We start from the raw sequence: 107720 nt of genomic DNA on the forward strand, positions 1-107720 counted from the left end.
ATATTCATGGTATGGTGACAGGTTGCCAGAAGAGACTACTAATAACAGCCTGCAAACTTCAAAATTCAAACGTGGCTGGGTTTTGGTTTGCCCTTCTCTGTTCTGTTTTGGGGGTTTTCTCATTTATAGACTTTATTTGCTAAGTTATCTTAGGGTACAAAGGTTTTTCACACCTGTTAGAGAGTATATTCTTTATTACTTTATTATACTTCATTATAACCTGCTATATAATCTGCTGTTGGGTTCCAGGATTTTTGAATAAATGCTTTATCTGTCTGATAACACCAGCTCTCTCTGTTAGTATAGATATCAGATGCATCGTGTACTTTCCTTTAAGGATTATTTGTGGGCAATGGCTTTTTTCTTCCTAATAATGTTTTTATTATTTTTACACAAACTACTGATACTTTTACTTTGTATGAGGTGTGAGACCATTCAAGACCCTCTGAGAGCACAGTTAAGGGGGTTTTGACAACTATTTTAAAGCTTTCTCTCCCTTTCCCTACAAAAAAAAAAAAACTACCAAAAAAACCCCCACAAAAAACAAACAAACAAACCAAAACCACAAAAAAACTCAAAACAAAACAAAACAAACAAAAAACCCCACCACAAATCCAAACCCAAGGTCATTCTAGTTGTGTTACTCTAGAGAAAAATGAAAAGTAAAAGGCAAGTTATGCTTGAACAAGGAGCATTTTTTAATATATGCACACTTCAAATTAAAATGCTTTAAAGCAGTTCCCATTTTTCTCTGCAGGTTAATTAGACCTCAGTACAAGATTTTATTATGGTAAATCTAAATATCTTCATTTTGCTGTTGGACACAAATTCAGTTACACTCAGCAAGCATAAGGTCGATTGATGAGCAGGCAATCAAATGAGCAAATTTATCTCATTACAGACACCCAATAACTGACATAGAATTGACTCTTTTTTGCTAATCACTTTTGTCAAAATATACAACATAATCAGGTGTCTTCTCAAAGCAGAATGCAATGAATGAAAATAAGGACGGCAGAGATATGGTTGTGGTTCCTCTCTGGCCACTGACTTTGGTTGCTGTTGATGTGTCTTATGTCTTGAGCATGTGCAAAGAAGAGCAGAAGAGCTGTAGAAGGCCCCAGAGTAAAAGTCTGATGTGGAGTGGCTGAGGGAGATGAGCTTGTTTAGCCTGGAGAAAATGAGGCTCAATGGGGACCTTATTTCTCTCTAAAACTACCTGAAAGGAGGTTGTAGCCAGGTGGGAGTAGGCATCTTCTCATAAGTAGCATGCAATAGGACAAGAGGAAATGGCCTCAAGTTGTGCCAGAGGAGGTTTAGTTTGAATATTAGAAAAATTTCTTCACCAAAAGGGTTGTCAGGTTCTAGAAAGGCTGTACAGGGAAGGGGTGGAGTCACCATCCCTTGGGGGGGGATTTAAAAGACATGTAGATGTGCCACTTGAGGACATGGACAGGGCGGGCTTGGCCTTGCTGGAGGACTGGTTGGACTTCATGATCTTAAGGGTCTTTCCAACCTAAATGATTCTGTGACTCTGATTTATAACTGACACAAGGGAAAATGTTATATTTCAGTACACAGACTTTATTAACCAGATTATTCATGGCAGATTTCCTTCTGCAAAATTGTGCCTTGAGCATGGGGATCAGCAGAACAGCCTTGTGTTGCAGTTGGCCATGTGTGCTTTCTTAGGACTGAAGTGTGGAACGAAGAGAGGGAGAGTGGGAGAAGGGAAGATTGACTGCTAATCCTAAGGAAAAAGGTGTAATGAAAAATTTTGCAATCCCTACACTGATATATATGTTCATTTTCATTAATATTCATCGAAGGGAAAGGACTTATATGTTTACCTTCATTACTATTAATGGTATAGAGCGCTAGGTGGGTAAGCTAGTTTCCCTATAAATATTAATAGAGAAGCTTTTTTAACTCACAGGAAGATGTGGGCAGAAGGACACCAACAGAGCTCTCAAACAAGCGTTAAGGATAGTAACATTTCAGCTTGCTAAGTGTGTCTATTGCTTTCCCAATGTTACATCAATAAAATTCCCATTTGCCTGATGTAGGACATGCATTTCCTCATGGATTGTTGCCAATTATGGTAAAGAACTGATCAATAAAGTAAAATGATGGGGATTCATGAACATTAAAAAGTCATGCATAATTTACGACCATGCTTAATTCCAGCATGCTGGAAATGAGGTAGCTATAAGGCAGTATAACTACCATGCACTTCAGAGGCTAGGAAAACCAAGTCAAATTTCTGCATTTGGTTAAGGTATAGCAAGCATTGTCTTGATATTTTTAAAGCAATCAGGAGATATGGACACGGATAAGGATTTATGACTCTGATTATCTTTTGTCTTGCTGACGTAAATTAGCCTTCCGGGAAACCAAAGTTACTTCTCAACATGCTCTTAATGGTCTGAGTCAGAACTGCAGATGATGTCTCTTCTACAAGGGTTTTATAGTCAAAAAAACAGAGGTGAGAGCTTCTGTTGCAAAGGACAGTACAAGTGGGAACAGAAATATATAATGGGTGTGAGCTCATCCTCCAGTGTGTCACAGGCACTACTGCTCAGCAAGCACAGCTCGAGCCACGAAAATAAAGTGTTTACTTTTCCATCTGGATCAGGGCAATGATTATTCCAGTCATTGACATTACCTCTGCAAACAAGGAATCATGCCTCAGACTGGCAGCCAGGGTTTTCAAGGTAATGAAAGTTGCTTGTGCCTTGAGATAATCCCTGTGCTATCGAGCCTGTGTCAAGGGGGGGTTGAATGACTGATGCACTCCCGCATCTCCTGTTGTGATTAACAGGCTGATCCTCCCAACTCTGCAGCTGGTACCAGCCCAGAGTCCCACCTCACACAGCCTCACATTGCAGCAGAAGATGATTAGTGCAGGGTATCAATTTGTGGTGTGTAGCCACAACAAAGCCAGGAAAGAAGGGAGCTATAAAGTTGGGACATTGCCATGCTCTGGACAAGACCAAGATGTGTTCCTGCTGCTTCTGTTTCTTCATGCTGTAACTAGTCCTTGTATAAGTACGGTAAGTATAACTGCAGCTGCACAAACAGGTTTGTATGAACACCTGTAAATGAGCTGAGCAAAGAGGAAAGCCCACAGAATGCATTTAGATGTGCTTATCTTTTTGTCAGTGGGATATCTGCCCTCATGACAAAGTTCCAAGACAGCACAGTATATTAACCTTGGTGTAAAATGGAAAAGGTGGTGATCAGATGCTGATGCAGGATGATAACTGGGAACACAGGTAATTGCTAGCTGACCCCAGACCTTGCTGTTACTTGGCTGCTCAATAGCAATTTTTTAAATAAGAAATGGTGTAAGGGTACTTTTACAAAATTCTGATCCCTAGAAAAGACAAATTAACATCAGATTTTACTGTTGTGGCCGAAAACCAGACAATCTGACAGCCTATACTCCCACTCAAGTTGCACCAGGGAAGGTTTAGTTTGGATACTGGAAAAACTTTCTTCACCAAAAAGCTTGTCAAGTGTTGGAACAGGCTTTCCAGGGCACTGGTGGAGTCACCATTCCTTGAGGGATTTAAAAGATGTGGATGTGGCATTTAGGGACATGGTTTAGTAGTGGACTTGGCAGTGCTAAGTGGGTTAATGGTTAGACTTGATGATCTTAGAGGCATTTTCCAACCTAAAGAATTCTGTGATTCTATGATTCTTCTGTTTGTCCCTTGCCTTGCAATTCCTGCCTTGCCAGTGGTGCTCTTGCTCTGCCCACAGACACTGTTCTTGCATTGATACCACAGGGGAATGATCAAATTGAACATGTGATCAGATTGAATGAACCAATCATTTTATATCTTTATTTTATAAAAACATTGTATTGACTCCATGCACAGTTACTTTCAGTCCTGCTTGGACTAGGAATATATTTGATTGGACTTCTAATAAGTTTTCATGCATTTAGACAGTAGGTTCCCAGCTCTCCATGACTTTCCCTCTGATGAATTATTTATTTCCACTTATTTCTCAGGAAAAAAAAGATGGAGATGTGCACTCTGCACCACCTACACAGTCCTTTCAAACAGAGCTCCTCCTCCTCTCTTCTGTTGAAGCTGTTGCAGAACAAACTCACAGAGCCAGATGTTTCCTGCCAGCATCCACCTGCTCTGCAAGAATAATGCTTCCAGGTTACCCCAGACTTTGTACACCAAGCCCAGTGCATCCTGTTATGGAACTGGGTCCTGCAATGGTGCTGCATGGTGCTAGGAGAGAAAATGAGGCCCAAAAATACATATCTAAATCCTTAATATAGGAGTTTTAAAAATAGTAATTCTTACTGTTTGTGCTAATGGCTTCTGTTTTGGAATAATTTCTTCCTTTTCCTGTATCATTTTTCCCTACCTTATATAAATTATCTTGCCTCCTAATCCCCATAAAGCACATGACAAAGCTTTCACAGACTTTGATGGACTCAGAAATGGAGCAATTTTAAACAGAGGAGCACAAATTAACCCATTATTCAAATGAGGCAGAAACCCCTCCACTGCTGTTAGGAGCACAGTGATGCTCCTGGGTGCACTGAGGGCTGGATCTGCAGCCCCTTCCCCAGGCTGAACAGAGTCAGGGCTGTAGTTGAAGTCCTGGTGTTCAGCTCCTCAGCCACTGCTCTTCTCATTCCTGGGAGAGGCTGGGGAAGAGAGATGGCTCAGACAGTTTGTCCATGCTGCTAAGGCACAAATCAGAAAAATTAGTGCTTGCAAAACAATTTAGTCTCTTCCAGGTGGGGTCTCCAAAATGCTGCAGCAGTATCTTCACAAACAGACTACAGAGAGTACATCACCTCCTGTGGAAGAAGGACTTCCCTAACCTGATTTTTAAAGACTTTTCTATAAAACTGCCTTTTGCTACCATGCCTCAGAGGCAACATTTGGAAAACATCAGCAGAAATGTAGCAGCAATTCCTGTTGGGTCCTCCTGTTCCTCCTAAAGGCAGTGGAGAGGTAGAGATTTCACAGAGCCGGTTTTTCTCAAGGTTTACAACTCAGCAATAAACAGTGGGCACCCTTTCCATGGCACAAGTGCAATTTGGCTGTGCTCTGTCAGATTATGCAGTTCTGCCTGAACCACGTCTGGAGAGGGTAGAAAAGGACAGGGATGTTTTTGAGATAGTTGCAGCTTGACAGAGCAGAGAATGGAGTTGGACAAGCCTGCAGAGAGATCTAGCTGCTGCTCTGTGGAAGATCACGGGAGATTCAAGGTGATATAAATCAAACAGTCATGGAAGGGATTATGAAATAGGATTACTGGGAAAAAAACATTTTCTGCAGAGAGAAGAGCAAACCTTAAATGAAATGGGGTAAAAAGTGAATTAACGGAAGAGCAGCAGATAGGACAAGCAGTGCTGGAAGGTGTATCTCAGTGTTCTGAAGCATGATGTTAAAATACTGCCTCCATGAGTTGAGAAGCAAACCTTTCACCAGCTTCAGTCAGGCCACAGCTCCCATTTTAAAACCAGGCTTAGCTATAGAGAAAGTGGGGTTTGGTAAACATCATCTCGGCGTGGAAAAACTGAGTTTTGTGATATCTTAATCAGGGCTGGACGGAGCTACCCAGTGTGACTGCTCACACTATGTGTATGCTCATAGAATCATAGTCTCAGAGAATAATGAAATCATTTAGGCAGGAAAAACCATCTAAAATCATCGAGTCCAACTGTTAACACAGCACAGCCAAGCCCACCACTAAATCATCTCTCCAAGCACCACATCTACAGATCTACACGTGCTTACACACAAGATGGCAGGACCAAAACCCACATCACTGCACACTGGGCTTCTCCAAGTCCCTCCAATGCCCACTGAAACTCAGCAGGGCTGTGTCTCCTGATACCAGGAGGAGCCTGGCCCTTAGAGTCCGACCACAAGTAGGGCTGCCCCAACATTATCAGTCCTCTGTGCCAGCTGCTGAAATTTCTCTGATTTATTTTCAGAGGTCTGGCTGCCAGCGTAACAGGAGAGATGCCGCGGTTCGCTCAGGAAATGAGGGACTGCATACGCCAAGGGTTCAGATGTGAAACGGTCAAGGAACTTTATTATACTGAACTGACAACTGGAACCCAACTGAACTTCAAAATGGTTCCCACCTTATATATGGTAAGGCAAGAAGATGCTGGAAGGTGGGTGGAATTAGGGAGTAGTAAGGGTGGAGCATGCAAATTAACAGGAAAATTTAACTAAATATGGAAAATACTGCAATACAGTAGAAATTAACCAATGGGAGGACAGGGTTTAGGGCCATGAGGGAAAGTGGAATTTTCCAGCATCAGGGGTATAGTATATGGGGAATTATACAACAAAATGTGAAACACAACATAAAATTCAAAATGCATATTCTTCAAAAATTCATGAAAGTCCACATCTGCTTACGAGGTCAGGAAGAATGCTGAATTCGGTGCTCTACTTTCAATCTTCATTTCTTCACCTCCAACAGAGGGAGGCAAAAAAGGGCCCATTTTTTAACAGAAAAGCTGTTTGCACATCATCCTGTCTGTGCCCAAGGTTGTAGCCAGCCCTGTGCAACAGCTACATCCTTTGACTTGCACTCAGCAGAGAAGTTCATCACATCACATAACCCAGCTGGCCTCTCTCATTAACAGCTCTTCCATGGCAGTTTAGGGAAAAGGATGGGGAAGAATCTGCTGTGGCAAGCTGGCAGCTTGCAGAGAAGCAGTCAGTGCTCTGCTAACAAGCCATGAATGTACCCACTGATTAAAAAAAGCATAGATGAATAGAACAGGTTATTCTTCTTCCTACTTAGCAAATCGATCGTCATCCCAAAGGTATGACAGCAGGGAGGTAATAGCTTCAATCTTCCCGGATAACATATTCTATTGAAAAAATATGAATAGTTTAAGGTGTATTTCTAACAATAGTCTGGAGCATTTGCAAAGGTCCAGGGCAGGATAAAGAAAAAATTTTACAGTTTGGCATCAGCCACTCCAAATAGTCATATATAATGGAAGATATTGCAAGTGGAGAAGAAATTGGAAAGAAAATATAACATAACGTCTGCTGGGAAATACTTGGTGCTGAAAAAGATAAAGGCACCTTTAATAGTGAAAAGCCCTGAGGAAAGGATTTCAGGATAAAATTTATTCTGCACTACCATCCCAATAGCTGCAAAATGCAAATCACTTGCAGAGCCAGTGGTGAAACTCATTTACTTTCCAATTGTGTTGCCACTGTAAGATGCAAATGATCAATGAAGCTTCACAATAAAACCTACAATGGTTAATAATGCAAAGCTGATACAGAGTGAAGATACAGCAACTATTTATACGTCATTATGAATGTCACATTATGTGGGAAAGCTTCGGCTTTTCAAGGAAGGCATGATCAGAACTGATAACAGATTTCTCATTCTGATTTGAACAAAACCTCTGAAAAATTAAGCTTATGCAGAGGAAGGTGTTACCACATATTGGTGGCCTTTTTCTGTCCATAAGACCTCTGCATTTCTGTAAATCCTAGAAATCAGGTAGTATCACTCATCCTGTAGCTCCAGCACCAAGACCAGAGATGTGTTGCTCTGAGAGATGAGCAGGTCTACTTTATCATCATCCAGCTGCAGCAGCTCAGGGGCTTTTCTCAACAAGAATGCTGAGAAGCATGGCCCTTCTGGGGTAGGCATACACTGTCTCTGCTCTGAGGGTCTCATGAAAATTCAAGCTGCTGAATTCTCAGCTGTAACCCCAAAACCTTTGGTCACAGCAGCCATGCTCTGTGACCTGCTGTTTTTAAAGCCACAGGGAGTTCATGTATGGTGAAAATACCAGTTTAAGCCTCCTCTTAAAGACAGGCAATACACAAAGCAATGCCGGAAACCAGCTACATCTTGTCCAGGATAGTCATCATTACTAACTGTGTTCGTTTCCCAAGCTGTTATTTTCCTAAAGCAAAATTTATCTTGCATTCTTAGCCCAATTTCCTAAAAAGCTTTAGGCCCTGTGAAAGTTTTTTTCCTAGTTGTTCAAGAAGCACAACAGACACAAGGCCATACTAGGAATAACGCTGTGCTTTTCCCAGTTGTTGTTATAACTGGTATTATTTGAAAGGAAAACTTCCTTCAGCGTTTGCAAATGATTAGACACTGGAGGGCGCTCTGCTTAGTTTCTTTCTTAACTTTTTTTTTTTTGGTGTTCAAAAAGGCCTTTTGGTCTCTTAACAGGCTGAAGCCTCTCAAGATGTGTCTCATCACACCTTCAGCGTATACATCCCTTAACATCTATCAAGAAAGGTCCCTCTGCTGCAACCTCATTGCAAGTCAGTGGGAAAGAAATACAAGGCTCAAAATTTGAGAATACAGCACCTTCCACTCCCAGGATCATGGAGCAACCTGTTCGACTGGACTTTATTTTGGAAAAATTTGCCTTTAGTTTTAAAATTATTTTTCTCTTCCTTAAGAGAAGAATGTAGTCTTGCTAAGATGAACAGAGCTTGTGCTTTGGCCACTGTGTTGTCTTCTCACTTGCTTTGGGGACTGAGCTTGTTACTACAGAACTGCTGACCCTGGGTAGCCACAGACCCTGGGAGGAGAACATTAACCTGGCCCTGAGCCACAATGAATGAAGTCCACTTGTTGTGGGTTTGAAATCACCCTGAACAATGAGGAAACAGTGGACAAGCCACAAAAATATCCCTGTACTTCTCCTGGATCATCACAGCATGTCACCCTTGCTCCACATGTTACTCTGCTGGGTTGCATGTGTAAGGAGGTAAAAAGAGGTATGAACCAGTTGTGCAAGAGAGCAGTTTTCATGTTGGAATCCACCTCCCTTGTTGGTGGCTGGCTTGTTCTCATTCAGCTGTTCTGCTTTCCAGGAGAATACGCAAACACTGGAGAAGAGCTGCAAAGTCCTTACATATGTAGACCCTTGTTCTCAAAGCATTCAAATAGTCGCCAAAAAAAAAAAGCCTGTAGCATGTATTAAATTTTAGAAACTATAGATTGCAAGAAAGGCACAAACACTGATACCATTAGCATATGACCATGACCCAACAGAGCTGCCATGTGTCCACTGGAGTCCAAGTGTCTCACTTGGAATGACATTGGTGCTTCCAGTGTGACCACAACACAATCAGAATGAAATAATCAGTTTCATCATTGCATGCAAATTGTTTCATGAAACTAGATACAGATTTAGTTTCAATGCATTGACAAACAACGAGGAGAACTGTGACCATAGGGCAAGTCCTGCTTGACCAACCTGACCTCCTTCTATGACAACAAGGGAAAAGCACTGGTGAGGCTGCACCTCGAATCCTGTGTTCAAATTTTGGCCCCCTCATGATAAGAAAGACATTGAGGTGCTAGAGCATGTCCAGAGAAGGGCAACAGAGCTGGAGAAGGATCTAGAGGGTGAGCTACATGAGTGGCTGAGGGAGCTGGGAGTGTTTAGCCTTGAGGAAAGAAGGCTCAGGGGAGACCTTATTGGTCCCTACAACTACCTGAAAGGAGGTTATAACAAACTGAGGACTGTTCTCCTCTCCAAGGTAACAAGTGACAAGAGCAGAAGGAATCCAAGAGTACATGAGGAGAGGAAGGAGGAGAGTTTTGTCTCTGCCCAAAGAGGTCACAACTCTTCTTTGCAAGAAAACTCAGAGTCAGATCACATGGCACAGAAAATATCGCACCTCTCTATCTAAGTCAGGGACTTCCACCTACAGTCCCCATGTTCCTTGTAGTTACAGCTTTGGGGGGGGGGTCTGCCTGCTTGATAAAGAGAGCCCCGAGTAGCTGGTGAGACTGGGTTTGCACTCGGGGTGAGGATGCCCAGGACCCGCTGAGCCTGGCAGTGGGGACAAAGGCTGGGGCTTGAGGGCTGGGAGATGTAGCTGTGGGGCATGAATGGAGGCTGGGGCAGAAGCTCAGGGGGTTTCTAACCCAGAGCAAGAGTCAAGCCCATCAGGTCAGGGCACAGTACTGCCCTTGGGGCTGGGGACAAATGGGTTCAAGACTCTCAGTGGTGCCAGGTGCCCCCAGTTCCCTGTTCCCTCCAACCCAGACCTTCTGAGCCTCCTTTCTTCCCACTTCCTCCAGGCCCTGGCTCTGCTGGCCATCTTGCCCAGCCTGAAGCAGGAGCACCAGATCAATGTGGCCACAGTCAAGCAGATGCAGGAGTGTGAGGAATATCTGAATCATGAGATGATTTGGCTGCTGCAGGAGATTGAGGAGAGGAGCAGGGTGTGTGGCAGAAGTCCTTTCTGCCCTGCAGCAGCACTGGTGGTTTTGGAGTGCTGCAGCAGCCCTGGTCCTGCTTGCTGTGGGCTGGCCATGAGAAAGAAGCTTCAGGAGCCTCCTCAGTTGCTTACAGTCTGCTGTTCTGGTCTCCCAGAGGTTGAAATCAGGCTGATTGCTTCCTGGTGCTGTAACCTCTAGTCTATGATTCTATGATTCATTTGCACACCTTCACAATTTTCAAACAAGTGTCTATGTGATGGCACTAATAATCTGCCAACAGCCTCCTCTCTTTGGTATAATAAAATCCTATGTTCTCTGTTTTTCAAGTGCTATCTTTTTTCAGCCAGTCCCATCTACCCATCTCTACCATCATAAGTGATGTATGAAATTGGGGATTCACCCTTTTCCGGGGAAATCATTGCATTAGAAACAATACTTGGTGAGAAACCAAGGGGTGGGGCAGAAATATCAGCACACAGAAATATCAGCACTGCAGATATGAGCAATGCAGATCCCAGCCTCTTGCACAGCCTTCTTGCTGGCTTTTGGAACATGTTGCTCTGCAGGTACAGTGTTGCCTCTTCCAGCAAAGCCAGAATGGCTCCCCAGGGAGCAGCATCAGAATTCTAGAGCTGCAGCTCCCAATTACAGCAATGCTTTTGGGTAGCAGGAGATGAACTGCAGGAGCTGAGCAGCAAGGATGGAGCCATGCCTCCCACCAGACTGCTCCTGTGCCGGCTCTGGTCAGGATGTGCCCACGATTTCCACCCATAGTGATGCCTCAAAGGAGCTGTCTGTAGTTCCCCTCACAGCTCTAGGAAGGTGCTGTTGAGATCAAGAGAGTGTTGAGGTTTGTATGTCCTCTCTTTCCTCAGAGCCTTAGGAGGAGAATTCCTCAAGCCAATGAAAGGAAAGGGTTTGGGCTGCCCATGTGAATACAGAAGAGTAAACTAAAGTAAAGGTTTTCATTATGAAATCTTCATAAAGAAATGTTCACTGGGGAAGGCTGCTGCTGCTATGGGAATGTATCTTAAAGGACAACCTGACTCATGCAAGATATAAAATATGTCTGCAATAACAAACAACAGCAAGAAGTTGAGGAGAAAAAATCCCAGACTGTGTGACTCCATCCCTTTAATTCCCTTAGGAGTTTTCTGCTGGAGCAGGATCAAATCCCTATTATACCCCAGAATACACACCTAAATGGAGAGAGAGAAAGAAGGTGCACTGTGGCACGGGGCGCTCTCTGTGACAGCAGCAAACCCAAATGGCCTTTCTGAGGAGAACGGCCTTGTTCCCTTGCTCAGATTTAAAGAAGGAGTCTCATCCAACGTCTCCAGCTCCATATCCCTGGTGTGGATATGGGAGCACCACGGGAAGGGATGCTGCAGCCCTTGAGGGGATGCTGCACCTCACAAAGGGATGCTGCAGCTCAAAAAAGAAAGCTGTGGCTTACGAAGGGATGCTCACAAACTCTCATTATGATTTCAACCTCACAGGTGTCTTCTGGGAGACCAGAACAGCCAATGATAAGCAACTGAGGAGAGTCCTGAAGCTTCCTTCTCCTGGCCAGCCAGCATCCCACAGCAAGAAGTACCAGGGCTGCTGCAGGTCCCTCAGGGTGGAAAGCCTCAGGCAGTGCCAGCTCTGGGGCCTGTCTGCACCTAGCAGTGAGTTCCCATGGCTACAAAATGAGCCGCTTTGAGAGGGCAAAGATGAAGTCTGGCCTGGCTGCCAGTCCACACCTATCCTGGGAGCTGTGTGGACTGGAAAAGTGCAGGAGAAGCTCCGACCTCTTGAAAGGCTGTCGTATGCTCCAGGGCTCCCAGCTCCCAGGTGTTGCATTCAGGCTTTGGAAAAGGAAAGTGAAGTCATCCTGAGCTGTTAGAGGAAGAAATGAGCACTCCTTTCAACTACACTTTCTTTGGATTGCTTTTGTCCCACAGACATGGAGATAGGCCACTGCCGGTTCAGCTCCCAGCACTGAACAAGCTGTGTCTCCATCTCCATCCCCTGGGCACCGCAAGAGCTGAAGCACAGTAAGGGGCTCCCTGGGCCCCAGCCAGAGCTCTGCCTCACTCCCCAGCATGAGTTGGCAGGCTCAGCATTACTCACTCCAAAGTTCACCTCTGCCTTTAATTCTGCCTTCACAGCTCGCTTCAGCAAGGAACTGAAAGCATCGTGTTAGGGATGAAGTGTATCCACACACACAGCTGCACATAGGAATCTCTTGGCCATGGGGTGGGTTTCAGCTGTTTGCTCTGCCTCCAAATGGAAAGAAAGAGAAAAACAAAAGCAAAAACAAAGAGAAAGAAAGAGAAAAATAAGAAAGACGAAGGAAGGAAAGGAAGCAAAAAGAAAAAGGAAGAGAAATGGAAGAGAAAAACGAAGAGGAAAAGGAAAATAAAAGGAAGAAAGGAAGAGGAAGAAGAAGAGGAAGAGGAGTAGGGAAAGGGAAAGAGAAAAGGAAAAGGAAAGGGAAAAAAGCTAAAAAAATTTTAAAAATAGCAAACAGACCCTCTGACCTAATCAGATGGCACACACTTCAGTGTGCCAAAAGAAAATAAGGAATGAACCAACAGACTATGCCCACATGACCATAATCTTCTTCATCCAGTTTGGTTCGTGTTTGCAACTAGTAGCAAATCCATTAAAAAAAAAATAAATTAAAAAATTAAACAGGCTCTGCATTACTGGCATTTCAGCTATGTCTTCTTATGTATACTGGCAGAATATTGTCTGTGCATCAAATTTTAATTGCAATCAGTTCTTAGGTTGGAACCCTGGTGTTTTCATTTCTAGCAGCGACCTAACACTGATACAGAGCTCCCTTTCACCTTCTAAAACTGAATTGAAGTCTGTAAAAATTAGGATGCATCTGATTGAGTCCACAGCAGTTTGTTCTTTCTCAGCTATAAGTGTACTGGTAGTTTCTCAGCGTGTCTCTCTCCACACAACCTGAGATCAGCCTGGACACTGACTTGGCAGATTGATTTTTGGTTTTGCATCTTTCACAGCCCTGCTGAATCCTATCTCAGGCCCAACATGATGACAATGGTTCAATTCCAGCTGCAAGATCCATCAGCTCATCTCTTTGGATGTGCTGAAGTCTAGTAACCCTTCACAGAAGCAGAAGAACTAACCGGCACATCACCAGTGGGCTACTCAAACAGATAAAGAACCGGAAAAAAAACCCACCCTAAAAGTCCTTATTTTCCCTTATAGTTGTAGGAAGCCAAATCCCAGAGTTCAATTATGCTAAACAGAGACTGAATAATTTTAAGACTCCTACCACTCAGTTTTCTTCTCCTTCTGTCCTAAAATTTATATAAATAATGACACAAACCATATCAGTGACAGGTGAAAACAAATTCAAGTAAGGCAAGAGAATAACTAAAATTTTCACGTTTTCAATCCCAGAAAGGATTGTTTTCTTTGGCAAAGAAAGGATCACCTAACCTGAGCAATATAAAGACAGAATTTCTGCTGCATTGTGCACGTACAAAGGAAGGATCTCACCCACAAAGCAGGAGAAAAACATCTGCACCTAGGGCACTTTCAGGATGCCTCTCAGCACAAGAACTCTTGCAGTTGGCACTGCCAACACGGTAGTTTCTGCCTTTATTCTCCAGTTAAGCTATTCATTTATACTAACAAATCTGAGACTGAAGTTTGATACTACGTTTTGAGTTATTACTGCCAGTGCCTCCTTGCACATTTGCACAACAGGAATACAAAATGGGTCTATATGGAGACAGCAGGATTTTTCCCCCACCTGGCCTTACATATCACACTGTATATGAAGCCTCACCAAGGTGCCCACAGACAAGGTTCCCTACTTGTTGCAGGAAAAAAGATCAGATTTCCAACAACGTGATAGTTTCACTTGTTTTTGTGACACGTTTTGCTGCTGAAGAGGGGAAGAGTGAGCTCTGAGCTCTGGCAGCAGACGAGATGAGCCATAGGAGGAAATGAGTCATGGCCTCAGCGGGGCTAAGGGAGTTCCCCAGAGAAGAGGCAGCAAAAATCAAAGCCTGCTGTGCTTCTGGGGCACCCTGAAGAGGAGGAGATGCAAAGAGTACCACCGGACAGGAGAACCCACCACCATCATGCAACTGATGTTCAGAGCCATTTTGAGCAGCTGAAAGGGCTGTGCAGGTCTAAGGGCTAAAACTCCTCCAATTTTGTCTTTTGGCTTTCAATATTTCTGAGTATGGGGAGGTTCTTGAGGCTCCCAGATGTCATCAAAGTATCAGAAAAAAAAAAAGTTGAATAATATAATTTAACAAAGTAATGATGCTTAGTAGATGCTGTTTTGATTCCCAGTGTGAATGGTAGAAACCAGGGTACTCACAGACCCATTCTGGAAGATTCATGGGCTGAGAAGATGCAAGCCTGTGTACAGCAAACTCAAGTATGTGTAACCTTGGAAGAACCTGCACTGTCAGTGGGACAATTCTAAGTACCCAACAGTCCAAAAAGATGTGAAAAGCACTGTGATGAAATTTATTTGGCAAAGTCTACAATAATCTTAACAGACATCCGCAACTGCAAGAGTATAAAATCTGGTACCTCCTGGGTATGTGGTATAGCTGACGACTTTTTTGGTGTTTTACAGAGCTCTGGAACAAGTGCTGGGGAGATGGAGAGGAAGGGAGGCAGTGCAGACCCACTGACAGGGGTGAGATCCCCCCAACAGTGCAAGTACAAAAGTATCTGACTTGTCCCAAACATGCTCAGAAATTCAGATCTGAGCCAAAACAACTCTTGAAAACCTTTCCATGCAAGATTTCTGGCAAGATGAACACAAAAAACAAAGAGTACAAGCACAGTCATGTCAACAGGTCTGTGCAGCAGAGCCTAGCTTATCTGCAGAGTTGAGGTACAGACAGGAAAGTTTTGGGTTTTACAAACCAGCTCTGCCACAGGCTGGGCACTGCTGTGAGTGAGTCATGCTCTTTGCATCTCATAAAGATCTGGGCTGCAGCTCTGCAGTAAACATTCTGGAACACAGGCAGCAAGGAGCAGAGGAGAGCGAGGAGCAGAGAAGGGCAGGATTCCGGTCAGAGGGACGGAGGGAAGAAAATCAACTGGCAGCCACACAGTAGCTCCGTCCAACCCTGGAAACATGTCACGGACTGCCTTCTCCCCAGAGATATGCCATCCTCCAAGCAAAGAGTGATGCTGCTCCCCACCTCAGATCACTGCTATGATTTCCACACTGTTGTGGGAGTCCCTTTTGCACTTTGCTTTACAGGCTTTATTTAGTCTTTCCCGCCCCTCCCCAGAGATGTTCTGCTTCCCCAGGGATTATCTCTTTGGCATTGTGAAGCCTGTTCCCTGACCTTTGCTGTAAACCTCGTGCTTTGGCAGGAGAAGCAGAGGATGTGGAGGAAATGTCTGCACTGGCATCACTGCACAGACACAGGCACACTGGTTGTTTAACTGTTTGCTCACCGCACATATCAGCACACTTGCAATACACTGACAGTGAGTTTGGCTGCTTAAAAGGATCTAGTATCTTCTGACAACAGTATGCAATGCTGGAGTCTTGTTTAAAATGATTAACAGAATTTGGTGCCCTGAATTATCCATCTTTTTCCTTTTTTTCCCCTGCAGGGGGGAAAGGGGATTTTCACACATGAAGATTTCTTAACCTAGCTCATGCAAAGTACTGCACACTTTATTGTTGCAGAAATATTTTTTTTGGACTTGATCTGAAACTCACTCAGGACAGTGGGAAGCCATTATTTGTAGTGAGCTTTGAAGCAGGTCCCTGGCAAGCATAAGTGACCACGTTTCCTCCAGCTATGCCAAATTCTGAGTGGAGGAGGATGATTTTAATTTCCCTAATGCCTGGTACAGGAGGTGGGCACTTGTACTCATAATGTGCTGTTTGCAAAAATGTTGTCTATTTTCAGGGTCTTAGTAGCAGAACACATTTTTCTCACTTGAGGCCATTAGTTTTCCCACATTTAATTATTGCACATTAATTATTTAGCTTTTTTGCTCCACCCCAGAGCCTCTCTGCTGTTGGCCTGAGGCCTCAGAGAGCAGAGCAGGATAGATCTTTCTGTCATCCTGCTCACTGTGGGTGAGTCACAGCAGAGGTATGAGGGGAGCAGCAGGCATGGGGTAAGAATGTCTTCCACTTCCCAGCACAGATTCCAGAGGTTCAGCCCCATTCCCCTGACAGGGGATTTCTCTGCTCATCATCCAGGAAATCTGGAGGTAGCCTTGGAACCTGGGGATTAGGACAGAAGGTAGGGGTGCTCTGCTGCTGCCAGGGCAGAGCCCACCATCAGCATGAGACAGAGTGGCCAGGCTGGTTTTGGCAGCACAAGCCTGGGCAAGGTCCTGGCTAGTGTCATCACGAGTCATTCCACACAAAACAAATGCATTTCCTCATAGAACTTCCTCCCTGTTACTGCTCTCCTGTCCCATGGTGAAACACTTCAGGTTTCACAACATTTGGGGCAGACCATCAGCAGAGGGAGCAGAGCCTCATCACCTTGGCTTGCCTGGCTCCATCAGCCCGCCTCACAGAAACAGTATGTGCCTCTGGGTAGAAGTGACAGATTTGGGGTTTTGTGATGTGGAAAAGAAAAAAAAAACAACCCTCTGTTACAGCTTATAATGATTTGCACATCAGCAGCATTTAAATTGTGCTGGGTTGTCCTGCCAAGCGGTTTCACCACAAATCAAGTTCTCTGCACTCCTGTGCTGTTGCTTCATGCTGAACATGCACAGAAAACAGGTTTTGCTGCAATGCAGGGCTACCCCACTGCACTTCTCAGGGTAAACACAAAACCAACACACAGCTTAAAACAGAAAGGAGAGCAGAGAACTACTCCCAAGGGAAAGAGGTGTGTGCTGAGTGGAAGTTATCCACGCTTTGGCCCCATTAATGCCACATGTCTGTTTTCAGAGGAGTGTGGGCAGTAAGGGGAGTTCCTGCAAGCAGGCTTGTCCTAAAGCAATGCATCGCAGAGGCTCTCACCTTGAGTTTGGCCACTCAAGTGAATCAATGGTTTATATTACTGTACTATTTTGCAGCTACAAAATAGCTGCAATCAGTGACCAAGGTGGGAGTGATCTCTTTAGCACACAGTGGAACTAGTAAAAGGTGAGGGTGTTTTTTTTTTTAACTTGCTCAGAATGAAACATCAAGTCAAGCTTCACGGAGTGCTGTGGTCCTGGTGCTCACTTATCTCTGGTTTGGCTCGATGTTAGTTCAACTTGCTTTCTTTTAACTATGAAAAATGTATACTGCCTTCAAAGCAACACACAGCTGTAAAATATTTTCTATGTTACCCATGTTTCCCTTCCAAGCAATCCCAGTTCCTTATTTTTGCACATTTCTGAAACAGGAAATAATTTACTGTGAAGCAGTGTTGCAGTTTTCTGTAAAACATTTCTCTACCAGCCCATCCTCACTTTGGCTTCCCTTCTGTTGTTTTTACTGGAAGTTGTGCTTCTTAAAGGCACCAAATGTGGTATTAATCTAAGAAGAGACCTGTGAAACTTAGTCTGTGGGGAGCATGCAGTTGCCAGTGATGGAAAAGAACTTGAACTGAAAATGAACTTGAACTGAAAAAATATCTGAACAGGGAAGCAATGGCAGAGCAGCAGATGGCTATAATGCTTGTTAATATTAATGCAGCTTTTCACATGTTAGTGTCACTTTCAGATAAGGCCCTAGTCAATCCAGGTTAAGCACAGGATGAACCAGATGCTGACAAGGCTGCTAAATGCTCAACACCCATCAACCCCCACACCCAATCTGCAGCTATTGAGCCATGTGAAGCTCTCCAAAGGGATGCTATTGCCTGTCCTTATCCCTGTTTCCAGGCTCATCATGCAACTGTGACTGGCTAAGTGTTTAGCAACCTTTTCGTTTTAACTCCAGAGTGTAATTAATACAATGTGTTTATACTTAAAATGTGCGTATGATTGCACCAATGTGTGCATCTGCATGCAAACACATCTTGCAGGCCTAATTAGGCCATTACACACGACTTCATGCTTAGATGGAACTCACAGTTGTTTCTCATGCACAGCATATCAAAGAGGACAAGCTATATAATAACTTAATTGCTGATATAGCCCCATGTTTAAGCCCAACAAAGTTTACCAGCAGCACAGGCAACAGCCTGTTCCCAAAATGTGAATGGAAGCTTGGGGTCTTCAAACCCTACTGAGGCAGAGGCTGCACCCAGCTAAAAATAGTGGAGAAGAGCTAATTTCCTTCTGTCTCAATAGGAATTTCTTGTTTTCCAGAGGTTTTTCTTGTAACCTGTCACAACTGCAGAGGGAAACACTGTGGAAGTACTGTCAATAATTACTGATGTCTTGTTTCACAGGCAGCTGCTGAAAGAGTATGAGAAGAATCGTAGAATCACAAAATAATTTAGGTTGGAAAAGACCCTTGAGATCATTGAATCCAACTGTTAACCCAGCACTGCCAAGCTCACCACTGAACAACGTCTCCATGCGCCACATCCACATGTCTTTTAAATCCCTTGAGGGATGGTGATTCCACCACTGCCACAGCCAGCATCCCTCTCCCTACAACGTAGGATCGGGGAAGAATTTTCAAATGTTAGCAGGAAGCAAAAGAAATATTTAGCAGTGCCGGCAAAAGAGCATTTTGTGTTTTATAAAAACCAGTAGTGTCCAGTACTGTCCCAGCAGCACAGTCCCTAAAGGTGACAAGGAACAGCTGAAAAAGTGACGATCTTTTTTGTATGAAGGGGTATGGCCATTGTGTGGTGCTTCTCTCACTGATAGCTACAGATGATATCCAACTACAGGCTGATGCTCTAGATACCCCTTAAAAAGGCTGAGTGGAGGCAGGTGGAAGAGATTTTTTTCTAATGTTCCTCACCATAAAGGATCTCCAAGATTTCTATCAAAATTCTTTCTTAAACATAACATTTTGTTATATCTTCAGTGTAAACTAATTATATCTTCCAGTGCTGTTTTCAGTTATTATTCATCAGTCTAAATTACCTTTTATTTTCCCTGTGAATCATGGGAATATTAGCTAGTGCTATAGTGCACTACATCATATACTAGTACCAAATAGCTGCAAGACAGACATACAGACATGTACGTATGAAGGTACATACATACTATATATTAAGCAGTTGAGTTTATTTTTGGTTTTGTATTAGCTATTAACTTTCAATCTGGCTTGGGCCTTTTCAGCCCTGATTGCTTGTGTATCTCTGCATGGGTAGGAGAAAAGGAGAAATATAAACCAAAACTCAAGCAGAGATGTGGTGTCATGTAAAACCTCTTCTTTTGTTACCCTGGGATCAAAAGTCACCCTTGTAAATGATTTACTGCATCTTTGCAAACCTAAGCAAACAGGTTTTAGCTTGTTTTCCTGGGTGCATTTCAAAAAAACACATCTCTTTTTCCCAACCCTTCCTCTGTGGAGCCTCTATTAATATCAAGAACCTAAGGATTAATTTCACCTGAAGGAGAGAACTGCCCTGAGGGAAGCATTGTGCACCTGGATGATTAGGGATAAGTGCAGTGTGGCACTGGAGGGAATGCTATCAGTCTAAGGCAGATCATTGTTTCTGTAGCAAACAGATATTAAATGAGAAAATGTCCAAGAAGTATACGCAAGCTTTAATCCCTTGCATGCATTTTATGATTTGCATTATATAGGGTTGACACAGATAAAAGCATTTTCCAAAGATCTGCATGTTGACAATGTAAACTGTACTTAAAAGGTATGTGTTTTATTTTATTAGCATGGATTTCTATTGATTTTGCAATTCTGGTGTAAAAAGACTTTAAAGTTTACTTCTAGAAACACAAAGTTTTTTTGTCTCACCTATCAGACAGACTTCACCAATCTGCAGTTTGGATTTACAGACTAATCTAATCCTACAGTTCGAGAATGCAGGATAAATGCTATTGTAATTTTCACATGTATAAATCTCTGCAAATCAGGTTAATAAAAATCAGTGAGGCCTAGCTAATACATTTTGCTGTGATTTCATAATTTAGTTTTACACTTGAGAGAACACACCTCATCTCGGGCAAGTTCTTTTTAGATAAAACCAGCAGACAGACATGAGCTGCAGGTTAGCCACTCCTGCATAGCTGCAATGTTTGACATTCACCAGGGTAACGCCCAGCTCATTGTGCTGCTCTTCCTTTTGGACTCACTTTGGAGTCATAACCTCATCTGTGTCTGTATCCAGTCCAAAGAAATGCCTGTGGTTTGCTAAATGAAGCAAGTCAATGATGGGAAGCACACATTCCTAAGCGTTTTTCAAATCAACATTGAGAACTATTCTGGGGATAGTGTGGTCTCACCTTAGCTGCCTCAAATCTCTGCTGACTGCCAAAACTGATGGCTTCATTTGGCTTCCCCACAGAAAGTGCTTGGGGAGAGAAAGGAGGACCAAACACATGGGAATTACAAAATATCAATTCTCAAGGAATACTCTCATTTTCTCTTGGTTGGTGTCAAAGCTTATGACTTCTGTCTGTGAAAAGGAAATCCCCATTCAGCAGTGGGATGGAGTCCTGCAGGAAATCTTCAGACCACACTTAAAAGAGAACATGTTTCTAACATGTATGAAAATATAGGTATCCATAGATATGGAAAGAAACCTTTCTTTTCAATAGTAAGGATTGGAATTACTGCTTTTTAGAGCAAGGATGTTATCAAACTATTCCTATCAACAGACAGGATTTCCGTAACTGAAAATTCTAATTTCCATTTACTGAACACTTTGTGAACAAAAACAGTAGAAGAAGAAAATGAAACATCTGTCTTTGTTACAATGGGTGTGTTAAAACAGGGTAGGACTGAATGCACCAAATAATAATTAAAAAGAAAGTAAATCCTGATGATTTTGGTTTTGGGAGGAAGACAACAGAACAAAAACTTGGGATGAGTCTCTTTGTTAACTACAAGAAGAGAAGGAAAGTTTTCATACTTAATTCAGACCTCTTTTAAACTACTCTAGATAAAAATCCAGTTACAGAAGAGATTTTGTACTTTATTTTGTAAATTTGAAGAATGAGTCATAAACTTGCAGTCATACTATTACGCAAGTTATATTAATAAAACATGTATGCTTGGCAAAAATTCCCTCCGATCTTGCCAGAATTCTGAACACCTTTTTATTCAGAAGCATTTGACGTCAACTGGTGCCCTTTGGAGATGAGGTATGGTGAGGAAAATGGGTCTGTCATTCTGGATTCCAATTTTAGACTCCTAATACCTTGAATTACATGGAAACTTATCCATGATGCTTATCTATAAATGACTATTAAAAACACAAAGCTCTTTTTTGAATACTTGTCCACATTACACATCACCAGAGTAAAGAACCTGTGTGTCCTGCTCTTTCTCCAGTCAGCATTCGTTGAACAAACTGATAGTTGGATAATTACTAGCAAGTGCTTCAATCAAATACCCAAATCTTTACCCAAATGAGCAAAGTGTTTGGGTGGTTAGGCCTGCAGCACTTCAAAGGCTGACTCAGGCACCCATCAGCTGACATCACTTCTGTCAGAGGAACAAGGACTTGCTTTTCCATCCCCAGGTAAATGTGGGCTACCTACATCCTTTACATATAAAAGTAATCTCAACTCATTAAGAGTAAATTTATGCAGAAATTGCCCATAAACAATGATTTCTTGAAGCAGTGGCAAACTAGAGGAGCCTTTTAATAGAAACAACAGTGCCAACTCCTTTATCCTAAAGCAAGATTTCCTTGCAAAGCTGGATGGAGCCCAGTCAGTTCCCAAAACACTGCAGTGTCTGCAGGAACTGCGGTAAGTGTCTGGGCATCTCTCCTCATTCCTGCAGCTATAAACCTAACCCACCAGGAGATCTTAGATCTGATGATGTGCTTCTGGGTCAGGAGAACCCTGAATGCCCTGCATGATACAGACTGACATCACTGAGGGTTTCATTTATTACTACCTCACTACTGTGGAGCTCCACTATTTCAATTACTGTCATTTCCAGTTGTTTGTCATCAGGCACAAAGCAGTGAGAGGGGTGAAGCTCGCTGAAGGCTCCCTCGAGCACTGTGCCAGCAGGGAGGGAGGGTCTGCTGCCTGCAGCCGAGGAATGCAGCACAGTCTGTTAGACCTGTCAGAGTGACCCCGGTAAAAGAGCACACACAGGAGCCCTGTGTAAAAGCCATGCATTAAACATGGCCCTCGCCTCCACCTCCTCTGGAGCTCCTTGCCATGATGCACATCCTTGTAAGATGGTCCCCTGCAACTGCTTTGTCATGGCCAGATGCAATGCAAAGCTCAGGTAAAGGTTGGGTACTTGAAATTTTAGGCAGGTGACCTGTCAAGCGGAATGGAAAACTCATAGGTGTCACAGGCTGAAACACTACAGAGACCAGCCATAAATCTGCACAAAGCTAATCAGAAAGGATGGGCAGGGGTGGCTTTATGCAAACAGCATGTCTGAACCATCCTCTCTCTATGCAGATTAAAGCCATTCCCCAAGGCCTTGAGGGGTTCACTCTCGCCCACTGGTCTCCTTCATTCTGACAGGAAAGGGCATAGGCATTAACTGGGTTCAAGTGGCTTAGTCCTAATGCCTCTTCCCCAAGGAATTAGGGAGCGAGAGACGAGCACTCCCTAAAGACTGGGGCACTTTTCTTTCCTCCTGCTGACAGACAGGGGCTCCTCACAGGTGCATGTGTTCAGGAACTACTGCTGTTCTTACCTCTTCGAAGTAGTACAACTCATCCAGCAGATATCTAGCCTGAAGCTGGGATCCCTTGGCACAGTACACTCCAGATACCTTCTTCTTTTGCTTCTTGCGCAAGACAAAGTTGGTGAGCTGTGCCCATTCCTGCACACAAGCTCTTGTGTTTTCCATTTCATAGCCTGAGCTACAGTAAATCCTCTAAATGTGAGTGCTGAACACCACACCAATCCACAGGATATGAGACTGTCTTCAAAACCAGGGGTATTTGTGTGTTAGGAATGAGTTCAGGCCCAAGGTTTAAGGCTGATGGAGGAGCCAGCATGCCAAGGCTGGAGGGAGGCTGGTCGAATAGCCTGGGATGAGAAGACTGGAGAGGGAGGCTGGTGAAGGAGCTGGGATGCCAAGGTTGGACAGAGGCTGATAAAGGAGCCGGGATGCCAAGGCTGGTAGGGAGGCTGATGGAATAGCCAGGATGCCAAGGCTGGATCAGGGCTGGTGCAGGAGCTGGGTGTTGCAGCAGTTTCAAGCACCCACTGCCTGGCTCCATCCAGGTGGAGAAAGTCGTGACGGGCAGGACCCATGGTGGAATCTGCTCTGGAGTCTGGAGCCAGCCTAGGGTCGGCTGTCCAAACCCAAACACTTTCCCAAGGGGAATGACTTTCACGAGAAGGAAAATGTCTATGCGCTTTTTGTCCCCCCTCATTTTAAGGAAAGCCACACTTTTTTTCAGCTGAGCGTCGTCCTGCCAAGCACTCGACATTTCCCGCCGCACCCCGGCCCCGTGCCCCCCCTCTCCGGTTCCCCCGTCCCGGCTCGGCGCCCGCAGGAAGGGGAGGGACCGAGCGCCTTTCCAGCCGCCCGTGGAGCCGGGAGCTCCCCGCCGCCCCTGCTTCTCTTCCCCGGGATCGGCGGCAGAAGCCCCGCCAGCAATGTCGGAGCGCGGGACTGGGCAGCAGCCACTGCCCGGGGCGGTGAGTCGGGACTGGGAGGGATGTGAGGGATTCGGGGACGTGCGTGCGAGGAGGGCGGAGATGCCGCTCGGCGCTGCCCGGGCGCCCCGCGGCCCTGGCGGGGGAGCGGCTCCGCGCCGGGCGCCGCCCTGGGGCGCGTCCCGGGCCGGGCCGGGCACTGCGGGGCACGTAGGGTGGCGAGGAGCAGCAGCGGCAGCGCCATGGCTTTCGCCCGGTGGTGGTACGCCATGGTGAGTGCGGGGGGGGATGGCGGGGAAGAGACCGGAGCACCCCAGGGAGGGCCCCGTTGGCGGGCGCAGGATGCGGAGGGCTCCGGCGGCCGGGATGCTCCCTCCGCTCCCCGGCATTCAGGCTGGAGAAGGCGCAAGGAAAGGGGGTTGTGGTGGCTGGAGGCGAGCCAATCTCTTTTTTAAAGGTTCCTGTAGCGGTGCTTCAGGTCAGATGGGAGCGCACACTTGAAAACCATTTGTTTTGGTGCTCTTGGAAGTTTTTCGTCACAACGCGAAATCGAGAAGTGACGAAAGTGCACCACGATTTATGTGCGGCTCTGCCTGCTCTTCGGAAAAAACTCCTCACTGTGCCTTCTTTCTAGAGGCATGCTCTTCCTTGCAGGTGGATGGCGGCGCTGCCGGGAAGAGCCGGCGCTTGCCAGATCCTCCCTGAGTAAACCACATTTCTTTGATGGCTCCAGGCGGTTTCGGATGGACTTGGGTCCCTACTCGTTGCTGTGACGAGCCTGCGATTGCGTTAAAAAGCCTTTAAAAAACCTTTATGGTTTATTAGTCATAGGAGGAAACAGTCTCTGTATGGAGTAGTGGGGAAGAAAAGTTTGTGTTAAAGTTTTACAGAAAGTATACATTGTGCAAAAGAAAATATCACTTAAATGTATTTCCTAAATATATAATCAGGTAGATGAAACCTGCTAAGTTTATAACTGTACTTTTAAGTTGCTCCATGTAGTTCGGATCAACGTTTAGCACTTTTCAGGTATCATTCATTGTCAAGTCAAATCAGTGATACTGTGGTAGAGGTGACACAAAGTCACAAGGAGGAAGGTTTGGAAATTGCTGCATTGAGCAATGAAATGGGTGTTAAAGGCCTTGATGGTTCTGGATCACTGCATCCAGGGTAAAAAAAGATGCTAAGATATGACACCTGTAGTCAGAAGGAAACTTCTCCTACGTCTGCTCTTTGGAAACCCATCATTATGGTTTTTGGCACCAGAAGAGCACCTGTGGGAACACATGGGACTGGAGTTCTCTCTTGTCTCCAGACACAAAGGAGATTCCCATGTTCCTCTAGCAAGGTTTTTACTGACTGGTATATTTAAAGCAGAATGGGTTGTAAGAAGAATCCAGGTTTCACCTTTCCATTTCTTACATGGCTTGATTGTAGCTTCCCTGGCAGCTCTTTATATCTGTCAGTTTTCTGACCAGCATCAAAGATCTTTATCCTCTTCCCCATTTCAGATGAAAAGGCAGGTCAGATTCCCATCTCCTTTAATATCTGTAGTGCAGAATTGGTTGACTTCAGCTGAGAGTCTTGCAGGGAGGCTTCACTTCTCACCCAGTTACTGTGCATCCTCTGAGATCCTGTGCAATGGCGCTGAACTGAAGGTTCGTTAATGCTGATGAGGCTCCTGAGGTGTAGGATGAATTTCTTGAAGGAAAACCTTTAGTAAGAGGTTGGATTTTTTTTGCACACAGAGGTGTCTAGTCAGTTGTTAGTAATCTGCTCTGTGCTTTTCACCCAGGCCAGTTACTTTCTAGTTTATAAATGCTCTTTGAGTCAGAAGTTAAAAGCGTGTCTCAAAATAATAGGTGGTGACATTTTCTGTGCACTTTGGAACAGGATGAAGGTCTCAGGATAAACTTTCTTCTTCATGATACATCTATATTTTAGTGAGCATGTGATTATAGGTGGGTTTGTGGGTTTGGTTTTTTTTAGTTAGGAATGCTGGAAAATATTTTGGGCCAACTTAAAAGATACAAGGAATTGTTTTTAGCTCTTGAGTAAAACTAGACATGTAACTTTAGCTGTACGCCCACTGCCCGTGTGAGAGAGCTGGAGATGCTCTGACCCACTGGCTTGGTTATGGATGTGTATCTTTGGCACTGTAGGGACAGATGAACAAGAAAAGGAAAGAGTGCCAAAAGAAGAAGACAGCTCGTGTCATCAGCTTGTGAATATGAAGGAGCTTTGCATGCACACTGTCCGAGGAAACCTGAGCTTAGCCTCTTGCCATGCAGATTGATTTACTGTCTTTATTTTATTTATATATTTATTTTTCTACTGAAGGATTCAAAGCTTGAAAATAACAGACAAGGAAGGAGCTGTTGAAGGGCATTTTTGAAACAGGGTCCTTTCTCATATCTTACACATCAGCTGTTCAGGGAACCAGCATGGTCTCCTCAGAAGGTGTATTAGGAAGCTGTGCTTTCCAAGGTTTCCTCCTCAGGATGGCAGACTTTCCTGCAAGGCAGTACTTTCACAAGCTGTTTTGTTATCTGAGGGCAGAGGGTATTAGCAGTTGGTGTGTACACAGCGCATGACTCCAACTTACCGGGTAAAATAATTACTTTGGTCAGACTGTATATGCTTTGTTCTCTCCGTTCGAATAAGCAGTATTGGGCCTCTAAGTCAAAGTCTCTTTATTATAGGTATAGTGTGACACAGCATTCTGGAGGGAAGATGAATGCTTTTAATCTCTCTCTGACTTGTGATTAGGAGTGGCAAAGTAGTGGTCCTTGTCCTGGTCCATTCCATGTCCTCCCTGGACATTAAAGCTGCCCTGGGGTCCCTCAAGGACATAGAGTTGGCATTCTGCTAGCCCCCTTCCATATTTTCCTCTTCATAGTCCTGGGACTGGGTGCCCTTTTGGATGCCATGCTCCTGTCTGCTGCGGGTTTCTTTGGTATGAAGATGAGGAGATGGACTTAGGGAAGAAGGGTAAGACCAGATTTACCCCTGGTGAAAGTCTGGCACACTCAGTAGGAATTAAGTATTTAGTTCCTACATTCTCTGACTTGGTTTACTAAAATAAAAAACTAAAAAACTAAAAACCTTGCACTTTGCTTGGTGTTGATGCTTTTAAAACCATGTCTGAATTTGAAGAAGAAAGCGAAGGAAGGCAAGGAAATACATGTGGCGTGCGGAAAGACATGCTTGTTTCAATAGCTGAATTAGCTGGATTCAGAGTAGCATTTAGCTTCTAGAGAGTTGTGATGCTGAGGATATCCATACAAGAAGAGAGCCCCATTGACAGAGTTTTACTGGCCAGGAGCTGCAGCTCCTGAGCCTTAAAGCAGTGCTGTCTCTGGAATTACTGTTCTATCAGCAACAGCACTCACTCACTGATGTTGCTTTTACTGGTATGTATGTGATATGCTTTTACTGTAGCAGTAAAAAGCACAGATAAATGGGTTAATTGTGTCTATACTGAAAGTGCTGTTACAGGGCAGTGAATTAATTCATCTCTTACGTGAAAAGACCACCTACGGGGCTTGTTTTTCCTCTCAAGAGGCACAATTCAAATATGAGAACAGCATTCTCAATTTTAAAACTTGTCAAGTACCTTAATAATACCCAAACTCATTTTAAAAACTGGAATTATTAGAGGTTGTTCAAAACAATTACTGAAATTTTTGTTGTGTTCCAGTGTAATGGAAACAATTAGAGACATGCTACGCTTCTATTTCTAGTTTTATTTTTTCATTCAGCTATAGTATTTTCCCAGCCTGTCTGCAGATGTACTAGAACAGATTTCTGTTGAACACAGTGCAATGATACATGGATCATTACTTTCTCCCTATAGCCATGTAAAGAAAAATCTGTAGGAACTCATTACTTAGTGGATTAGCAAACTTTACCCCCTGCTGCTCAGTCCTCAAAACAGAAGGGAATAAATGAGTCTTGAATCATCTCCTGTCTTTACTTAACAAAACAGACCTGACGGGAATCCTTGCTCCCAGATGTCTCACTGGCTGTGGGAAGTTACAGTATCTGAGATACTAAATAGTAGCTACATTATGTTGCCTTTTATATTAATTTCTTGCTTTTTACTTTTATTCTATTATTTTTGAAAAAGCTTTTTGAGGGACCATATTCACCACTTTTCAGAAATGCGGAGAGTTGCAACGTGTGATGAACAAACTGTGTCTGTACATTGCTGCATGTGGGAAGCAAATGGGGTTGCACATCAGGTTAGGTGAAAGGAAGAGTTTTAGAGTCTTGGAGTAGATGAAAGATTGAGGAGGTTTGGGAATCCTGGAAGAACTCTTATTTCCTAATGTGCACCCGTGCCTGAACTGTTATAGCATTTACTTTTTTCTATATCAGCACCAGAATTATGGAAATCATGGTAACAGCTTTCTTTCAGGTAAGGAGGGCTGGGCATAATGAGCATTTTAGTGTGTCTGAGGGAAGTTCAGGTATTGGACAGGATTGCACACATCTCGTTGGTCTCCGTGGGAGCTGTTCCAGTTTCTGCTGAAGCCTGTGGGACTGACAGCATTTCCAAAGCTGTTGGAGAGTGCTGGGCTGGTGAGGAATGAGTGATAAGCTCATTGTGAATATCTTCCAGAGCTTTTCACAAGAGCAATCATGTTACACATACTGTCGTGGAAGTCCTGAGCTTCTGGCTGATTCCACATGAAGTTACCCAATAGGTCATTTAGAAATACAGTCTATTAGTGAGAAGAAAACCTTCATGTTTCCTTCCGTCATATTGTTGTATATGAAAGGAATCATACTTGCAAGAAGATGTTTGGCAACTTTGCTATATAGAAGGTATAATTTAAGGCCTTACTAACTACACATCTGTTTTCTCTATTTACAGCATGGTGACAAGAAGGCAAGTGGAGATTCTTCCAAGCCAGGAGAGAAAAAAGCAGAAGTGACAGAGGTAAATTCAAGTGTTTGAACATATTATGAAGAAAAGTCAGTAACAAATTTCCTCCTGTACAGATTTTTGCCTTTTGATAGCAAAGTGGGAGTTTTCAGGAAATTAACTGGTGACTCCAGCCACTCACTATTCATTCCAGGAATGTATAGTTTAGTCATGTGCTGCTGAGAGGCCTACTGGGAATATTTCTTTGCTGTGTTCATATTTTCCCAAGTATTTCATGTTAGTATCCATGGAAGCTATCTCAGTAGAGTATCTGCTGTGCAGTGCCAGGACACTGTGGGACAGACCTGGTTTTTCAGTTTCCCAGAGGTACAGGTGAAGTGAGGGCACTGTGATGTTTTTGACCTTGTTTGCACTCTGGCTTTTCTTCTACAGGTGGAAATTCAAATTCATGCATAGATGTTGCACATGTGGGTCATCTACTGACACACTTGCAAATATATGGTCTGTGCTGTATTTTAGAAAAGATACTTATTTTTCAAGATACTGCCTCCTAAGGAGCTGGTATTTACGTTGAGTTTACACAAGCAGCTTTACATTTGAAGCACAGCATCTCTTGTGCACCATCAGAAGGCAACAAGGGTTGCAGGCAGTGTTTGAAGAGTTGTTTGGAATGGTCATCTCTCTCCCAGAAGCTCCCTGTTAGCCACTGGGTGGTAGGTCCTGGTGTGCTACAGTGAGTCAGGCTGATAATGCAAAGAGAGCCAGGTCACGAGTTCCAGCAGTGATCATTTCCCCAGGAGCCTCTGCTATTCCAAGGAAGGCTAACAGCAGATTAAAAAAGAGAAGAGTTTGTAGAAATGACTGTTACAAGTTGTCTATTTGTCTTTAAATGTTAGCCATTGGTCCAGGGAAGCCAGAAATAGATGTGCCTGATGCTTTATCCTTAAGAGAACCTATGTGGGAAATAGCTTTGTCTAAGCTTGTTTAACTGCATTGCAAATAAAGGCTAGTGAATGCTTTTATTGCAACCCTCTGAAGTAGAGCATTTAAGCAATTGCCTTTCTTTCCTGTCCAGAAAAGCAAGGAAGGCTGCTCTAGCCTGGGAACATGTTCCTCCTTTCCTTTCTATAGATATTTTAGTTTTTTCTTAAATACCATTGTTCATTTATACATTCTTGGTTTAATGCCAGATTCTTGGACTGCGCATTTTTACTCTTAATAGAGAAGTGATGACTTTTTTGTGGGAAGGGCAGGAGTTGAGGCCTGTAGGTTGGAGTTGTGGAGTTGCTCTTTCTGACCGCTCACTGAAGAGATCTGTTTCCAGCAGCAGAAGACTCTTACTAAATTTATTGTCTGGATACTTCTGCTTTTTGAGTCCTTAGAATACTGTGTGTGTTTCCTCTTGTGAACTTCTTTGTATATTTCACTCTTTCCATTGACTTTGCAGTGCTTAGAAGTGAAAGCAGATCAAAACCCTCTTCCATAAACCCATTGAACAGCATCAGCTCCACTGTGGTTCACACCTACCTCCAAAACACTCTGATTTGTTAAGCAGTTGAGGTAGCGACTCACAATAGTTGTACACAGCTCCCAGGAGTCTGCAATGTTACATTTTTGTTTAAAAGTCAGAAGTTTTTTCCCTAGTCTTTGATTTTTTGAAACAGAAGTTTATAATCCATCTGCAGGCAGCTTTGGGCAAACTTGTCTATAATGTCAAGGTTGTTCACCTGCCTACTAGAAAAGGTTTGATAATGCATTATGAAATTGACAAGGAAATAGGAAAGTCTTTGAAGAGGAAAGGAAAATAGTAAAATCCCATATGGTTATTGTTTAACTAAAGGTAATGATAAAAAACTCTATTTCTCAGATTTTTGGGTAAATAGTCCTGAAGGAGTGGGAGAAGAAGAGTAAAGCTTTAAAAAGTTGAGGTAGGAAGAGTCTGACGCTAGGAGATGCTAATCAGCCACGACATCAAGGAGAGTGCAAAATGAATAATGTTAGAGTGTAGAACAGGCTTCTTAAGCTTTTCTTTCTTGGAAACTTAAAAGTAGATTAAAAAAACCAGCAGGCTTACTGTAGATAGAAACCTGCGTGGTAAGATACGCCCTTGTGCAGAGCTGCTGAGGAGATTAAATGGTTCCATAGGCTTTTTCCAATTTTAGCCTCACAATCCAGTAATATAAAATAATACTTTAAAAGATTTAGGAGTTAGTAGTGTGAAGATGATTTATTTAATAACTCTAAAGTTTTGGAATTACATACAGTCATTGCAGGGAGTACATGCAATTTATCTATTATATGCCAACAGACACTGGTTCATAGGATTGTTTCTTCAGGAATTATTTACTTTTGAGGTTCCCAGTGATTTTCTGCTTAACTATCAGGCAGTACTTTCATCCTTGGATCTTGAAGCATTGTATAAAGGAGAATAGACATGTTATCTGAGTGACACAGATGAAATGTGGGGAAGGGGAGGTGCTGAAGCACAGAGCTGGAGTTGCCTTACTTAAGGTCATCCTGCTGCTCATCATGAGAGAGAAGAACCAGGTCATCAAAGTAGCAGGCTGGTCCGCACAGATAAAAGCTCAGCGGGAAAGCCATGAACTCACTGAAGGCAGTGAGCCTTCCCCTCTGAATCTTGGAATTGGCTACCCTTCCTGCGTGTATGAGTAGCACAGCTGCAGCCTGTGTCTGTCACTTCAAGACTTTTCTACAATCCCTTGTGTTCCACTACATTGGCCTGGCTGATGCTGAAGTCACACAGCTGTAGCTTACAGACTGGCTGGAAGAGACAGACAGCAGGTGTGTTCAGCAGCTGTTTCCGGCAGATTCCATTCTGCTTGGTGTCTTTATAGCTTGTAAAGTAAAGGATGCAAACAGTCCCTCTCTAACTCTTCCTAAGGGTCCACTCTCACCTCTTCTGCTTTGTTGCCAGAAGCAGCAGCTTATTGCAGTACTAAGGTTCCAACTCTTCTAAAGTACTAAATTTATCCAGTTTCTCAAAATAAAAACTAAGATGTGGCCTTAAGGCTGTAATATCCATTTTACCTTAACACTGATCCTTCACAACAGCCTGTGGTAGTTACTTGGAAGACCTTTGGTTGTGGTAACACTCAGTGTTATTGCATCTAGCAAAGGAGGGAAATATTGTGGACAGGTTTTGGAAGGGATAGAACTGTGATACCATTGCTCTTGGAATGATCTCATCCACTTCATTACCTAAATATGTTAGCAAAGCAAAGGTACTGCCGTACTTGTTTGTATCATTTCAGCAGTGCTGCTCAAGCCTTCAGCCTAAACAGAGTGGGGGGGTCTACTTGAATGGGAAGGGTCAGCTTTAGGTTGAGGTACACATTGTCAGTCTAATGGTGAGCAACTGAGTGTGTATCTGTGCATGGTGCCTTGTAGAAATAGGCAAAAGATGCGGCAGAGGGACAAAGGTGGAAACTGCAGGTGCGTTTGAAAATAAAATTGGAAAAAGGTAGAGGCAGTTCTTCATCAGTGTAGTTGACAGACTGTTTTATGTTGTATTGGGCACTGCTCGAGGACAAGGCTCAAGTCACAGGGATACATCTTGTATCTTTATGTCTTGGTTGTTAGAACCTTTACATTTGTTGAATTCACGTCCTGAGTAGAATCAGACACTCATTGAAAATCTACATCAGCTTTAATGAAATGTTTTCATTCCTTATGGATGTGTGTGTGGTAGATGTTAACAGAAACAAAATTATCATTGTGGGAATTAGTGGTTGCTCAGGCACTTGAAGCTGTTGCATGTTTTTGCAGCTGGGATGCAGCTGCCATCCAGTAGAAGTGAGTGATGTGCTGCACTTTTCCCCATATCTGTCCCTCTGTTTTCTCACTTTATTGTGACATAATGGACCTGGGTCAATATGACTACAGCATACCATTGCAAAGTGTATGAAACAGTGAATTTCCTTTCTTCTCTTTTACTTCTGATGTTCTAGGGCTTTCAGCAATTTGTTAACATGTGAGGGACAGCTAGTATGGTTTTTCCCCACAGTCTTCACCTTACATATGCCCTTCTATCAATTTCAGATCACTGCCCATGAGGGCATTGGTGCTCTAGAAGCTTTTGGATACTAAAAGATAAAGGGGAGATGGGACAAAATCACTGAAGAGAAACCTAGGATGGTTTATAAAATATAATGAAATTAAGAAGTTCCTAGTCCACACATTATCTGAGTCTGCAAGAGTATTAGAAAGAAATATCGACACGGACCTGACCTATTTCTACATCACTGGTTTTAGGTTTTTTTATATCAGCTGCTAGAGACTACTGCTAGAGACAAGGAAATATTAGAAGTGAAGCTCATCCAAACCCAGTAGGGCAGGTCTTGCATTGTAATGGGTTGCATGGTCCTGCTGTCCTGTTCTTGCATACCATGTTCAGTGTTGCCCTGTCAGAGGGCTGCCCTTTGGGGCACAGTGTGCTCTGCTGCCCAACCACATTGTATTCCTAAGATCAAGGCAAAACTAGTGCTCCTGTTGTGTGTGACTGTGCTCTGAAACCCCTCTGCTCTGTTTTGAGTGGATGCAGGCTCGAGTTAATAACTGCACGTGATCTGGAAAGACCTATTCTTTTTTTGCTGTTGTAGAGGGAAATACCAGGGAGAGGTTCTCTATCCCTGTAAAAGCCCAGCCTGTGCATTGCTGCTGTCAGGATGTGAAAATGTGGTATTAAAAGACAGACAGAGCCATATATTTCAGGAATTTGAAGCCCCAGCTTAGAGTGAGGTCACATTTTACTGTGTGACCTCTCTCTCATGTGTCCTGACATTCCAAGCCATGCTTCACAGCAGTGTAGACAAAATCCATGCTGCTTGCTCAGCTCATTATACTTTACTTTGCAGGAAATACATTCTTTACTTTAAGAGGATGACAGTGATAATTGGTGCTGAAGCATTCCTGTCCTTTTAGAATTGTTTCTTTGCTCTGAAGCCAGGATTTCTGTGATGCTTTTTAATCCTGATGCTTGTCATTCAGGATTCCTTATCCAGAAAAGCATTAGAGTCACTCAGAGTCCCAGGGCATAGTGCCGAGTAAAGGCATTAATTATGACTGGTGACAGTCTCTTGGAGTGCCCGCTGCTGGTCTGAGTTGTGCATAGGTAACTTTTGACTGTAGCATTTGTGAGGGTTTTTTTCTACTTTGGTACCAAATTATTTACTTTAAACTGCATTGTTTGTGTGTTTTCTTTCTGCCCCTGTACCCTACAGCACTGTGGGCACTGGCACAGGGGATTGTGGCCCTGGTCCACCCTCAGTGGAGGGGTTCTGAGAAGCTTCTTTGTTGTCTCTCTTTTCTGTTTTGGTGGTTCTTTGGCTAAAATGCCAAGAGTAGTTGAAAAATAACATTGTTTCAGTTAAATTTTTGGTACTCATTGAGAGCTGTTGTGATGTGAGGCTCTTTCTGCTGTAAGAAGAAACATAGTGTGATTGCTGCTCAAGCAAATCTTGAATGAAGGATTGATAGGGGGAGACTGAAATGCTGCTGATGGTTGTCAGAGCCATTTTCAGAAAAGAGATTGCACATACTTTCCTTTTGTGGTTTGGTGTGTGATTTGGTTTTTTTCTATTAAGCCAACTGTACCATGTCTTCCCTTGGAAGATCTGCATATCAAAAGGATTTATATTTCATTTCTCCTTTATTAAACCTGCAGAATTAATATCCCACTGAAACAGTGTTTTGTCTTTTTGTTTTGAAGCCACTGCTGATAATGAAGAGTAGATTATAAGTACCTGTATGCCATAGCTTTTATTTCTTCTCACACAATTCTTTACAGGCTTGTGATTCTTTTAATTAATTTCATAAAGAAGTTGTGCTTTGATAATTTATTGGCTCTGTTATCAGGTTGAAAGGTGAGGTGTGAGTACAGCTGCAAGGTAATTCTTCAGCTGTTTGGGTCTGAGACTTTCACAGAGGAAAAATACTCTTCCACTTCTTGAAGGGAAGAAGATGGGAACAGCCCTGATGTATTTGTTGATAAAGGGTGTCAGAGCTGGTTTGCATGGAGGGAGCATTTTGGGAAACACATAACATCATTATATTAATAAGAGTGAAAGAAGGATGAACCTAATAGTATGATGTGGCCAATCTTTGTGCTTTTACAAATGTATTAAGTACCAAAGAGGTTATTTTTGAAAGATGATCCTGGGAGCTAACACCTATTACTTTACTTAGCGTGTTGTGGACAGTATTCAGTAAATACTCATTTGATCTGGTGGCTTAACTTTCCATGTAGCTTATCGCTAGGTAATCTTTCTCTACTCCAGAGGAGAATGTATTTGCTTATTTTTCTTCTCTCTCTCTCCTACCTTTATTTGTGTTCTGCCTACCATGAAACAGAGAAACATTTACATAACAATTTTTTCTTTATTCTGTTTAATGGGTTAAAATAAGTTCATACTCAGGGCAAGGATTTATTTCACTCTGTTACTTGTTTCTTTGGTTTTTGGGGTTTTTTTTGTACTTCAGGCTTGGTGGGGATGAGGAAAATTAGCCTTGTGCTTGAAATTTTTGAGGGTGTTGGTAGGTATCATAAAAACTCCTTCTGTAAAACAGTACTTTATGTATGGATTTGTGGTATTTTGTGATTCTGAGATTTTTAAGAGCATCACAGCACCATAGTCTTCAGTACCAAAAGTATGTCCTGAAAACCATGAACCATGAGACCCTGAACCAAAAGCTGAGCCTGAGGTGTCAGTCAAGATCTATGGTACTGAAGGCATACCCAGAATACTGATTGCTCTTCAGAGGTCTGCTCTTTTTTTTGGTGATTTTTTTTTATTGCTTTTCTCTCTGAAATTGGGAGAGTAGCACTTCAAATTTTTAATTACTTGGACAACCTAATTAGAAGTGGAAGGATCTGTGGATTACAGAGTCTGTACTGGGTAGTACTGGTCTCTACAGGGCAACACTGGACTTTAGCAGCTGTGCAGGAGGGTCCTGGGCTGGGACACCAGGAGGAGGCAGCCACAGTCCTCTATAGCAGGAAAAATCACTTTTACTCTTGGTTTTTGGAACATTCCTGTGAAGTCTTACTGGGATGTCATTGTTTCCAGTATGGCCAGTACTAAGTTGACATCCTTGATGTACATGTCTGTAATTGTTTCAGTTTGTACCTCTGGGCCATATTTTGGTGATGTTAATCTTAGGTAAATGGCCACAGTCGGTGGCCCACTGCGTGGGCTCTGACTGGAGGTGACTCTTGAATGTGCAGCTTTGTTTACTCCAGATGATCTCCAAATTTTTGAGCTAAATCAGAAAGAGAACAGAAGCTCCACCTTAATGACAGAGGTCTCCAGATCCCCCAGTCTGTTCCAATATGTAGTGCCCAATCCATTAAAAACTGGTGCTACTGAGTTCACTGGTGGAATCTTTTGTCCTTTTGCAGCCTTCCCTGCTTGTGGAGAGCAGCTGGAAGTGTGAATGCTGTAATTGTGTTGTGAATCTTGAGCTTCTTAGAAAAACTATAATTTTGATCTTAGCATTGTACCTTTACCTCCCTCCCTGAGGGTGATGTTACTTTCTGGGTTATCATTCAAATTATGTCTGAACAGCAATAGCTTCACCTTCTTATTTTCATTGATATCTTTCATTAAATAATATATGGTTTCTCTTGCTTTAACTGTTACTTAAAATGGAGTCACTCTGCCACAGAAAATAGCACAGATTTATATATGAGCCATAGGCACCCCGGGCGCAGGGCACCCCCGGCGGTCCCTGGCCCGGGGCACAGAAAGGAGTGAGAGAGGGGGAGCTGCGCCGGCGTGGACTGTGCCCTCGTGGGAGATGAGAGGGGGAGCCTCAGAGCACACAAAGGAGAAGGACAACTCTAAACTCGGGCAGATGGAGCTTGTTTAGCCCTGTAAGGCCATCCATCTAAGAAAAGGTCACTCTAATTAAACCTACGTCCTGAGGACCTCACTGCCACCGTCCAAGCTCGCTTGGCCCTGGCAGATGAACCTCAGGATTAAAGGGTGGGTTCAGTTCCATGCATGCTGTGTCTCACCTAAAAAATCCACTGCACACTGCACAGGCTTGAAGGTCTTAGCCAAACGGCCATCTTCTACAAATGCAGTCACAGAAAGATCAAAAGACAAAGGAATATACACCTGCCTCCAAAGGTGCAGCCAAATTAACTCAAGGATGCTGGAACATCAGAACCATGCTCGATTCTGCAGATAGCGGACGTCCTGAGCATCGTTCTGCCCTAATCGCCCATGAACTGGCTCGTCTCAACATCGACATTGCTGCTCTCAGCAAAGTTCGCCTTCACGAGGAAGGCAGCCTCAGAGAACATGGTGCCGGTTACACACTCTTTTGGTCAGGTAAACCCAGAACTGAAAGGCATCTCTCAGGAGTTGACTTCATGATTAAAAACTCTCTTGTTCCTAAACTCAAAAATCTGCTGACAGGTCATTCTGACCGCATTATCTCCCTATGCCTTCCACTCCACAACAAGCAGCACGTTGTCCTCTTTAGTATATATGCCCCAACTCTCCAAGCTGACCCTGCTGAAAAAGATACATTTTACACCAACCTGAGCCGCCTTACCCAAAAGGTACCTGCAGATGATAAGATCATTATCCTTGGTGATTTCAACGCCAGAGTAGGTAAGAATTTTGAAGCCTAGAAAGGAGTATTAGGCAAGCATGGTGTTGGAAACTGCAACGATAATGGTCGACTTCTCCTAGAATTCTGTGCGGAGCAACAGCTCACCATCACTAATACTATCTTTCAGCAGAAAGATAGTCTGAAGACAACCTGGATACACCCCAGATCCAAGCATTGGCACCTCATTGATTATGTCTTGGTGCGACGGAGAGATGTCCGCGATGTCCACCACACCCGAGTGATGCCTAGTGCAGAATGCCAAACAGACCATCGACTTGTGCGCTGTAAACTCAACTTCAATCTTAAATTCAGACCTAAGAGGGGCAGTATCCCAAGGAGGAGACTCCCAAGTTAACAATCTCCAATCAGCCACAGTGAGAAACAAATTCCAGGCAAATCTTCAAACTAGGCTTGATAACCATTCCATAGATTCTACAGATTCCTCTCCTGAAACAATTTGGCACCATATTAAAAACAGCATCCTGCAATCCTCTGAAGAAACCTTAGAATTCTCCCTCAAGAAGAACAAGGACTGGTTTGATGAAAACAATCAAGAGATCCAGGAACTGTTGAGGAAGAAGAGAACCACCCACCAAGCACACCTTGCACTGCCATCCTGTCATGCAAGAAAAACAGCCTTTCGTCTTGCATGCAGCAAGCTCCAACAGAAACTCCGTGACATCCAGAACAAGTGGTGGATTGATCTAGCTGAGAAAACTCAATTATGTGCAGATATGGGTGATCACAGAGGATTCTATGAAGCCCTGAAAACAGCATACGGGCCTACGTACCAAGTCCAAAGTCCTCTACTCAGGACAGATGGTCAAACGCTTCTAACAGATAAAACCTCCATTCTGAATCATTGGTCTGAACATTTTCGGACTCTTTTCAGTCCCAACTGTGTAGTCCAAGACTCAGCAATTCAGTCCATCCCACAACAAATGGTGAAATACGAATCGGATATTGCCCCCACTTTAGGAAAAACCCTCAAGGCCATACAGCAGGTGAAAATTGGCAAGGCAGCTGGGGTTGCTGGAATTCCACCTGAAGTCTGGAAACATGGGGGCCTTGCACTCCATGCTAAATTTCATGAGTTTGTGGTGTGCTGCTGGGAACTAGGCAAACTACCATCAGACCTTCGTGATGCAGTCATCATCACTTTGTATAAGAAGAAAGGTACTAAATCAGACTCTTCAAATTACCGTGGTATTACTCTGTTCTCCATTGCTGCCAAAATCCTGGCAAGAATACTTTTTTGATGACTTGCCTTGCAAAAATGTTCTAATTGACATATTTTTAGTGTCCTTTTTTTGATTTTTTTTTCCTCTTCATAAGTATTTCTGATCTTTACTATGTGTTTCTTTTTTTTTTTTTGTAGGAAAAAGAAGCAACTGCTAATGTCAGCCAACCCCCCAAAACACAGACAAGGGGAGCACCTTCTGCTGCTAAGGTAATGTATACTTAAGGAAGTGGTCTTTTTTACCATTTTACCAGTGAAGAGAATATGGTGTGGCTTCACAGAAAACCATTTGTTCAACAACACTAGGATGCTCTTCATGACTTGCTAGAAATCATAGTAAATTGAAATGAAAGGGGAGCAGAAGCCACTGTTGACTTCCTGAGGAAATAGATGTGGTAGCATTCTCCCCTTTCATGTGTTCTTTGTTAGTGTCCTAGTTATTTTAAAGAATCCTGGTCCCATTGATATCAGTGGCAAACTTCATTTGACTTTTACAGCCCTGTGGTTCTTTTTTCACCTTTAGCTGTTGTATTTTTGGATTCTGTTTACTCGGTGGAACCTGGTGAGATTGAAGCACTGAGAAACTGTCTTTGCTCTCATTGTCCCTGGAGTAAGAGGCATTATAAAGCTGAGTTGCAAAGGAGTGCAGATGAGGAGCAACAGGATGCTCAGGTCTTGCAGAGTATTGAAAGAAGGTGTTGAAAACCTTCTTTCTGATGGTGGTTGATGGCTGTACTTGGTAGTCATTGTTATGTGCTATTTGTCACAGATGACTGAAATGCAGCTCACTGGAAAGAGAAGCAGCAATATGTTTTATTGAGGTAAATTAATAATTTGACAGTTTGATGGAAATTAATGAAGATTAACGGTGGTTTGACAACATTCTGTAAGTTTGATTGCCAGGTTCATCTCATTAATTACTGCATGGAAGAAACATAAAAAGGAAAATTGAGTTAGAATTGAGTTGGAATGATTCACACAGAGAGACGAAAAGGGTAATGGAGACCTTCCCGCTGAGTCACAAAGTTCAGAGTAGACCCCCTTGCTTTCTAAATTCCTGATGAACCTTAAGTGTGGCTGAGTCCAGTCTTAGTCTCAGATTCGGACAAGGGTTTATGTCTAGTGGAATTATCCATATAATGTTTATAACCATATTGAGTAACTATATATGGATTGGTGCTGTTTCATAGCATTAATTCAGCACACTACCACTCACTCACTGAGGATCTGTTGTGAGTAAGGGGTCTCTCTGCCACAGGTAAGGAAGGATCTCTGTCTCAGGTGAGGGATCCCAAACTTCAAAAGGCCTCCCTGCTCAGGGGAAGGGTTCCTGGTGTGCAATGCTGCTGCAGTTCAGGGAGAGCTCAAATCAGGCCCATCTTGATGGCAGAGTGAATTATTTGGCTGCTGGTCAGTAGAGACAAGACTGATGTCTTTGTTTAGCTCTAGCACCTTGTTCTGCACTTTCATTATTTTCCACTTTCAGATTTCAAAAGCACTTTGTAACATATTTTTCAACACATCTTCATTCCTTTGTATGTGAGCCAGGGGCTGTCCAGCTCATCAGTCCACACCACGGATGTGAGGCTGGTTGCTCCTACAGATTACTCCAAGGAGTCCATTAATCCACCCCAGTGTTCCATATCTGGAGATAACCCATTGTTTGAAGGATCCTATCAGCAGGAAGTGTTTCTGCTTTTGAGTGGGATTTTTATTTTCTTAATCAAAGCTGTTGTAAAATAATACTCCTAAAGATTTCTCTAAACCACTTAAGTTATTATTTTTCCTTTCCGGCTAAGGAAGGAGGAGACAAGGATATAAATGCTGTTGTCACTTACTTTCAATGCTTTTGTCTATCATTATAAAGACATCCCCAGCTTATCTTTCTATTCCTTTTACTTTGCCAGGGCCTTTTGCCTGCTAGTCAAGGTGGATGTAGTTGTCCATATGTAGTTCTCATGACAGGTGAGACAGTCTCAAGGATCATCCTTCTGCATGAGAATCTACAGCTGCATAGTACCGTGGAAGCACATATCTAATTTTCTAATTAACACATCTATAAGTTTTCTTTTGGGTTTTTTTTTTTCAGTTAATGTTCTTTTTATGATAAGTGTGTCCTCGACCCTAAGGGTGAAAGGCATGATTTCTGGTGATGCTACTAAGGATAAGAACTGGAAGGTAGTGTCATGAAAATAATGCAATGCAATTGCCAGGAATTGCTTTATATTAGGTTATGACAACCTAGGCTGTGTATTTCATCAGTACTGGGTGTTTCCCCAGTTTCTGTGACATTCCAAAATATTTATAGGTAAAGATTATATAGTATGACAGTACTTATCTCAGGGCTGTCTAATAGTGACTGTTATTGGATAGTTATTTTAAGTTTACCCATTTTAGTTCCCACTCAGCCATTTCTGCTTTTCTTCACTTAGGCTAAATCTTCTGTTAAGTACATCTTTATATCTTTTTAATAATATCCTGTGAGCCTGTAGTGTTATTTAAAATAGAGCAAAACTCAGAGATGTACTGTTCTTGTAGTTTGTGCTACCTGTAGCTTTTTCATTTGGCTTGCTGTATTTCTTTCTGCCCTTATTTTGGTCTCTAAAAATATCTATTGGAAACAAAAATTTTGCAGAGGTTTTGTTTTTTTTTAAAATAGAAATTTTACAGGAAGAGAAGTATTTCTTGAAGAGGCAAGGCAGCCCTTTCTCTTTTGCTGCAAACTGATCAAATCTTTTAATGCAATCATAAATACTCCACCAGGTCTTAGACAATTTGGAACTGCTGTTTCTTCCTTTATTTTTTTTTCCCCTGATGTAGCTTTAATGTGTCCTGTGTGCAAAACCTCTTTTGATTCTTTAATAATTCTGTTGGTCAATAATACTTGTCATTAATGCATTTTATCCCAGATAAATTTCTAACTCCTTAGAAGAGGCAGGGGAAGTAGGATAGTTAGTTGCTCCAGCTCAAGCTGTTTATTTTTTTAACATATTCATACCCTCTGGTGAAATGACTTACTCTGAATTGAACAGCCAGAGGGCGTTTTGCTGCCTCATGTTAGGTCTAAATAATTTTTCCTTTTAGTCAGTAAGTAATAATAACTGATGGCTTGTTTCTTCTTGGGTCACTTGCATTTCTGAGTTTTAAGATGCAGGAAGTTCTGTGTGATGATTCCTTGTCATTGTGTCATGGATGTGGGTAGTCTGATTGTCCTGTGATTGTACCTGTCACATGGACAACTCCTAAGGGACAGCACTGCCCCATCCAGCTTTGTTTTCATTGCGCTTTCCATCTGAACAGTTCTTTGTGCCTTCATTTTACCCCTGTGCTCTTCGTTTGGTCACTCTCGAGTTCCTGGCATTGCAGCCAGGATGTACTCATTGCTTCTGCTCAATGTGCAGGGATGTTATTTGGCTGCCTATGGCAACCTTGATGTGCCTAGTTTCTGCATGACTCAAATCTAAATTAATAATTTAAAGGTGTTTAACAGAAACAGATGTTTTGACTCCTTTGTATCTATCACAGGCCTTTCTTTCCTCTTCGATGTGGAGTCCTGTTTGACTGCAGGTGTTTTCAGTAAGCATTTGTCTGCCTTGTCAGATAAATGGACTAAAAGGTAGATTCAGGTAATGTTATGATCATCAGGAAAATTTATTGGTTGCCTATGAGCAGCCTCGTCCTTCTATACATTAACTGCAAAGGTGCCCAAACTTTTGGAGGTCACGGCTTACTAGTATTATCAGCCAGCAGCGAGGAGGAAAATCTGATCCAACCTCCTCCTTCTGCAGAAGATCCCCTACCAGTGCTGATGCGTTTTCTTTTACAGCCTTTAATGATGGTTTTGCCAGTTCCACCGCCAATTTCTAGCTCAATGTTCAATTATAGCTATTAATAGAAGGCGCTGATAATTGAACACAGATGGATCCAGCCACCTTTCTTGCATCTTTGTGTTCTTTTGTGGTAATTCCATTGATAACAGATGAAGTTTTGCTGCTTTTTATGTAGCAGATTTTTTGCATTGCTCTTAACAAGTAATAATTTTCTTTTTGTGGCTGGCTGCCATAGCTTAGAGAAGTAAGAGTCTTTGTCCATTTTACTATCATGGACTATTTTTTGAAACAGTGCTGGAAGAGCTCAACAACAGTGGAAATTCAGTAAGAATTACTTTGATTTCAGATTTTCACAGAAAGCTTCTTGACCTTAATGATTTAAGAAATTAAAGGCTACTTGCTTTCAACTGGCATCCAAATTATCACTGTTTTAAGGGGGCATTCAGTCTGCTTTCTTATACAATGAACAGGAACACAAGATAAAAAAGGGCAGTTACTAAATACCTTTGAGTGAAGTTCCAGTATTTCTGCAGTGGATAAGTTAATCTAGTTTATCACCAAAAGTGGTTCCTACTATCAGTATATTTACTGTTTAGGTTTCTTTTTGTTGCATACCTTATTTAACTGTCACCCAATTTTTATTTGGTGACCTTTGCAGAGGCACCTTGTAAAGGAATAATTTTTGAGTAAAAGGTATCTAAAGTTACAATCCCATATGACAAGTATTGAGAATTTGATTACAGAGCCAAAAAAAAAAAATTCAAGAGCAGGTCACTATGGGTATTTCATGAAGAACCTTTTAATTTATAAATTAATATAAATCATTTAGATTTGTTATGCTTAAAAAAAATTCCTAGTCAGTCAAGTTTTGATGGCCTTAACTGGTCCAAACCATGATAATGACTTTCAGTTAGTAACATTTGTGTACTGTGGGAGCCTGGTTAATCAGTTCAAATTTAGGGGGGTATTCTAATAGGAATATTGGTCTCTTGAGGGGAAACGAGTGGTTTCCTTTCTGTGGCACCAGTGCAACTAACTCGAAAGGCGAACACAGCTTTTTGAAAGCTGAATGTTGCACCATCCCAAGCAGGCATTTCACCCCTGCTTCTGCTGTGTGACTCCCGCAGTGAGTCACACTCCTGCTGACAGCTGTCCCTGCTGGGGGACCTTGGTCCAGCCACTTACCAGAAGTGACCCCGAGATTGGGAGGCAGGTTCGCTCATTGTGGTATCTCGCTTCCACCGTGCTAGCGGAGCCTGAACCTGCTGGTTTGGGTCCCCTGCCCTGGCACCGTGGGGCTGTGCCGGCAGGGAGGCAGCCGTGCTGCTGGGTGGGGATTGCGCCACTCGGCGCACGGGCTGGGCTTTGCCTGCGCTCCCGGAAGCCACAACCACAGCTGCTCCAGCGCTGGGGCGAAAGGCAGCCGCATCCTGCCATTCCTGCTGGAAGCAGAAGGCACACGTCTATCCAAAGTGAGTTAGCTATTTTTGTTGGCTCTGCTTTCCTGCTGCTTCTGCTCGAGGTCATTTGTGTTCGTGTTGCAGTCCCTTTTTCATATTTTTTTCCCTTTCTCCCCCTCCCTGTCTTCCGGGAGTTTTGCGCGCTGAAGTAACACAGGCCGCCACCTTCAAGGCTTCCGACGGGATTCAGTTGTCAGCAGACTTGAAACGCTCCAGAGCGAGCTGTGTGTAGTTAATTAGCTTCTAAAATTATTTTAACATGCTGGAAACACCCTTTTTAGACGCTGTAACACCACCTGACCTAAGCAGTCGGAAGTAGAGAGGGAATGAGAAACAAACTTTTAAAGTGGTGTCTAAGTTGTTCTTATATTGCTGTTGTATTTATGTTTTTGTTTTGGGGTGTGGTTGGCATTTTCTTCTTGCTCACAGCCCACGCTGTTCCTGCTTCCAAGACCCATATAATTTTTTTGGCATACAAATGCAGAGCTTGTATGCCTGTGGCACATACAGCATATTGCGTAGTCAGGGTGTGGTGATCTGTAAGAGCAACGCCTTGGTTGAACTGTGCTTAGGTATCAATACTTTAGTATTCTTAAAAATATATAACCTGAAAGATGCTTAAACATCTGATACAGCACACATATGGAAAAAATAATACTTTTCAATAAATTGTATTCTTTCTGCAGTAGTAGAAATTAGGTAGGTGGGTGTTGCTTAAGGTATGCCACTGTTTGCTTATTGTTGGTAGTATAATACTTACACCTCTTTTCTCTGGAGAAAGTGAAAATAGTGCATTAAATAGCCCAGAATTCTTGAACATTGCAGACACCTTTGCTGAGTTTTTGATCTCTTTTTTTTTTTTTTTTTGACAACTAGGTTCCTGAATGTTAGGGTTTTTTAGATTGATATAAAACATACAGTAGACTAGCTTATTTGTTACTGTCAGCTTTTTGTATAGAATGGTGCTTTTTTGGTTTAGGGGCTTGGGGTGGGTCGTGTGGTTTTTGGGGGGGTTGGGGTTTTTGTTGGGTTTTGGTTTTGTTGGAGGGTTTTTTTGGTTTTTGTCTGGGGGGTTGGTTTGGGGTTTTTTTGAATGATTAGATATGCAGGGTATGTTGAACTTGAAGAAAATTCCGTGTCTGATCTTGGAGTTGTAGAAACGAGCTCCATGACTACTTTTTCTCACATCTAGTGCTTTGCACTTTAGGCATACACTCCTAGTTTGAAATCTAGGCAAAGCTGTGCTGCTCTGAAGATGGTTGCTCTTGGAGGATGCAGAGCGGCAGTAGAGGAGTCCAGAAAGCAAAGGAACTGCTTTTTCAGTGAATAGTTCTCCAGCCTCTGCATTCTCACTACTTCTGCCCTTTGTTGTCCTGAGATGAGAATGTCTCCACTCACTAACACTTGAGTCTCGTCTGCCAAAGAAAGAGCCTGACAGGGAGACATGAGAGGTCAGTGGCCTTGGATACTCCTTGGGAACTCCTTAATGCTCAGAAACCCTTCTGGTTCTGGAAGAAGTCAGGTCTGTGCCTGCCTTTATGCCGTGCTTAGTAGGATTGCTTGGACCAACTAGAAAATTAACATTTTTGATCCCCAGGAAGGAAGTCACTGCTGAAGCAAGAAGTGCCCCAGTCTGCCTCTTTTTAAATGGAAATGATAAAACAATGTTGAATTTTTCTAAAATGATTGAAGATAAAATCCCAACAACATACCACCACCACCCCTGTTTATGCAGTGTTATCCCTAGATGATCTTTTCACAGCAAAGTTCTATTAAGATTCCTTGACTTGGTAGTTTTTGTTTATTTTCCTTTATTGTTTTCCATTCGTTTTGGTAACCAGTGCCACCATGACTGTGTGTGTATCAGTTCATACAGCTTCATGAATAATATTTTGTTTCTGCATCCTTGCAATTTCTAATTCAGAGTACTGCTCAGCTTGAGTATGGCCTGGCTTCATTGTTGTAGTAGAAGTAATCGAGCTCATAACCTCGGAGATCTTCAGTCATAAAATGAAGTCCTCTTTTACGTACCATTTCTGTCTTTTTAACCCCACCGCAGCCCGCCTTTATAGAGTACTGGTTCTGGTTGCAATTCCCTGGTTCTATCCCAGCTCTGCTGAGCAGGGTTTTGCAACACTGCAGACCAAGTGACACAAATCCCAGCTGAGCTCAGCAGCGCTGTATGGCATGTGGCTGGCACCTAATCTCCTGTTTTCATGGTGTTTACTTATCAGGCTGCAGTTTGCTGCTGCAGATAGGTGTGGAACATTCTCGTGTTTGAAACAACACACAGAAATGGAAGCAGTTAGCTGTAGCTAAATGCTAACAGTGTGCAGGAGGTAGAACTGAAAAAAAAGGATTTTAGAGCTGCCTACAAAAAAAGGAGAGCTCGTCTGCAGTGACCAGCTCATACATTACTGTAATGCTGTATTGTGCAGAGTGGGAACCTGAGAAGAGCCGTGACTGGACTGGAGCACTGCTTCTAATATTTGAATATGACTGAATGAAAATGAAATTTCAGTGTGCACCACCTTGTTGAATTTATAGACGCAGAAACAGGAAGTTTCCAAGAGGAGGTAATTGAGGAGCACATTTTTAAAGAGAAGTAAGAATGGTGTGTTTAAAGCAGATTATTGATGTAATTTAAAAGGAACAAGGAGTGTGCAGCCTGTGATATTGACATGGTCTGTTTGCAGACACACAGATGTGAAGGCAGCATATGAAGTCTGTTACCCACTTGGCATGTAATGACTTTCTTTCCAGATCTCTTTCCCTCATCATGAAAGGGCATTACACAGAAGTTGCCTTCGTATGTAGTAAAGCCTTTAAAGCAGTAACCATGCTGCACACTGGAGTTTAAGTAATTTCTTGTGGTCACAAGTTGCATTGTGAGTATGTAAGGGTTCTTCATGTTTAGGTAGTGTGCATGATCTCTGACCAATTATCAAAGTCTTTTCCTGCTTCCAAAAGAAGTAAACAACCACAAACAAATGCACAGTGCTTCTTATCATTACCTGTGGGATAATTCTAAATTTTTCTACACAACCCTAACTTCCTGTATATAAGTCGCATAAACAGAGGTGTTGGAAGTTTAAGAAAGAGTCAAATGGTACAAAAATTGTTTAGAGCGAATTGTCATTCACTATCCTCAGTTGTTTTTTGTTTAAGCATAAAGCTGTTTCAGAGTCTTAATAGTTAATGAAGAAAAGCAAACATGCCAGTATTAAGCTTTGAACTTGAATTAGGTTGCTGAAATTCAGACATCTTAAAATAGACATCTAACTGAAAGGTTGTTTGGCAGATCAGTTAATTTCTAGGTGGTGTGGAGCCTTGTTCTACTCTGTGGTAAATATGATACAGATCTCGTTCACTGATTTGCTTGATAACATTTGAAGTAGTGTACACCAAATTCAAATAGGTTGTCTCAAAAACCACTGCTGAAAAACCTGTTATGTTAAAATTAAGCAGTATGGTTAGCCAGCTTTAGCTGATACATAACATTCAGTGATTAAATATTGTCAAGTTTCTTCTCTGTTCCAAAATAGCAGAAATTTTATTCTAGTATTCAAAATAGAGGAAACCAGTAGGAGTGAGTCTGTGTTATGGAAGTTGTCTGGCTCAATGTTCCATGATGATCAATAAATTTAGCAGCACTTGAGGCTGTAAAAAGGCTTTACGAGCTAATCAGCTTTTCAATTTCCTGGTTCAGACCAGTCTCTTATAAAAATCTATCATGTTTTTATTTCAGGAGAAAATGGCTTTGTTTCCTGTGTGTCTTTCAGCATCTCTCAGTGATGGTTAATCTTGCTCCTGGGTACAGACTAATAATTGCTGCAAATACTTGTTCTGTGTGGTGAGAAAATTGCAGAATGATGAAATTGTGGGATTAATCTTTTCCACAGTAGCAAGCCAGATCATCTTCTGAACTGAGTTTTGCAGAGAGACATAGTCCTGTGTTATCAGCAGTCTTTTGGTCTGGTCTCTGATTTACTGCAGTCGACTTTCTGTTGGGGAAAAGAAGCGCTGACATAATCCTACTGTTTGTTACTAGTTTTACTGTAATTTAGCAGGAGAGTGCATATGGAGAGTTTGGAGGTTGTCAGACAGCAAATCCTCTTCTGGAGGGCTCCTAGGATGGCACTTCAGGCAGGAACATCCTGAGTCTCTCCTGATGGTTCTTCCAGGTGTGATCCCCCTTCCCCCCCCATCTTCTCAAACGCGGACACTGTTCCCTGTGTCTCAGTGCAGTTTAATTTTGTTCTGAACATGCCCTTTGAGGTTTGTGTGTCCTCTGCAGATGCGTGTGCATCAGCTCTACTGCACTTTATTCTTCACATTTGCGATGGGCTGTGAGTGCATATTGGGACAGAGCAAAATCGTAAGTTTCTTAGCTCTAAGGAGCAGTCAGTTTTTCTCTAAAATTACTTTTCTTGTTGTCTTTATCAAGTTGTAGAAATTTAAACTCTAATAATAGATTTATATAATATGTAATATCTATAATTTATGTATTTATATTTATTTTATTTTACATGTTTATAATTATACTTATATTAATCAATAGAATTAATGTTAATTATATTAATTGATGTATGATAATTATATTCTTTATAATTCATTAATTATATAATATAATCTATAATAATAGATTTTATGCATTTTTCAGTTATATTCATAACAGCTGAGTTCATGAATGATAAAAGCACAGGAAACATCTGTAGAGAGCGGGTTTCTTCTTGTTAGTTTGGTTTTTTTTAAAGACAGGTATTCAAAACCAGGTATATTGATGAATTGATCTACAATAGCATGAACTAAAAAAACTGCCTAAAGTAACAACTCTAGCAAAGAATTTTAGATTGAGGTAGATCATAGCTACAGAAAAAGTAACTACCAACTGTCCTCCAAGGATTTCCCCCCCCCTCCCCTTAGTGGCTGAGAGGGGCAGTAGGCTTTGTTTATAACATGCATGTTGGTGAGTTTCAGTAACGATAATGGGCTTTAGAAATGAAAGAGGCACATGGCAAAGTCAGTCATTAGAATTTGCACTGTAAATTGTTTAGGAATCATTCTGATCACTTCTGCAAAGAAACTGATCACAATGGGACAACATAATAGCCTGTATATTAGCAGTGTTTTATGTAAATATACCAGTGTCTGAGTAATACACAGGTGCTAATTAGAAACCTGTATCCTGCTGCTCCGTTTTGTTAAGTTCTTAATATTAAACTTCCATACAATTAACTGAGAGCCTGAAATCTTGAGAAGAACACTGTTTTCTTGGTTGTGTGTGGATTTTTACCTTTCTCTTAAAAAGGTGTTGTTTTTCATAACAACTTAATAGCACAACTACATATAAGAACAGTAATTACAAAGTAAAAGGATATTTCCAAAATTACTTGGGATGGAAAATGACACAGAAGCACTCAAATTTGTAGTTTTTAAGTCAGCTGTTATAGATACTGCTACAGTAAAATTTATATAGAGTTAGTGCTGAATTTTTTCCACTTTTAAATCACTGCATGTCTTAACTGCTGCATAGCCTTAATATACATGTTTATATCTTTATGTATTTATTTGTACATGTCCACACGCACAGATGTTGGCTCAGATAGTGTCTCACAACTCCTTGTGGGCTTAATGGAAAATTAATCAAACTGTGTTTATGCCACAGATCACAGAACTGCATAGCCCTTAGCACATGCTGTCAAACCAAGTGAGAGATTTAACCTGTAGCAGCTCAAGTGCTATTTTACACTTCAGTGAAATAACCCATTATTTTTCACAGTAGTTCTCTAGAAGAGCTTTTGCTGCCCACATCTTACAAGCACATCTTAAAACTTAATATCAGAACCATTCATGTAAAGAACAGTTTCTAATCAAGCAGATTAGGTTTTCCCTTGCATTACACAGCTGGTGTGAGGTAACCCTATAAGTTAGTCATATTAGAATCATAGAGTTGATGTCAACTCTGAGCCTGAGAAGCTGTCCCAGCTCATTCATACGTAAGCTATGTTAAGCCCAAAAGAATATTTGGATGGCTCTTCAGTCTTCTGTTCTAGTTTGAGTTCAGGTAGATCACTCAGAAAAGACTTATATAAACTCTCTCAAGGGCTGCCAGGGCCAGAGGCATTATCTGAGTAGTCTTTGCCACAGAAGGAATTCTTCCTTCTCTCTAGGAGGAATATGTTTGAGCTCTGACTTGAGAGATTAAGTAATCGCTCAAGAGTAAGAGTAAGTCAGTTTTTTCTTTGTTTCCCATTTTATTGGCTTCCTGACCAGCATACAAAAGATATGTGCTGACTTGTTTTTCCTGTCACTAAGTTGTCCCTCATACATACTTTTTCTTCATTTTTTCCCCCCTAAATCTGTCCTCATATCTTTCTTTATCCATATGTGCTTCAATGTGATGGCCAAAATTGTCCTAGCATTTGACCTAGAGAAGGTCATGTCAAAAAGCTTGAAAGTTATATTTCACATTTACCTTTATGTTGTCACGGTAACATATTATTTTCCCCCAGATTGCTCTTTCCTTGTTTGTTTTTTGCAAGAGGGTCTCAGTCTATGGCACAATAGCCTTCACATATTTTTGTCAGTATTGCTGCTGCTTTGGGGGTTTTGTGTTGCTGCATCTGATTGTCTTCAACCTACCACAGTGTCAGAGATCCCTTCAGGCTGCAAGCTGACAAGATTCCCTGTTTCATTGAGAAAATACTACCACAAGTACTGTGAAAAGTTGCACTGACAGCATGTCCTCTGAAGGTTCATTGCTTTATTCCTGACCAAACTGTTCATTCTTATTTATTCTCTTGTTATCATCTAAGTGTTTCTGTATGGGTTGCTTGGCAAATGTTTTCAGCATCTTTTGTGGTTTTGAAGGTCTCCATCAGGTGCATTGTGCTCCTTTCTGAGGGTGAGCAGTGACTATCCTCAGTCTGATGAATCTTCTCCATGAATTTCCAGAATTTAAAGTTTTAGTTGACAGTATCTCTCACTGTGTTGCATATGGGGTAGTTTCAGTGATTTTTATCTGTCTGTAGCCAAGACCTGTCATGAATTTCTTCACCTGCTGTTTTCTTTTTCCAAAAGACACCTACATCCAATCATCTGAGCAGCTAAAATTGTTATCTTTTGGTATTTTGTCACCATTTCTTTCTTCTTCTTCTTCGTTGTCACATTTTCCTTTTTACTTGCAGATTTCTGAGGTACACACAGTGAGACTAGACAACTAATTTTGGGTAGGTTTTTTGTGGAGTTTTACTAACCTACTTCTTGGCTTCTGTGGCTTTTCTCTTTCAACAGTAGCATAAAGACAAATTTCAGATTAAATCCCAGGTTTCTTCATCAGCTCTTCCTGGAAAGCCATTCTCTAGCTCAAGAACACCTTAGGTCCTTTGGTCAGCTCCTGTGCCTGTCCTGCCAGCTGTGTGGGCTGATGAGAGGACAGGCTGTGACCCCACAGCTGTAACACTGCCCATCACCAGAGTGGGGTAATGTCATGGTTTAAGAGCCCCAAAATCCAATTCTTGAGTCCTAGCCCCCCTCCCACATCTCAACCCAGTGTGAGATGGGTTTTCCAGACACCACACGAGACTCAAAATGGGGGGAAGGGATTATATTACAATGACTGTACAAAATAAATATTACAATACATTACACACACAATCTCAACTGTCTCTACCATGATAAAACAGTATTTACAATGGATCAAATATCTTCTCCCTTCCAAATAAAAGTCCAGGAGGGAAGAAGGAAGAGATCCTTTCTACTTTCAGAGCAGCAATGTCTCTAAGGCAGCAGGCTCTCTTCTTTCATGCAGCAGCTGTAGCTGGATCTCTGCCAGTGCACACCAGGGGTATCCAAGCCATCTCGGCTCTTCGTCTCCAAGCGAGGGTCTCCTCTTCCGTGGGCTGTGTTCACCCGGACAAAGGTCACTTCACCATGTCATGTCAACGAAGTGCAGAAGCCTTCGTGAGGGTCCATATCTTCAGGGGATTCAAGCCCCCTTTGCAGAGCTCCCATGCTCTCTCTCAAAACTACCAACTTGGCAGCAGCAGTGGGGGGGCCAAGGTCACCCCCTCTGCCTTCCTTCTGTCCGTCCTGGTCCAGCTCTGGGAAAACCTTGAGCTTTTCAGCTCCTCTCTGCAGTGCATGCTGCGTTTAGGACTTCCATTCAGTAGGAGTCCATTCTCTCCACTTAGGAGAGGTCACAAAAGGAGTTTGGAGGTTTTGGTTCAGTTCTTACCCCAACTTTCTCTCTCTCTGTAGAGCTTAGTTCTGCTCTCTCTGCTGCTGGCTCTCTTTCTCTCGGACAACTCTGTGTCTCTCTTGCTCGGCTGCATGCTTGTTTTCTGCTTCTCCCTTATCTCTTGGCGCTCTGCCCTCCGTACACTGCTCCTGCCGCTGCTCCGTCTGCCCACTCACGGTGGAGAAGAACACTCAGCTTTCTCAGCTACAGGTACTTAGCCCAGTTTAACACTGTTCCAACTCCCTGCAGCCCCCCCAGCTGGGGCTGGGGGGGGGCTCAGCCCCTAGTGGGGCTGAGGGCCCCTCAGCTCATGGCTTTCACAACATGGCTCCTTCTTCTACAACGACTACAACTGCTTTCTTTTCCAGTCTAAGTGTGATATGTTTATATTTTGCAAAAGCACTCATTGGCTCAAACCTCAAGGGTCACCACCCCCTGGGGGTTTACCATTTTATAGCTTCAGGGGGAAAACTGTTTTCCCCCACCACAACTCATTAACAGGGGATCAGTCTTTATTTAATCACTGTTATCCTGTAACCTCTTCTCTGTCTTTCAAGTCCCTTCTGTGGTGATTGTGGGAGTCTGATGCAGGGAGCATCTCCATATTCCTCCCTGCTTGTGGACTACCTGTGGTCCTGGATGTTTTGCTGTGGATTTGCCTCCACTCCCAGCTTGTAGAAGAACTGTCTGACAGACAACCCTCGGGCTGGGACCCCACTGTGGGTCATGGCCGGGGCTGGCACAACACCCTCCAGGACCCATGCCTCTTTCCAGGCAAGAGAGCAGGAATCAGCACTGATCACAATTGTTTGTCCTTCTGCTGTTGGCTATGCCCTTCAGGGATCCCTGACAGCTCAAAGGACACCCCTCTCTCTCTGCCCAGCCCCAGCCTCCTGATCCAGTCCATCCCTCACTGTTTGGCATCCCAACCTTTCAGTGGGGGGTGTCTGGCCCATGCCACGGTGGGATTCCCCTTCATGGCAGTGAGCAGGGTGTGCCTGCCCGGCCGGAGCAGCTCTGCGTCAGGCTGTTGTTATGCTGGTTGCCAGGCAGCACTTTAATATTTACCTCCACGCCTGACACGTCTGAGTGTTGCTTCACCCTTTCTGCAGCCTGGCTGTGGTGCTGCAGCACACTGCAGAGAACAGGTGGGAACAGCTGGCAGGATCCTTGGGGACGGGAGGACCAGGGCACCCCTTGGTAAGAGGATGACCCCCAGAGCCAGGCTGGCACTGACAAAGTGGTACAAGGGTGACCAGATGAAGGACTTCACCTCCGCAGCCTCTTGGTTGTCAGCCTGCAAGGCTCAGCATGGCTGCACAAGCCCCTTGCTAAAGGACTGTAAGAACAAGGACCCCCTTCTTCCTTGTAGTGGCTTTTCTGGGGGACAGAGTGGAAAATTGGAGGTATTGAGTATTGTGGAATTCAGGCAGAAAGTAAGTGAGGCAAGGCACTCTGTGGTGGTGTGATGGAAGGTCGCGGTACTCCCTGTGTGCCCTTCCCCTTTCTGACTCCCCACGACAAGGCTTTGTTTCCCTGAGTCAACCCCAAGTGTCCACAGAGCTCAGTGTTCTCCACAACCACTGATCAGCAGCTGTCCATTGAACTGTTTTTCTGCTTTCAAACCGGGCTTCTCTTCCTCCATGAGCATTTACACTCTTTGTTTCTCCTGGTCATTGCCCTCCAGCTGAACAGGGCAGAAAGTAGCAGCTGAGGTTTTGGGAGGTTTTTGCTAATCTCTGCAGGCTGTAGTGGTGCTGCTGTGCTGGGACTTGGGAAGGAATTTTTCAGTGCTTTGTAAGACAGTGGTTTGGTAGGAGTTTTCTGAGGGGAGGAAGGGAGAAGGGCTCAGATAAGTGTTTTTATTAAATAGACAGGGACTAGGATGACTAATATGAAGGTGTAGAGCAGATACCTACTTGTTAGTCATGTAGAAGGAATTCAGATTAATTTCTTGGAGAAGAAAGAAAAGGAGAGGCAAAACTAATAAAGAGTGAATGACGAAAAATACCTTGTTGCCTACGGATTTACCTGATGGTACAGAAATATACTAAAGGGTTATTGAAAACCTTTTGTTAGTGTGATGGAGATGGCAAATCATAGAATCATAGAATACGCCTTAGAGCATCTGCAAAATACTGCAAAACACAGCTTTCAGCAGAGGAATGTGAAACAGGAATAGAGGAGTAGTATTACATCTGTATAAAGTATTGATGAGACAACTGGAATATTCATATCTGGGCTTTGAAGTTTGATGCAGCCACAACAGAAGTACAACATGCTCTTCTTGAATTGGCATCTCAGAAGTTAGGGAAACAGACCATGTCCTTTGCAGAGTTGCAAAAGGCTCACGTGACATGCAAAAATATTTGTGCGTGTGTGTATTAGATAGGTATTAAGTATTCCTTTTTATCTCAACATATTTGAGTTTGCTACTTTAGTATTAAATATTTTGTATGACAGATTAGTGAATCCAAAAGTACATTTTTTGCTAAAAAGAAAAGAATAAGTGCGGACAAATTCTGCACAGTAAGTGTGTGTGCCTCAGTATGAGAGCAGGATTTGAGTCTGTTTTTATACGTGATGCAAAATTTGCTATCATTACGTGTCAGTGGGCATCATCACACTGTCAAAATTCTTCATGTATGTATTGTAGAAATACAGGCAAAGCAAAAGTTCTAAAATGATAACTCTATTTTTTAATTTTTAGCTGGATAACTGATGAATTCAGATTGTTTATGCTTGCTTAATACAAATGTATAACAAAGATAAAGTTCCTTAATTTTTTTTTCTCTCAAAAGCAGTCTCCCTCTGCGGATGCATCAAAACCACAGATTATGAAGCCGTCTGAAACCAGGGTAAGAATTCCTGAAAAAATTGTACTTGCAGTTAAACACAAATGTATGAAGCCATGGAATTTCTTTTTTTAGCTCTTGGATACTGAGTGACTTTACTTTCCATATTTCTTATCTGCAGCTTAGTTCCCTCTGCAAAAGGTATCTAATAAATGCTATTCAGAGCATTCAGAGGTTTTTATGATAGCAGTAAAAAACAAAATGTTAATGACAGTGTTTAATTTTAACTCTGTCACACTTTGTAACATGTATATAGCTCCCTCCAGTGTAATTGCAGTGTTATTTACCTGGTTATAATTTTTCACATATTCAGCAAATTCAGGACGAGCTTCAGCTTCTTCTGTATATGCGATTGCACCTCCTCACTAATTTCCCGTCTTTCTCTGTCTGATGGCTCCCTTGTCTTTGTCCTTTGTGCCTGTTCTGTCTTGTTTTATGACTAGAATCTCCTTGGTCAGAGCTGTGTCATCAGTCATGTGCGTTACTTGTTAGAAGACAGTCATAATCCTCCCTTACACTTCCATTGCCTAGCAGAAGTTACTTGTGTTGTTTAAACAAATGATTAATGACTCTCCCCGTCTTTCATTTTCCACAATCCTAACAGTGAGACCAACAAAAACATTGAATACCAAAGCAGGCCAGCAGGGACTTGCATGGCAGTAAAGGTTAGGGCTGCCTGCACTTTGTATAAGGGCCAATAAAGGGATGCCCTGAGTGGTCAGGGTGAACCCCTGGAGGTCCTGTTGACCAGGTAGAGCCAACTCTGCAGGTAAATGGCACTGCCAAACACCTTTTGAACACCTACAGTGTGTAACGCAGGGTATCTGGGCAGCCAGATTGTGGCATCATTATGATGATTTTTTTCCATTTATCAGATGGGAAATTTCTTTGCTGTAACTTTTGTCTCTGGTCGTTCTGACGTGTATCTTCATCTAGGTGGAGCACCTCTCTCCACCTTCTCTGCATTTGAGCTTAATCATTACATTTCCATCAGCCTTTTAAAACTTTTTTCCTCCATGCACACATCTAAGACTTAGACTGATAGCAGTGAGCTGGATGACAATTAAGCCTTTTCCATTTGTGTACAATCATCATTACTCATAAATGAAGGTACCTGCAAGTCTGGTTTCTTCCTTGTGTTATGTTTGTGGGTAAACTCATTTGTATCATGTTCGTTACTGCTGCAGTTCTCCATATGGTTTAGCCCAGACTGCTACCTGAAAATAGTTATGGTCTTTCCCTACTTGAAATTTAAAATAACTCTCAGAAGAACATGGTAAATGAGCCAAAAATAGAGGAGTGGAGACATTCTTCAGCACTGTAAGACTGGTAAACACGAATCCCTTTGAAACAGTGTCCCACATTTGTGTGTGTTAAGATAATTAGTGTTTTCTTTTAATGTCTGTTGCATTATTGGTGTCTTTCTCCTGCTGGATTAAACAAGTCACTTGCGTGTTTGACAGTAGACTTCTTTGAAAAGAGGTAAGGTTGCTGAGTCACTTTAATATCTAGTCCTAAATTTCTTGCAAATTGGTAACTCTTTCCCAACTGCCTGTTGTAACCACATCTCATTTGCCTTTTCTAGAGTCTTTCTAGTGTGCCAATACTCTTAAACGTGCTCTGGACCTTTCTTTAGCTTTCATTTCTCTGTATGTGTATCCTTTGTCTCTAATGAACCTTCAGTATTATGTCTCTCTGAGAAAGCTGAGCTGCTGCAGCAGAGGAGGGAATGTGAAACTTCTTGTTCTGTAGGCAAAGCCTGGGTTTAGGCGGAGAGTTTGGAGGACCAGACACCCCTGCAGGGGGATTAGAGGAAGCAGGTGCTGCCACTGCCAAAACCACATCCTGTTCAGCTCTCTCTCTTTCTTTTACATGTATAAAGTAGGGAACTAGGTAAAAAATACTATTTTCTTTTCCAGGCTATCTTTCACTTTCCCGAGTCAGCTTAAAATGCCTTCTCTCAGATCCTGGCACAGAGCAGATGGGAGCAGGCAGTTGAAGGGGAGGTGAAACATCTTTTTCTCCATAGGAATTCAGTGCACACTGTCAACTGATGCCATGGCTTCAGGCTGTAGCTGCTCAAAGCTGACTCTGCTTAAAGGATGACTGAACAGTTCCCTCTGAATGTATGGTCTCCTACTAAAATTGTTTTACTTGCCTGCTGATTTTAATTGGATTTGAACTTTGTCATTGCTGAAAGTGTATTTAAATAGATGTGTCTCTATATAGGAGCATGTGTGTGTTTATGATCATGGATTTTACTGTGGCCTTAGCATCCCCATGTGTGTAAGTCCTGAAACAAAGCATGTGGACCGACCCCCACATGGGTCCATATATTCAGCATTGTCATAGATAAATTTATAGTACAAGCAATTCTGAACATTTTAAAAGATAGAAAAAGAATAAGAAGTAATGCATACCCCATGCACAGGAGGTGCATTAAGTATTTAGTAAAAAAATATTTACAGTATTAAAATAAAAAAGACTTGCAGTTGCTTATAATTGGTTTGGCAGGTTGAGAATTTGTATTTAATGTTCTGTGAAGGTTTTGTAAGGTGTTGGCAGAAATACAAGTGCATATATTTTATTGTCCTGCAAAAAAAAGATGTGTTGGTCTTATTCTGAAAAGTATATAAGGAAAACCTGAATTTGTGCTCTGACAGCAGGGTACTTAAAATCCTCATCAGGCAGCAGTCCCACAGCAGCAAAAGTCAAACTCTGTGTTTCTTGAACCTCATCCTTGCATTTCTGTCCCATTTTTTGCAGTCTTACTGCTGAAGGACATCTCATGTCTCATCTTTGCTAACGATGTTACAGAAATACATCCAACCTTACTTAGCTTAAAAACTGTGAAAATTTGGGATTACCTTTCAGTGTAGGATTGTGTAATGTACAGGTACAAAAATGGATGTGTGTGTCTTTGAGTTAAGATGATGGACAAGTGGGAGCATATAGAGTATGACTGAATCCAAGAAGTGCTGTGTTTTAATCATGTTAGGCATCAAGAGAAAATACAAAACAGGCAATCTGGGGGCGATGGAGGGATGAGTCTGAGAGCTTAAATAATTATTTTGATTTTCTTAAAACTTATTTTTAACTTTTTTCCTCACTTTGTGAGTTTTTTGTTGTCCCTCTCCATCAGCGTTCTTCCTGTGGTGACTGACTTGTGTGTGGATGTGTGTTCCTTACTGTGGTTTACAGTTTTAATGCATCTTCAGGATTTCCCAACCAAGTTGTCTGTAGTTCAGTATGTGGGTGTGAACACTCGCCCAACAAGTGGTAAATGAATTTAGCAAATTTCTCTATGTTGTCAGGTATGAAAAATGGAAGCTGGATATGTCTGAATGGTAATGAAAATTTGGCAGAAAAATGTTCAGCCATCTTTCTTAGACTGTGCTTTTGCTGTGAAAGCTTGGACTGAATGGTCTTTTCTAGAGACCTCTGATTACCCTAGAACTAAAGCAATGAAAGAATTTAAATTACCACCTAATGATAAGAAAAGTATGGTGAGGAGGCTGGCATTTTTGTTTTCCTGTCTTATAACCATTCTTTAATTTTTCAGTGTTAGTTCTTACATGTTTCTGGTAGTAGTAATTTATTGCTCACTGCACTTTGAGTTGAGGTGAATCACAGGAATTAGTTTTGTGGCATGGCTGCAGAAAATTTTCAGCTGTAAATCCTGGAAGTGAATTATGTAATAACTATCCAAGCCAGGTTGTTCAGCTGTGTTGTAAAATATGAGCATTAGGAAGTTACAGAGGAGAGGAAAAATACAAATTTCTGTTGTGTTTAGTATAAGGATACTGATTTCATATATCTATCCCACTCTGTGTATACCCTATTGAATCTAAGTCATTAATGTCTTTTCCATAAGGACTGCATGTGTTTTTATAATTATTTTATTGAAAAATAATAAATTATTTATTAAATAATGTTTGTCATGATTTCAGAATTTGGTAATGGTAATTTAGGGGGTTTTTGGTCAGTAAGTCAAACTGGTCATTCATTATATTTAGTTTCTTCTTTCCATCTCCTTTCAATCCCCCATATGAGGAGTGTGTGTGAGTGTGTGTTTCTACACATTTGAATGCTCACAGATCCCTGGCCTGGCAGCTTCTGCCAGGACATTGTAAACTGCGAGATCAAAGCCCTATGTATTGATTACACAGCATGTGTGCTCACAAGTGTGAACCTGTCTGATATTCTGCTTTATATAAGCCAACCTTTTAGAAATAATCAAGCATATTAATTTCTGCCTGTTGGTTATATTTCAGTCAGCACCGACAACCAAAGCAGGATCTGAAAAAACCACCCAGTCAGCCAAGGTAAGTACTTAACTTTCACTTTTGCAGAGTTGTTGTACTTTGGTCTTTTACTAACTTAGAGGCAAAACTCTTTGCTATTACTGTGCCACATGAAACTGTTGTGCGATCAGTAACATTCCTGTGCACAAAACAGCTGGGAGCTGCTGGGTGGAAATGTGGTGTTAGGGGGGAACAGTCAGGATGCTTTAATTCAGGACAGCCAAAGAAATATTTTGTTAGCCACCTTTAAATCTGTTTTGTGTTTATTTGAACTAGCATAGATCACTTTCCATAGCACTGAACGGTGGAGAGGGTAAATAATCTCAATATTTTATTTCATGACAGCCAACAGACTCTCAAAATAAACAGCTGTCTGAAGAGAAGCAGAAGGAACGCAGTGAAGTAAGTTGTATAATTTTTTTCTCTCTCCCTTAATTTTATTTTTTTAGTGAGGGATGCGTCTGGTATTTTTCTTCTGTCTTTCATTTTCAAAAATAATTTAAAAGAAATGAAAAGCCAGCCCTTCCTATCTAATAGCAGTTTATCTTTACACAGGCAAAAAACCAAACCTCACCTTCTGTGACAACAGCTTCTAAACCAAATAATGCAGAAAAAGTAACTACAACTCAGGCTGACCAGCCTCCACAAGCAACCCCCACAGAGGCAGCAAAGGTACAAGCAACAACCAATTTTTATTATTCATGCTATTGAAATCCACATCAAGGTGGATTCTTAAGCTGAATATTATCAGGTGAGACTGGGCCCCCAAAAACCACAGTGTTGAGAAGCACAAAGGCTGCCTTGTGTTTGGAAGGTGTGTATGACAAACATCCTTGTGCTGCTCTAAAACCTGGGACCTAGAAATGTCACGCTTTTTGTCACAAAGGTAATTTCAAAGGGGGACTTGTGGAGAAAAAGTACGAAGCAAAAGCATGTGGTAGAGTCAAGGTCTGGATCTTTTGGTCTTCACATGTCTGGGTAGCATGAAGGGCTCCTGTAGCTCTACTACATCCCACTTACTGCAGTAAATGAGAGTGTCAGCAGTGCAGAAGTTCTGCATTTTGTATGGTGTTGCTCCTGCACCCAACTCCCTGCAGCATTTCTCACCCCACCTGCTCGAGCACCATTTCCTCTGGCTTTAGTGGTGTATTGAGAGCTTCCAGAAGTAAATGAAGGCTTTCAGGAGAGACTTGGAAGGGGCCTTATAGCCCTTCTGCACTGCAGATTTGTTTTACTGGCAAAGTAAAAGAAAGAGGTAGAGTACTTAAAATAGCATCCTTTCTTTCCCACAGCAGAATCACTGTTATTCCAAGTGTAGATAAGAAGGACAGTAGATGTGGATGCCTGAGTAGAGGATCTCTGTTTTATTTTGTTTTGTCTCTAGCATTTTTAACATAGGACCATGAAATAAACCATGTCTTCATTTTTCTCTTTATTTCTCCAGCCTAAATCTGAGATGTCCACAGTGGCTGGTGCAGCTTCTGCTGGCACAGCTGGTGCAAGTGTGGTTGCTGCAGCTGATAAATCAAGTACTGATGTTGGTAAAGAGTCCCAGGCAAATGGCTTCCCTTGTAAAAATGTCTCAGAGGGTGCTTCTGTCTCTGAAACACTTCACTTTCAGAAAAAATAATGTGTAACTGCTGAAGTATTTATACATAGTAGTTAAGTATGATGGTGAAGGGCCAGCTGAAAGAATAGGTAAAAAACTACTGGGGTGTCATTTAGGTTTTGTCAAATAGGACTTATTTAAAATCACTTTTACCACAACTTTCAATTAAAGTTAATTACTCTCTTCAGTTATGTTTGCATATATGTACATCTATATCAGCTGATATATAAATACAGATTATCTTGTTACTGACATTGGAGAACAAGTTTAAAAAAGTTCTGACTGAAAAATTTATAAATTTATAAATGCACACGTGGTGCGTGTCCTACTGAAAGAAGGGATTTGGTTTGGTTTCCAGGGGTCTTCTGGAGATTCACCAGATGCTTCAGGATTTTTATTTTTATTTTTATTTTGCTGTGTACACCATGGTAACTTCTATGATGATTTGCTTATTTTGTAGGCTAGTATGGATGAGTCAGCACTGGACAGCTTAATAGATACCCTGGGTGGACCTGAAGATGTGCCCACTACTCCTGTTTACACTGGTCCAGAAGTTACGGTATTCTACACTTTGCATTCTTACTTCTTAGAAGATCCATACCCAAATTATGATTGTAGTTGCTCAGTACTGCATTGATCCAGTACTTGTCACTGTGATCTGCTAAGAGTTAAAAGTATGCACAGTTACATTTTAGTGTTGTTTCGGTATATACAGAAATTATTCAGTTTTGGATCTACTGCAATAGAAAACACTTGGAAGTGTCAACAAAGTAAGGTTGTTGCTTTTTGAGCTGTGTCCCGAGCATGGTCTGCAATGGATTTACAAAAGGCAGTGACAGAGGGAGGTATATGAGAGTGTAAACAAACCTAAGAGGTTTCATTTCTGCTTGAGAAAGAGTAAAACACTGAGAGTTTAGAAAAGAATGCACACCTTTCTTGAGTCTGAATTGGAGAGTCACATGAGAAAGATTACTATTACAAGCTCAGTGGTTCAGTACAGTACCCAGCCATGATAAAAATCTTGGAATTTATAAATATATATAAAAATCAGACAAAGTACATCAATACATCCTCTGGTCTAAGATACTGAAATTGCTTAAATTAATGCAGAATAATCTCGGAATGGACATGCAGAGTTCTGCTTGATGGTGAGCATATGTTGAAGCATGTGCATGATACTAGATACTGAAAGACATTATGTAGTCACAGTCCAGGTTTGGCCCTCTGACAAAGCCAACCCCCCCTGCATTTTCTTTCCAGAAGTATCACTGTAGGTAGCTCTGCATCAGAAATTTATTTCAGTAAAGAGCGGTGCACAAACATTAATGCATGCATTCTTTTCACAGGAAGATGATATATATTCAAGATACTTGGAAGAAATGGGTAAACGGGAGGGTAGTCTCCCTCCAGAGTATGTTAAATTGTTGAAGGTCAGTGAGTTACAAGATACATTATTCATGCGTGTTTCCTTTCATATTTGTATGGTTTTGCTTCCCATTTACAAAATTAATTCTCATTTTAGAGCAAAGGCCAAGACGAAGTCCTACCAAAAGCAAATGAACCAAACAAAGTAAGATTTATTTTTTTTGTACTGGAAGGTGAAAGTAACCACTGGATTCCTAGGAAAATGTAAATGTTGAACTGTTTTCCAAAAATCCTAGGAAGTGGGAGTGCCAGATAACATAGCTACTGATAAAACTAAATAGAACTTGCCACAGATGTTTCTAATAAAGGTGTAAGAAATTTTCAGGGCACTGAAGCTGAAACAATTCAAAGAAATGCTTACAGAGATACTGGTCGTAATAAGATCAAAGGGGAGAAATACTAAACTGTGCATGCAAGAGTCTCTTTATAATGTCTTTAGCAAAGACTACTTGGATTTCTGCACTTAACTTAAAAAACAGAATTCTACCAGCCAGCTTAATTTTGCTGTCTGTAACTTTAACATACTAAAATAAAACCTTATCTGAAAAATGAATCAACCAGTGAGGGAAAATACCTTTTTTTTTCTCTTGTGTCAGGGACATGTGCCAGTGAGGTCATTGTGTGAGTAAGCATGGGGCACACTCAGACTGTAAACAGAGCTTGACAGGGTTGATATTTGAACTTTAATAGTCATAACTTGGTTTGCAATTTCTTGCTCAGAAACCAATGACAGATGATGAGCTTGCTGAGGCCCTGTCTTCTGACTTTACCTGTAGTACTGCTTCTGCTCAAGAAAAAAAGACCAGTCTGACAGAGGTATTGATACTTTTCCTGCCATTGCAGGCCTTTATTGCATGAAACATTGCCATTATGGTCTTAATATTTCATTATAAACTGATATTGACAATTTTCCACTTCTTTTTACTTTTGCAAATTTGCCTGTAATTTCATTTGTCTCACAGAAAGAAAGTAAGGAGGGAGAAATCATGCAAGCACAAGCAGCAAGTTCAGTCAAGACCTCAGTTCCTCCTAAGGAGAAGAAAACAAAATCAAATGAGGTATACATAGCCATTCTTCCACTAGTTAACGTGTAATTAAAATTTGCAGTCACATGCCATATTATGTGTGCCTGATCCTTAAAGATACTCATCATTCTCATTTTTCAGTTGTAAATCCTCTTTATCATAGAAACAATAGGAATAACAGGAATTACCAGTGCTCAGATATCCCCTGTTTAAAGATTTGGCCTTAGTGAGTCAGATGATTTTCCTTCCGGATTCTTTAGAATGACTGTGGCTCTTATGACTAGAGGTGTAGAAAAATTAGAAAAATAGTCTTTGTTGTGTAATAACATGTATAAAACTTGGATACAATGTAATTTCCCCATATTTTACAAACCTTTATTTTTTCCACTGTATAGAGCGAGTACAACCTTACACTTGCTTGGTTTGCCGTGTCAAACCACATGACAGTTGTGTTACATGAAATTGTGACACTGTGGGGTTTTATACTTCCCCCTTTTTTTTTACTTCTCAAGAGAAGTCATATCTTGATTAGACTGTGCTAACTGTGTCACAGAATCTGATGTTAAGGAAACTGGGTAAAGCCAAACCAGAATGATGAATCTGGTGCTGGCTGTTTGCTTCACATAAAGCATAAAAATACATAAGGTAAAACCTGTGTAAATTTAAAGAGATAATTAAATGGTTCGCATATTTTCTTAAATACAGGAAATTAAAGAAGATGCAGTGGAAGCTCTCCTTGATACTCTTGGAGGACCTGAACCTGAACCAGAGGAAGATCCTATGCCTGTTGTAGAGGCGTCAGAGGTAACATGTTACTCCTTTTTTACCCTAGTTTTTAGACTCTCCTGTGGAATCCTGAGTCCTCTTTGTTCAATCCTGTAGAAATGTGTAAAATAACAATAAAGGCCTGTATCAGAGGCCTAAGGAATGTGTGAGTCTTAAGGGATTAAGAAAATTAAAAAATTAAGAAATCCCAAGTGGATACAGATAGAATAGAACATAATCATATGGCCTGGGAAATTATAAGCATATCATTTGGCTATACAAGCATACGTACATGCACCTTCCCCTGTGCTAAATATAATTCTCTATATTTTTCCCCCCCCTGCACTGGATACAGTTTATAACCAGCTTTCATTTTGCACGTATTTACTGTTTGATTTTTAATTAACTTTCAGTGCGTGTACTCCTTTTTTCCATAAAACCCCATTTTCTTTCTCATTTGACTCTTGCTTTTCACTGTCTTTTAAGAGTTTTGCTTTTCTTCAGAAGATTTTTGACAGTAATCCTGTGTTTGCATGTTAAACTTTCACTTTTTAGTTTAGTTTTGCAGACTCTACCTATAACCATACTAATAGCAGATTTTCTCCTGTCTTCACCAATAGCACAGAGCAAACAAATGACAGGGAAATAGTAAAAATATCTCCTGTTGCTGGACTCAGTTTTGACAAAAGAAGAGCTGCTTCATTGCATATTCAATCAGTCTAGGCCTTCCGGTAACTCAGTGAATGCACTGCTTCACAAAGGAGGTCCAGAGAATTAAAAGCTGAATTTCATTGCCAGTGATGGAAAAAGATACAGAATTATGGCTTGCATAATCAGAGTGATGAAATGCAAGAAAACCCGAGGGTTTTGTACACACAAAAATTCTAAAAGTACCTGCCGCAAAGTTAGAGCTCTGAATAGTGTCTAAAGTTTTCTTAGGATTTAAAATAATGCAGCCATATTCTCATATGACGTTTAAACCATTATGATTTTACCACAGACATTTGGTAGAAATAAATTGAGGAATTTCAATATTTTGATATATGGAATAATTTCATCTGATGCTACTTCTTCTGAACACAGTAGGGTGAAGAATCTTGATAGTGAAGTTGAGTGTACTTGGGGTTTTTATTTTAATTTTTTCTATGTGATTTTTTTTTTTATGTTATTTCTTTTTAAGGCAAAAGCTAAAGAGAAAAAAGAAGAAAAGGTTGGAGAACGTGATGATACGATACCTCCAGAATACAGGTTAACTCCAGAGCTGGTAAGTTTTCAGTACCTCTAATTTCCTCCCGTTCCTTTGTGGGCATGACTGTTTTTTCAGGCATTCTGAGCGAAAGATCTGATCTTCCCAGGTGACACGTTCCTTCTCCAAGAGTGGTGTTTCTTGTTTCTTACACTAAATTTCAGTAAATCACTTTACAGCAGTCCTCTTTGGGATCACTCTGTAATGTAACCTTGAAACACTAATGTGAAATGGTAGGAAAAGTACACTCTTTTTTTATTGATTGTTGCTTCAAGGGATGGGTATTTGTTCAAGGTTAAGCAAATCAACAACAGAACTGAGATGTGTTTTTGATAAAGTTCAGAGTTGAAAGTTTCTGTGATGCTGTATAAACTGGCCTTGTTGGAGCTAAATGTTAATATTGGGTGTTGAAAGGTGCAGCTTTATACCCCTTTTTAGAGATTTCAGGACCACCCAATTGCAGCCCTGGGGTTTCACTCCCTCTTTGTTCAAGTGCAAAGGTTTAGTCAAAGCTTGTTTTACTACTGGATGAATACCTGCTGGTTTACTATGAAATTAATTCTTGCTACATGTTGACACCAAAAAGAATGAACACTAGTCTCTTGTATTGTGCTAACATCATATTTGCTTCTTTTATCCACTTACCTGGCCATGTAAAGATTCCACATTTAGGGGAATTCCTGTTACTGTGTCACTAGTTTAATCTTGTGTGTGGAATTTATTTTGCATTATTTTGCTGGTAATTACTGAGTATGGCACTTAAAGCAATAGAAAAATGTCAGTAATGCTTATTTCACTTTTAGGATAAGAATGGAAAACCGGTATTACCGAAGCCTGAAGAAAAACCAAAGGTTAGAAAACTGACAATATTGTAGGAGTGTGACTGGATATTCATTCCTGTTTTCTCCTTTTCTATCACCTCATCTCTCTCTGTGCCATTATGTAAGTCTTACGTGTTTGCTTCTTTCCACAAAACCTGCTGATCTGAAGTGTCAAGTGGAAGTTGTTTTTATTGAAGTGCATTGGCTGTGAACGAGGAGCTCATAGTGTGGGAAAAGTCTAGAGACTATTAAGACACGAGAGAGTTACTGAAATTACTGCTGACACAAAGAAGGGCTGTATGGGGAGTTAGCACAAGGTATTCTGTAGAGGGCTGTTGGAGCTGTTAAAGGACAAAGAGAGGTGAAGCAGGAAAATCTTGTGTTTTCTTGACAGTTTCCTTTCATTAGTGATCAATATAAAGAAACATGACTGGAAAGAAGGAAAAAAAAGCTGCTGTGAACATTTTCCTAATCACAAAGACCAACTTGTACTTTGCAAAGAGCATCCATCGTGGCCTAGAAAAGTGCAAGAGAGAATTAAAATATTGAAAGAGAAAGTTGCAGAGATGAATTTAAAAGGGACAGGAAGAAAGCAAAGGAACTGTGCACTGAAGAAACTGAGGGCTTCACTTTAGAAATACTGTTTTTTAAGTTGAGGAGTGCTGCCAAAAATTGGACAAGTACAGGAAACCTCCATTCTTCTGGAACGAGCGTGAAGGTCAGGACCAATCTCAGTGAGAACCTCCTACGAGGTTAAGGTGTGTAGGAATGCCAAAGGCAGTGGTGAAAAGATTTTTGTCTCTAAAAATTTGCGTCAGGTCTTAGACAAGACAAGTCTTGAGTAGGTGATGTGTGAGAGCTGCACAGGAGGAACACCTGCCAAGCATGTCATGATATAAAAAGTGAGCAGCTACGGCCCTGCTGTCAGGAGACAAGCCCTCCTGTTCCACAGGGAGCAAAAAAGGATGGCAAACACAAAAAAGAAAAGTTTCAGAAGAGAATGTGGCATGAGTGACGGGAGGTCGGTTCACAGTTTGTCCAAAGTCCTGTATAAAACCAGAAGACAAGCTCAGAATCATGAGGTCTTATGCCAAAAGTATTTAAGTGGTTAGTAGTCTTATGCCAAAAGAATTTAAGTGGTTGGTAGAAAAATAATATTCCCATGCTCTTCTGCTTCTCTCAGTTAGAGAGACAAATACAATTGAATATCTGTTCTGTAAGTGAATCACAGGAGTACTGCAGTATTTTTCTGAGCATCTCTTCACTGCTTGTAATTTAAATGAAGTAGCTTTGAGCAAGATGTATTCGCCAGTATTCCTGTGGTATCACCACTAATTTACATCTGTGAAACCAAAATCAGAAAAACGACAAAAGAGCTATGCTAATATCTGAATACTTTCAGTCAAGTACAGTTGTTCCATGATTTCTGGTGAATGCAAAGTCCTTCCATCAGGATTTCAGCTCGGGCTTGTCTTGCTCTGGTGCTCCACTCTGCATACCCTTAAGCACATGCAGTGGAATAACTTTTGTGGAAAAAAAATTAGTTTTACCTCAATGCCTCTTTTTAGTGTCTGAGAGAGGATTTAAGACATTATGAAAAGTGAGGTCTTATGTGTTGAGGCATTTTGTAAAGACTTTCAGGGAGGGAATGAGGGAGGGAAAATAGGAGACTCTCTTTCACAGATGTCTTCTTTTCCATTGTGAATCTTTCTCTAACTGTTTAAGTTGCACGTAGCAAGTGAATGGTCACCACTGCTAGCAAAGATTTAAACATTCAGCTGTGAACAGTAGTTTGGAGGATCCCAGGAGCATCAGGTATATGTATATAGATTGCATAGTACTAGATCACATAATATCAATAGATACAATAATAGACACACTGTAGGAAACTAAAACTTCTTTTTTTATTCACTAAAACATGCACAGTGAAAGCCACTGAGTGTCAGCAGTCAGCAGATCTCTGAGGTGACATTGCCCCTGAAGGAACTCTACTTCTGCTGGGGAAAAAAAATTAAAATGGGTTGATGGTGCTGCTTTCCACTACCTGTATATAGTTTATACTTGAAGTATTATAACAGCACGATGCTGTTATAGTAAATACTAGATAAATATTAGCATTTTTTTCGTAACTAAGTGGTTGTACTTAGAGGTTGTATTTATTATAAGAGGTGGTAGTTTTAAGTAGCCCTGTAGACAATGTTGAACATTATGTATCTGGGCCTCTGAATTATATTTTATGTTATCTCTATAGTTCTCTACCTTATACTGACTTTTGATGACAAAGCAACTGACTTATTCTAAAATGTGGTTTTCTTCATTTTATACAGTGGGAAGTTCATGCTGTTTTGTTGCATATAAGTGTGAAAGGTTATTTCAGTGTAGGCTACAAATGTTTTCCTTCTTTCTGAGTAGTTGAAATACAATTCTTGAAAAAATAAATTAAAAACCGGCAGTGAGTCACCTGTATCCCATATGGGTTTTTTTGCAGCCTCTGAGTGAATCTGATCTTGTTGATGAATTTTCAAAGGACTTTGCCTTCCCTGCACAGCCTGCAGCACAACCCAAACCTTCAAAGCCCAGCAGCATATCCAAAGTATGTCTTTCTAGTTCACTGAAGATGCTAACACTGATGATTTTGCTAAGACTGGGTAATGCTACTGTTCTTTCAAGAAAAATATTTTCTTTTCTTTATATTTTTCCGTCCCTATTGCCTTTGTTGGAACATGCAGTATTGGCACTCAGCTCTTAATCGAGCAGCTTCTGCCTTTAAATTTAGACTCTTCTGCCTTGTTCAGTACTCTATTTAGGAAAAAAAAAGACATTTCGTCTTTCTAAGCATATTCAGTAAATTACAGTGTAATTTTTCTGTTTCAGAAGCCTTCGGATTCTGTGTCTGCGAAAATCACTGAGAATAAAGTAGTCCCTCGTGCCACAGCTTGCACTGTGCAGTCTTCAGCTCCACCAGCCCTGTCTGCAGTAAGTGGTGGAGCTACTTCAGCTAGTGCTAAAACAAATCTTCAGTGCTTCCTTTATGGAATGGCAGAACATATTGTCAAGATGCTCATTTCAGCATCGCATGTTCTTCCTCCACAAAGGCTGAGTGGTTTCCAGAAAAAATGAACTGTGTGGGGAAGGTCAGTGACCTTCTTCATAGAGGAAGACAAACTGACAGTTCTTGTGGTCTCCTCTACCTCTTAATGCTCTAAAGAGGATGCTGTTTGTGAACCAAATATGTACTGCAGGAAAAAACAAAAACAGTGTTCTTTAGCTGCAGCCGAACTCCAAAGTAAGAATTGTTTTTTCTGTATCAACACCCACACAGGTTGGTCACGTAGCAGATGAAGCACTGGAAGCCTTGTCCAGCAACCTGGGAAAGAGGAAACCTGATCCAGGTGAAAACAATCCTGCTATGGACAAAGTTAAGGTAGAGGAAAAAAAAATCAGACCTCAAAAAATAGACTGTTGATGCAATTGCCTTCAATTACTGTATTTCCTCAGGCTACATACAATATAGATATAATATTTTCACTTTTAAAATAAAATTACTGTTGAAACCAGTTTAATTCTGCTTAGGAAGTACTAGTAGTATTTCAGCACAGTGACTGCACTATTTTAATAATTATGACTATGGCATTGAAGTAGTTCCCTCAGATTCTGAAAACTGCATTTTCTTGTGCTATACCAAAGCAGAGTTAAGATGCACACAGAGGTAGCACACAGTATGGTCTTTGTCCTAAAGGAACCAAATTTATTATGAGTAGTTTAAATTAGGGATGGATGATGCATGAAACTTTGGGCTTTGCCCTTGATCTTGGTATTTAAATTGGGAGTCATAAGAAAGTCACTGAAATACATGTATTCTGTCTATGGATGCTGTTCATAGTCTGAATGCCCCCAGTGCCATGCTAAACCATGGCCCAGATGGAATTGACTGGTGTCAAAAACCAGAAAAAGCAGCCCTTCTTCAGTTCTGTCAAGTGAAAGTTCCCAAAGCTGGCTTTACTCCCTTTCCTTAGCTGTTATTTTCCAGCATAACTTTGAGGAGGCTGCTCCTTTTTGAGGTGGGCTACTGATTTCTCTGTTCAGCCTTCGTTTGCATGCAGCCCAGGTAGCTGTTGAGTTGATTTGCAAAAAACTCAAGAATTAGGACTCAAGAGGTGTTAACAGTGTTTTGTTGTTGGTCCATGCCTGTCTATTAACTTACTTATGTCACCTTCAGTGAAATAGGTAGAACTGCTTATGATATACAGAGGAAGAAACAGGCAGAGAAATTAAGGCTTTCTCAAGAGAAAATGCTTTCTTTTAACTTTCATAAGATTTGTAGTTGGATTGAATGGAAAAGACTTAATTTGAATCAGTAGACTGAAAGCTAGAAGCTTGCTCATTTACATTTCTTTTGGGATGTAATAGTTGTTTTTCTTGCTATGATTTCTATTTTGCCTTCATAGGAGAAAACCAAAACAGAACAACACAAAAAACTGGGTGAAGATGAAGAAACAATTCCTCCATTAACAGGAGCTAAAGTAATTTATTTAAAGTGTTGTCTTAGTCTTACTTTCCCTTCATTCCTCAGAATATGTGGTTGAAATGAGACTCCATTTTATTTTGAAATGTTGATGTTCATTTCAGCCAGTTTTATAGTATTCAGAAATTCCAGTTCATAGTTCCCAAATATCTGACATCTATCATTAGTTGCATACAGGTGGTTTAGATGCAGATGAATAATTCTGTTTGAGATTACTCTGATGCAGAGTAGCTTTTGGTATTTTAAAACTTAATAAATTGTGGTTGGTTAAAGCTGTTAAAAAACCCAAAGCAATTCTTCAAGGTGATATTTTTGCGAACATCACCACATACATTTGACATAAATGGGTTGTTTAGGTCTTGCCAAGGCTTTCACAACATGTGCCACAGCTGAGATTTTATTTAATTGTTTTATTTCCGTGGACATAAGAACACAAAATAGGGAACCTCAGAGTCCCTCGCACTGAATCACTTCTCAGCATTCAGGTGTTCTTAAGCTACAGGACTCGGATTTTTTAAGTGGCACTTTGAGTAACAACAGTAGGTGCCAGAGGTGACTTAGATCACTTTCTTGTGTAATACTGCTTGTGTTGCTCAGTGAGTGCTTCCAGAGTACCTGTATTGCAGAGTTATTTAACGACTGCTTGGTTTAATGCAAGGGATCTCTCTTTGTAGGATAAAGATGGAAAACGACTCTTACCAAAACCGGAAGAAAAGCCACAGGTAAGAAAAGTGAATATGCAAATAACTGCTTCATTCATGAATTACTGGCAAATGTCACTAACGATACCCAGTATTCAGTTTAAAAATGGACTGGGCTACCTCCTTACTTTTTAAGAGATAAAGAGACTTAAAAGCCTCTTTTGTTTTAACTTTTCAATGATAGCCTATGAGTGAAAATGATCTTTTAGAGGGTTTGACAGAAGGATTTTCCTGTTCTCCATCACCACCTGCACCATTACCTACGTCAACTGTACAAAAGGTGAGTATATCTGATTTCTGAAAATTGGTTTTATTTTCAAGTTGTTTGAATAATCTTGACATTTTACATATTTCCTTCAAAGTTTATGTAAAGTTTCTTACATAAAGTCCAGTAACTAAAAATTTAAAATACTTTTTGCAGCAAACTAATAGAAGAGTAGGAAAAAGAAATAGTCAAGTTGTCGTATCTTTTTATCAATTGCTTGCATAACTAATACTTTGCAACTGAGAATTTTAGAAGTGTTACTTGGGAATGTGGATGGCCTAAGTGAATTCTTAGTTTTTCTGGAGTCATGTTAAACCTCTGATTTAGCTGTGCCAAGGTTTAACCCAGTAGTTGAGATGGATGAACAAAGTGAGATACAGAAAAGTTGCAGAGTGGAGGGGATTTCAATCTGAAATAACTAAAGCTGCTGAGAAAAATAAACTCCTAGAAATAAACTGCATAGGCACTGTGTTTTAGATGTGTGGACTTTGATGCATGTTTTCCTCCTATGTTTATGATGGTGCTGTATACTGTTCCAGAAAACCAAGGAGGGTGGGAAGCCCGTGGTTTCCTCGGATGTTATCTCTGCTGCTACAGTTTCGGCAGTGCACTCCGCAGCTCCTCTGTCTTCTGCCTCAGTAAGCAACCCCTGCTGTAGGTCCTTACCCCCAAACAAATGAGAAGACACAACAGCATGGCCTGGCCAGTTCCACTATTATGGGCTGTTGCAAAGTTCAGTCATTTATTGCCGAGAACTGGCTGCTGCAGGGAAGGAGAATGTTCCCCTGAGGAGAAAAAAAAAAAAAAGTGTGATTTTTCTGGACACTCCACGTTGAACAGACTGGGGACTGGCCTGCCCATTCTCCCCACATTCCAGTCACTGCTGCATTTCAGACTCCTTTGGAAGCTCCCAACCCACGCCAAGTCCTTCAGGGTCACTGAGGACATTGGGGGATGTGTCTTTCCTTTCTGCAGGTCCATGCAGGCAGTCACCTCTTTGCAAATGGTTTCAATTTTAAGCTTGAGTCTTTGGCTGAACTTTTCCTCTTTTTCCTTTTCTTTTTTTTTCCTTTTCCTCTGTTTCCTTTTTCTTTTTGTCTTTTCCTTTTTCCTTTTCCTTTTTGTCTTTCTTCTTTCCCCTTTCTTCTTTCCCCTTTCTTCTTTCCCCTTTCTTCTTTCCTCTTTCTCCTTCCCTTTCTTCCCCCTTCCCCACCTAGGTAATGAGAACATTTAAAATAATCCCAACATAGTCATCACCCCAGTGGCCAAGTCAAGCCTATAAACGGAGAAGTCCAAGGTTAATGGAGGAACAGGCAGTGCCATGACCCCCTTTGAATACCAAGAGAACCTCCCTTCTTGCCATTTGTTGTAACGTTGCTCATTCCTTCTCCATTTTGATCCATGCAGAGGGATCTTCCACTAATGTTTCCAGCCTGATTTGGAGGGGGAATATAAAGCTTCACCTAACTGTGTTTAGTTGGTTTTATGGTCTTTTTTTTCTTGACCAGGTTTTGAATAAAAACTGATGTTTGCAAAGTGAATGGCAATTGCCAAACAACCATCATTTTATAGATCTGTTCTCATTACAGAGGTTAGGCTTACATATAACAAAAGCCATTAAAATAAATCCCGTAAGCCCTTCTTAAAATTATGTTTTCTGTAGGTCTAAATATTCTGTGGTTTTTTTCCCCAGCTACTGCACAACATTGCAATTACAAAGGGTGAGCTCTTTGTTCATTGAAGTTGACAGCTCATTAGTCAGGACTTAATTAGCTAGATGAATCAAATTATTTTTGCAGCACATTTGCACTCACATTTGCACTCACAAATGTGCACTCCACTTTGTTAGGGAGGAAAAGAGATGGATGAAGCCTTGGATCTCCTGTCTGATTCCCTGGGACAGAGGGAGCCTGACCCTGATGAGAACAAACCAGTTGTGGATAAAGTAAAGGTAACAAAAGACATTCTGAAACTTGATCAGTTTGGGGCGAGGTGTGGGAAGGAATAAACCAAATCAACAAGAAAACCCCAAAATACTTCTCATATACCTGTAGGAGTATATGGCATAGGATTTTAGAAGTAAGAGTAAGGCTATTAGAAAAAACTCCATACTCTTATGTCTCCCACATGTAGGCATACCAAACACTCTTCAGTCAGCTGGATTACTTGTGGGTTTTGTGAAAAATACTGAATTGGTTAACATACTTCAGCCACTTGGAGGCAAGTGTTGAAGTGTTACAGGAATTTGAAACTATTTTATTTCAATGCCTTCTCTTGTGATTATTCTCATAATTTTTCATGTGTCTTCTTGGGCTTCTGTTTCTAAAATTAATTTTCTGGCTGAATTTTTCATCAGGCTTTGACTTCTATATCCACAAATACCGAGTTCATCAACAGATGTGTTCATTTAGTCACTCATATTTGTAAACTTGCTTGTTTCTGCTTATTTTGTGTTCATTCAGTCTTTCTTCATAAAATTCTGTAAAGACCCTTCTGTTAATAAGAAAATCAATTTCTGTGTAATAGTAGTAGTAAATTGTAATCTGCAATACCTAAGGTAAAGAACATTACTGAGGGAAAACAAAACCACCTTCACTTCGTAGTGAAATCCATATATGCTTTCCTCACCAGTAGTTTTAAAATTTTAAAGTCAAAAAGGGCATCTGCCCCAAGTTTAAGAAGCCCTCTCACTTATTTCTAACATGAGTATTAAAGTTGTTAAAAAATTTAAATGCTTTCAGGAAAAGGCTAAATCTGAACACAGAGAAAAACTTGGAGAAAGAGATGATACCATCCCACCTGACTATCAAAAACTTCTGGAGCCAGGTGATCAGGTAAGGAAAAGCCTTAATAGTTTCTATTTGCAACACTGGAAATTTGAGTTTATGGGCCATTCTGTCCTCTTTGGAACTACAAGATGAATAAGTGAGCAAGTGCCTGTACTGTATTTATGTATTAGGGCTAAACATGGAAATATCCTGTAGTTAGGATAGCTCTAGCCTTGCATGCATGTAAGTCAAAAAACAACAACAAAAAAAATGTTGTTTTGTTCTTGTTTTTTTTTAATTGGGCAGTCTGAACAAACAATTACTTTGAACTACCCAGTAACAATCAGTGTCCTGGAGGGTTAAAGTGACACAGCCATGAAAGCACTGTGTGAACTGGCTGTGAATACATGGCAGGAGAAATACAGAAATAAATTCAGAATGGTGCAACTTTCTTGATAATCTGTGAACACCCAATGCTGTGTGTAAATACTTGTCTTAAACTAATCTGACCTGTTCAAAATAAAGGATGTACTCTTTCTTCTTCCCAAGGGTAAACCAGCAAAGCCAACAGCAAAGGAGGACATAAACCACAAAGGACAAAAGGTAACATTTATGATGAGTTTTATTGAGGATTTATATATATATATATATATATATATATATATATATATATATATTCATGACATTTATTCTGTGTTTGTGTCAGGCTGTGGGCTCTGATTTTTTTTCAAAGCAGCGTCACTGTAGGCTTAAGGTGTGATTCACTGCAAATACTCATAAATGCTCATGAATGCAGTAGGTAATAGTGTGGGCAGTAAAACTTTTGTGAGGAGTAACTCTTCACAATAAATATAGCTTTTCTGTACAACTTCACTGTGAGTGTTCAGGTCCAGTACTCAGAGAAATCATGCCTTTTGGAATCCTCAAAATAGACATCTCTCTAACATATGTGTAGAGTTCAGGTGTGCTTTTCTTTAAGAAAGGGATAATTAAAGCAGACATAAATTTCTGAATCATGAATTGGACTGTGGAAGTGTTGCATGTTGTGTGACTTCAAAATTATTGCAGAAGCCTAGAGATGACAATGCAGCTATTGATGCCTTATCAGGTGACTTTGACACTTGTGCAAATGCTCCTGCTACACCACAGCACTCAAAGGTAGGACATTTTCTGCTAAAAACTTGAAAAATAAACAGTTTTTCACTCCTCACTTTTCACTGCAGGAGCCCTGTGCAGATGTAGGGATTGTCTTACTACTGGAAATGGAGATTTGATGCATTTTGCTGTGTACTAAATATTTGTTAGAAGGAAAGTTTGTGGTGTTTAGAGTGTTTTAGAGAGGTAAGATAGGCTTGGAGAGGTAAGTTGAGCAGAGAAGAAGGATAACAGGTTTTGTACAGATTAGAGTATCCACCAACTGTAGAGAGGCAAAGAAACCTTTCATCAGTGATGGGATGCACTACCTAGCAATGGTTGTAGGCTGGAGTTGAGCAGCAGTTCAAGAGGGTTTTGTAGAGAGAAATGCTGGAAACAGGAGAGAGTTTTAGGTGTGTTAGGGAAAACAGTAGAGCTGTCAAGAAAAATGCAGAAGGTGGTATGGACTAGAGAAGTCTTGCAATGAGAAATAGAGCATTTATTTGGCATATAATCCTCTTAAACACAGCTAACAAACAGCATTCAGACTTCTCCCAGCATGTCTGTAATGTGTTCTAGCCCATGCCCTGGTTCCTCACCTGCAGGCAGAAGGAATGCTTTGCATTTTTTTTATTCATAATAGTTTTTGTATTCTGCTGAGCAAAGCAGCTGGCCTTGTCTGTCATCTTCTGCTGGCCTCTCCCAGCTCATCCCTCCCTGCTTCCTGCTGCAATACCTTCTGAGGTGGTGAACAAGGCACGAACCCTGCCAGTGACACAACCAAGTGCCAGGGCAGAATTGAGGTTTATTTCAAAACACTCAGGTTTAAATACAGCGCTTAAACATGTCATATGATCTTCCAACCAATGACAATCAAGTATTGTTTGAGCATGCGTCAGAGCCCGGAAAACTACAACTCCCATGATTTCTTGCTACAACCTCCTGCTTCTCCTGTGAGGAGTAAGAATTACCAAAGCTTGAATTCAACAGATCTTTGAACAAACCAGTATAGTAGCTATCCAAAAATTAAATCTCGTGGTCAGATGGAGCTATGGAAACGTAACCAGTTCCCAGGTGAAATTCTGCAGCAGCTTCCTTAAGCTTACACTGCAAGGCACCAAGAATTAGGAGTCTGTCCATTTTTAGGTGTTGGTTATGATTAGCTGTGCTTTTATGCTCTATTCTCTTTGTAACTGTAATTACTTTTTTTTCTTTGGAGTGTAGGACAAAAGCGGAAAGGAAACCACGACGACTAAACCAACCTCAAAGGACAAAGGAAAACCCAGAGACCCTAAAACGGTATAAACACACATACTATAGTGTGGACAGTCGTGGTTACTAGGCACTGTAAACATATGAGATGGGCAGCTGGATTTTAGATTCATATCACATGGCTGTTATTCTGAGGAGGATATTACATCAATAGGTCGAAATGGAATAATTTTTGTAAACATGCTTATAGGAGAAAGGCTCCTGTCTGTTTCAAGGGAAGTTGGCAGTAAACGGGCAAAAAAATATATATCTTTCGGAGAATGTGGTCTTCTGCAGTGCATGGTCCACAGGCTTCTCCTTCCCCAGTTTACTGATCTCAGAGTCCCACTGCACATGCTTGTAGCTGCCTCAGGTGGGATCCTCATCACTTCTTTTCCTTGACAGTTTTGAGCAACAGCATTCCAAAAGTGATTAGAAAGTACTCCTGCAACCACACTCAAGTTACTATCATAATTTATTTTTTTTAAATTAATGAAGACCTACATACATTCATAAATAAATATGCAGAGTGAATCTGATGGGAAAGGGCAGGCAGCTGTTTCTATATTCAAAGAAAAAAAAGGAAAAAAAGGAGAAAAAAAATTAAAAGGGTTGCTTGGCTTTTGTCATCCCAAAGTACAGAAAAAGGATTCAGGTAAGGGTGAAACTTCTCCCATCACGTTGTTCTCTCACAAGGATATGCAGATAGATGCCTGAGCCAGATGGTTAGATTTGGTCTGGAAATCTTAAGTTTTGCATGCCAAATGATGAGATTTCTCATTGTTATTGTGAAATCGCCACAGATGTCTTTTGTGTAACAACAGAACTGACAGAATTCTGGTTGTAAACTTGGAGGATGTCTCTAACTCTTCTTCAGGAGGGTGTTCTGAGCTGTGACTAAATTTTCTGTATTTCAGAGATCATATTTATGTCTGAACTGTGATTCTGATGAGTGTCTGTCACTGTTTGATTTCAGATTTTTAGCTTAGTTCACAGTTTCTCACTGTCTCATCCTCTCTTTAGGCAAAGGGACAGTCCTCCAGCAGCAAATCTGAGAGGCAGAAAACAAGCTAAACATTAAAACATTATCAGGTGAGATTTCTTCTTCTCTGGGCTACTACAAAGACAACTCACGTTCATGTTATTAAGCACTCTGACCTTTCTTTGGCTTTCTTCCCCCCAGGATCCTGGCACATCATGTAAAATGTCTTCTTTCTGTGGGTGGATAGTTACTCCTGAAGAACAAAAGCTGATGCTGAAAGCGCATGGTTATTCTGGGTGGTTTTTGTACAGCGATACTTGCTGGACTTCATCTTTCCTTTTTCCCCAGTAGTAGGCTTGGGTGGTTTGTTTCTTTCCCTTACCCAGTCAGTTCATTATAGTCTGACTGTTTTTTAATTTCCTTTAGTGTTCAGAAGGAAAGAATGCTTCTATTTGCAAGAAATATATTCCATCAATGAAGAGCAATGCCAAAAAAAAAAATTTCTGCAGACTTTTGCACATAACCTCCACATAGTGCCTGTAACTCTCTGAAGAGTTTGTATGTGCTAGCATTTTTGACATTGTGGTGAATGCCTTAAGTGTTCTGGAATATAGTGAGCTTTAGTTATCCTCAGCTGGGGCTGGCAGGCTTTGCTCAGGCCGGATCCTGGTAGGAAAACCACAGGTGATCTGTGGTTGGATAAAAGCTGAGAAACTGGGGATTAGCTGCTTCTTCCAGCACATCTGGTAATAAAGCAGGTATTTGGGATGCTGCCTTAACTGTAGTTAAATACACTAGGACAGAATTTTTTATTCCCCCCCCCCCCCAATTCCCCCAATTGTATCTGTACTGTTATAATTTCAGGAGTCTCCTGGACTGAACAAACACAAGTCTTAGTGTAACAGTGACGCTGCTACCATCACAGAAGGGGAAATTGAGAAGGGGCAATGAGTCTTGGCCGAAATCAAAGTTCAGGTCCACAGGCAGACTTTTTTTTTTTTTAAATCTTGTTTTGCACTGTTTCTAGTCTGTTCCTTGCACTCCAGCAGGGAATGCAGAAATAGGGCCGAAGTTAACGCTGCAGGGAACAGTCCCATTTTCCTGCCCTGCAAGAGAACAGGCACAGGCAGGCGCGTCTCACGGGTCTGCTGCAGCCAGGGCTGTCATGACAAGTGTCTCCGTGGCTTTCCCTCTGCCTTCTTCCTCTGCAGAATATCCTTTTGCACATCCTTACACGTGTTACAGCTCCTCCCATCGGCTGCCGGAGGAAGGTCTCCTACCAACACCAAAACTCGGCTCTGGGGTGTGGCCCAGGAGGCAGAGACAGCCCGGAGACTGAAGTTGGGGATATTTAAGACTCGTGACTCTGCTTCCAGTCTGCACCGTGCCACACTAATAAAAGTTTTTAAGGATGCGCTGTGTCGTTCCCGAGCTTTTCATTTATCCCTTGCTTGTGTCTTAACAGCTGTTGTAAGGCAAAAGAAACCCCTAGAAATAATCAAAAAGCTCCAAAACATTGACATATTAAAATTGAAAATTCAAAACACCCTGAGTGTTGAAGAGTTGTGAAGACCTTCACAAACTCATCAAAATCCTGCTGCAGTTTTTGCCCCCTTTCCTTTGGATTTCAAAGCTGTATCTGAGTTAACTAGGACTAGATCTAACTTGGGGACTCCCATTGTGCAAGGGAAGCAGCTAAAAGATCAAGACATAAGCCTAGAGTTTTCAGAAAAGAAATTACTTTGCTGGAGAAAATTCCAGTTAGAATTTGTGTTGAAATGTGCAGTGTACAAATAATTAACCATCACCCTTGGGGGACACTAGTGGGTTTTAACTTTTTGGGCAGGTGTGATCTCCAGGTGAGAGAAGAGCTAGGCACAGTCAAATACTTGGGATTGATTCCAGATTATGTATTTTTCCCAAAGACTTTACCTTTGTGTAGTGGGTTGGTTTCTTGGATTTTTTAGGCCTTCCTTAGCAACGGGGTCAGAAATCTAAGGAAGTATTCCATATCATTCCTCTCCGTAACACAGCATATAGAAGGCGCAGATAGGAGACCTTCACTCTCTTCGCTCTTCTGGTGGCTGAAGACGACAGGTCCCTCTTGCAGACGGTTTTGCTTGTATAGGCCAAAGCCCGCCTGCTCCGACCTGCCGTTATCTCCGTTCCATTTGGGACGTGTGGGGAGTTAGTTCTACTGTCCTGTTCAGGGAAGTATTTAATTCGTTTTTGTATTTATTCGCTAGCTCTCTATTGAAGGTGTATATTTAGAAGATATTTGGTTTTAAGTTCTTTTATCCCTGTTTCCCCCTCCCTTTTCTGTTTTCCCCCTTGGGAGCTCCCTATTGTGTATAATATATTCAAATTGTATATATATAATTGTAAATATATATTTTTTATATAATCCGGTTGATCTGGGTTGCTCTCAGTTTCTATAATTTTTTTTTTCCTTTCCTCTCTTTGCCCAAAGACGGAGGGAGGGAGGGGCTTTCACTGAGCGTTTGGAGACTTGGCAGGAAGCCAGCTCAAACTTGCTCACTTTGTTAAAAGTTTCCAGCTGCTTCAGCATCTCCGTGGGGAAACTGAGGCAGGTTGGAAATAAAACACCAGGGCCTCATGTCAAGGGCACAGTAGCAAGAGCAAAGAAATCAAGTACATTTAGGCACATGTGGAAGTTTGATGATTTTCTTCTTTTTTTAAAGTTTAGAACAGAACTGAAAGTTTTCTGCAGGTAAACAGAGAAGACCATTCACAAAAAAAGAAACTCCATGAAAAAAAATTCCACCTCCAAGATTTCAGCTTTGCTTTCTTGAGTAACAGTCACTTCCAAGGACAAGATACTAACTTTTTGCAGAGCAATTACCTTCTCATTATTATCCAACAGGTGCGATAGAAAGACCCTTAGGAACAACTTGAATTACAGTGTTAGGCAACATGTGAGGCCAAGGATGATGCTGCCTCAGGATTGCCTGGGGCCAGCACCAGTACAGGACTCCTGCTTCCCACTTCCCTGCATCATCCCTTCCCTGGAATACTGGAATCCTGCCGACCCTACCCGATGCATAGCAGAAAGACGCAACCCCTGTGAATAACCAGCAACAGCCAAGAAGGATTTGGCAAAAACCAGCTTTGCCATAGAAGCCTCATAGGGCAGAAAACAGGTTTTCCGTGGCTGGAAAGCTCTAATGGGGCGTTTTTGGTGTAAGTCCCAGCCCAGAACATCCAGGCTGGGTGGGAAAGTAGAAGAAAAACCCGGTGTGGGCAGGGAAGGGCTGTGCCGGAGCCCCAGAGCCGGGAGAGCCGCACCTCCAGCCGGGCAGCGGCTCCTTCCACCCGCGGCCGGCCCCCGGCGCTGCGGCCCCGCCCCCTCGGCCCGAGCACGCTCCTTGTCCGTTATGCTCCGCCCCCTCCGCCGTGGCCACGCCCTCAAGCCCCGACGCGGCCTCTCATTGGCTGCGGCGTCCCGGTGTTGTTATTTCGTTGTTGTTGTTTCGTTGTTGTTGTTTCGTTGTTGTTCCAAACGAGAGCGAAAGGGGTGCGAGCCGAGGGTGAGAGGAGTGGAGCTGAGCGTGTCACCTGCCACTGGCAGCTCTGAGCTGTCCCTGTCACCTGTCACTCTCCCCTGTCACTCTCCGCTGTCCCTGTCCCCTGCCGGCTCTGGACCGGACGCAGCCCCGGCACAGCCCGCGCTCCGCTCCCGGCGAGGCGCTCCCGGAGACCGACACTCGCTCGCCCGATCCCTCCCCTGCCATGGCGCTATGCGGCGGCCGCGGGCTGCCCGGGCTGGCGGGCACGTCCCCGGGGGTGTCACCGCTTCCCCCGCTGTCGCTGGACGCGGGACACCCGGCGGAGCTGGGCAGGTGAGGGGCTGGGGGGCTGCGAGGGGCTTTGGCCGCCCGCCGCACGCGGGACTCCCTCGACACGGGAGACATGGGCTGCCCCCACGTGGGGCTCGAGGATGGAGGGCACCGTGCCGGGCCGCTTGGAGGATCTAGGAACCCCCGCTCCTTTCACTCCTCCGGGGAAGGGACGGGCACCCCGGGGCACTGACCCTTCCCCTCCCGACCGTCCGCAGGCTCTGGGACACCTCGAAGCGGCGAGGCGGGGGGCTGCCCCTCCCGCGGCTCTCGCCCACCCTGTCCCCGCAGCCGGTGGCCTCGCCCTGTGCCCGGGACTCCGTCTGCTCCCAGCCCTCGGATGCCGGTGAGTGATGGAGCTGCTGCGCCCCCACAACCGCCCCCTACCACCCCCCGAGCCGGGGGTCGTGCACAGGGTGCTGGGGGGAGTGTTAGAGGGTCCCTGGATATGGAGGTAGGGCTTGGCCGAGTGGCTGCAGAGGGAGGTTGAGGCGGGGGCTTCTAGGGGAGGATGGGCAAGAGCCGCCAGCTCTGCTCACTGGGGCTCAGCCACGGAGCACCTCGCTGGGGTCCCTGCTCAGGAGGACACGGGACATTCCATGTGGGACCGGTGCCACCCGCCTTGTGATCCTGGCGGGCAGGTTGACGGCCCCCCGTGAGGGCACAGCCGTTGGCCTTGGCCGTGGTCCCTCTCCGGCCCTGGCTGGAACAGAAGGGAGCACAGCTGGGGTGTGGGGGGCTCCCTGCCCGGCCGGATCCTGCCAAGGGCCCTGGGGTGGCGGCAGGAGCCCGATCCCCACCCCGGGGCTACCCCTGCCCCTTGTTCCCGCAGGATTGGGGCTGGACTCCCCCACACAGCACGACCTGGCGGCGGCGGAGGAAGAGTGAGTGCCCCATCCCCACGTCCCCCCCGGGGACGCCCCCTCGCCTTCCCCTGCCTCCCACGGGCAGCAGTGCCCAGGCGCAGCCTTGCTGGGGGCCTGAGCATCCAGCTGTGCTCCCCCAAGCTCTTTCTGGGGGGTGAGAACGTGGACTGCTTGGGCTGGGACGTGGGGTGCCACCCCCCCGTAAGCCCAGCTCTCCTCTGCCCACAGCTTCGAGAAAGCAATCCTGAATTCCAGGAGAGTTCTCCAAGGGTAAGTGAAGGGGCTCTGTCCCTGTGCCAGTCCCAAAAGCCAGGCTGTCCCTGTCCCAGACCTAAAACCCAGGCTGTCCCCATTCCCCTCCTGGAGCCCCAGTCAGTCCATCGGTGTTTGCTCAGTGCCTGGATGTGGTTTTGTCCCAGGGTCCCTTTGGGGAGCTAGGACAGCCCTGGGCAGGTCTCACCCCTCTAGGAGGACCTGGGGGACACAGGGGACCATGGCAGAGGGGTGGCACACTGCTGGTCCAGGACACCTGCTCTCATTGAATCCTTTTCTTTCCCTGCTCTTGCAGCACAAAGTTCCATCTGCGGAGGATCCGCTCCTTGCCGGTAAGTCCTGGAGGCTCTGCAGGGCTGAGCACAGGGAGGCCGGATCCTGCTCTATCCCTGGCCGAGTTGGGAGGACCAGGATGGAGCCGGGGGTGGGGGGGTTGTGCAGCACCTCTCAGCCCTCCCCTGTCCCACAGCCGTGTCTCCTGGAATCCAGCACGATCCTGAAGGACATCTCCCACTCCAGGGAGTTCAACATCCGCAGAGGCCGAGTGCAGAGGGGCCGGAGGGAGTCTGAGGATGAGGTGAGGGGGGCAGTGAGGCCTGGGGAGTGCAGGGCAGGGGCAGAGGGGCGCTAACGTTGTGCCCCCCGCACCGCAGGAGGGCTTTGTCCCCAAGAAGCTGCCGACACTGGATCAGCAGAGCCGGCTGGCCACCGGCCATGGGGCTGCCAGGAGGGACTCCCTGGCCACGAGACCCTGCTCCACATCCAGCCTGCTGGTGAGAGGGGCTGAAGGGCTCGGGAGGGACCTGGGGCTGGGGGATCCCGGGGCTGGAGATGGGAGCTACTGCTCCAACCTCCCCACCTGCCCTGGAGACCTGTGGATGTTGGAGATGAAGGGGTTGAGGGGGTCACAGGGACACCCGGTCTCCAAATTGGGCAGGCATGGGGCAGGCCCCAGTCCTGAGCTCCTCACGGAGTTCCTGTGCCTGTGGAGATGGATGGACCTTGGGCATGGGATCCATCCCTACCTGGGGCTGGGAAGCAGCCAGAAGGACTTCTTCCCTTCACCATCTCCTCTTCTCTCCCCCGTCCCTCCCTCAGCTGCCGCCCTGGCAGAGTGATGCCACCATGCCCCAGGGGACTGAGAACGTGCTGACCACGAGGATGACAAGGAAGGAGGAGGCAGAGCTGGTAAGTGGGAGCCTTGGGGGTTGAACAGAGCCCCAGGCTGCACCCACAGGGTTCTCCAGGTGGGGGTCTCATCCCCTGCCCTCTTGGTGCTGGGGGCTTGCTGGACCCCCAGGCAACCACCCGGGCTCTCTTCACAGCGTCCAGGGAAGTGCAGCAAGTGCCAGCAGCTCTTCTGCTCGCCCTTGGGGACCAGCAGGGCCATCAGGCCCATGCTGAAGCGGGGACACCCCTGTGATGGGGACACCCCTGTCAAGGCCAAGCAGCACAGGAGGGTGGCCAGCACCCCCCAAGAGGAGGTGTCGCTGGAGCCAGTGGGGAAGCCCTGTGGGGAGATCCCAGCCTGTCCCTGTGGATCCAGGACTGTGCCATGCCCCAGCTCTGCTGGAGCCCCTCTTCACATCAGGGGGGCTCTGCTTTGTATCCCTACAGGAAGAGGGGCTGCAGCATTCCAGGTCTGCCCAGCATGAAGAGATCAGGAGCCTGCCAGACAGCAACAATCAGGAGCTCATTGGGGACTTCTCCAAGGTAGGGCCACTAGGATGAGGCAGGTCTGGGGGTGCTGCCCACCTTAATCTGAAACAGGGACCACCTCAGAGCCCTGCATGGGTGCAAGAGCCCAAACTGACCTGGTGGCCCTTGCCTGGGGACATGGGGCCTTGGGGCTGTGACTTCCCAGCCTGCAGCCCGCAGAGTGGATGAAGAGCCCAATCCCTGCTCCTCTGGAGCCACCCCAGTGCCACAGGCACGTCTGCCCTGGGCAGACTGCCCCCTCCCCTGGGAACAGAGCTGGCAGCTGGGGGGGCTTCTGGGCTGGGGGAACAAGTCGCACCCTCTAGGAAGTGTCCCTGGGATGGATATGACTCCAGAGCCTATGGTCTCCTCCAGGCTCACCTCCTGCCAACGGTGAAGGGGAAGGACCCAAGCCTGAAGTACATCTCCCCTGACACGGTAAGGGGGCAGCAGCCTCTGCCCAGCCCTCCCGTGTGGCTGCCTGCCTGCTCCCTCACCACCCCCTGGGTGTTCCCCCTTGGTGACGGACTTCCCCTGCAGTTGGTGGCAGTACTGTCTGGGCAGTGGAGCAGCTTCATTGAGAGCAGCATCACCGTGGACTGTCGGTACCCCTATGAGTACGAGGGGGGCCACATCAAGGTCAGAATGGCTTCTGTGCCCCCTGGGGCTGGGAGGAAGGGGGTGTCTGAAATCCACCAAACCTCAGAGGTGCTGAGACCCCCACTTAAGGTCGAGCAGTCCCCCCAGAAGGTGCTGAGACTACCCCAACAGGGTTAAAGAGCCCCCCCAGGGGTCACCAGGATTCCCCAGAGGGGCTGAGTAGGCCCCTCAGCAGTGCCAAGCCCACTTGGAGGGGTGGATCCTCAATTGGAAGGAGGAGGGGGATGGTGGTGGCGGGGGGAGACTGGGGGTAGCATCCTTATGTCCCTGCAGATGAAATGGGAGGCAGAAGGGGAAAAAGGTGCCTCCTGTCCCTCCCCAGGGTGCTGTCAACCTGCCCCTGCAGCAAGATGTGGAGCAATTCCTGTTGGACCAGCCCATCCTGTCCCTGGACACCAGCAAGAGGGTGATCATCATCTTCCACTGCGAGTTCTCTGCTCACCGGGGGCCCAAAATGTGAGTGGGGCAACGAGGGGGGGAGGGGGAAGGCATTGGGCTCTGCCAGCCCCCCCAGGCACGCCCAGATCCCAGCACGCGATGATCCCATGGCCTTTCCCTGTATCCCAGGTGCCGGTTCCTCAGGGAAAAGGATCGTTCCTGTCACGAGTACCCCCAGCTCCACTACCCCGAGCTCTATGTCCTGAAGGGGGGGTACCGGGACTTCTTCCTGCAGTACCCGGTGAGTGCCCCCACTGTGTCCCTGTCAGCAGGGCGAGGCCTGGGGACATGAGAGGGGAACGCCCTGGAACCCCGTGTGCCCTGCCCAGCCCAGCGGGGAGGGAGAGCTCTGGCTCTGAGCATCCTCCGTGAGGGCAGGATCTCCAGGGCCGGGGGACCGGGGGCGCTGGGTTTGCCCCGGGCTGGGTGGGGGCCGGAGGCTGCGCTGCGGTCGGTGACAGGGCCGTGGCTTCCCAGACACACTGCGAACCCCAGGACTATCGGCCCATGGAGCACGGGGCCTTCCAGGAGGAGCTGCGCCAGTTCCGCTGCCAGAGCAGGCTCCGGGCGGGAGAGCGCAGCCGGCGGGAGTTCTGCAGCCGCCTCCTGCCCCGCTGAGCGCTCGGGGACCCGCAGCCCCTCCGTGGGCAATGGGGGAGCTGGGGGGTGCGAGGGCTTCCCTTGGCCGGGCAATGTGCTTTGGGTTGGTCTGATTTCCTAGGATTGGTTTAATGTAGAGGCTATTGTTAGGAGTGGTTTAATGTCTTAGTTATTATTAGGATTGGTTTAATTGGTTATGGTAAGGAGTGGTTTAATGTCTTAGTTATTGTTCGGATTGGGGGTTTGTGCCTTCTTTATTGTTAGGATTGGTTTATTGTATTGCTTATTGTTAGAATTTTGTTTGTGTCTTGTTTATTGTTAAGATTGTTTTTTCATGGTCTCTGATATCAAACTTCTAAGGTGGAAGGAAAGAAGGAAAAAACACAGGATGCTCAATTAGCTACATAGAATATTCCTGAAGTACTTTATTTTGTACAAAATCAATGCACAAAGACCTTCATAGCAGCAAATTACTTCCTTTATTGTAAATGTGGCAACGACTTTAACCACAATCCAGTAAAGGTGTTCCATGGTTCTCCATGTCCTTCAGAGATAAAAAGTCACCCCCAAGGAAATGAGTGGTACTGACAAGCAGCACAACTGGTTTCCAATATGGTTGCTTTTTTCTTACTGTGAAATTTGCTGGCACAAAATTCTTCATACTATGATTTCAGCCAAAACATAAGAGAAAATGTCACTGTCAGAATGGATAAACATCATAATAATAGAGATTTATTTTTATTTTGTTTCTCTTTGAAAAGACTTTTGCTATTGCTTCTAGCAGGACAGCTATAGCAAGCTATAGAAACTTTGCTCTTACTCGTACAGAGTGTATGAGAAGTTTCTTTTTCAAAATAATTGATTACATTTTCAGCTGAAGAAAATGCATTTCTTCCCATCAACAGCAGAGAAATGAAGATTTTATGGTTAGATCTTGCTGGATCAGCTAGATCTCACTCCTTTAGTAATATGGTTCCGGGCTGCAATCTTATTATTATGGGGTTTTTTTAGGGGAGCATTTATTAATGCAGCTTCCCTGAAAAACAAACAAAGAAATGATCAAAAACCTCTCAAACAAGAAACAAACCTTAAGCATCTAGCAACTAGATTCCTTTATATTAATAACAACAACAACATAGATTCAAATAAAACTCAACTACTTTTAGATTTAATTTCATAGACAGGAACTACAAAATGATCAGGCATCAAGCAATTTTCATATGCACAGGGAATAATACAAAAGCCATATTTCTTGATTTATATACCATGGTATATGTTTATATACCATGAAGAAACAAATGATTCTGCTTTCTGGATTAGAGCCTTGAATGGTTTAAATAATGGAGAGTGTAGCCATTGCTCTTTCTTGTGCCAGCCAGCTGCACTAAGCCCAGAAAAGGTTCTCCTTCACAAAAAGCAGTGTACGATTCTTTCCAGCCTGGAAAGTGCTTTCCCCAGAGCCAAGCAGTGGATTGTTAAACTTTTGATGCTACAATAACTCTGTCAAAGCCTTCAGGCTGATGTCGGTGAAAAGATTTACAGTAGCCTTAATATTTATTGAAAGAAACTAATTGTAATTATAAACACCTAGGAAAATAATTTTATTTTTCTGTATGGTTTTTTTTTTGTTATTATTATATTTATGACTTTAAAAAAATAAGAGAGACACCACTGCCCTGGGGTTGCGTCATAGCTGGAGGCTGACATGTTCCACAGGAGAGATAAATCCACCTCTGATACCATAATGTGGAGCCTTCTCCTCTTCCTCCCACCTTGCATGGCCTTGCACCTCATCTGTCAGCTTTCTGATTATACCATGGAATGGAACTAGGGCTCAGGTTTGGAATTTATTTCCAGGATTCAGCCTATGGGTTTTGATTACTTTCATATGCAAGCATCCATTTTTAACTGCTGAGCAGCGTCCTAAAATGGATGTTTATAATAAAATTGAAAATCTTCAGCTCGTATAACTTAATTACAATGCATTAGTATGATGTAGAGGTACATTTCAGAGGTGATAATGGTTGTTTTCCATTAATGTGTCCTAATCATCAGCAAAGCCTCGCTCACACTGATCTTTAACCCTTTTAGAAGCAGTTGATGGTAATGTACAAGGCCAGGGGCACTTACAAGAAAACCTGCTGTTTGTTCACAATCTGAAAGCACTGCTTAAATATTAAGGGTTATTATACAATACAATTATATACAATATCTGATGATCTGTTAAAATATGGATTAAAAAGAAGATAATATCAAAGAGAATTAACTTTCAATAAAGTCAGTGTTACCACACCAGTTTGGCTGTCAAACAGTACATTTCCACTCTTCTAATTATGAAGGATTAGTTATTTAGTTGTTCATTTTTAGTATGGGTCTATATTCTTTGAGTCTACAGCAAAGTAACAACACACCAAGCCTGACTCTTTCTCCAGGAGTCTTTACAGCCTATACTAAAGCCTCATTAAGCTTTTGTCCTCTTCAGAGTGTCCAGCTGCATATTCTGCTGTAGTAAAAGGGTGATAATATCACTGAATACTTTGTATTACAGAAAAATATGTAACATCACAAGAAATGGGTAATAAAACTTAATTCAGCATTATGAAACTTAAAATTACAAATGTTTCTTCATTCTCAAGATGCACAGTAGAATTTCCCTGCCCTAGATATTCATAGACTTTGAACCTTTAACCACTGCAATTCATACTTGGCCATTTGCATTTCACTCCAGGGGCACGTTTGTGCTGTGAGCAGCACAGTGCAGAGACAGTGATTTTTTGCTTGGGTGACTTTGTGCACCCAGTGCAGAAGTGAATCCTGCAAACACAAATTCATGACATGAAAGTGTTCAGTGATGGAACCAAACAGCACCTCATCCTTGGACAGATATATCTAGTTCCAGTTCCAGGCTGGAACCACTAAAAAGCTATTATGGCTAAAAACATAACGTCAGGCCACAAAATCAACTTAGCCCCACCCTCCCAAGTGTTCGAAGTATTCATTACAGAGGTTAAAAGGATGAATTTCTAATGCTGGTAGTACTCACTTTCTATTTTGAAGTAATTTTCTTTTCCTTATCATTTCCCCCCAGCAAGTGTGACACGCACTGTTTCTGACTCCATTAACCCTTTTAAAACCTCTATTAAAAATCATGAGGTCATTCTTTTTAACTTTTTGTCTATTGTGTCTCTCTATTTGTACCTCTTAACATTTTTTAAAGCCATCGCTGAGCTATGAAGCCAATTGTCTGGTCATTTTTCATTCAGCTGCCTGGCAAAATTATTTTTGCATATTAGCTACCAAAACAGAAGTATTCTTTCCCAGTTCTCTGCTGTGTGAATTTACACAGACAGTCTTTACAGCATTGCTTTGGGAATTCTCTTACTCCAACATGCAAATGCACCAAGCCTGGCACAGGGGCCTTATTTCTGCCAGTTCAGCATATGCAGAACTGTACATCCACTTGTCCAAAGCCTTCTGGAGGCAGAAAGGGTGTGTGAGTGTCAGTAAGTGGGTCTGTGTCAAGTCTCCTGTTGGCTTGAGGTCCCAAGTGGAGGTAACACCACAGAATCATTGAGGTTGGCCAAGACCCTTAAGAACTTGAGTCCAACTGCACTTCCAGAGGCACACAAGTCATCGCACCATGTTAGGGCCTAGCCCAGGCTTTCAAGTCTTGTTCAGCCCTGCTTAGGGCCTGTGGGAGTAAGGGAAAATCTCTGGAACTGACCAGCACAGCTACAGCCCCTGCACCTGAACCACTGTGCCATTATCAGTTGCTCCTGTACACAAAAAGGCATCTTATTTAGTAAAGGAGGACAAGGCAGGCTAAGCAAGGCTATCACAGGAGCAGGAGGAAGAGGCAGAACAAGAGATCCCTACCCTTGAGTGAGCTGCAGGAGAGATGGAAAGATTTCAGCCACCATCCAGGTAAGCACATTGTCACCTGGCTGCTCTGATGGTGGGATAATGTGACTAGCGGTTTGGAATCAGAGGATAATGAAGCCAAGCAGCTGGGGTCACTTTCTAGGGAAGCAGGCATCAACAAAGCGATTGGAAGAGAATGACTTGTGACATTGACTTGACTAATGACATCCTTGTGCTCTTTGCAGAGGAGGAGGTGAGAGTGCTGAAAACTCACCCAATATAATAAATAATCTGAAAGTGAGAAACATTATGTCTTGCTTAATGATGCATCCTTGTACTGTAGGAAAGCAGGAGAGAGTGAAAGTAGCTGTACAAGCTGTGGAAAATGCTTTTACTATTATTGTTGTGTTTATTGCAATTTTCTCAGCAAATTGTGACCCCATTTTATAATCTCTCCTAGTATTTTTTCCTCCAGTATTGAAATGGGACAGTTTGAGTGGGCTTGGTTTTCCCACTGAGTTTTAAAACCAGCACAAGGGGTAAATGCATCTGGGCTGGCACATGGTGGCGTGATATTGTTGCCTGGGTGGAGAACCTGTTTGTAAAGGTGGATCATGTTCATGTACACGAGAGTTGAGTCAATGAAGAATACCCGATTAATCAACAGGTGTCTCCAGCTGCTAACAGTGAAGTGGATTTGGATTGGCAACATAAGGATGAGTAATTTCTGTCTCAGTGGACCTGTGACAGCTTGGGCCATCAAGGAGGAGATGCAACATATCAATGGACTCATGATCGAGGGGTGGACTTAACCATGGACACTATCACACAGGTGTCTTGGGTTTACTAGCCCTCCCCTGGAACTGAAGATGCTTAGTTCCAGGTGGTGGATTTCCTCATGCTGAGCCAATGAGAAGCTGTAGTAACGCCTCTGCAAATTACATATTTAAGTAGCCAGAAGAGAAGGCTTGTGGTGCAGAAGAAATTAGAGCCACTAAGCTGGCAGAGTGGCCGCCCCCCCCCCCCCCGGCCCTGGCCCAGGAGCAGGTGTGGCACTGAGGCTGAGCCGGGCCCCTGGCTCAGAGGTGCAGCAGAGCTGAGAAGAAATTCCAGAGAGCGAGAGAGAAACTGCCCAGGAGTTCTCTGGCCAGCCTCGCCACTTCCCCCCACGGCAGGGAGAGGTGGTGGCAGCCTGGCCAGGCTCTGTGGTGCCTGGTGCAGCAGCAACGCACGACCCGAAGCCGAGCAGCCCAGAGCAGGCCCAGAGCAGCAGTAGCGCATGGCACGGAGCATGTCGGGAGCGGAGCAGAGCGGAACGAAGAAGAGAAGCACAGCTACCACCACCGCTTGGATTTGCAACAGAGAGAGAGAGAGAAGCCATGCTGAGCAGGTTTATTCTGGGTGGAACTCTGGTGAAAATTATCAGGGTATAAAGAGACTGAGATGAACACCTGAGGAAGGCACTCGCTGAGAAAAACAACTGTTGCAAAGATGAGGACAGGAGCTGAGGCAGGTGCAGGAAGAAGCAGAAATGGCCAAGCACCTGCTTGGGATTGATACTATGCGACACTGTTACCAACAACTAATACAGAAAAGGACTGTTTTATTGTTACCAGGTTTTACCAAAGAACTTGTTCGGACAGTTTTATTCCAAGTTTTTCCAATTTCAATGTATTTTCCCCTCACAAATATCTCCATTTTTCCTACTGGTTCCCATCTGCTGCATTGCAGATACTTTCCCCATTGGCTCCCGTTGATTCCATAGTCCCTCCTTCCTTCCCTGATTGGCTGTTTCCCCTGCCAGTCCCATGCTCCTCCCTCCTTTCCAGCATCTTCCATCCTGACCCTATATAAGTCCAACCCCTGCCTCAATAAAGTGTGATAGCATTGTGATTGCTCCACCGTGTGGCAGTGTGTGTCCATCCTTTACTTTGCCTGAACCTACTGGCTGTTGCAATCCCCTTCCTACCCCAGACTGAGGCAAACCCCAGAACCTGCGACCCAGGGGAGGGATAGACCTGACGTGGAGGGGTCCTCCGAGAGCTTATTCCCCTGGGAGGGACCCCATGGAACAGGGAGAAGACTCAGAGCTTTAACTCCTTGTAATGCATGGTGAAGATCATGGTGTAGTGAGTTGTCCCCTTGCAGCCCGTGAAAGGACCTCGGGGGGTGCAGAGACCCCTTGCACCCCTATTGGAAGAGAGACTTTAGCTATTGCCCTGAGAGTTTCTCCTCCGGCATTGGCCAGGGGGCCAAGGGGTGGTAAAAGTGTGTTTAATACTGTATATTTCATGACTTTTTAGTTTCTATTCTGTTAGCAATAAATTTTAATATTATTCCTCACATTGAGTCTGTTTTGCCTGTTGTGGACCTCTCCCAACCTTTTAGCAATTTTGTGGGGGTTTGAAAAATTGGGCTAGAGTAAACCCATGACAGCAGGTTATCCATGAATGTGAAACATGCACTGCAGATAGGCAAGTCAAGTGTTTAAAAACTCTCTGCTATGGAGAACTATGGTTGAAATATAAATATGGGGTGCCCTGGCAGACTGACTATCTCACACTCCCACAAACCCACCAAAGCAAGTGCTGTATGCTTGAAATAGCAGAAGCAATCACTGGATGGTTGGAAACACAATGTCCTGGGCCTTGAAACATGATATTTCTGAAAGAATTGAGTCAGACAACAGGACTCATTTCCAAAACAATCTTATAGGCGCTTGGGCCAAAGAAAGTGGCTGGAGTGGGTATTGATGCCAAGAAAAAGTGGCAGCGGTAAAACTCAATAGCCACAGGTGCTATTAGGCCGGTATTTGTTTATTTCAGTGCCAGATTTGTGGGGGATAGCTCTGCCTAACACACACTTGCTCCCCCTTCCCAACTCCATTGACTAGCAAGGACAGTCAGCTAATAAAATCAGTGCTTCATTATGACCCTATTTTAAGCAGGCTGCTGATTGAGTAATTTTGACCTGAATTTAGCATGACAGGAAATGGATGTTCCATGAAACTCATTGTGTGCTTATTTAAGCTGTTTTACAGAGAAACCAAGAAGTGATTTTTTTGCAGGCTCTCACCAACAGGAATTTCTATGCAGGATGCTGTGCTGACAAGCAAATTTTATGTGTGGTACCCTTCCCCAAGCACAGCCAGCAGGGCATGGTTACAAATGCAATCTGCAAAGGTCAGAGCTCCCCTCACAGACCTCAGCTAGGAGAGGTGTTGCTGCTGTCCAGCATCATCCTCAGCTCTGCAGTATCCTTCAAAAATAATTCCATTCAACTCAAGTGAGCATACATTAATTCATATTTATTCCTCTGGGGCACTACTGGCCTGCTCTTTCCCCTATGTATGAGCAGGAAACCAAACCAGCCATGCTCATTTCACTGCGCATCCCAGAAAATTGAGTTTGCTGGGACTGCTGGATCTCACCAGCAGCTCAGAGCTCATTAGAGAGTCTAAACTAATGTCCCGGCACTGTAGACTTGCTTCCCACAGCATGCATGGATGCACGGCACTTCCTGGGCTTGGAAGCTCTCCCAGCAATGGTGCTCCCACTGTCCTGACTGGAGACTCAGTGCAAGTCTCAAAGGAAATGGAAACATTATTTTTTTCTCCTCTCGTTTCTCCTATAAGAGTGCACTGCTCCTTCGTATATCTGATGTAGGCCTCTAACAGAGGCTTTTGGCACAAAGGTCATCTGCTGCCTTTGTGTTTCAGTTACAGTAAGTGTAGGAAAGGGACAGGACACCCATGTCATGGTCCCCAGACTCTTGTGGGTTATGGCTTATCATGCCCAGACATACTATGTATTTTTTTCTTGCTGCCAATCTTCTGCTGCTGTGCAGCTAGAATTCCCTGCAAGATCTGAGAAGGGGTCAGATCCATTATCCATTGCTGGTCTCCTAAGGGGACACACAAGCATATGCAACACTGCCTTCACAGAGGTGCAGAAATGTGGCTTTCAACCCTTTTATAATTCTCTTTTTGTCCTTAAGGTTCATATACCTTGGATTCCCCTTTTTACCTCACCTCAATCACTGCATTCCTAATTTCTTCTTTTCTTTGAACATGTGGGAGATCTTCATGCCACATGTAAGACTCAGTTTGTGCTTCTGCTGACACTTTCCTTCCCCACTATCTGCCTTAAGCCCCTTCTCTCCCCCACACTCTCACCCAAGCATTGGCTGGTTGTGCCTCCCTCTGATTTTCTGCTGTCCTGTTATTTTCCAAGATCAATCCCCCAGCCCCCATACATCATACACCACTTATGATTCCCACCCAGACCTTCCCTCCATGACTCTCTACAGCTCTTCTGTCTCAGATACTGAGGTGTCACACAGCCATGGCTGCTCCTGAAATCTGAGACAAAGTTCCTCTTTCCACCTTTCTCTCTCTGTCATTTGTCAAGCTAGATACAAAATTTGTCTCTCTCACAGATTTGGGGGGCAGAGCAATGGAAGCTGTCTCCATTCTGCAGCTCTGACTTGCCTCAATAACCTCAGTTAAGGTAGGCAGATGGGCAATGGCTTCAAATCTCTGCCCTACCTTTTACAGGATCAGTTGATGACCATGTAGTTATGCTGCTATTTTAAGCTTTAATCTCCTTGCTTTCTAGCTAACTGCAGGCAGCTGAGAAAGTGGATATGTTGCTACCTCCTTGCACATCCACACTGCAGTTCTTCTCTCTGTGTAGTAAACCAGGAGTCCTACTTCAGTACAAAATGTCATGGTGGAATTTCAGTTGCACTTGGCTCTGACCCCCTTAAAAAGCAGAGAGGAGGACAGAAATTCACTTTCAAGTACTTTTAACCCTCTTCACCCTAAAATTATTTGAACAAGGATTTGATACCTTATGTGTGGTGGGTTTGAATTCCATTCTTCAAGTAGCATTAAGGTGAAAGTGCTCAGGGTCCCTTGTTGGCACTGCACTCTCCACAAGGCAACAAAACCATAAATACAAGCAGCAATATGCCTACATTTCATTCAGAGACAGAACCTAGACCCAGACCTAAACAACCCTGAAACTTTGCTTTAGAGTGTGCATTTGCCTTGGGGTCAGTTATAATTTAAATAATTTATTTGAAGTGCTCACTTTGGGAAGACAGGAGGGAGTTACACACTCCACACTGCCCCCATGATCCTGGGCACACAGGCCAACATACATGGAAGCTCTTCTAATTCCAGGTGATCTCATGATGTCCTTTTCCATATGGAACCTCAGCATCTCCTGGGAGATGAGGTCTGTGGAGCACAGGGCCAGACACGTGCCTGCAAAAGCAGGGACTAAAAGGGAGCCTGTGGCACAGGTGGGGACAGGGAGCACAGCAACAAGTGCTGCTGACACCCAGGCCTGGGGGAGCTTGTAGAGATCTGGCAGAAGTCCTGGGATAACGTGGGTCATGGCAAATTCACATCTTCCATCTCTCTGCCTTGTCTTTGCTCTTCAAATCTTTCGCAAAGTTCTTCAAATGTGCCCAAAAAACTTCTGTTTGAAGCTGAGCAAAACTGCAGGTGTTTCAAAAGAGCACATGCCCCCAGGAAGATCCGGTAAAACCACTATTAAATATAAATGCTCGTCCGTGAATAGCAAGTGACTCATTTGGCCGGCAAATGGCAGGTTTTTCCAGCCAGGCACATGCGAATTCTCCTCCGACCAGGCAGACTGATGGAGAGACAGTGCCATCAGCTGGGCACTTGCAGCCACCTGCTCGGAGCTGTCTGACCAGAAGGGGGGGGGGGGGGGGGAGGGAGGGCTCCAAATAATCACATCTTTTGTGGTCGAAAAGCTCTTTGTGGCAGACAACAGTACGCTCCGAGCATGGGTCTGCCTCAGGTGAGGAGGGGAAACCAGTCTGCAGCACAAAATCGAGATTAGGAGGTCTTGAGCCCACTAAGAGGATAGCAGCTAATCCTGGCTCTGAAGCAGCTTTAGGGACCTTGTATCCTGCATGGTGCACCCCGCCATCCACTAGCACTCACTACCTGGAGTGTGTGCTGTATTTGACTGAGATAGAGTTAATTTTCTTCAGAGTAGTCAGGGCTGTTCTCGATCTGTGCTGGAAAAAGTGCTGATAATACAGGAATGTGTGTTTTTTTATTTCTGAAGAGGGTTGCACAGCATCAAGACCTTTTCTGCTTTTCTCACCAACCCATCGGCGAGGGGGCTGGGGGTGCACAAGGAGTTGGGAGGGGACCTAGCCAGGACACCTGCTCCCAACTGACCAAAGAGATATTCCAGACCATATGGTGTCAGGCTTAGTATATAGAGCTGGGCAGAGAAAGAGGAAAGGAGTGTGTTTGGAGCAATGGCATTTGTCTTCCCAACACCTGCCTGCCCATGGGAAGCAGTGAATAAACTCCTTGTTGTGCTTTGCCTGTGTGCATGACTTTTGCTTTACCTGTGAAACTGTCCTTACCTTAACCCATTTACTTTCTCACTTTTACCATTTTAATTCTCTCCTCCATCCCTCTGGTGGGGCAGTGAGGAAGCAGCCGTGTGGTGCTCCTTTCTGGACAGGGTTAAACCACAACAGTATGGCACCAGCAGTGCCCCTGCCACAGAGGCAAAAGCCTTTGCCCACAGTTTGCTTTGGGAACCTCTTATAAAGGAGAGGGAGGTGGCAAGTTAGAGAAGTGGTATTCCATAATCTTTAATGGCCAGAGGAGTGCAGCCGACTGTACAGTCCAGCAAAGTGCAGAGAGACTTGAAAACCTTATTAATTATGCTCCCTCTCTTCCTAACTACAACTGGCCTCTCCACTGGAATGTACCAGCACATCTCTCCATGAAGGAGAGAACTCATAGTTTCTCCTCTCCTCTTACCTCCTGCTGCCTCATTCTCTACTGGAAGAACAGCGGCAGACGCTTTTTCCCAGGTGTGCTTGGTGTTATGCCATGTGAAAAAAAAACTTCTTTTCTCTGCTTTGTCTCCTTCTGTTGCCTCTGTTCCTCCCCAGTTTATCTCCTTGCTGCCTGTCGTCTTTTTGCTGCTGGCTGGCTGCAGGGCTTCTCAAATCTCCAGGACTGCATGGCTCCGGGCCAGGCCTTCACAGGCAGTGGCTGAGAAAATGTACTTATTCACTGCTTTCTGACATGGGTCAAAGCTTGTTCCAACAGGTGCTTTGGCATGAGAGGAGCAACTTCAGAAACTGACAAAATTATGTGATTTGAAGAACTCAGACTTCAGCTTCATGGATGGGTGACTCCTGAGCAATATACACGTTTTTATGTAACGGGCCTTTTGTTTCTTTCCAGCAGCTCCCAAGAACTTTTTTGGCTCTGCTTAATTTGTGTATATGGGTATATCCTACTTATATAGATATATCCTGTGTCCTGAAGAGTTTCTCTCTCTCTCAGCACTTATTGAGGAAATTTGCCTGTCTGGCCACCAAGAGCCACTACCCAAGACTTTAATTACTGGAACTGAAGCCTCTTCACAGCAGACAGTGTGAGGGGTCAGAAAAGAAAGAAATTCACACTAGTTAAGTGAAATTGAAGGTGAAGGCATTCCCAAAATGTGCACAGCCCATCTCTGTTTAGTTTCCTCTGCAGCCACATACAGTTTTTCTTATCAGTGTACTGATCTGAAGAAGACTGTGACCCAGGGTGCAGCTGAGTGTCTGTGATACTTCTGGTACCATGGCATGGGGTGGGATCCAGGAGGTTTAGAAGCCTGTCTCTTGGAAAATACACTCTCACACTCATGGATGAAGCAGCTGATTTAAAAAATGAAATGGCATGTGGTATACATGGGAAATTTGTGCATGGTAGCAATACCAATAGTATAAAACAAAATAAGAAGTGGGAGAGAAAAGTATCGTGGAATTTAACAGTAAAAGGTACTCTGGAGAACACAAGGTATGGTTTGATTAGGTATGGTTTTCTGTCACATCTTTAGGAATTTTATAATGTAGGTTTTGGGCCATGTGCAGATAATAACCTTTGTACGAACATGAGGAGTACCAGGAGCATGCAGAGATGCTTTCACCAAAATTACAAAACTAATCTGTGTGAGGAAGGATGTTTATGTCTTCTGGAAGAGTCTGTGGTTCAACATCAGGCCAGCAATACTCCTGTCCATGAGCTAAAGGACTTCCTGTGGGGCAGCCTGTTGTGCACCTTCCCAGCTGTGCTCACAGAAGTCAAGTTTCTACAGACGCAATCAGCAAAACCTCCAAATCCAAGTGCTGCAACTGATAAAGGAGATGCTCCATGACACATTTCTTTTCTTCTTATTTTCCTTTCCCCTCAGAAATACCCAAAGCTTGAACTCCAGGCTGCATGGAGCAAGGGAGAGTGAGCCAGCACAGGCACTCTGCTACTTGGTGCAGTATGTGTCCTTAGTGGATTCAGACTCCAAGCTTTTCTGTCACATTGATGATGTGAAGTTGGAGCTGGGGTGAAAAAATATTTCATCTTGCCTATCGTGATTTATAGTGTATTGAGTGACGATGGTGGTTTGGTGGTTTTAACATCAATTTCACAAAACAACTTTCTTCCCTCTTTGCAATCCAGTGCCCCTAAGACAGATTTACCACTGACTTACAGTGCTTTAAATGAGGAGCCCTAATTTTTATATGAGGACACCTTATTTATACTGGCATGAGGGTATCACTAAATCAAGAGCAATTCAAGTCTCAGGTTATTTTGTTTGTTTTGTTTTGGTTTTAGTTCTAGGGTTTGTTTTTCTTTTTTAAAAAAAGAGTGCCTTAGTGTGTTATGCTGGTTTTGACCAGTATACAATTAATTCGCTTCACTGTAGCTGGTATGAGGCTGTATTTTGAACTTGTGCTGAAAACACAAGACAATATAGAGATGCTTTTGCTGTTGCTGAAGAGTGCTTGAACAACATCCAGGCCTTTTCAACTTCTCCTACTGTTCTGATGCCAAGGGGGTGGGAGGGTTCATGCGAAGCTGGAAGGAGACACAGCTGGGACAGCTGATCCCAACTGACCAAAGCAATATACCATATATTCTAGACCACATGATGTTGGGCTCAGCATATTGAGCTGGGGGGAGAAGAAGGGAGGGGAGGACGTTTGGAGGAATGGCATTTGTCTTCCCAAGTCTTCATCAACCCATGACAGAACACAGCTTTCCCGGGAATGGCAGAACACCTGCCTGCCCATGACAAGCACTGAATGAATTCCTTGCTTTGCTTTTCTTGTGTGAGGGGCTTTTCTTTACCTGTTAAGCTGTCTTTATCTCATCCCACAAGTTTTCTCACTTTTACTGTACTGGTTTAGTCTAGGCCTTCCCTGGTAACCAGGTCGAAACCAAGGAAATATCCATGTCCCAGTATTCCATTCTATTTCTTTATCTAAGCAGAAGTTATAATACAAGGGGGAAGAAAGTTAGAGGCCAGATTTCTTACTGTGAAGTTGGAGACAGTAGGTTCCCTGCAGCCGGTCTCACTTGTGTGGGAGTGAGGCCTGTGAGGCCTGTTGTTTTTCCGATCTGAGAGGAGAGATTTAGTAGACTGGTTCTCGTTTTCTTAAGGAAAGTATTAAAATTTTGGTTTGTTCTTTATTAGTTGGGCATATCTGTTTTTCTGGTTTTGGGGGGTTGGGGTTCTCTTTTCTTATATGTATATAGTGTTTTTGTAACTGTAATTAAGTGTAAATATATATATATTGCTTTAATTCTGTTATTTTCAGTTCTTTGGTTCTTTTTTTCTCTCTTCTCCCTCTTTCCCTGTTTTCAAGAAAGGAGAGGAAAGGTCTCGCTGTGGTCCTGAGGACTTGGTGGGGAGCCAAATCCAAACTAATATGTTTACCCTTCTGCTTCTCTCCCCCATCCTGCTGCTCGAGGAATGAGAGTGGATGTGTGGGGCTTGGTTGCCACCTGGGGTTAAACCACAATATGTGTATAAAACCAGAAATGCAGTAGATTCTAATGTGCATTCCAGGGCAGGAAAAGCAGTTTTTCAAGTTGCAGAACAGATTTTACTCTCCTTCCTTTGTAACTGGAAGAACTACTAAGAAAATTCACCAAAACCCAAAGCTCTGCTACAGTAAGTATACAACACACAATTCTTACAGCAAACCAATGTGTTTGTGTAGATTTTAATTTTAAATGGTTGCAGAGCCTGTAGAAATAAATAATATAATAAAGCAGAATAAATAAAAATAAATAATAAAGAGGATTTGATAGCCACAGCCTTCTCTGCATGCACATAAATAAAACCTTACTGTGTTTCCCTCAGTGTTGGAGGAGAGGAGATGGAATTGGAAAAATATCAAACATGGAGAAAGATTTATGATCCTTGAATGGACACTTATATACTAGAATGGACACTGTATTACTGGAATGGACATTCTTACACCGGATTAGACATTCACTGGACAGACAGTTTTCCCCCAGTTTATTGTTATGTTGTTATGAAGTCCCATGTACCCCAGTTTATTGTTAAATTTCATGTCCTCCATTTTGTCTCCCCTTCTTCCCCACATTTTCCCGCCTAAATTTGTTCATCTCCTTGTTCTCCTCTGTTTTCCCGCTCCTCTGCTTGTGATTGATTGGTTGTGGTTTGCTGCAATGCAGAGGTTGCTCCTATTGGCCCGTTTCCCCAGAGACACCAAAACTCCTCCCACCTATATTCTGTTGTCCTATCAAGTGTTTCCCTGGGTTGCCAGTCTCTTGCTCCTCCCCCAGCCTGAGTCCACCCCCTGAACCTACCCTATTTAAGTCACTGTTGCCCTCAATAAAGTTGGCATTGCTTCCCTCACCTCAACTGTGTCCCGAATCTGATTGCAGTGCCACGTCCCCATTCCCTTTTCCCTGCGGGCCGTGGCAAGTGGCGCCCAATGTGGGGCACAGTTGAGGTCTCCTATATTAGGAGAACTCCTGTGCTTATACTTGGGCTCAAGCGACTCCAGGAGGGGAGATCGCTCCACTGGCTCCCTTCGACAGGACAGATGGCTGTGAGCTTCGAGGAAGCTGCACGGGTCGCGCACCGGACAGGTGAGCTGTCGAAGGCATTCCAACACCCTACCCCAACACCACACCCCACAAAACTTAATTGAAGGGAAGGAGTAACATCAGGAGACTGTGTGGAGATCCAAATAATACCATCATGGGACTCACAGTCTCCACTTCCCAGAAGTTTGTGTACCGTCATCTTAAAGACTTTGTTTTTGAGCATGGTCATCCACTTGATAAAAAATCGGCAAAAGCGCTCGCCAGGTGGCTAGACCGCCAAGGCTGCAGAATAACAGATGACATCAGTTTGGAGAAATGGCAAGCCTTAGGCTACAGCCTCTGGCGGGATAGCGATAAAGGCGACAGAATGGCGAAAGAAGCACTTATAGCGTGTAGGTTTGTTCTGATGGTGCTACAGCACCAGATGATGAATAAGAATATCAGCCTCCCTAAAGAGAAAGCTGAGCGCATGAACCAAGACACCGATCACACGAATACACGAGATGGCGGGAGGGAGACGAAAGAGTTAGACACTCAAGATGGCGGGAGGGAGAGAAGATCATCGCGGCGAAAGCAAGGTGGCGTCGAGGAGGAGGGACCCCGGGACCACGCAGAGAAAAGGCGGGAGGGAGAACCGCGAGAAAGATCAGCGCGGGAGAAGAGGAGGCAGGCCCCTGTAGCTCCACCCTCTGGGCCGCCTCTGTCCCCACCTACACGTCGCATGAGAAGTCCCTCTCCCAACACGCCCTCAACCATGCCTACTTCCGCCAGTCCCGTCTCCTCCCCTGACGTGTCACCCTCCCGGAACCAGAGAGCAGCGGTGGGCAGGGCCAGGGCAAAGGTCAAGGTGTCTTTCCGTAAAGATGGCCGCGCCCATAGGCCGCTTACTACCGAGGCCTACCCCGCCTGCCGCTACTCAGAACCAGACTGTGACTGGGCGCCGCGCTCCCCTGAAAGGCAGTCTACAGCTCCAGACATCTGGAAAGCCTTCAGGGAGGAAGCAGCGAGCGCGAAAGACACCGAATTCTTAAGAGCTTTCCCGGTGTATTTTGAGGAAGGAAAGGCCCCCAAATGAAGGCCAATCTCATATCCGATGTTGAAAGATATTAAGAAAGCGATTGTGGAATACGGGTTGGGGGCTCCGTTTACCATCGGCCTATTGGAGTCCTTCTTCCTGGCTTATACCCTCATACCCTATGACATCCGGGCTGTAACTGGAGGGTTGTTTACTATGGTACAGGCCTCCGTTTTCGAGGCCGAATGGAAAAAGTGGATTGCGACGTTTGTGAACGATAAAATGGAGAGAAGGGGAATTCCCGTTAGGCAGGCAATGGACATGCTTTATGGGGAAGGAAACTATTCTAGCAGAGGGGATCAAGCTCGTCTCGACCCTAAATTATTAGATGTTACAAAAGAATTGGCATTAGAGGCCGTGAAAAGAGTGGTGGATGCATACGTGCATTGATTAATCAAGGCCCAAAAGAACCATTTGTTGAATTTATAACCAGGCTTAAAGAGGCTATTAGTCGGCAAGCCCATCAAAAAGAGAGCCAGGAAATTTTATTTAGTAAATTGGTAATCGAAAAGGCCAATGAGGACTGCCAACAAGTTTTGAAAATGTTAAAGAATCCCGCTCTGCTAGAAATGATTGATGCATGAAAAAACATTGGCTCCAATTCCCATAAAGCACGCCTATTGGCTGCCACGTTCACGGGTCCCCAAAATTGCTTTGAGTGTGGTGAGAAGGGGCATTTTCGGAAACACTGTCCCAAGTTAACAGTAGAACCAAATTCACCCAAAACTCTTTGTCGCAAGTGTGGGAAGGGACGTCATTGGACTTCGAGTTGCCGTTCAGTAACAAATATCAACGGTGAACCCCTTTCCCCTAAGAGGTCACCCAGATTACAAAAAAGAGTTACCTTTTCCTCTCTGCCAGATTTAAGACCATGTACATGTGAACCATCAGGAAAGGGGGAGCAGAGCGCTTGGGGGAGCGCGATGACAAAAGCTACCCCCCAACTTGCGCTCCATCCTGCATCAGCCATCGCGCCCAGCTACCCCGTAACCCGGCAGCCCCTGGCAGACCCTGTCCCTACGAAAGATCAATGTGTACCTCTTAATTGGATTATTCTCAATGTTATACACCTTTCCACCCACCTGAGCTCTTATGAACAGTTGGCCAGGGTCAGACCATTGGCCCCGGTCGACTCGGATAAAACATACTTAATAACGTTGCACTTTTCGGCAGTGGACAAGGGCATTGTTGTTGTACCTACCCTTCTGACTGGGTTAACCAATTCCAACATTGCCATCTGTCTAATTGTTCATCTTCCCCCTGTGCAGCTGGAGGACCGCTTCCCCGTTGCGAAGATGGTCTCCACCGATGACTTGCTGTGTGTGCTGTCAACGGATGAGGAGTAAAGGGAGAAAACACAGAGGGAGGTCCTCTGGACAACAACTGTAAAAGCCTCTCGCCCTCTCCTAACTTGCCTTGTTTATTTTTCACAGCCTAGGAGACCGCAGCAAGTCAAGGTGGAGGGACTCCTCGACACAGGGGCGGACGTAACAATCATTGCCTCCAAGGACTGGCCGCATGGGTGGCCAGCCCAGACTGCTTACATCCAAGTTAGTGGTGTGGGGGGAACACAATACCCAGTCAGAAGTTAAGAGGTACTTACCGTCTATGGGCCAGAGGGCAGACCAGCATCTTTACAACCGTATGTACTCAACATACCAGTAACACTTTGGGGACAGGACGCTATGGAGCAGTGGGAACTCAAATTGGGAACCCTGTCTCCGGAGGAAAATTTTTAGGAGGGGTCACTGAGAGATTGTATCTCCCCAAACTGGGCTGGAAGACAGAGACGCCAGTTTGGGTGGATAAGTGGCCCCTACCAAGAAAAAAGCTGCAAATTCTGAACAAATTGGTAAATCAAGAATTGGCTAAAGGGCACCTGGAGTCTTCCACCAGTCCCTGGAACACTCCAGTGTTTGTCATGCAAAAATTCTCAGGTTCCTGGAGATTTCTTCAGGACCTGCGAAAAGTAAATGAAGTCCTTGAACCAATGGGAGCCCTCCAGCAGGGAATGCCATCTCCATCCATGCTCCCTGCTGAATGGCCCCTAGTGGTCATTGACATAAAGGACTGTTTCTTTCATATATATCTTAATCCGGCTGATTCGGCTAAATTCGCTTTTTCAGTCCCTGCCATCAACGCCTGTGAACCCCACCACAGGTTCCAGTGGAAAGTGTTTCCCCAGGGGATGAAAAATTCCCCAACACTCTGCCAAATGTTCGTGGCAGAAGTGTTGAGACCAATCAGGCAGAAATTTCCACAGTCAATCATCTTCCATTATATGGATGATGTATTGATCTGTGCTAAATCACAATTGGCTGTAGAGAAAACTTTAAATTCGACAATTTCGGTGCTAAAAGCTAAAGGATTGGAAATATCCCCTGAAAAAGTCCAAACGGAAGCACCCTGGAGGTATCTAGGACTCCAAATTACTGCTAGAACTATAAAGCCGCAAGCAGTATCTATTGATAAACGAGTTCAGACTTTAAATGACCTCCAGAAACTGCTGGGAGCGATCAATTGGATCAGGCCTGTGCTGGGGATCACAACCGGTGATCTGCACCCACTTTTTGAGCTGCTCAAAGGAGATGCTGATCTGTCCTCTCCCAGAGTTTTAACATCTGAAGCAAAGAAGGCCCTCTCCATTGTCGAAAAGAAAATTTCACAGAGAGTCATCTAGGAGGATGGAGGGACTGCCATCCTCCCTGGTAGTAATCTGCGAACGACGTCAACCTTTGGCCCATCTGGGTCAATTCACGAACGACTACAGAGACTTCTGTTTATGGGAGTGGATATTCCTCCCTCATCAATTTGGTAAGACTATCACCACAGTTGCAGAAATGATTGGTAAGGTAACATCCAAAGGTTGCACTAGATGTTTGGAGCTCAGTGGGGAGGAGCCAGATTTTATCTACCTCCCACTGACCTCTGAACACCTAGATCAACTGCTGCGAAGCTCTATTGACTTTCAGACTGCCATCGGAGGCTACCTGGGAGAAATCAGGTTACACCTCCCGGCATGCCCATTTATTCAGAGACTAATCCAAATTCCGTCGAAGCTAAAAATTGTGCAATCAGACATCCCAATCAAAGATGCAAGAACTGCTTTTACCGATGGCTCTGGGAGAACCGGTAATGCGGTCGTAGTTTGGCGCGAAAAGGACGATTGGCAACAAGATATTCAGAGTACAGGGTTCTCCCCAGATAGTAGAGCTTTCAGCGGTTGTGCGAGCCTTCCAAATTTTCTGTGGTGAACCGATTAACATAGTTTCTGATTCGGCCTACGTAGTTGGTGTGGTCAAGAGAATTGAAAATTCATATTTAAAGGATGTGGCAAATGAGAATTTATTCAAACTTTTAACCAAATTGTTGTTTCTAATAGAAAAAAGAGAATTCGGCTTTTACATTGTTCACACCAGGTCACACACCGCTCTACCAGGTCCTGTGGCAGAGGGAAACCAGATTGCCGACCATCTGGCAGGTATGGCTGTCACCCCTAATCTGTATCAGCAGGCGAAACTTTTGCACGAATTTTTTCACCAGAATGCGTGATCGCTGCAGAAACAATTCGGCTTAAAATTGTCCCAAGCCAAAGAAATTTTGAAAACGTGCTCTGATTGCCAGATACTCACACCAGTCATTCCAGAAGGAACTAATCCGAGAGGTTTATCAGCCTTGGAAATTTGGCAATCAGACGTCACTCATGTGGCTGAATTCGGAAAACTAAAGTATGTTCATGTGTCTATCAACACATTTTCAAAAATGATTGTAGCCACCGCACACTCTGGCGAGAAAAGCCGAGACGTCAAGAAACATTTCCTGTCTGCATTCGCAAGGATGGGTGTCCCTAAGCAGGTTAAAACAGATAATGGACCCTCCTATGTGTCTGCGGACACGAAAAAGTTTTTTGAAGAATGGGGGGTACACCATACCACCAGGATCCCTCACAATCCCACAGGACAGGGTATAGTGGAGCGTGCCCACCAAAACATTAAAAATTTACTCAAAAAACAAAGGAGGGGGAGTATTGGCCTGTCCCTCCAAGAACGATTAGAAAAAGTAATGTATGTTTTAAATTTTTTAAATATGATGGAGGAATCGGACACTCACCTAAACAGAAGTCCTGTAGATCATCATTTCAAAACAGATTCCTCACCGTTGTCACAACTAAAAGCTAAAGTTATGTACCGGGACCCACTAACAGAAACATGGACGGGCCCTTTCCCCTTGATTACTTGGGGGAAGGGTTACGCCTGTATTTCAGGTTCGGAAGGGCCGAAGTGGGTCCCCGCACACCGGATTAAGATCTTCCAAGGCTAAAGAAAAGAAACACCCATGCACCCGTCCCATCTCTTCTTGATCATCGTCATCAGACTCATCCCTCGAATCGCCATGACACCGCTGAGAGAGTGGATGAGTCAACCCGCTGAAAACTTATGGGTAACGCTGGCCGAGGCCACTCGCACGGACACCTTGTGCCTGGCCTTGACCAGCGCAGGCAGTCCATTCAGGACGTGCCATGTGGGGATTCCAATCACTCCGGCCGAATGGGATACCTTCGTGTCCCAAACCCAGAGCCGAGGATCCCTACGACTAAATTCACCTAACCTGGCACAAGCCATATCAGCGCTTACCTTTACTGATGTTCCGTTTCAAGAAATTGACCTCCTTGGTTCTTTACCTACTATGAGTTGCATTATCTTTCACCGGTATACCCAACCAGTTTTGTTTACCCCACACAATGTAACTGCATATAAATGAGTTTACCGAGGGACCACTTCGCCGTGGTGTAATAACTCACTAGCCACTACTATACCAACACAGCATGTGCCCAGGAACATGCAGCTTCCAAAAGGGTATTTCCTGCTGTATGGAGACCAGGCGTGGCCAGGTATTCGTGCCTACCCGGAAGGGGGTCCCTGCACGGTAGGAAAATTGGCGTTATTGAACCCCGCGAAGTTTCAATTAGCGAATCAATTCGTGTTTTCAAAAAATCAAGTCAAAAGGTCCCTTCGAGTAAAAAGAAGCTGGTTCCCCAATCTTCAAAGACAGCTGGAAGATTGGAGGCTTCCTAAACCTCAACCTACGGTCCCTAAATCTCGATCCAAATCAAAAATTGCACCCCCACAAATTATCACCCGAGAATTCCCAAAAATCTTCCCGACACCACGTGTGATTGTTAGCCACAATATTGGCCCACACCTCTGCCCTTCCCAGAGGATTGTGACTCCAACATTCATATATGGTCTCAAGTGAAGAACTTCTGGGCTTCCTTCCCTATCCCCGGGATAGGAACCACCCATGCCCTGTCCCTGTTGACCCACCTTGGTTGCTGGCTGACCAAGGAGGCCAACGCCACAACCAAGGCAATAGAAGGTCTGCTGGCAGACACGCAGAAATTGAAGGAAGTCAGCCTCCAAAATAGAGCAGCCATTGATTTCCTCCTCTTGGCACACGGCCACGGGTGCCAAGAATTCGAGGGGATGTGCTGCATGAATTTTTCTAACCACTCTCAGTCTATACGCGAGAGTATTAGTCAGCTGAAAAGCCTGGTCAGAGAAATTCATCAATCTAAGAGTGAAGGGCTCGACGACCTTTTTGATTGGTTGAAACTTCCTTCCCTG

General features: G+C 43.5%; 2 protein-coding genes across 23 annotated transcripts; both read left to right on the plus strand.

Annotated features, from left to right (window-relative positions):
• Positions 1 to 23778: 23778 nt before the first annotated feature.
• Positions 23779 to 79261, plus strand: CAST (calpastatin). Of its 21 annotated transcripts, none has more exons than XR_007903770.1 (30): positions 23779 to 23910; positions 28748 to 28813; positions 38778 to 38849; positions 48227 to 48307; positions 54973 to 55029; positions 59301 to 59351; positions 59676 to 59732; positions 59886 to 60002; positions 61400 to 61498; positions 62286 to 62369; positions 62462 to 62509; positions 63085 to 63180; positions 63327 to 63422; positions 64095 to 64193; positions 65335 to 65418; positions 66204 to 66251; positions 68710 to 68814; positions 69096 to 69197; positions 69544 to 69645; positions 70670 to 70744; positions 71421 to 71468; positions 71632 to 71727; positions 72252 to 72350; positions 73562 to 73663; positions 74454 to 74546; positions 75030 to 75083; positions 75589 to 75638; positions 76834 to 76913; positions 77889 to 77957; positions 78049 to 79261. XR_007903770.1 is itself a non-coding variant. In XM_051782759.1 (30 exons), the coding sequence occupies exons 1-29, from the start codon at positions 23869 to 23871 to the stop codon at positions 77944 to 77946; spliced, it is 2301 nt and encodes a 766-aa protein (XP_051638719.1). In that variant the 5' UTR covers positions 23779 to 23868; the 3' UTR covers positions 77947 to 77957; positions 78049 to 79261. The 21 variants fall into 21 exon arrangements, 20 of the variants coding, with proteins under 20 accessions (XP_051638719.1, XP_051638723.1, XP_051638722.1 ...); XM_051782759.1 differs by having other exon boundaries at positions 75549 to 75638; XM_051782763.1 differs by having other exon boundaries at positions 75549 to 75638; positions 76839 to 76913.
• A 1982-nt stretch (positions 79262 to 81243) lies between these two features.
• LOC127468996 (M-phase inducer phosphatase 2-like) lies at positions 81244 to 89399 on the plus strand. Of its 2 annotated transcripts, none has more exons than XM_051782789.1 (15): positions 81244 to 81707; positions 81923 to 82050; positions 82537 to 82588; positions 82799 to 82840; positions 83139 to 83175; positions 83313 to 83420; positions 83497 to 83616; positions 83942 to 84031; positions 84169 to 84342; positions 84461 to 84556; positions 84917 to 84979; positions 85082 to 85180; positions 85524 to 85657; positions 85769 to 85880; positions 86117 to 89399. In XM_051782789.1, exons 1-15 carry the CDS (start codon positions 81598 to 81600, stop codon positions 86255 to 86257), a joined length of 1506 nt encoding a protein of 501 aa, XP_051638749.1. In that variant the 5' UTR covers positions 81244 to 81597; the 3' UTR covers positions 86258 to 89399. The 2 variants fall into 2 exon arrangements, with proteins under 2 accessions (XP_051638749.1, XP_051638750.1); XM_051782790.1 differs by having other exon boundaries at positions 83957 to 84031.
• Positions 89400 to 107720: the final 18321 nt, after the last annotated feature.

This window comes from Manacus candei, unplaced genomic scaffold (assembly GCF_025592945.1).
Source record: "Manacus candei isolate 608988 ecotype Guabito, Panama unplaced genomic scaffold, ASM2559294v1 h1tg000016l, whole genome shotgun sequence".
NCBI lineage: Eukaryota > Metazoa > Chordata > Aves > Passeriformes > Pipridae > Manacus > Manacus candei.

What these genes read in the sequence shown, in the direction of transcription:
- LOC127468996 (XM_051782789.1), top strand. Translation starts at nt 81,598, where the DNA reads ATGGCGCTATGCGGCGGCCGCGGGCTGCCCGGGCTGGCGGGCACGTCC. An exon ending in GGAGGGAGTCTGAGGATGAG is followed by an intron (nt 83,421 to 83,496) that starts GTGAGGGGGGCA and finishes CCCGCACCGCAG; the next exon opens with GAGGGCTTTGTCCCCAAGAA. An exon ending in GCTCCACATCCAGCCTGCTG is followed by an intron (nt 83,617 to 83,941) that starts GTGAGAGGGGCT and finishes TCCCTCCCTCAG; the next exon opens with CTGCCGCCCTGGCAGAGTGA.
- CAST (XM_051782759.1), top strand. Translation starts at nt 23,869, where the DNA reads ATGTCGGAGCGCGGGACTGGGCAGCAGCCACTGCCCGGGGCG. An exon ending in AAACCACCCAGTCAGCCAAG is followed by an intron (nt 59,352 to 59,675) that starts GTAAGTACTTAA and finishes ATTTCATGACAG; the next exon opens with CCAACAGACTCTCAAAATAA. An exon ending in CTACACCACAGCACTCAAAG is followed by an intron (nt 75,639 to 76,833) that starts GTAGGACATTTT and finishes TTTTCTTTGGAG; the next exon opens with TGTAGGACAAAAGCGGAAAG.